Source organism: Zootoca vivipara, chromosome 4, assembly GCF_965207765.1.
Source record: "Zootoca vivipara chromosome 4, rZooViv2.hap1.1, whole genome shotgun sequence".
Taxonomy (NCBI): Eukaryota; Metazoa; Chordata; class Lepidosauria; order Squamata; family Lacertidae; genus Zootoca; species Zootoca vivipara.
This window is the reverse complement of record NC_142587.1, coordinates 85317417-85439312: the sequence shown is the minus strand read 5'-3', so window position 1 is coordinate 85439312 and position 121896 is coordinate 85317417. Positions and strand designations below refer to the sequence as shown.

The following is a 121896-nucleotide window of genomic DNA, read 5'->3' as shown; positions in this document are numbered from 1 at the left end:
GGTAGACAACACTGAGCTAGGTGGACCAAAGGTCTGACTCAGAAAAGGAGAGCCATTTCGTGCCATGCCACGCACCCCAGAGCAGCTATTTTATGACTGGCATCCACGGCACTTTCTCAAAAACCCCAAATGTGCCCTCCGGTCCAAAATTTTTGGCAAACCCTGTCCAAGGCATGGGTTTGTATTTCATATATCCTTGTTTCTTCTACCTTAAGCTATCCCTTGACCTTGTAAGCTGATGAAACGACACCTTGAAAATGGGCCAACCGCACACACCAAAAGTGTGACTGACTGATCGTCCGCCCACTGCCCCCCCCATCACATAAACTAGCCTATTCTGTGTACCAGTGAAACGCAACACACACAGCTGATGCATACGCGTGTACATTTCACACAGAGGATCAACTAAGGCTTCTAGGCCTGGCTGGCACATTGCAAACCATGCCTGGTAATTGCCTTTTTTGATGTGTGGTGATATAGCTTAACTCACACGAAAAGCTTTTGCAATGCAAGAAATAATGTACAGATTGTTGTGGAGTGGTAATGGCAGACCTTCTAAGTGCCCCTATTCTCCAGGGACGTCCCTGATTTAGAGAAGCCGTCCTGGTTTCTGATTTGATCCCTGAATGTCCTGCTTTTCCGATTTTTCCTTCTTTTTTTAAAAAAATAATTTTTTATTAAATTTTCCAAATAAACAAAACAAATGACATTTCATCTTAAATTCACCCTTCTCAATCCTTTCGCTCTGCCAAGCTTGTGACTTCCCTCCCTCCCGCCATTCAGCTTTGTTTCTCAACTCTCATCTCACAGTTCCTTTCTATAAAGAAAAACAAGTTCACATCGTAGGATTTATTTCAGTCCCGCAAATGTCTTCAAACTTCTACAGTTCTTCTCAATATTCCCTATTTTCATTGGAGAACTGTTGGCGGGTATGGAGTTATTTGACTCCTGAGCCGTCTGAAGACAATCCTGTATAGGGAAGGTTTTTTTAAAAAAAAAGAAAGAAAGAAAAAGTTTAATGTTTTATTGTGTTTTCATATATTGGAAGCTGCCCAGAGTGGCTGGGGCAACCCAGTAAAATGTGTGGGGTATAAATAGTAAAATTATCATTATGGAATGGGACGTCCCTATTTTCATCGGAGAAATGTTGGGGGGGGGTATGTAATCTTGTTTCCCAGAGATTAATTTTGGGAGGGTGATTAAAGACTTTTAACAGGTGTCTTAAAGTGCATAGTAATGTCACCTGCCTAATGTCAACTGTCAGGGATTTTTAGAGCTCAGGTCCTTCCGCGAAAATGGGGCAGCCCCTTGCAAATGCTGGACAGAGATAGTGTCATGCTTGTAATAGATTTTAAAAAAGCAAGTTCTGCAGACTGAAATAATCTAACAGCCATGTATGGGGCTAAGGCGATCCATGAATTGCTAGCAAACCAATAGTAACACCTTAAACTTGACCTGGTAGAGAATCAGCAGCCGGTACAGAACTTTGCTGACAGACCCACTCTTGTTCGGCAATCCAGCTGCATTTTCCACAAGGGAAGTTTCACTTAGGGTGTATTGCAGCAATCCAGTTTTGAAATTACCAAGGGTTGTAAAAAACATTATCCTTGAGGTGCTTTCCCCCGCAACCAAGCTCTGATCCTGGAATTGAACTCAGCTGGGAGTTGAGTGCTGGAATGAGAAAACGTCAGGTATCTCCTGTTCTGCCACCATCTAACCAACACTGAACTAGTGTGTTATCTAATGCTACTACTGACAGCGCTGGCTATTAGTCATGATGCCTAGTACCCCATTCCGCAGCACCTGTGTGATGATCTTGATAGGCTCATAGCATCGCTGCTTATGATATTTCCACCTCCGCAGGGGCTGTTCAGGCACCCTTCTGAATTCTTGCTTGTTCTGGCCTTTAATCTCTCAAAGATAATTATAGAGAATATTAAGGAAACTTGCAACCATTTATATCCCGAGAAGCCACTGCTACAGTTGGGCAAGTTTTAACAATGGCAATATTGTGCTCAGTCCTCTCCTACATTGTCTTTCTCGGTCTTGGGAGACAGCTGGGTAGGAACACAATCAGTCACTCTTCTCTTTAATCAGCTGGTTCCCAAGGGAGGATTGGGCGCTCGAAGGTCACACAGGCAGGCTCTGTTTGCATGGAAAGCCATTGCGTAGGGAAGGGAGGTAAGTAAGAATGATGAGAGGGCAAATGCAGAAAGTAGGCCTTTAAAGCGTTTTATTATTATTGCTTCATCTGCTTTTCCTATGTGTAGTACTTAGAGAAATGGTCCACACAAGAAGGAATTCACTTTGATAATCTTTTGATCCTGGGTACTGATGACAGCATTTTTTTTTTTTAATGTGGAGAATCACTACCAGTTTAACAGTTCACTCCCAGCTGTGTCTACTCTGAAGTCCCATTATATTAAAGATTGCACCCTGACCATACTAACTGGGGATCAAGCTGCACTGAACGCTCACTTCTGAGCAAGCATGCAGAGGATAATAATCTTAATAATAATAATAATAATAATAATAATAATAATAATTTATTATTTATACCCCGCCCATTTGGCTGCGTTTCCCCAGCCACTCTGGGCAGCTTCCAACAGGAGTATTAAAATACAAGAATTTATTAAACATTAAAAGCTTCCCTAAACAGGGCTGCCTTCAGATGTCCTCTAAAAGTCTGGTAGTTGTTTTTCTCTTTGACATCTGGTGGGAGGGCATTCCACAGGGTGGGTGCCACTACCAGGAAAGCCCTGTAGGTTCCCTGTAACTTGGCTTCTCGCAGCGAGGGAACCACCAGAAGGCCCTCGGCAATGGACCTCAGTGTCCGGGCAGAACGATGGAGGTGGAGACGCTCCTTCAGGATGGCACTGTGAGCCCTTTCTCTTGTCAATGTGCCCTGATTATGAGAAAGACGTCGAGGGAATACATTTGCCCAACTCTCCTTCACCTTCGAAACGGGAACTGAAAGCAGAATCCTAAATGGGTAAGCTGCTGGAACAGATAAAGTGCTTATTTAGTTCAATATTGTTTGCGACAGTGGTCAACTAGCCCAGAAGCTGCACATGATGGAATGATGCTCTTCAGTAACTAGTATTCAGAGGCATGCCATCTCTGATCCTGAAGGTACCATGATTTGTTGGGTGGTGGAATTTATTTACCTTCCTCAGATGCTTGAGGAAGACCTGCATTTGGGAGAGGAGATTCTCCGAGTAGCATCCAGGAACAATAATAATAATAATTTATTATTTATACCCCGCCCATCTGGCCGGGTTCCCCCAGCCACTCTGGGCGGCTTCCAACAAAACAGAAATTCTAAAATACAGAAATGTATTTTGACACAACATGCTTTGCTGCCTGTCTATGGCTGTTACGAGTGTGTACCTGGACTCACCTGTGCACAGCCAACCCCCCGTGTATGTTCATATACACACTGCTGAGAGGTTTAGGACCTTTTGCTGGTGTTATGACAGGCGCTTGTTATGGATGGGTGTTAACCCTTAATCTTATGCCCACAAGAAGCTCTCACGCAGATAAAGAAAGTTTGGTTTATTATAGAAAATAGGAGGGACAGAACATATAAAAATGCTGCTTTAGACAGCAAAGTTACAATCTAAGCAGGTAACAAATTACTATACATACACACCTTGATTGAAGAGTAAAAGGTTCCCAAACTATTCTAAAGGCCTACGGAAGCATAGGCATGGCAATTTTGCCATAAACCCTCATTAGAAGGAGAAGGGGGAAGAAAGTATACCTGTCCCTAACGTAAAGTGAAAGTAAAATAAAAAAAATTCCTTCAGTAGCACCTTAAAGACCAACTAAGTTTTTATTTTGGTATGAGCTTTCGTGTGCAAGAAGTGTGCATGCACACGAAAGCTCATACCAAAATAAAAACTTAGTTGGTCTTTAAGGTTCTACTGAAGGAATTTTTTTTATTTTACTTCGATCCAGACCAACACGGCTACCTACCTGTAAAGTGAAAGTGTGCAGAATCCCAAGGAGCTAGGAGAGCTATTTAGCCTTTGAATCTAGTTTTTTAAATATCTTTTTGCCAGTGTATATAGGAGGGGGCTGTGAAATGAGTGATTCCTACAATTTCTATAATCCAGTTTTTCCTCCCTAATTCTTACCTTGCCTATCTTTGGTCATCCTGTTCCTGTTTGCTTAACAAAAGGGTGAGAGACTTGTGATAGTAAGCTACTATCTGCACCTGACAATCTCTCTCGATCTGTCTTCAAATCACCTTACCATTGTGGGGATGGATCTCACTGAGTTCAGTAACCTATACTTAGCAACATCACCTTCATTGGACTGGTTATGTTGTTTGGATGCCTGATTATCGTCTTCCAAAACAACTACTCTATTCCCAACTTAAGAATGGAAAATGAAATACCGATGGACAACAAAAGAGGTTTAAAGACACTCTCAAGGCAAATCTTGAAAAATGTGGTATAAGCACTGATAACAGGGAATCACTGGCCTGTGAGTGCTCCAATAGGAGAACAGCCTTTACCAAAGGTGTCATGGACTTTGAAGACATTCAAACTTGGGGTGAAAAGGAGAAATGAGCTAAGAGAAAGGCATGTTTGGCAAACCCTCACCATGATCAACTCCCGCCCAAAAACCTATGTCCCCACTGTGGAAGGACATGTGTATCCAAAATTAGCCTCCACAGTCACTTACAGACTCATTGTTAAGACCGTGTTCATGGAAGACAATCTTACTTGAATACGAGTGGTCGCCAAAGAAGAAGGAGAACCTGTTTGTCTTCTTATGACACAGTGACTCTTGCTTTCTAGTTTCATGTTCTAAAATTGGTAAAGTCATCCGTAGCCAGCAATTTCCTTTTGCTTTTGGTTTTATTCTTTCACACCACATGGTGGTGCTAAAACAAAGCAGTATAGTGCAGACCCTTCCTGGTGCCATAAAATGCACATCCACACCCTGTTTTAAAGTTGAGAATGACCTTTCAAGGATCAGTTTAGCCACACAGAAAAAAGACAAGTCTCTTTGGTCTCATGATGATGGGTTATTTTTGACCAATTGAAACACACACACACACACACACACACACACACACACACTTGATTAACTAATCAGTGAAAGCTTGGAACAGATTGAAAGATTACATCCCTTTTCAAGAAAAGCAGAGCAAAATCTGGAGGGTGATTGGAGACGATCCTCCCTGGCATAAGGACTAGAAACTCTGAGGGACAAATAAGACAAGAGCTGGGTCAGTAAGCCCCATCCCTATCAACTACCAGTAAAGGTAAAGGGACCCCTGACCATTAGGTCCAGTCGCAGACGACTCTGGGATTGCGGCGCTCATCTCGCTTTACTGGCCGAGGGAGCCGGCGTACAGCTTCCGGGTCATGTGGCCAGCATGACTAAGCCGCTTCTGGTGAACCAGAGCAGCGCACGGAAACGCTGTTTACCTTCCCGCCGGAGCGGTACCTATTTATCTATTTGCACTGTGTGCTTTCGAACTGCTAGGTTGGCAGGAGCTGGGACCAAACAATGGGAGCTCACCCTGTCGCAGGGATTCGAACCACTACCAGGCTCCAAATGCAAGTACTCTCTGCTCCTTTCTCTCCTTTGCCAGAGTTTTTGACACAACATGCTTTGCTGCCTGAGGAAAAGGATGTTCCATTCTGCCCCCTAAACAGATGCAGAAGCTGACCTGCCTAGCAGTTAAACCTTACTTTAGCACCAGCAATGGGGCAGCATCCTGCACGACACCTCAGGGCAAAAAGTCAGTCATGCCATGTGGCCTCAGGAGGAACAAGGTGAAAATGCTTCCACTATCCCCACTTCCATCTGGTGCCTGAGGCAGCTGCCTCGCTTTGGTTAATGGTAGGGGCAGCTCTGTTCCCATTCCCCTTTAATGGCAGACACTCCTAATTCTGTTAATACTACTCTCAGGGAATACCCCAAGTAGCCAGGCTGTACCTCTTGGTATCGACTTCCTCAGATTTCTTATCTGGAATGCTAGGCAGAAAAGCCCCAACAAATAACCCCAAAATCCCATTAACTCAATGACGTCTGCCTGTTTGCCCTCCCTGCCCCCAATTCTGCATTCCTAAGGAATCTCCCTACATATTCTGTGCCCCAAACATCCGGAGCAGAGTTGGGGGCAGGGAGGAAGGGAAGTTCTGTCAAACAGGCAGAAGTCATTGAGTTCTTTCCGGGTTTGCTTCCATTCTTATCACCAGGAGTTTGTACAGGGGTGGCCATCTTTCTAAGACATTTATCAGCCTTACGAAACATATGAACTTCCAACTAGACTCTTCTCTGTCCTTGTGAACTTTGCCAATATTGTGTAAAAGAAATACCGAAAGTCTCCCCAAAGCCCGCGGCAGCAAGGGACATTCTGTCCCTGGGATTTAGTACATATTTCTCTTCGAATATATATATCATTTTCCTTAATTGTGTAAACTTGCTGTTCTGTTTTGTAATTAGAAGCCTTTTCCATCTAAGTTTTCAAAACACACCCCTACTACATTTTAGACTTTTGCCTTTGAATGATCATAGCCCAATGGCCTGTTAATAAAAATATTGCATTTTACAAAATTATGGGGTGTTGCTTCAGTCTCCACTTTTTTTTTAGCACTAGCTGAGTGCTCCTGTACTAGGACTTTCTAAGCCCTATGGATCTGTGTGCATGTGCATATCTACACATGGAGAATTATGTCATTATGTTTGAAAATAAAGTCTACTAGATTCATGTTCCTGCCATGCACCAAATAAAAAGAGCTATCTCAGAAAACTGTTGCTCTGAAAATGTAATGTTACCACAACATTGGTTGGGTACAAGATATAAATAACTTGTGAGTTGCGCTAGAAACTCATTACATGGAAATACCTTAACAGATTCCCAACAGGTAGGTAGCCGTGTTGGTCTGAGTCGAAACAAAATAAAAAAATTCCTTCAGTAGCACCTTAAAGACCAACTAAGTTTTAATTTTGGTATGAGCTTTCGTGTGCATGCACACTTCGTCTGACTCTGACTCGTCACTTCTCTGACGAAGTGTGCATGCACACGAAAGCTCATACCAAAATAAAAACTTAGTTGGTCTTTAAGGTGCTACTGAAGGAATTTTTTTATTTAGATTCCCCAAAAAAGAGTTTTCTGGAACCAGTCCAGTCCACATTTCCTAAGCGTTGCTATAAACAACAAAGGGAGTTTTTACCCTCACAAATTCCAACCACCTTTGTGTTACCAGACAAATGGAGAATCTGTCAACATACAGCAGGTAGCCAGGAGATTGCGGTCCAGGGCTTATTTAACATACGGGCTTAAACTTGTTTTAAATGTCTTGTCTAAACTTGTTCAGAGGGAACCTTGACAATGGTAGTTCTCTGAGAAGACTAGGGATCTCTAACAAAGAAATTGAAGCAGCCTCACCAATGGGTTCTTGGTGGGAATCCATAATAATTAAATTGGCATAAAGTGGCTTTGAGTAGAGAGGAGTAAGCTCTCCAAATATCCCAAGTACATATATTCTCTGTCTCCCCCTGCCCTGTTTAGTGGTGGGAATGGCAAGCACACAGAGGGGGGCTGCACAGGAGATACTAGGAAGGCCTGCCCCCCACCAGTGGAACCACCTTGAACAAAACATAGGGGTCAGTGGCAGTGTGGGCATTGGCAGCATGGCCAGGGCACTCATTCAGCCTCCCTCCCTCGGTCAGTTGCCTCCCCCCAGCCGGGTGCCCACCTCTATGGCCTCTGTCCACGCATGTGGCATCCAACTGGGAGGAGGCAGCAGACTTGAGGGAGGAAGGTTGGGAGGCGGGAAGGCATGTGGGTTGGGGAGAAAATATTAAGGGTGCTGAGCCCCCAGAAAAAAATATTAGGGGTGGCAAGTGACCCTGGCCCCCTAGACTTGGCACCTATGGCCCCCCACCTCTCTCTCTCTCTCTAATCACCCTGACACATTGGGTAGCAGCATGCTTGACAGGGAACAGCAGGGTTTCAGGAGTTGGGGACAGTGAGTGCGGGTAGGGATGAGTTGAATCCTTCTCTAGCTTGGATTTTTACCTGAAGCAAAGATTTCAGGGGATTTAGAAGCTTGCCTCTCCTTTGAAGTAGGGTTTTATGAGCCAGTGCTGTTTGTATCCAAGCCTGGCTCAAGAGACTTTCAACAGCTTATCAAGTTTTCAGTTTGCATTTTCTAAAGTCAGATGCAAAAACCTTATGAGCGATGAGGTCAGCAACATACAAAGGTTGCAGTTTTTCTTCCACATGGTCAAGTATGCATGTACATTTCTGTGCTGAGAGCAATTTCCCAGTCATAGTTATCATGGATAAGGATGTGGCTATCTTTGTTGACTTAGCATTAAGGTATCTGACATTTGTTCTACTATACAGGAGGAAACCACCAACCGAACCCTATTTTATTACTGATGTAACAAGGGGAAGCTATAGAGCATTCTCTCTGCATGTGTCTTTTAAGTATAACCACAAAGAAATATTACACACTTTATGTAGAAATATGTACTTATCTTGTTACTTGGATCTATTACTGAAGGTTTACTCAAAAAGCTCTGGGGCATTTCGCCACATAGAATCGAATCCCTACATCAATTGAATGGCGGCCCTTTTGTAAGCAGCCGTTTTAGAATGACTTAAACCACAGAGAAAGGGGAAAGAATTGCCTTGATTCAACACCAGCATTTCTTTTCTGTGTCTTGAACTGATTACATCATGCTAGCCCAGTTTCATTTTCTCCTCAGCCTGAAGTCATTATTTGTGAAACGAAACTAACGGATGGCATTTGGTTCACTTATTTCCTTGGGTGGATTATTAAATCAATGCTATTGTAGACATGCAGAATATGCAGAGGAATCATTACTGTGGATTTTCACTGCCACATCTATATGTATACTAGATCTGCAAAACTGATTACCAGATTAATCAATTAACATTTTACCAATGCCATCCTTTTTGCCCACATGCACTTTTTGTCCCATTAGCTGAACGTGGAAGTGTCATGCAGTCCTTTTATGAAACACAATTTCCTGAATGATGTGGATGGGTCTGTATAGGTGTGGCTTGAAATGGGCAGGATGCAATTGTGTATTCAGTTCCCTTTCCCAACCCAGTTCCACAGTGACATCACCATCTACTTACCGTATATTGTTAAATGTCATGGAAGGAAGGCGTCTGGAAAATGTATAAATCTGCCTTATGTTTGTCATACATTTCCTGCATGATATAATTTTCCTGTCAATTTTTAAAAATCTATTATTAAGGAAACCTATTCACTGTTGAACAAAAACTACCTACAAACATGTTTAAGCTGCAGGGACAGTTTGTATTGCTTTTAAAATGTAATGAAACTGTTAACATTGAGAAGGCTGTAATTGATATGCTTCACAACAGTTCACTAAAAATACACTTATCAGCTTTGATTAACTTTGATGAGGGAGGAGACAGTAGACCAAATAATTTCCACTTAGTCAAAATAAATTTTAGGCGAAGTCAGTGTTTGCTCATCAAAAAGTCCAGAGAAAGCTTTTAGCACCCATTATCACCTTCATTTGTTGCCATGAAAGCTACAGTATGCCACGTGTGGATTACAGGAGACCCAAGCTCAGGCTCACAGCATAGACCCCACAGTTTATGTTCCTCACAAGAGTGTTGTGAGGTTAAACCTAGGTAAGGATGTATTTGCTCAAATCCCTATGAATAAACATAAATAAATATAGTATCCCTCTTTGTCTGCAGGTGTTAATTTTCCCCATGGCATATAGTTGTTGTTTTTTAAAAAAGACTGGTCCTATACATCTTTTAAAAAAGAGAGCAGAACCACATTAAGAACAACAACAAGATGTTCATTAAATATGCTAGTAGCAGGAGACCTTCCCCTCCACTGTCTTGTGGGATATCTTCACAAGAAAAGGCTAAGAAGTAAACCCTACAGGCCTACACAAATCCAGAGAGGAGTCCTTAAGACAGTTGGATGGTGCCTTGCACACCTCCTTCCTGCAACCAAGCTAGTACCAAATGTATTGCTCTGTTTTCCTTTGGACCCCAGGGAGGTCAGTTTGGTGCTGTTAATGCAGTGGTCTGACTTCATTTCTAGAAGCGCACTCCATTGTCTCTTTTGAGACAGACAGATGCAAAAAAGAAGCAGGAGACAGTCAATGGAGGTAGTTGGACCTTTGGATGATAAGGGAGTCAAACCTGTGCTAAAGGACTTTGCAGAGGAGCTTAACAAAAATTTTGCCTCTGTCTTCACAACTAACTGAATTAATTTTTGCAGGAGGGGAATCTGAGGAATTGAGGCAGAGATGAAGCTCACAAGAGATGAAGCTCTTGGCCTAATAGACAAAATAAAAACTGAGAAATCGCCAGGTCTAGATGGCATCACCCCCAAAATTATCAAAGAACTTTTAAAACAAAAATATGTAACTCCTCTCCCAGATCAGCCTCCATACTAGAGAACTGGAAAGTAGCCAAAGCAATACCAATATTCAAAAGGGGTAACAAAGGTAAGGTAAAGGACCACTGGACAGTTAAGTCCAGTCAAAGGCAACTATGGGGTGCAGCGCTTATCTCGCTTTTCAGGCTGAGGGAGCTGGTGTTTGTCCACAGACAGCTTTCCGGGTCATGTGGCCAGAATGACTAAACTGCTACTGGTGCCACCATGAGTGCCAGAGCACACGGAAATGCTGCTTACCTTCCCGCTGCAGCAGTACCTATTCATCTACTTGCACGGATATGTTTTTGAACTGCTAGGTTGGCAGAAGCTGGGACAGAGCAATAGAGCTCACCCTGTCGCATGGATTTGAACTGTCACCCTTCCAATCGACAAGCGTAAGAGGCTCAGTGGTTTAGACCACAGCGCCACTTGCATCCCCTTTTTAAAAGGGATCTATTTGGGGGTCCTGGAAATTACAGGTTAGCTTAACGTCCGTCTAGGGAAAACGGGTGGAACGTGTATTTAAATATAAAATAACTAAACACGTAAAAAAAAATATTGTTGAAGCAGAACAGGCATGGCTTCTGCAAAAGCAAGCCCTATTTCCCAAACCTATTACAAGTTCTTTGAAAGTGTCAACAAGCATATAAATAGAGATGATTTAGCTGACACAGTTTACTTGGTCCTTATCAAGGACTCCTGAGTAAGCTTAGCAGTTAAGGGATATGAAGAGATATCATCTTGTGGATCAGGAATTTGTTAAGTAGCAGGAAACAGAGAGAAGGAATAAATGGACATTTAGTCTAGAAGGACCATCACTTTGGCACAAAATCTTAATTCAGAAATATAAAATAATAATGCACTATTTTAAATTTGAGGGTCATTTCTTAACATAAGCATGAATGTTTAGTCATCTCAGGAAACTCAAAACACACACTATTCATTTCCAGTTTCTTTATATATTACTTAATATTTATCCACAAGAATTTCCCCACTACCAGTTGAGGAAGCAGAAAACAATGTAAAATTTGTGCCTGGGGTTGATTTGTGTGGGAGGATTTGACTTGCACTGCAAGACATGTAATGGAAAAATTCCTAAATCTGCATCTAATGACCTTTTGGGTGGGCAGCAAATACTTGTGAGACTATGTGGACGAGACTAATCATTATGGTATCCCCGCCTCCCCTTCTGCAACCAGTGAGAATGGCTAATGCACAACCATGGAGTCCTTATGCAAATTTGTATGATGCTGTCCTATTTGTCACGTGTCTTAATGCTACTGTATTAGGAAGCATGCCCTTGGCTACAGCCTAAATCACTTATTGCTTTACATTTTCTAGAACGACACCCCAGGAATAAACAGTTCTATCCCTAATCTCGTTTGCTGTGGCACAAATTACACCCTGGAAAGAAATTCAAAAACTGAAAAGGCAAAATAACTGACTCCCTAGAATTCCTACCCAGAGGTCTTTTCTTAGAAACATTACAAGCATGCTTTAAAACTGTCCTCTGCAACAGTATGGACTAGAATCATGTGTGTGTGTGTGTGTGTGTGTGTGTATATATATATATATATATATATATATATATATATATATATATATATATATATGTTTAAAAGAATAAGGACAGCTATTTGAGGCATCTATTTCCTGGATAAAACTCTAGAATTTTTTTAAGCCTACTCTGCACAGGTACAGAGACCACAGATAAGGATAGCCATTTGTTACACAGGTAACATGAAAGCAACACTGGATTTTGGGAGGCTGGACCAAACATACCTGAGAGGTGGCTGTTCTAGGCATATGGACTTGCATGTTTGCTTGTTTATTATATTTGTTAGTCTTTATTATATTCATTGTTTTATTTAAATGAAATTTAAAAACAAAAAAAAACCATATGCACAAACATGACACTGAATCCAGTAAAACAGACCAATACTGGCACAGAGAGTAAATATAGATTATTTATTTATTTAAAAGCATTTCCAAACTGCTTAATATTTAAAAAATCTCTACATGGTAAACAAAAAAATGCAACATTAAAAAAAAGATACACCATAAAGATCAGTAATGAAGATTAAATCAGTAGCAACAGGGACAAATCTTATGAGTCAGGTAGTCTGGGCAAAAAGCAATAAATCTTTACAAGACATCTGAAGCAAGCATTGACTAATCAAAGAGAATGAAAACATCATTTTAAGGCAGGGGTTGTCATCCTGACATCCATGAAGACTTACGGTACATTAGTGAGCCAGGGCAGGTGCCCCAGACCCTGAGCTTTCTTTTTTTTAAAAAAAAAAGTGTCCTAACTTATGGGGGCAAAATGTGCAGGCACCTCCTTAGTGATTTTGTGAAATAAGTGAGGTCTCGGGCTGCCCCTGCAGCCAGGGTTGCTGTCTGTCAACACATAACATCAGCACTAAACTTCACTAGCTGCCACTATGTTACTGGACCAAATGTAAGGTCTTACTGCTAATGTATAAAGCCCTACATAACTTGGGACCAGGATGTGAGATTGCTTTACCCCTTCTATGCCTGCCTGTTTACCGTGGTCATCTAAGGAGGTCTTTCTTGTGCCGTGCCAGAGATTCAATGGTGGTTGCGCCTTCAGTTCAGTGGCACCTGCGTTGTGAAACACAGAGCATTTTGAAATTAGACAATTTCCAACACGGTAGACCTTCCACTGGATGCTAAAAGTTCTATTTCTGCGAGCTTTCTCAAAAGCAGGCATCCCCAAACTGCGGCCCTCCAGATGTTTTGGCCTACAACTCCCATGATCCCTAGCTAACAGGACCAGTGGTCAGGGATGATGGGAATTGTAGTCCAAAACATCTGGAGGGACGAAGTTTGGGGGTGCCTGCTCAAAAGGATGAATCAGTGTGCAGATAGTATCAAATTCCTCCTTGGAAACAGTTTGTTTTGCCTTATATTTTCTTGTTGTTGTATACAGTACTGTTATATGTTGAGTTTATAAATATTTCAAATAAATAAAATGACAAAGTTGCTTCCTAGCAAGAAATGTAGGGTGCATGGTTTTCTGCCAGTCATTTAACTGGAACTCACAGCAATGACGTTAAAAGTTACATTTCCTTTTCCTTTGTTTCTTCCTTTTCTGTACAGCACCATGTGTGACCCTGTTGCTTTTGCTTGCTCCCTTAGCAGCTTTTGATACCACTGACCATGGGCTATTACTGGACTGACTCCATGAGTTGGTAGCTGGAGGCATGCCACTGTTATACATTTGTTCCACTCCTACCCACTGGGTCAGTTCCAGAGTGGTGCTGGGTGAGTCTATGTCAGGCCCCTGGCAGTTACACTATAGGTCCTAGGGTATCACAAAATGTCATTTTGTTCCCAATGGTGTTTAACATCTATATGAAACCACTAGGAGGGGCCATTAGGGGAATTAGAACATGGTGCCATTGATATACTGATGACACTCAGCTCTATTTCTCTCTTCCATCTGAGTCAGGTGAGGTTGTACAAGTTCTGGACCAGAGCCTGGATGCAATGGAAGACAGATTAGCTGAAGCTAAATCCCAAAAAGGTGGAGGTCCTGTGGGTTGTGGTTTATGGCGCTGTGGGGGACCCAGGTGGCGCTGTGGTTAAACCACTGAGCCTAGGGCTTGCTGATCAGAAGGTCGGCGGTTCGAATCCCTGTGATGGGGTGAGCTCCCGTTGCTTGGTCCCAGCTCCTGCCAACCTAGCAGTTCGAAAGCACGTCAAAATGCAAGTAGATAAATAGGAACCGCTACAGCGGAAAGGTAAACGGCGTTTCCATGTGCTGCTCTGGTTTGCCAGAAGCGGCTTTGTCATGCTGGCCACATGACCTGGAAGCTATACGCCGGCTCCCTCGGCCAATAATGCGAGATGAGCACGCAACCCCAGAGTCGGTCACGACTGGACCTAATGGTCAGGGGTCCCTTTACCTTTACCTTACCCCGCCCATCTGGATGGGTTTCCCCCGCCACTCTGGGCGGCTTCCAACAAATACAAAAATACTTTAAAATATCACAGATTAAAAACTTCCCTAAACAGGGCTGCCTTTAGGTGTTTTCTAAATGTCAGGTAGTTGTTCATCTCCCTGACCTCCGATGGAAGGCCCTGGTTCCCTGTAGCTTTGCTTCTCGCAGTGAGGGAACCGCCAGAAGGCCCTCGGCGCTGGATCTCAGTGTCTGGGCTGAACAATGGTGGTGGAGACGCTCCTTCAGGTATATAGGACCGAGGCCATTTAGGGCTTTAAAGGTCAGCGCCAACACTTTGAATTGTGCTCGGAAAGGTACTAGGAGCCAATGTAGGTCTCTTAGGTTCTGTGGTTCTCTTTCCAGGAATTGGGTAATTCCTTCAGAAATGGGGCAGCACTTCTCTCTAAAGGAGCAAGTACATAGTGTGGGGGTGCTCCTGGACTCATCATTGCCACGGGAGGTGGCCTCAGTGGCAAGGAGCATTTTCTACCATACTTGGCTGCTTTGATACACAACTATAATCATCCCTGGACAGAAATGCACTGGTCACCTCTGGACTAGATTACCCTGTGAGGCTGTCCTAGAAGCTGCAGCTGGTGCAGAATGCAACAGCTATCCTACTGACTGAGGCATATAACTGTGACCATGTTACACCACTAGGTACCAGGTTGGTTAGTTTTACTTAGGCTTAGGTACAGTTACAATAGCACTCTATTGGTGCTGGGACTACGGAGTAGTAAATTATTTACAGAAATTGTTATTAGGCAATACTGAAGAAGCTCATCAAATTTTTGAAAGGCCACTTATTCTAAACCTTTGAATCTACAAATAGTGAATTGGCTAGACACTTGAAATCTGCTACTTCATTATCTATGAAAGAATGTTTAAGTCATGTCTTAGGTACATGTGAGTTGGGCAAACCTACTGTCTGTATTTTAAAGAGAGATGGGATTTGGCCTCAAGTATCAGTGTCAGATTAATAGCCACATATTTATACAAGAAATTACATTGTGATTTTAATTATCTATACAGAATCATTGCCTTTTAAAAATGTGACTTATTTAATGATTTTAAAAATACACAATTATAATCATTTACCTACATTGAGCTCTGTCATGGAATTTCCCCCAAATCTTACATGCAAAAGAAACTTTGTCTAAAATATCTACTCACAAGATTGCTTTTTCTATTTTACTGGATTTGTCATTTTGATATTTCACAGTGATCCTATTAAAAGGTTTATTGTTGATCAAAATTTTCCTTATGGGTTTGGTGTTTTTTTTTGGGGGGGGGGGGATAAGGACTGACACTGCCAGAAGGATTAAAGTTCACTACATGGCAGCAAAACTCTCTTTTCCCTCTCCTAGGCTTCCTGGCAATATGGGCTGAGAAATGGGTGATTTATCTCAGACTACATCCTATAGATGCATTAAAATTTGAAGGATAGTAAAAAAAAACATAAATAACAACAGCACAGGTCCCAATATCAGTCGTTGGGGAATTTGCAGAAATCTGCTTTGGCAGGTGTTAGGACAATTGGAACACCCAGCTCCCAATACATTTCCGAGCACAATTCAAAGTGTTGGTGCTGACCTTTAAAGCCCTAAACGGCCTTGGTTCAGTATACCTGAAGGAGCGTCTTCACCCCCATCGTTCTGCCCGGACATTGAGGTCCAGGCAGAGGGCCTTCTCGGTAGTGGCACCCGCCCTGTGGAACACCCACCAGATGTCAAAGAGAAAAACAGCTACCAGATTTTTAGAAGACATCTGAAGGCAGCGCTGTTTAGGGAAGCTTTTAATGTTTAATAGATTATTGCATTTTAATGTTCTGTTGGAAGCCGCCCAGAGTGGCTGGGGAAACTCAGCCAGATGGGCGGGGTATAAGTAATAAATTATTATTATTATTATTATTAGCAGCAACAATTAAAATATTGCATTTTAAAATTACTGTAACCCACTCTTGGGCCTTATAAAGGGGAAGTATGAAATTGAAATAAACAATAATTCGCAACTAGCATGAGAGCTCTTAAATAAACTTTTCACTGTTGAATATATAAAACCCCATGAAGTCAGATACTGAAGGAAGAAAAAATGATTGTGAAACCAAAGGGATAAGGGAAAACTGGGGAGAGTCCAGAATTTTATTAAAAAGTAACTTTTGGTAGTCAATACAATCTTTTTGTATGTCATTTCAAACAAATCTTCAGCATTGTAAAAGAGAAAACGCAAACCTGGCTGTCTGCCAGAAGGGCATGACACACAGGAAATAATTCAGCGAGTGGAATTCCCCCTTTCGTAAAAGGTCATGTGAAGTGAAAATATAGTTCAGCTGGGTTTCCCCTAGACAAAAAGTACCTAATGTCCTTGGCAAATACTGCCAAGCTGGTACAAGATTAATTTGCATTGATTTAAAAGAAATAATGGTGTTTACTTTCTATGATCAATTGAATTTCCCCCATTCCTTGTTATTACTATGTAGCAGTGACAGATTTTCACTGTACAGTATGCACCCGAAATCTTCTCAGTTTCTTTTCCCATACAGTACTGGAAATTTTCTGAAAGGAAAATTTCACATGAACTCACTGTGCAGCCATATGTAAGCCACTTTTTCACTGTAAGCCCCATCCCATCTATAACATGCAGACAGTAACACTGGCCTACCGTACATTACAAGGTTGTTGGGATTATTGAGAATGAAATGTCTTTGAGCACAGAATAAATAAAAAATATTGTAATGACTATCTTGTTATTACAATGATTTACAACTACAGATTTTTGAACTGCACCAAGAAATACACAGGTTGCACCTGTCAAGGTTGAGCTATCCCGTCCATGTACATAATCACTGTTGCCTAGGAGCATTACATCCATAGAGTCCTCCCCCTGCCTCTCCTTCCTCCAGTTATGCCACGGACACACAAAATTAACAACTGCACGTCTTCATATGTAAACCTCATGCGTTTGGGCATATATAGAATTCAGGCAACTGTTTTTTCAGGTATGCTGCAACTTGGCAAAGAGTTTTGCAACCCACACAGAGCAATGACCTTGCTTCAAGGCTGCCGACAGAATAGCAGGAAGGCTGATTGCAGTGTGCAGGGGATTCTAGGTTCCAGAAAGACCCTTGCACCATTAGCAGGATGACGCTACATGACTAGGCCAACTGCTTCCTTATCTCCTAAAAGCAGCAGATCACCTCCCACTTCATCCCTGCAAGTGTCCACTCTTGAGTCTTGTCCTTCACTTTGAGAATCGGATAGCCCAATCCTATGCATGCTTACTCAGTAGGGGTTTACACTCAACAAGGTTGAGCGCAGTTAGCCTTAATTAATAAAATATACTTTGAATCTCTGAAGGGGAAGGGAAAATAGTACAGGTGCAAGAGTGTTACACTGTATTTGTTTTTCTTGTCTCTCATAACAACCTGTGGTCCTCCCCTGTGCATTGCCAACCTTAATTTAGCACACATACACCTCCCTTCCCCCCAAAAGAATTACAGTGCAGTATGTCTATTCAGAAGTAAACCACCCTGCTTTCAATGGGACCAGATGCACTTAGGGTGAGGAATTTGTGTCCCAACAGATGTTGCTGGACTCTTAAATCCCATCATTCCTGACCACTAGCCTTGCAGCCTGAAGGTAATGCTCCCAATTCAACTGACTCTGGAGGGCCACAGATTCCTCATCCTGATAATACTGGAATTCAGCCTCGAACTACCGGTACACACACAAAAAAGAGGAAACCTATGACCAAAAGAAAGTGGAAAAGACTTCCACATTATACATTTTGGAAAGGCCACAGCTCAGGGGCAGAGCATCTGCTTTGCACGCAGAAACTCCAAAGCAGGGCTGGGAATGTTCCCTTGCCTGAAACCCCAAGGGGAAAGCAGTTGCCAGTAATGCAGAACGACCCTGAGTTAGATGCCTCAACAGCATAGCTGCCAAGTTTTCCCTTTTCTCCCGAGGAAGCCTATTCAGCATAAGGGAATTTCCCTTTAAAAAGGGGATAACTTGGCAGCTATGCTCAACAGGTCTGACACTGTACAAGGCAGCTTCCTGTATTCCTCTATGTCTAGACAGAAATGCAGAAACAGCAACTGCGATCCACAGAGAAGCAGGGTATATCTCACCACGGAGGGGGAATTGTGTAACCTGCATTGGCTGCGGAGTCTGCCGTCCAGCTGCTCACTCATGATGGGCAACATCAACTGCTTTCCCCTTCCTTACTATGGCTTCTATTGTCTTTAAACGTGACTGGGCATCAGGGCCGGCCCACCCACGAGACAAGGTGAGGCGGCGACTGCCTCAGGCGGCAGGGTCCGCAGGGTCCCGAAGTCCATCTCCGTTCCTCGCTTCTTCCCTGGCGGAGGGGCGGAGGAGGCTGCCTCAGGTGGCAAAAGGTCTTGGGCCGGCTCTGCGGAGGGCCATTCGATCCCGGCCCGACAGCGCTCCCCCATAAACGGCTTCCGATAAATAAAAGACTCCCCTCGGAAACGGAACGCCTCCTCGCCTAAACCGCGTTCCCGTTACAAACGCCGCAGCACTCAGGCACTACTAGCAAGCGAAGCAAAACATAACGTGAAGGCTAAATAAATAAATAAACCCCCACACACCGCCGCCAAGCGTCGTGTGGAAAGGCCCTGCGTCCACCGGAGGGGACGCTGCTGCGGGCAGGCGTCGCTTCAGCTCCTGTCAATGACCCAGGACGCCGCCGCTGTTGCCGCCATCGCTCCTCCCTCGGATCCGGGTAACTATTAAAACAGGCCGTCCTCGCGCAGGGCGCTTAACCGCGCATGCGCCGCAACGGCCGCAGAACCCGGCTAGTTCTGCTGCGAGGGGCTTTTGCCCTCTTTCCGTTTGTGGAAGAAACCCGAGGCCTGTGGAGGAGGAGACGACCGCGATTGATGACAGGAATTTCCGTTCTCGAGTTATTTCCCCTCCCTCCTTTGGGGCGGGCCCCGTTCGGTCTCCTGGTTCTTTCCGCTTCTCTTGTTTCGTGAACTTCCCTTTCCCACCCTCCCCCGGTATATAGGGGCCGGGAGGCGGCCGGCGGAGACTTCCAAGTCCGCCTGGGAGGGCCTGGCGGTAAGTGGAGCCGAGGGGTCGGGGTCGGGCCTTATTGTGCCGCCGCTGCTGGAGGGCGTTTGTGGGGTATGTGTGTGTGTGTTTTACACTTTGTTACTGCTGCTGCTATCATTTTTATTATTACTTTTATACGTTATTTCTGTATAACAATATACTAGTAATATTGCTGTATAACAACATACTAATAATATTGCTGTATAATAGTATACCGGTACTAGTGCTGTTATTATTATTATTATATTGTTATAACTATACATTACTACTACTACTATCATCATCATCATCATCTGTAGCTCGCCCTTCATTCACGCGACGGTCCCAGGGCTTAAAAATGCGAAATTCGATTTAATTGCAGAACAATGCCTATACTGTATCTCTTTGTGCCGCTTGAGCTTTAAACGGAGGAACCTCAAAGCCTTTTGCAAAAAGAATTAAGGCGATGGACTCGGCGGTTAGCAGTTTTACTTTTAACACACACACGCAGCTGCTTAAAACGTTCGTAAGCGAATTAAAAAAAAAAATCGGGCCACTGCCAACCATCGCGATTTAAACCGGGCGGGGAGTTGAAACTTTAGGCTCGTAGGAGGAGGACTCGTAAGTGCCGCGATCAAAACAGGCGTGGCGTGCATTTTTGGGGTGTGTGTGCGAAATAAAAGCAGCACAGCTTAGCCACAAAGTTGACAAATCGGCATTGCACGGCAGTTGATGGAGAGAGAGAAAGAGGGAGCGGGACTGCAGTCTTCACTCTGCCCATTGAGCAAAGCCTCATAGAGCACAGCAGGTTAAAGGTGAGTAAGCATATTATGTAAGGGCTGAGCTTACTATTTTGTTGAGTCACCTCAAAGTTAGCTTACAAAATTAACTTGAACATTTATTTATTTTTATATTTAATATAATTTATATGCTGCTATATTGTTTAAAAAGCCCTCCCCCCCTCAAAGCAGTGTACAAACAGAATGAGATTATTAGCAATTGGGCAGTCATTTGAAGGCTACGGTCTTAGGACATAGCCTCTCTTCCTGCAGTTGCTGTACATTGCAGGAAAATGCTAGTTAGATGTGGTCAAGTTTCTTTTCTGAGAAGTTTGTCTGCAGTTAATGATAACCTTCCTAGGAACTGCAGAGTTTCCTAGAACAGTTTGAATGCGGTTTTATGTTTCTGTGTAGACTAGGGAGAATTACTAGGAATGGGACATGAAAGTGGAAGACATAAATTGGAGACTAATATTGATGTGACAGCTGGATTCAGAGATGAAAAGAAATTGATGTGCTAATGCTAAATAGAGTGGTATGCAGCCTATATCAGAGCCACATGTTCACATTATCAGCTGATGGGAGCAACTGATAAAATCAAGGGATGACCAAGCACTTCAGACTCTGGGTCTATCAAAGTTCAGCATTCTGTTTATAACAGCAGCCAGCCAGATGCTCTTCCAGTGGTCAGAGCAGGACATGAAGATAGCAGTAGATGATGGGTACCTTATCACTTCATTTCCATCCTGCTTTAACAACTGCTACTAAACCTACTAAACTTTGCTGGTACTTTGATTCCACTGTTCCCTTTAGTTATTACTTTTGGAATGTAACTATTGTTTCTCCTCATTGTCATCTAGCACAGTCTATTGACATTTTATTCATTCCTCCTGTAATGGCCTCACACTTGTAGTTTTCCATTTGCTCACACCAGACCTTTGATCCTTTTGTTTGATGTTCCTTTGACCTATGTGGACTACACTGTTATTTTGCAATCCTGCAGCGCAAGTCTAATAAATAGGTGCTCTTTTATATCCTAGACTGCTGCTCCATTTTAGTTCAGCTGAGTATACTTAAACGTCTTAAAATTTTATTTTATTTATTTATTGAATTTAGATACCACCCTATACCCAGAGGTAGAATAGTAGGATACTATAGGCACATTATAGGCACATAGGTATGTACTTGTAGCACAGCCAGGGTTACTTGATAGACTTGCCATATCTCTGTTATTGTAAGCCCCACTGTGGGTATTAATGTGTGCTGTTCATCTTTTACTGTCAGCTCATCACTGATTTAGACATTCTGGATCTTTTATTGTTTATGTCTAGATCTCATTTTGTATTCTGTAAATCATCCCTTGTAACTTTTCTCTTTTTGACCTCACCTTGTTTGATTTTTAATATACCTTTTTTTCTTCACATACTCTGTGCTTTATATACCTATCCTCTGAAGTTGGCTCTTCAAACATCTGATGTATGTATGAAAGGTTATGCCACAGTACATGTGCTAGCCTTATGGTGTCAAATAATGGAATAGGCTAATAAGGGTCTGTAATTTAATACATTTGAGTATGGAATTTTATCTAGACTACCACAGACAGATTCATAGGAAATAAAAAAAATAACTTTATTTGAAGATGCTAAAAATCCAAAGTGCCATTTATTTTTTGAAAGTCTGACATAATCTTAGAGTTGTCTGTCATAGGGAAAAATTGATCCCTGCTGACAGCTAATGGTGTATTGTTATGTTAAAATGATTTGCTAATTACTCAGAAAGTGTAGAAGTGCAAGACTTGAGTATTATGGATGCCTTCCTACATCAGGCACTTAAAATATGCTTTAGCTCCTCCAAAGAGGCAGTAGCTGAGATGCACTTAATATTACGGCTGCTAGCTCATTTAGATACTACTAAACAGATTGTTTAGTTTTCTAATTAACTCATTAGTTTTCTGTGTTCCCATACTTCAGAAATGCTATTTTCTGAGTTCTGAAGAACTGTGAACTTGAGATCTCTTTTTGCCCTGGATATAAATATGCATGTGTTCACTCCATGGTGGTGTATGATACATCATGCAGCACAGGCACTTTCCTAGATGGAAAGTCTGTGTATAAAAAGTCACATGTTAAGCACAATCAAATGCATAATTTTGTACTATATGCTCTAGCATGCAAAAGAGAACTAGATGGAATTCTGAAAAGTATTGATTGATTGTGACCAAAGCACTGTGAACCAAAATAATTTTGGTATAATAATACCTGTAGTAATCTGCAGTCAATTCCAGAACAACTTTTGAAATGGTTAAATACACTGCGCAATTGGAAGCATTGACCTCAATGTCAGTAAGCTTTCAGAGGATGCCTTGCTTTCCACATGAAAATCCCTACTTAGAAAGCTTACAGATTGGCAGATATGAATGCTTCCTATGTGCAGGTGAATATCAACTTATGGGAGCCTTCATACATGGCCTCTTGTGTACAGTTGATTCCCCCCCCCCCAGTGCCATTCTGAGAGATTTGCAGCTAACCTGAACTGCTCAACTCTACATCAGTGGTGTCAACACTGATTCCTTTATGGTCTTTCAGTATAGGCACAAATGATGCTTTGTGGGCTAAATTGGCTTCAGTTCAACACCAGTCCATTCTAACAGTTGGCATAGACAGGTTATTAGACTGGCTAAAAATATAACTGTGAAGTGAAGTTTATTGCCATTAAATATTTGTAGTGCTTTACAACTGTGTACACACACAGTATACTGTAACTTTTTAAAAGAAGCTCATATATCTTTTTCTCTTCATGCAGGTCTTGGTAACCTTGTGTTTATCACACATTACATTTACTGTTTCTCCTTGTGGACCCAATATTGTAATATGGCTGCCTAAGCCCCTTAAAAGGGACTTGAGTCTGAAGTCTGGGAGATAGTTTTGTGCATAAATACTAAAATTATTTTTGCTTTTATTAAGGAGAGCATCTACTGCTCAGTAAACATGACTTGCCTAAATATTTTAGCTAATGAGTATTATTATTATTTATTAAATTTCTATACAGCTCTTCATCTGACGTTTCATTTTTCCTCTCCTAAGCAATATAATTATGTTAAACACAATAAACTTCTAATAATATTAAAGCAACCTGGTTAAAATTATGCTATTAAACTTCAGCAACAACATAAGGAAAGAAAATGTTCCAGGGCTGATTAAAGCTTGTTGGTGTCCAGGGCGAGAGCAATAGTGGTTGGCAGAGATCACCCTTAGCTTAATAGTTCCAAAACGTCATTGATGTATTTGAGGGGAAATCCTTGAATATCTTATTGCCAAGAATTAAACTAATCTTAAGAGGGAGCAGATGTATTTATGTACTAAAGTTTCAAAACACAGGGTGGCATCCTATATTTGTCATATTCAGAGTAGAACCACTGAAATCAGTGGAGATTTGCATCCACTCATTTCAGTGGGTCTACTCTAAGTAAAACTTAGTTGGGTACAACCCATACATTCCTGGTTTAATCTGATTTTTAAGGGGAAAAGGTTTCTAAGCGTATGTAGCCAACTACAGATTCCACTTTTCCTTAATACCCTACATTTCTGCACTATTATTTTCTACATAGTAACAGGATTTGGAAACTAATGCTGCAGCCTGGCGCTAAGTTACTTTATTTGGACTTTCTTTGATTTGGGTGGGACTCATGTCCAAGTTTATAGGCTATGGGGCTGAATATTGAGTTTTCCTCATGACGCTTTATTTTTAAGGCTTCCTCGCTTCTTCCATTATAAGAAGGGGAACATTAGCACTTGTAAGGAAGAAGGAACTTCAGTGTTCTAAGGAAGTGTGCATTTTGAAAAAGAGAACAAATGTTTAGCCAGAAAGATGAAAGTATTGAATGAAAGAGATACTTTATAAAGAAATTGCATGCAATGTTTTGCTTTCAGGTTTTTATTTTATTATGGCCTGGAAGTTAATCAGATTTGCACAAAACTATCTCCCAGGCTTCAGACTCGTCCCATTCTCCTATCTTATTTCATCGTCATGAACATATATGATTCATTCCCGTCCAAACTGAGGAATAGCAGTGATGTAAGTGAACTGACGTACGATCTGTCATGTGAACTCTACAGGATGTCTACCTTTTCGACTTTCCCTCGGAATGTACCTGTATCTGAAAGGAGTCTCGCCCGTGCTGGTTTCTATTACACTGGTGTGAAAGACAAAGTAAAATGTTTTAGTTGTGGCTTGATGTTGGATAACTGGAAAAATGGTGACAAGGCTCTGGACAAGCATAAGCAACTCTACCCTAGTTGCAACTTTGTTAAGAGTTTGACTCCATTGAACAATCTTGGTTCATCATTTAATTCTGCCTTTTCACCTCCAACTGCCTTTGGCCTTTCTTCTTCACATTCCCCGACACCAGCAGCAAATATGGATCAAATTGGTTATATCAGTGGAAGCTTTTCAAGCTTTCCTCCTGATCCAGTCACATCCAGGGCAGTTGAAGACTTGTCCCATTTGAGACCTAAAACAGTCAATTATGCAATGAGCACAGAAGAAGTCAGACTGCACACTTTTGAGTCATGGCCACTGACATTTCTGTCACCATCTTCTTTGGCAAAAGCTGGATTTTATTACATTGGGCCTGTGGACAGGGTGGCTTGTTTTGCCTGTGGTGGTCAACTGAGCAACTGGGAGCCTAAGGATAATGCCATGTCGGAACATCGGAGGCACTTTCCAAATTGCCCTTTTGTGGAACAAATGCGTGACCAGACCAGTTTCACAGTCTCCAATATGAGCATGCAAACCTACGTAATGCGCCTCAGCACTTTCAAAAGCTGGCCAGCTGCAGTTCCAGTTCAGCCACCGCGGCTTGCGGATGCCGGCTTCTATTATGTGGGTAAGAAAGCTGCCTATTTTTGGTCACTTCGACTCTATTTAATTTTTTTGAACTGTTTAATCAGTGACTGCTGAATGTATCTTAAAAAATATTATATAAACTGTTTTTCCCCTCCCCTCTTCAGGTCGCAATGATGATGTTAAATGTTTCTGCTGTGATGGTGGACTCAGGTGTTGGGAGTCGGGGGATGATCCATGGGTAGAACATGCTAAATGGTTTCCAAGGTACATCTAAACATCTTTGAAATAGTAGCAATTATGGTCCTAATCTTAATATATTTGGAACTGAAAGGCAAAACTAGTATCCCAAAGAGATCTATTTTAAGAGGAGTGTTGTTGTTTTTCCTGCTGAGAGTTGTACTGCCCTTGGGGCAATCTGTTGGGGGCAAATGCTAACAGTGAGCAGACTATATTCTATTCTCTTTTCCCCCCTGCCAAGTGGGCTGCCAGGGAGTGACTAGATAGTTTTTGCAGGGGACTGAACTGATCGTTCTCAGAAGGCTTTCTCTGCACCCTTCTCATTTCTCCCTCCATATTTCCTCTGCTTATTCCATCCAGACTTTCCCCTACCCACATGAAATTAGATTGAGGGCTGCATGTGACCTTTGGGTCATAGGTTGACCGACCTTGGTTTAAACGGAGCAGATTCTCTGTTAGTATGTTATGTATCTGGAGGAGTTGCCATGCCAGATTACAAACTCCACTTTGAAAGTGAACATTTAGAACTGGGCATGCATACGGCTTATCTGAGGCACTTCAGTCTGCATGTATCTGGAGCAGGCATCCCCAAACTTCGGCCCTCCCGATGTTTTGGACTACAATTCCCATCTTCCCCGACCACTGGTCCTGTTAGCTAGGGATCATGGGAGTTGTAGGCCAAAACATCTGGAGGGCCGCAGTTTGGGGATGCCTGATCTGGAGCAATGTACAATCTGTATATTAGAATTGAAACACTGCATTTTATCTTCTAGATGTGAGTACCTGCGGCATATGAAAGGACAAGAGTTTGTCCATCAGATTCAAGTAAGATTCCCCCATCTTCTTGAACAGGTATTCAAACGACTACTTTGCTCTCATTTCAGCAGTATTCTTGTGTAATACCTCATAGATTTTTAAGTTGGACACTTTCAAACTAAGCTCTCTAGAAGAACCTTTAATTTTAATTTCTTCCCCCTAATCCAGGGGTCTGCAACCTTTAAGACAAAAAGAGCCACTTGGACCCGCTTCTGAAGGGGAAAAAAAAACTGGGAGCCGCAAAACCATTGCAACATTTAAAACAAACATAACACTGCATATTTTCACACCTGAGGTTTTTCTTATTTTTAATTGTTTTATAGCCTGCTTTTCAGCTTCAAAACAAGCTCCTCAATGTGAGAAACAAAAAAGTTAAGAACTACCGTACTTATATAAAAATAAATTACTGTAAAACAAAAATCATAAACAAAATTTTTTAGAGAAGCAAATCTATACATGCACTGGTAGTCGTTAAAGTACCACAAGACTGTGGCTTTCATGAACCATTTCATCAGCTGCATGGCAAGCTGAGATGAGAGGCAGATATTTGCTATTACAAATTCAGGCTGGAAAGACTAGCAATGCAAGATGTATGGTAAGTGTTACTTTGCAGGGCACAACTTCAATTCAAGATCCACATTTTTTAAAAAAGTTATCTGAGTGGTCTCTGAATTCCTGCATTGCAGGGGGTTGGACTAGATGTCTTCAGGGTCCCTTCCAACTCTATGATTCTATAGTCGTGCCATCTATGATTCTGACTGAACCTGGGACTTTCTGTGTACAAAGCATGTGTTCTACCACTGAGTTGTGAACCTCCCCCCCTTTTATTTTTAAAATCCTGTTGCATTAATACTGTCACAGCTGTGTAAAGCAGCCTTTGTCAACCTGGTGCCCTCCAAGAGACTTTGAATCAGCACCAATCAGCAAGAGATTTATTGTATTGAAGTATATATTGAAGGGGGAGAGAGCTGATATTGCAGCTATAGAACAGAAGCAAGCAAAAAAGGGGGGTGAATGAAAGAACAGTGCTCAAGAATGTGAAGGGTAGGTTTATATTGTAGCAGAGCAGAAAGAAGAACTTATTCAAGCTCCAGTTCTGACATGCGAGGAAAGGGGGCAGGGGGACAAACAAAGTCTCTCTCTCTCTCTCTCTCTCTCTCTCTCTCTCTCTCTCTCTCTCTCTCTCTCTCTCTGTGTGTGTGTGTGTGTGTGTGTGGCAAAGGGGGGCAGAGAGAAGAAGGATGCAATGAGGATGGGGGATAGAAGAAAAGGAGGACCAGTTTGATAGGGAAACACCGTGAGGGGGGGGAGTGAGGCGAAAACTGAAAATCCTAAAAGGAATTTGGGGGGAGGAGGAGTGTGGGGAAAGAGAGAGAAGCATGGGGAAAGGGGTGGAAAGAGAAAATAAAAGAGAAAAGTCACTATCAGGTTTGGATTGGAAAACAGCCTTGCATCCTGTGAAATACACTTCAAATGGTAGATCTTGTTAAAGGAAACCACTTTTTTATCATTCAAACAAAAGGTCAAAACACCCCAACATTTAATTGTTATTTCCTCCGTCCTGTCATCAAAAGGGGGGAGGAAAAAGGACCTTATACATTTTATGAATGAGTAACATATGGGACTCTAAGACTGAGGAAACCCCTTTTTCAGCTCCGGACTTCAAAGGTGCTATGGGTTTACACTTTCAATTGACACTCTCAATTGGGAGAGATCAGATAAGACAATAGGTGTGCATTCCAAACCCGCTGATGTTACAATGGACTGATCAACAAAAAGCAGCCAGCAAGGAGGCTTTACTTTAACAATTAATATAAAATTGAGATTTTAACCGATTCACAAAATTCCAGTGCCAGCTCCCCTCTGCTACACAGAACTCATAAATACGTAAAGCGAACCAAGAGCACTCGACCACCCTCCTATCCCTCTTTCCCTCCTAGGAAAGAGACAAGCCCCCACCCCTTACACACCTCTCCCGCTCGTCCCCACCTCCGCCTCCCGAGCAGGAGAGGCGGCAGCAGCAGCAGCAGCAGCAACACCATTTCAGCGGCTCCTCAAAAGCTGCCCTTTCTCGCAGCCGCGCCTGTCTCTCTCTTTCCCAGCAAGCGTGTCTCTTTAACCCCATCAGGGCTGGGCTATCCGTGCCTCCGCCACCCAACTCTTCCAGCCTCGGCAAGTCCACCATTTCGGAGCCGGCGAGTGGGAAGCCCCGATAGGGTTAAAGAGGCTGTGTGAGCCAGGCAGGGGCAGAGAGCTGCCTGGCTCACGCTTTCTCACTTAGAACGGCAGTTAGCCTCGCGCTCAAGAAAAGCCAGAGCGCGAGGCGGACAGAGCACCGGGCGGCGGGCGGGCTGGCCAGCGCAGCGCCCCCGGAGCCACGGCAAAGCTGTTAAGGAGCCGCATGCGGCTCCGGAGCCGCGGGTTGCCGACCCCAGCCCTAATCACATAAAAGCCAACCAAGTGTTAGGCATGCTGAAAGTGGCTACAAATAAAGGTGTGACTTGTACCATGTAACTTGATTAAATGACAAGGGCAAAGGGTGTGGTCTTTTAGAGAGCACCTTAGTTTTCTATGATTCAGTAGAAACTCGTCAATTTCACAAGGCAACTGTGATGGTTTCCTAAGATAGTTTGAGTGACTAAGTGGCTAGTTGAGCAAACTGCTTGACGTGTGATTTATTACTGTGCTCACTGCAGCTAACAAAATTGCATATAGGAGCCACAAGCAGTGACAATATATTGTGACAGCAACAGTTCAGCCCTCAAAGTGTCTAACAAGAACATTGGTGTGGTGTTCAGGACAGAGTGCATGCAGATGTTTAGGGTGACTGTTTAAGTGGTTTAAATTTTGGCAAACTTCTTGTATTCACTGCTGTTTTGATACACAAAAATTAAATTCATTTTAAAACACACTTTCTGTGTTTTGTAGCTGTTATCCACTTCAGATACACCAGTGGATGAAAATGTTGATCCAAGTAAGTATTTTCTACAAGACATTTAAGTTGGTATGGATACTTGGAATATGAAAGCACTGTTTGTTAAATAGGGAATACCAAAAACACATAACACCATCAGGTTTTAATCAATTAGCTAGAAGTATTGTGTCGTACAAAGCAACTTATAACTTTTTGTCACTTGGTATTGTACTCTCAAAATGAGGAGACTTCTGTTTGTCCTATTCTCATTTGCATTGCATTGCTTACTAAGTGGAATGTTGATGCACTGTTTTTAATACAGTATTCTGTTGGAAGCTGCCCAGAGTGGCTGGAGAAACCGAGCCAGATGGGCGGGGTATAAATAATAAATTATTATTATTATTATTATTATTATTATTAATCAGTTCATATCTTGCCACAACTTGGCAAGAACATAGTGAATAACTTTTCCTGCTCTTCCACCTGTAATTGGACCTTTAAGAGTAGCTTACAACAAGTATAATAAATAACTGCAAAAAATGAGAACAGCAGCAATGGCAAACACTTTTTAAAAAAACCCCAAACTCAATGAGCAGTTCCTGAAAATGCACACTCAGAGAAGACTGTCGTTTTCTTCTTAAGGTCTTCATTGAGATTGCTGGCAAAACCTCTCTCAACATTTTCATAGCGGCCCCCTAGTGGTGCAAAAAATTATTGTGGATAGCTTTGAAATTACTGTGGGTGATCCAAATAAGTTACACTCAGGGTAAACCCACTGAAATCAATGGACTTGAATATGATCAACATTAGGTATCATCCTGTGAATTGATCTGACCTAAGTTGGAGAAAGCCAAGATCGCTTATGGAGACTGTATAATAGAGGCTAGAAATATTTGTTTGATAGCTTGCTCTGGACTTTAAAAAGCTGCTTTTCCAAATACAGCTAATGAATTAATTAGTGTTGCTGTCAAGCATAGTTCCTATATCAGCTGCTGTACTTGCAAACATCCTACCAAGTAAGTTGGTTAGTGATTCTACTTATGGAGTAGAAACAGGCTGGTTCTTGCCTATTACAGCAAGATATAGGTCTGTACGTTTCTGAAGGGGGGGTCTCATTGCTTTGTAGGTGAGCACATTCTTTGTGTGCCTACAGTTCCAGATTCAGTCCCTGGTATGTTTAGTCAAAAGGGTCGCTGATAGTAAAATTCAGAAAAGCCTTTGCTGAGATTTTTGATTTCTGTTCTCAGTCACTGCTAATCTAAATATATCCATGGTCTGACTTAGTATAAGACAGTTTAATATATTCACATCCATAAGCAGCTTGTGTGAAAAAGCTAATTTGTATAAGAGTAAAGCAAAGATCTTTTCAATGTTAGACATGGAACCTGATGTAGACATGATCTTATTCTCTGTTTTAATTTAAATTGTAAGCATATTCTTCAAAAGCCATATGGATCTAATGAGCAATGCCATGAATTTTTCTCTGAGCAGTTATTCATTTTGATCCTGGTGAGAATGCTTCAGAAGATGCAATCATGATGAAAACCCCAGTGGTTGAAGCTGCCTTGGAGATGGGATTCAGCAAAAGACTAGTCAAGCAGACTGTTCAGAGTAAAATATTAACAACCGGAGAGAATTATAAATCTGTAAATGATCTTGTGTCCGACCTCATTGCTGCAGGAGATGAGATGAATGAAGAAGAGAAGGTGGTGCAAGCAGAGGAAGTGACATCAGGTATGTAAAAAGCTCTAGTGATAGAATCTGGTATGTTGCTTCATTCTCTTCATAATCATCCTTGAAATATGGCTTCCCAGCTTCCACTTGGAAGACTCCCAGAAGGGAAGAGCCCACAGCCCTCAAGGATTCCATTATCAAATTGCTTTCATTAGATCTAGTCCTGCCATCTAGGGTTGCTGGATGACAATCCATCAGGTATTGAATTGTGTTACTGTTTCTCCTGTCAACCTCTGGGCTAAATACCGTACTTTTCCATCTATAAGACGCCCCCTTGTATAAGGAAAACCCCCCCCCCAATTTTGGGAGACTAAATTTAAAGAAAATGAGGGGAGATGACCCAAAGTTGTTGAGCCTCTCCCCACACACGGCTGTGGGCAGGAAACACTCCCTAGATTGTTTCCCATGCACAACAGCATTGGGTGAATTTGTGCTCCCTCCAGCCATCCGGTTTGCAGGAGCGCAATCTCTCCCGATGCTGCCACGCAGCGGCATCAGGTGAATTTGCACGCACGTCAGAGAGCTGTCTGGCGGCACACAGTTTCTCCCCCTCCCCCCCCCAGCTGTGGACAGGAAACACCCCTCAGATCGCTCCCCGCTCTCTGCGGCATCGAGGGAAGCTGCACTCCTGCCAACCGAATGGCTGGCGGTGTGCCGCTTCTCTCCCCCCCCCCCCGCCATGCCACTATCCATGTATTGGACGACCCCAGTTTTTTTATGTGATTTTTGAGTCGAAAAATCTCGTCCAATACACGGAAAAATACGGTATATCCAGTTCCATCAGTGTTTCTGCATAGGACCTAAATGAAACTCAGTTCAGGCAAGTTGGAGGTACTGTTGTTTGGTGGTTGGTTTCCCCAATTAGGTAGTGATCAGTCTTTGGATGGCATTGTACTAACCGTAAAGAAGCAGACTCATAACTTGAAGTGCTCTTGGAGTGCCTTTTCACTGATTTGCCAGTGTCAGCCCTATTTGGATAGAACCTTGCTACAGTTATCCATGCTCTGGTAACCTCATAGTTGGATTATTGTAATTTATTAAATGTGGGGCTGCCTTTTAAAATGGCCTGGAAACTTCAGTTGGTCCAAAATAGGCTAGCTAGGTAAATATGATACAATGCAAATGCTTTGTCCGCATTCACTCCCAATCCATTTTATCAGTACACCCAGACAGTATACTCTTCTATATGCTAAGTTAACACATAAGAAAATTGTTCTTAAAGCATAATTCAACTTTCTTCCAATCTTTTGGGACATTCTTTTTTCAGGTGAGGGAAGGCTGGGGAGGAAGACCTGCAGGCTTTGTGAACGTTGAAATGTTGTATTTTCTTTATCATACCTAAACTTGTTTCAGAAGCATAAATTATTTTTAATTCCATTCTCCCCCACCCTCTTGTGATTTCAAAATTTCTCCTTAAATCTTCCAATGCTAAACAAATTGAACTATAATCATTTTTCATTATTTATGTTTTAGATCTGTCCTTAATCAGAAAGAACCGAAATGCATTGTTTCAGCGCTTGACATGTGTGCTTCCTATCCTTGAAAGTTTATTAACATCCAAAGTAATAACTGAAGTTGAATACCATGTTATTAAACAAAAAACACAGACACCACTGCAAGCAAGAGAACTGATTGATACCATCTTGGTGAAAGGAAACACAGCTGCAAACATATTCAGAAATGGTTTACAAGAGTGTGATTCTGTTTTATACAAAGACTTGTTTGGTGAGTTCGGTGAGAAAAGAATGTGCTGGTTAACATCTAATTGCCACTTCTATGAGAGATGACAGCCTTAGCATGTTATAATTCAGAGCAGTAATAGAGTTCATTGGCCTTGCTTTAAGTATTGTATGCCGGAAATCATAGAACCCTGTCGATTAGTATGGCAGCTTATTGCTTGCAGGAAATCTTAAGTTTATTGAACAGAACTATTTTTTTTTATTTTTTTTTAGAGGAGAAGAAAATGCCTTATATTCAGACAGAAGATGTTTCAGGTAAAAACTGAATTCACTAAAATAGCATTGGGCACCATTTGAAATAATATGGATTGCTTATAAAAATAAATTTTAAAACTCGCATTTTAATGAGTTTCAGATACTTGGTATAAAGAAGCACCATATACAGTGGTACCTCTGTTTTCGAATGCAATCTGTTCCAGAAGACAGTTCGACTTCTGAAATGTTTGAAAACTGAAGCATGCATTTCCGGAAGCATTTACGTCCGGAAAACTCAATATGGAAGCCGCATGGCACATTCGGCTTCTGAAAAGCATTCAAAAACTGAAGCAGTTACTTCCGGGTTTTCGGCGTTCGAAACCCAAAACGTTTGACTTCTGAGATGTTCGAAAACCAAGGTTCCACTGTATAAACGTTTTCCTACTTCTGCAGTTTGAAATCACAGTTTAAGAAGTCTGGGCAGGTGCCATGATTGTGAGTAAATTCCAGTCGTCTTGTAACAAGAATGAAATGGAAACTTGCCTTCTGCACATCCCTGGTAGTTTGTTATCTGGAGCCTCCACCTTTTTCCCCTATAGGAAATGCCACCTTCACATTTGTTGCGAGAATAGTATCATGAAGCACACCTTCCCATTTGCTTTTTGACTCATTTTTGCGAGCAGTTTCTGAATGGGTATACCTTTGGGCATATACACCAGGAAAACTATATATAGTAGCTCTGATTTTTGAAGTCTCTTCATCAGTTAGAATAACTCCAACATGTATTGGTGGATGCAGAAAAAGAAAAGGGAGTTTTGGGGGTGGAGTGGGAGAGGCTTGGAAACCGTGGTATTTCTTTGTATTGTAAAATATAGCAGTTCAGAACATATATAACACATTTTCTCCCCTGCAGGCCTGCCCATGGAAGAACAGCTGAGACGATTGCAAGAAGAGAGAACATGCAAAGTTTGCATGGACAAGGAAGTGTCCATTGTCTTCATCCCATGTGGCCACTTAGTTGTGTGTAAAGAATGTGCCCCTTCCCTTAGAAAATGCCCTATATGCAGAGGGACAATCAAGGGTACAGTGCGGACATTTCTTTCATGAAGGGCATAAAATGAGTTTCATCAGCAAGATCCTCACAGTTATTGTGTCTCAAATGAATGGATTGCTAATCCAGTCTAGCTCCATAGTGCCTTGGAACCAAATGTTACTAAAGATGGGGGTGAGCAACCTTGCAGGGTGTGTTACAGTTTGTGGTTCACAAAAGTAGCTGTTGATTATTTGTTAACCTATTGGGAAGCTTTCTAACACGTATAACTGGTTAGTCTAAAATGTATTCTATATAGACCACATTTGAGGAACCTGAAGCTTTACCATATGTTGTTTTAGCGCAGCTCCCATTAACCTTAGCCATAGGCCCTGCTGGCTGTGAGTGGGGAGCTGGCGTCTAATGGCTCCCAGGAAGTTGCAGGTTCCCCATCCCTGATAACTAACTGAATTATGAGCAAAAGTTTGGTCATTGAAGCACCTATGCAGGAATTGCTTGAGTTGGTCATAGGACAAATTATATACCACCAAGGTGCAGTGCAAAAGGCTTATGCTACGTTGCTTTATATATGATCCTATAATGTTAAAAAATTCTTTGTGAAATAAACTTAATAGTAAAAGTTATTTAAGGAACACTGTTGGAATTTATTTTCAGCCTCATTTTCAGCCTTGCTCCATTACAGTAATTAAAGGGAAGAAAAAACCTTTTAGATACTGGTACGTCCCATTCATGCTTTTGGGTGCAGGTGGAGAGGTTTGATTTCACATACAAATGCCTGTCCGTATTACAGATCTGTACATGTGTTTTTAAAATCTTAAGTAAGGATGCAGCTCCCAAATACTTGTGTTTAAAGTTAAACAGTAGCTAGTCACTACAGTGCTCTCACCCTTGTGTTCTCTTGATTTCAGACATTTGCCTTCTAGTGGCCATATAGACCTTCCAATATTGTTGGAATTGTGCTCCTCAATAATAAAATTCACTTAATAGCTTTACATCTTTGTCCTAATAAACATTCTTACTTAGAAGCAGCCTGAGTTTTTCTAGCATCACCCCCCCCCGGGTGGCGGAGTAATTGATAGCCAATGTAGTAGATAATGCATTTGGCTTGCCCAATTTGAATCCCCATCTAGTTATAACACTGTGTTAAGTTGAGACAGCAAGTGACCCATCTTTCAGGTCCCTAAGTGAGGATAATCTCAATGTAATAACCATAATATACGCTAGGGCCAGCAAACCTGTGGTTCTGCAGCTTCTGGACTCAAAACTCCCATCAGCCCCAGCCAACACTGAATAATAATAATGGTATTTATATCCAGCCCCTCTGGGTGGCTTTCAACTTAAAAACAGCTAAACATTAGACATTAAAAACCTTTGTCAATACGGGGCTGCCTTCAGAAAGTTGTGTAGTTGTCTTATCTTTGTGATATCTGGTGGGTGGGTGCCACTACCAAGAAAGCAGTAATGCTGGAAATCGCAGTCAAACAGTAGCAGGATTCAGATGTAAGCAGTCATGACCAAGTACTGCATCAATTAAACCCGCTTCTGTCTCCTGGGAAGATGTGTGAGATTTTGTGTGTGTGTGTGTGTAGAATATATTTTAAGTCTTGCTGGATAAATGACGAGCTACTCCAATAATTGTGCTCTTGACTGGGCAGCCAGATGCCTATTGGAAGCCCACAAACGACATGAGTCCAATAGCACTCCATGTGCAATGTGAGTGAAAAATTGGAACGGCTCCAAAGGATTTTATAATGTCATGTATGCTACATTGGGCTCTTGCTCATACGTATAAACAGTGGCATTGTGTGTGACAATTATTGCTTGAGGAATTTAGAGTTGCTGAGGCTTCTGGCCCAGGCTGGTCAAAACGTAAAGGACACGAGCAAGTAGCTAGCAGTGCATAAGGACAACTTTAAAGGCAACAAATGATTCTAACTCTGAACTTTTTGATGAACTTCTTAAAATGTTTCTTAAGCACCTAACAGTGCTAGATCCTGTGACAAATTTAAAAAAATTAAATGAGGCGCTGCATCAGGGTGTCAGAAACTAAATAATTCCTTGTTTGTTCCTCATCTTACTGCTGTAGCTGCTTTCCCTTCTTACCACACCCTATGTGGTTCCAGTTTAGAGCCTGCTCCATGTAACAAATTGGGGTGTGGGGTGTGTGTGTGTGTTTGGAAACAGTAATTTAAGTGTTTGGACTTTGGACACTCCTAGACTTGTTTGGGGAGCACTAGATATTGTAATATTTTAGCTGCCTTCCATTATACTTTGTTGCAGCAGAGGGAGAGTTGGTTCTGCTACTATGAGACCAAATCTTATTTGGTTGCTCCTCTCCCTCCACTATTTCCAGTCAAAAGAGGTTGTTCTAACAACTTTAACAGTTGTTGCCTCTGTGTGTGTCCCCCTCTATGGTCTCAATTTTAAGCCTCCGAAAAAAACTTGTTGCCTTCGTCATTCTTATTGGCTGTGTCAAAACGTAAGCAAACATACTTTTCTGCATACGTGTCAATAATATTTGCATCCCTATTAGCTGTGATTGCATTAGAGCCACAGAGAAACTAAGAGGAATATATGCACCTACAGCCCATGTTGCATATTAACAGGGTGTGTGTTCTTGTTAAACTGGTTCATCGCCTAGCAGAATCTGCCCTAATGGAAGATGTATCTTCATATATGAGGATTTTGTGATGTTAGAAGCTTAAATATATTAAAAGGGAAAACTATTTTGATGTTTCTAAATACAACTTATGTTTTGAACTGCTTTTCATCCCAGGGTCTGCATTACGTCATGGGCAGCATTTCAAATGCTTCATGCCACTGGTGGCTCAAGCAAGAGATGGAAGTGGGTGGAGCAATGGATGTCACTTTTACCTATATTCCAACCATGCAAATGTCAGTGGTTTCTCAACCTCCACCTTGCTCTGTGTAGACTGGCAAGAGGCATCACACATTCTAGCCAGACCAAAACATGTAAAAGGTGCAAAAGAGGGCAAAACTTTTGTCCCTGCCCCTGCCCTGTGGTTCCACTTCCCTGCTATATGCTGGCACTATAAACACACACAGCCTTTTAATTGAGATCATCAACAATTAAATGAATCACTGTTGAAACATCAGTTCATTCAGCCATTCAGCTCCAAATCTTGAAGGCGTCTGTGTAACTCAGAGCAAGTGACAATCCGAGTAATAACATCACTATCTTGGAAAACTGCCTCAGTAGATAAACTTGGTTTTCAGGTATTGCCTGTGCATTTGGTGATTATTTGTTCCTGGTTAATTTCTATCAAATATTCCATGTCTGGTCTCAATGGAATATAGTTTGCATTTGTGTTTTCCTTGTGCAGCCTACATTGGCTTTTCTCCATCAAGAACAATAAACACAAGAGCTTCCACCCAGCAGACAGCTATGTCCAACACCACCACTTTATGACACTATCCATACAAGGGGCACATTTCCCCCACATGTGGAGGATTGAAAATACAGTATGCACATTTATAAACATGAATTTGCAACACTTCCCAGTCTCAGCCTTTTGATTTTGAGCAGAATGTTGAGCATTTTGGCAGGGAATGGGCTGGAATGCAGGAACCAGAAGCCTCTTGGGTGTTTCAAGAGTTGGTATGTGGATATATAATCAGAGCTTGGATGACTTTAGTCCCTTACAGCTAGAATGCATAACATATTTAGCTATAGAAACGTTCGTCGTAACTGGAACAAAGTGAATTTCCTTCCCACTCATATGAATGTTGAAAGCTTTGAAAATAAAGTGTCAAAGCTTTGAAAATAAAACAAACCATTTCTGACAGCCCTGCTTGAGGAACTGCTGCAAAAATAGGAGTGTTTAACTGCTGTGCAGGACTGAACTCCCTGTGACCTTTCCCCCCCCACAAGTTTTGAACAGACCCAAGCAGACAAAAGGCAAAGATAAACACCAGTTTCCTAAGCAAAGGCTGAATGGCTGGGGAAGGTTTCAGAAAGTCAGCATCATAAAACCTCCTGTTTATGTTAAAGGGCAGGAAAGATTAGGCCACTAAGAAACCTCATACCGAGTGATCATTTCTCAGCTGCTCTTTAATTCACGTGAATAAGGGATGGGCTGTAGCTCAGTGATGGTCGTGCTGTGCAATGAGGACCCAGATTCCACCACCAGGCAGGGTCTGAAATGGCTTCAGACCCCAGAAAGCCACTGCCCCGGCAGTGCGGATTTTAATGAATTAGCTGAGGAGTTGGCCAATCTGGTGCTCTCCTGATGCATTGGACTACAACTCCCATCAGCCCAAGGCGACATGGCTAATAGTCAGGGATGATGGAAGACGTAGTCCAAAATATCTGGAGGTTCTCAATGTTGGTTAACCTTGAGCTAGATGGTCCCTTGGTCTGCCTTGGTATATATGGTAACTTCTCAAGTCTTTCCAGAACTCCCTGGAGCATCGTTAGCATGGCCCTTGCAGAAGTCCAAAGAACATTGGGGCAGGGCAAGGTGAAGACTGAACATGCTCCGTGAAGGTAGAATGCTTACTTGACGCCTGCCAAAATTGGAAGGGGAAAAAGCTTGGCTCAAACCCTGAGCAGGAGCAATCCATGTTGTAATGTGTCGTTGCAGGTCGCACTTGTGAAATTCTGTACTTTACCTGGCCGCAATACGTCTTATCTTGCCACACGAGGGAGCACTGAGATGCACCAAGGTAGCTCTGCATCATTAGCAATTAGCAATACAAGAATCGGGCCTTCCACAAGATCAGCGGTGGAGGAAACTGTTGTCCTCCAGGTTTGGTTTGGCTCAAGTTCCCATCAGTCCCAGTCAACAAGGCTAAAGGTCAAGAATGATGGCAGCGTCAACACAGATTGTCATTATAGAATGATATAGGTATATATGGACACCCCACCCTACTGAGTAATAAATGTGCTGTTGTTGGCATCAGCCTGTCTCAGGATACAATGGAGGAATGAACCTTTGGGGATGACATCACTGTTGGATGGAGCCTCTCTGTCCCCAGGCACTGCGGTCATCTGCAAGGGATTCCCACAGGGCAGGGTTGATGTTGCCAGCCTTCATGAGATGTTTGCAGACATCTTTGTAACACAGAGTTGGTCAATCAATGTTCCTGGTGCCCGAAGTCAGCTCCCTGTAGAGCACCTCCTTGGTGATTCTGCCATCTTCCATTCTGTGGATAGGACCAAGCCGGCGTAGACGTCACTGAGACATGCTGAGAACGTAGGCTTGGGTGTAACCTCTAAGATTCCTTAAAGCATTCAGATTGCAAACAAAAGTTTTCATTAACCTTTATTTATGTGAGCGAAGGGAATCATCAGAAAAAAAGAGATAAATCAAACATATATTGCAGGTAGGTGACGACAACCAACTTCGTCAAATACAGAAACTGAATATTTCTTACCAGCTGTTGCAAAATGTTGAATAAAGGCTCTTAAGTTTAATTGACTAAAGCAGTGGTTTTCAAACTGTATGTCTCCCTTTCCTTCCCCCCCAATGTTGCGTCTCTGCCTCCCAAGTGCTTGCACAGCTGTTTGTTGCAGCTGCCCTTGCTACAAGCTCCCCAGGCAAATTGTGCCTTGGTGTGTGTGCTTCCCAGGCCCCTGTGGGGCAGTGTGAGGAGGCACCTCTCTTTGGGGTGGGTGGGGGGCAGCAGCTCAGAGACCAGGGGCGGCAGCTGCGGCTGCTCACAGGACTCCCAAGGAGAGGGGAGAGGAGGCTGAAGGAACAATCCACAAGGGAGGGTATTTGAAAAAGGGTGAGTGGCTGCCAGCTCTGCAGGCAAGGGGGGACATAACGGCTTCTAAGGCTTGGAGAGTATTTCTCCCCAGGGGAGATGCAGAAAGAATGTAGTTGGTCAAGGGAGCCGTGGACTAAAAAATGTTGAAAACCTCTGGAAGAAAGCTGGCAACTGTTTGGTAGAAAAAAGAATGTTCATTACAATTACTCAGAACAATTTGCATCCATGTCACATCAGGAAAAAAAAACAAGGGGTTGGAGCTTCATCTATCGAATTGTTTCATCTTTTTTTAAAAATAGATGGAAACCCAATCCCCAATCTTCTTGTTCAATGGACAGAGTCCCATCATTTTAACAGTAAGCACTCTTGCATATTAAATATTAAATCAGGCACCCCCAAACTGCGGCCCTCCAGATGTTTTGGCCTACAACTCCCATGATCCCTAGCTAACAGGACCAGTAGTCAGGGAAGATGGGTATTGTAGTCCAAAACATCTGGAGGGCCAAAGTTTGGGGGTGCCTGTATTAAACCTTTTTTGAGGGGAAGGGGGGAAGAGGATTACAAAAAAGCCTGAACTATTTAACAAACGAATACCAGCTTCACACCACTTCTAAAATCTAGGAATTGCAATATGGGGATTGGGAATGGGAGATGTACTTCCTAGTTGCCAAGATTCTTCAGGAAGAAGCCATGTCTGTTGAACTGCTAAATAGAGCAAAGGGTTTTCTAAGTAACTCAAAGAGTTTTGAGTGCTGACATGATACTTCACCAACCATTACTAAAGCACCACACACTCCCACCTGTAATATTGAGATATGCTTACTGGAAGGATATTTGTCAATCTTGAATATCCATCCCTTAGCAGCGGTTGTTAGGAACATCCTATGGGTACATGGAGACGGGATGCATTCACAACAATCACCATTACACAATGCTTCTATATATAGAGCCCGCTGCTTCCCTTGGGAAGTGTTTGTTTAAAAAATTCACAGACTCGCCCATGGTAAGTACAGTATAGCATTGCTTGACAGCCTTTAGCTATTGACCAGCCCCGTGATGCTTTCTTTTGCTTCTCATATCTTGGAACATTGCAGTAGTTTCAATAATCTTCCACTGAAGATGTGGTGAAAAGCTAGAATGTTCTTTTCTGAGATGAAACGGATGCATCAATGCCCCCCCCCCCAACTTCAGGGAACTTTCGATATGCAAAACAGTGGGTACATTAACAGCAAGCAAGCAAGCAAACAAGTGCATTGGCTAATTACTCTTTGTGTTTGTTCGTTTAAAAAAGAGATTTCAAAACAACTTAGGTATCGACTCCACTGCAATCTGTAGTTACATCCATGCAAAAAGGGAAGGAAGTAGAAAAAGACTTATGTGCATCTGATGTCGAAGTCATGAGGGCAAGAGAAAGTCTGCTGGCTACATTCAGGAGCTTGGGAGGAAGTTTTGTGTCCTAACTAGGAGGAGGAGATGTCCCCCCCCCCCAACAACAACAAATGAAAGGAGTTTAAGCTTCCCTTCTCTCTGTGAACAGTGCATAATTTTTCTCAGCAGCAAGCAAGGCTGGAGAAAGAGAACAGCTCTTTTTAGAGAGTTGAATTTACTTTGGTTTGCACGCCTTGCTGAGCCATAGTTTGTTACAAATAACGGCTTAATCGGCAATGTGCTTCCCAAACAACTTCTGCTTGTTCCTGAGGGTGTATCATGTGGCACAACTAAGCCACAACGTGCCATGCAAACCCAGATCGTGGTCTGATTGTTCCAAACACAACGTGAGTGAAAAGCTAGAAATAAACCCAGAACAAATATTGGCTTTCCCCCCTTCCGTTTCACGGCTTGTGGTTTTAGGGATGGGCCACAGCTCAGTTGCACAGCATCTTGCTTTGCACACAGAAAGTCCCAGGTTCAATTAGCAATAATCGTGCCTTGCATTAACCTCATTGGCTACGATACTGTCCCTGCGCAAAACTAGAAGGTCCCAGGTCCAATGACTGGCATCTGCAGGAAGAGCTGGGAATGTCCCCCGTCAAAACTCTGGAGAGCCGGTCATTGTGGACAACGCTGAGCTTAATTCACCACAGGTCTGAAGCAGCTTCCTATGAAGCACAGTCCTTGTTTGTGCAACACAAGCCATACTATGGCTTATTTGTGGTAGCTGCTGGGGTCTGCGATGAAGCCACGGTTTAAAACAAACTGTGGCTTAGCGTGACAATGCAAAGCTAGTTCCTTGAAAGAGGAATTACGGCTCATGGACAAGCCTGCACTCCCCTCTTCTGCATCTGGTAAATGTTACACTATGAAATTTTTTAAAAAAAGAACAGAGGCAAGAGCAGAAGAAGAAATATATATTGTGTACGCCACGCAAAGCCTCTCTCAAAACAGTGATTCGTCCTTTAAAAAACATCCCCAGAATGTATTCAACTTTAAATAATCCCCAGTGGAAGCTTTCTTACAAATGTGCCTTTCTTCTCAACGACACAAACCTGAATTCAAGCAATGAACTAGTCAAGGAACTGTATATATCATGCAGGCTAGCAACATGTACTCCCACTGTCCCACAGCCAATTCATATGACACACTGTACTGAACCTGATAAGATTTCACCACACACGGAACCAGCGGAGCAATTATTTTGATGTACCTTCCCAAAGACGTCTTTGCTTTTGTGGTGCAAGGTTGCGCTGAAAATTAACTGGAATTATATACCTCAAACCCAGCGGGGACTAGCACACAGGCGATGCATCATTATTAAAAAACACACGCACGGTAAACGAAAGAAAGCAAACAATTCTCCTGCCCGAATGCAAAAGCCCTTTCACGCACCCTTATATATGCTAAAAGTAGGAAAATATTTTCCTCAAAAATTCCAAGGCACATGCAACGTCAGATCATTAACAAAAATATTTTTCTCCCTGCCCAAACCAAACCACCTCATTCCACAAATCGAAGAAGAGCAATGTGAAAAAGGCTGCTTTTGGATTCACCTGCCATCTTGAAAAACAGAAGCTTGGTTTATTTGCTGAACAAAAGGACTATGACTTTAAGAGTGGTAGACATAAGCATGTTCACAGCATTGTGTTCTGTTATGGAGCCCACATCTCCTGATTTTCAGCGTGTAATGGCTAAGAAGTCACAAGTTTTAACTAAGCTCCTGTCTTCAGTCACCAAGTAGGGACCAATTGTGTAGACGGTCCCCCGAACTCTTCAGTGAAGGCACTTTGAAATTTCCAGCATCCTTGCGGAATCTGGGTCCCCCATAATTTTACAGAAAGGTACACCCCCCCCAAAAAAGCAATTAAGCACCCAGTGTAGGCTCTGGACAGTTTTCCATTAAGGCTTGTTTTCCGTAGGGGGAAGAGATTGCTTCTAAAAGCAGGAACAAGCGTGGGGTTTCATCTTTGTCTTCTGAGCAAAGGCTTTAAATTATGGCATCGTGTTCGTCACTGGAAAAAAATAAGACAACATTAAGTATTATAGTTGCTACTAAGAGGACAGTGGAGGTGAGAAATGTTCCAAGTCACCTGACTGCCTCCACAGAAAGGTTTTGACACGATCCTGTCAATTTTCATTGACGAAGCATCACTCAAAATATTGTGTGTAGCAGACCTTCTTAGTATTTGGCTTACTTGTGGGGTGTTCTGGCTTTTTGTTTTTCATTGTTAATTTTCCCCCAATTTTTCAAACAAACATCCAATACAAATATCCTATTCAGCTTCCCTCTCCGCACTTTCGTGGTCCCTTCGGTTATAATTTTCTTACTGCATCTCCTCAATAGTCCAATTGCGAGTTTTAAGATGATCCTGCTAATGAATTTGAATCCTGCTAATGAATAATTTTCCAAACAATTTACATAATCCCCTCATTCTTTATTAAAAGTTGTTTCTTCCTGGTTTCTGATTCTTCCAGCGAGTTTTTGACATTTCAGAATAGTCCATTAGTTTTATCTGCTACTCTTCCACGGCTGGAATGTTTTCCATTGGCTTTAACTGGTTTCAGTGTAAGTTGCTTACACTGTGACTAATAGTTGAACAAACCAGAAAACTGATTTGGACTCAAGTTACCTAGGGTATCTGTGACTTCTAAGCCAGGCTTCCTCAAACTCGGCCCTCCATATGTTTTGAGACTACAATTCCCATCATCCCTGACCACTGGGTCCTGCTAGCTAGGGATCATGGGAGTTGTAGGCCAAAAACATATGGAGGGCCGAGTTTCAAGAAGCCTGATCTAAGCAGTGAAGGTTTTTTATGACAGTCTTTATCAATGCAGTGCTTGCCAGATGTTTCGGCCTAGAACACCCATCAGCCCCAGCTGATGTAGTTGTAGTCCAAAACATCTGGAGGGCATAGCTGTCAACCCCCGGATTTGAAGCTAAGGAATCCTATGGGGCTGTCAACTCCTGGATATGAAAGTAAGGGTGCTGAATAAGGGAATTTACCATTAGATGGGCTAATTATGGGATGTGGTATAAGACAGCTGCTCATGTTCCTCAAGCCAAGAAAGCTAGTGATAATGCTGCACTGTGAAGTGAAAAAGCAGGAAGTCACTGACTGATCAACGACGCTTGGAAAGGAACGGAAGAGGCTACCAACAGGGATTGAAGCCAATTCATGGGTTCCCTCTCTTACAAAATTGGGTGGGGAGGGGGAGAGTAGCAGAATAGGCCGCCTGTGACACAGTATTGTGTGCAGCCTTGTGGGTGGTGCCGCCACCAAGGTCTCCCTGGTTGGTGCCGACCCATGACAGGGCCTTTTCAGTGGTGGCTCCCTAGCAAGGTGGAATGTGCTCCCTAGCAAGGTGAGTGTGTCTTCAACATTGTTAACTTTTAGGAGGAATTTGAATTCCAGTTTACCCAGGCATTTGGCAGCTGAAGAACACCATCCCTGGCAACTGGATGGAAGAATGTTTATAACTTCTTCTAGGAACGTTTTTGCTTTGTTTTCTTTTTCGATAGTTTGTCTGTTTGGTGCCCTGGGCTCCTTAGAGAGGAAGGGCGCGATATAAATTCAATAAATAAATACTGCCATGCATGGTCATTCCCTCTGTCCACATACCCTCCTCAGTCCTTCATAATTGACATTTTCCTACTGAATATGGGAGCAGAAGTAACGGACACATGAGGGATTTTTAAGCATTACTTTTAAAAAAATTAGGGGGGAGAATGACAGATCCAGCTACGCAGGCGTGTCAGAAAGATCTTGCACACACACATACAAATGTGTGTGAATGCACTGGCAAAAAAACAGCTTGATAACTACAAAGCTAAGTGCAAGGAAACCTCTGGATGGTCGAGATTAGACGGACCCCCCACCACTCAAGGCTAAGATTGCCTTGGGCTGAGCATTCCGTGCATAAATGGGAGTCTGGAACTGCAAATAAACAAATGCAAAGGCAAAACAGGCTGACCTCCCTGAGAAGGAATGGCAATGTCTGGCATGCCAATTCTTCCTCCTTTGTCCTGAAGATAGCAAAGGTCCAATTCCCCCCCCCAAAAAACGAGGAGGAGGTGCCCCCTGGACATAGCTTTGCACAATTTGAAGCAAGGGGAATAATGCACCTAGGCATCTAAATGTGTGGGGAATACAGATGTTGCTGAACTTCCCATCATCCCTGGCAATTGAGCCATGCTTGCTAAGGCTGATGGGAGTTCAGAAACACCTGGACATAAGATAAAACTTGTTAGTCCATTTAGTATGTCATACATGACCCTTGGGCCCCTTCCAGCTAGACTGGTAACTGGGAGCGGCCGCCGAGACCACATAACACCGGTCTTGAAAGATCTACATTGGCTCCCAGTACGTTTCCGAGCACAATTCAAAGTGTTGGTGCTGACCTTTAAAGCCCTAAATGGCCTCGGTCCAGTATACCTGAAGGAGTGTCTCCACCTCCATCGTTCTGCCCGGACACTGAGGTCCAGCACCGAGGGCCTTCTGGCGGTTCCCTCGTTGTGAGAAGCCAAGTTGCAGGGAACTAGGCAGAGGGCCTTCTCGGTGGTGGCGCCTACCCTGTGGAACGCCCTCCCAACAGATGTCAAAAAGGAAAACAACTACCAGACTTTTAGAAGACATCTGAAGGCAGCCCTGTTCAGGGAGGCTTTTAATGTTTAATAGATTATTGTGTTTTATTCTTCTGTTGGAAGCTGCCCAGAGTGGCTGGGGAGACCCGGCCAGATGGGCGGGGTATAAATAAGATATTATTATTATTATTATTATTATTATTATTATTATTATTATTATTATTCCAACTCTATGATTCCATGACATCCTGTTCTCGGTGATCAACCAGATGTATGGGGCAAACCTGCCAGCAGGACGCGAGTGCAAAAGAACTTTTGTGTGTGGTTTCCAGCAAACTAGTATTCAGAAGTATGCAGCCTCTGACCAGAGAGGCTGAATATAGCCATAATGGCTATATTTATTATTACTATATTTCTGTGCTACCCATCTGATTGGGCTACCCTGGCCATTCTGGGTGGCTTCCAACAAAATATCAAAAACGCAATGAAACATCAACCCTTAAAAACTTCCCTGCACAGGGCTTCCTTCAGATGTCTTCTAAAAGTCAAATAGTTGCCTATCTCCTTGACATCCGATGGCAGAGTGTTCCACAGGGTGGGTGCCACTACCGAGAAGACCCTCGGTGCTGGACCTCAGTGTCCGGGGTGAACAATGGGGGTGGAGACGCTCCCTCAGGTATACTGGGCCGAGGCCATTTAGGGCTTTAAAGGTCAGTACCAACACTTTGAATTGTGCTTGGAAACGTACTGGGAGCCAGTGTAGATCCTTTAGGACCTGTGTTATATGGTCCCGGCGGCTGCTCCCAATCACCAGTCTGGCCTCCAAGAATGTATGCAAGAAATCTAGAGGGCCGAAAGTTCCCCACACACGATCTAAAGAGCTCACTAACACACTCCTCAATGTTCAGAGTTCGACAGCACTGCTGAGGAGTTTAGCTTTGCTCAAGGGCCAACGCAAAAAGCGATTCTGCACCAAGACGGGACTACGTGCACATTTGTAAGGTGGGGTTTTCACGAACAGCAGGGAGGGACGGAAGTTTATTGCTAATAAGCAGCAGAAGCTATCAGGGCAGCAAGGTGGCCGGGGGAGTTCAAAAGAGGGGATGTCACAGAGAGCCTGGCCTCTCCCGATGCCGAGAAAAATCAAAGGAAGCCATCAAACGAAATGAATCGAAGCAAACAAACAAAAAAGGGGCTTTCATGGTTAGACAGGAGCACAAAGCAATGTGGCGTCCGTGCCGCTCTTGCCTAGAACAGGGACAAAAACTGCAGCATGGATGAAAACACAGGCAGGCCTTTGGGTTACTAGAACACTTGTTCCTGCGCTCCATTAAACGTGTAAAGATTGTGAGCCCAGTCCAAGGGGACACTGGGAGGGTGGACCTGCAGTCAGACGCAGTATAACGCCATTTGGGGGGCCCAGGAGTTCTGCAAAAATGTCGCAGGAGGATTGCACTGCACAACACTGCCAGGGCACACACAATGGGCTACGTTCAACTAACTACAATTTGGAGTAGACCCACAGACATTAACGAACCTTAAGTTCTGCCCATTAACTCCAATGGGTCTACTCTGAGTAGGAGCAGCACCGAATGCCAAACCTTATGCTTTGGATCAGGCTTCCTCAACCTCGGCCCTCCAGATGTTTTGAGACTACAATTCCCATCATCCCTGACCACTGGTCCTGCTAGCTAAGGATCATGGGAGTTGTAGGCCAAAAACATCTGGAAGGCAGAGGTTGAGGAAGCCTGCTTTGGATGCTCACTGGAGCCATGCAGGCTATGAATGCAGAGTGTTGCCTTGCACTGTGCCAGACAAATTAGATCCATTTAGATCCGTTCGTGGGCAATGACTTCGCAAGATTTCATACATGGAGGTGCCAGGGATTGAACCTGTGACCTCTTAAGTTTGTTTGTTTTATTGGAACTTATTCGTCACACAAAAAAGTAAACTCAAAGCGACTTACAATGTAATACAAAAATTAAAACCAACATAATCTAGGTCAGGAAAGAAACACTCCACCGACTGCTACTTACATGGTCCGGTACTGGACGCCCCGTTTTGCGTGGTACGTCCTGCATCCGACGTAGCCAACCGCAAGAAGTCCCAGCGTCAAGACGATGCCACCAATGAAGCTGCCTGCGCTGAACCCTGAGGATGAGACTTGAGCCGCTGCACCTTTGGGAGTGACTGAAAGAAGGCACACAACCAACCAACATGCTTATTATGCAAGGTACATTCCCCAAAGTTTTATGCCCCAGAATGCTGGGCGATAGTCATAGCTTTCCCCAAAGGATTCTGGGAGGTGTAGTTTGTGAAGCATGCTGGGAGTTGTTAGGGAGACCCCTTGCAGAGCAACAATTCCCACAATTCCCTGTGAAGAGAGATGGTTTGTCGAACTATTCTGGGAATCTCAACCAAAATACCCTCCTTTTAAGAGATAGTCCTGCCCTTTGGGGCAACAGAGAACAAGTCTTTGTCCTCTTCAGTGTGATGGTCCTTCAGGTATTTGGAGGGTGCTTTCATGTCCCCCACTCCACCCTGGTCCTCATCTTCTCCAGTCTTAACATGCTGCTCCTTCAACCCCCCTCATAAAGTAAAGGTAAAGGGACCCCTGATAGTTAAGTCCAGTTGCAGATGACTCTGGGGTTGCAGCGCTCATCTCGCTTTACTGGCCGAGGGAGCCAGCGTTTGTCAGCAGACAGCTTCTGGGTCATGTGGCCAGCATGACTAAGCCGCTTCTGGCAAACCAGAGCAGCGCATGGAAACGCTGTTTACCTTCCCGTCAGAGTGGTACTGATTTATGACATGCTTTTGAACTGCTAGGTGGGCACGAGCAGGGACTGAACAATGGGAGCTCACACCGTCGTGGGGATTTGAACCGCCAACCGGTTTAGACCACAACGCCACCCACGTCCCTTCAACCCCCCTCATAAGACCCCTTTTATATAGCATCTCCACTGCCTTCCTATAAGCCTGTTCAGATTTGCCTGTATCCTTCTTAAAGTGTGGCATCCAGAAGCAATTACAGTACCCATGGCAATGTCTGAGCAGTGCAGAATGAAGTCGATCGGTTCACATGACTTGTTTTACTGCAGTCAAATCACACTGCTGACTGGCTACATGTCTTTATGACATGTCTTCACCCCTGCTTTTAATCTCGTCTTTATCTTTTTTCCACCTCTTTTTTCTGAGGGGCTTAAAACTAAAGACGGCCCGAATGAACCTTCGTACCTTAATTCTCACAACCAACTCTCAACTTGGCCCTGTGTACCTGAAGGAAAGTCTCCACCCCCATCGTTCAGCCCAGACACTGAGGTCCAGCTCCGAGGGCCTTCTGGCTGTTCTCTTATTGCGAGAATTGAGGTTACAGGGAATCAGGCAGAGGGCCTTCTCGGTAGTGGCACCCGCCCTGTGGCCATCAGATGTCAAGGAAATAAACATCTATCTGACTTTTAGAAGACATCTGAAGGCAGCCCTGTTTAGGGAAGTTTTTAATTTTTGATGTTTTATCATGTTTCTATATATGCCAGAAGCCACTCAGAGCGGGTGGGGTAACCTAGTCAGATGGGCGGGGTACACATAATAAAAATATTACAATTATGATGGAACAATTCCATGGAGGATAAGTCTACCGAGGGCTACTAGTTTTCAGGCTCTTTTCCTTTCCTACTGGACCGTAGCTGCAGATCAACACATACCTGTTACAGAAGCAGAAGGCAACGTAGCCTTGGAAGTCGCTGTGGTCACGTTAGGAGACACAGGTTTCATTGTGGTGGGCTTTGCACTCGTTTTATTTTCAGGGTGGGCACTGGTGATTATGCTGGTGCCGACTGTGGTGGCAGGAACAGTCGGGGTCGTTGCATTTGTCGCATTGTGGGCAGGGGTGGTACTGTTTGATTTAAGAACACCTGCGGACATGGCAAAACAGTAGGGGTTTTTTCCTATGTTTTTTATTATTATTAAATTTTAGTTAATACAGAAAAAGAAATGCACTCTATGTGCAAAGACATACAAAAATAAGGCTACTATTTACATACACATAAATCCTTCCCACCCCCTATCTTCCCACCCCCACATCCTTTTACATCTAGACTTCCTTATCTTACAGATTCAATACTACGTGTCTGGGACGTAGAATTACAATGCCACATGAGCGAAATGATCAAACACTCAGCAATAAGGGACTATGGGAGAGGTTTCTCTCCAGCTAACTACCTGTCAGGACTTCAGATACCCAAATACAGACGGTCTTTTACCCTCGTTAGATTTCATGTTCTCCCTTCTGCCTTATTGCAGGGCAGATTTGAGGGTAAACCATATACAGCACGGGTCTGCCCTTGTGGCTCGATGGAAGTAGAAACTGCTTCACATGTACTACTACGCTGTCGTTTTTATGATATACGTTTGACTTTTATTACACCTGTTTTGCAAAAGTCCATCAAAGAATCCGAACACCATAGTTTAAAACTTCTGGTAGAGGACAAGAATCCCGAGACTACATTAAATGTAGCCAAATTCTGTGTGTCTGCAATCAATTGCAGGAAGCAGGTGGTAGCCCATAATGATCAAACCCCTAAATGTTAACTACAGGGGGTACGCTAATAATTAATTTTAATTTTTATATTTAAATCCTTGTTACATTCGTACTGTCCTTTGTATTTTTGATATGTTTTATGATCTGTGATATTGTGCATGTTGATGCTGGTCTGCGACCGTATTAATAAATTCATTCATTCATTCATTCATTCATCATAGCAATTTTTAAATTTTGATCTCATTATGACATTCCTAATTAATAATTTCTACTCTACTCCTTTAATCTAAGCATATCAACATACAGTCATACCTCAGTTTAAGTACTCCGCGGACTGTCTGGAACGGATTAATCCACTTTCCATTACTTTCAATGGGAAAGTTCGCTTCAGGTTAAGTACAGACTTCTGGAACCAATTGTGTACTTAAACCGAGGTACCACTGTACAGTATTCTTTCTTGAACAGTGTTTGTCCACGTATTCTTTGAAACACTGCCATTCTAGTCTGAGTTTTTGGTTTGTCTGACTTAATTTGTATAGCCAGTCTTCTTTTCTGGGTATGACTTCGCTCTTCCATTTGCTGCCATATACTATCCTGCTGGCAGCTGTAGCATATAAGAAAATTCCTTTCTTTTTCTGTGGTATTTCTTTTCCCAATAAGCCTAATAAATATGCCTCTGGTTTCTTTTGTAAATATGTTTTAAACATTTTTTTTTTAGTTCTTCATGAATCATACCCCAGTAGGTCTTGGTTTTTAGCAGCTCCACCAGATATGGAACAATGTTCCTTCCATTTTCCTCACATTTCCGGCATAAATTAGACTTCTGGCAAAACAGTAGTTTTATGACTACCCCGTAGCCAATGTTAAAAAGAGACTGCATAGGACTCAATTTAAGCAATTAATTCATTTTTTAAAAAATTCTGCAGGAATTTATTATTATTTATTCAATTTGCCTACCGCCCTACAGGGGGGCCAACTTGAATAAAATATTGGTGGGAGCGGAGCTGCATAACTGGCCACATGACGCAATGCACGCACACCATTTGAACACAGAACAATTGTGCTTGCTGGAGCTGATGGGACCCAATGGACTGATCCAGCATAATACTCATGTTGTGTATTTAGAGACTGCACTCCACATTTTCACAATGACCTTCCCCAACCTCACACCCCCCCATGGCGTTTTGCATATCAAACTGCTGATTACCACTTAGCAAGGAGGAACTAAGACGACTCAATGAGGATAAAGTATCAGATGTCAACCAGAACTTGTGAAACGGCATTCCATTCCTTGTTTTAACCTTGGGGAGCCAAGCTGAGCCTTTGGGAAGGAGACCCACAAACACCTCCCCCATCCCTTTCTGTTGCAGCTGAATTTTCATCAACAGGAAGAAGATGGATTGCATCAATGCTTGGGGAGCAGGGAATCAAATTCACATCAAGTATGCATTCCTTAGTGATGTGTTTTGAAAAGCAGGTAAAAAATATCACAGCAGCTTGAACAAAGGTATGCACCGCCTGTTACAATAAAAAGCAGAGCCTTGGTGAATGTTGACTGATTCCTGGCAATTATCCACATTTTGGGAGGATACTGAGAAAACTCAGTGGATTCTCAGGAATTTCCAAGCATCTTTTGCCAATCCTCAAATTTCTTTATTTCTGCTATTATTTGCATCAGAGGTGGGGAACCTCAGACCTGGAGCTCGAGGCTCTATCTGACCCTTAGGACTAGCCTACTGTACAAATGAAAAACAAAACATTTGTTGCCCCCCTGGCGTGTGACCACCAGGGTTGTTCTGGGCTCATGACCCCTGGTGCCTAATAACACAAATACTGAATTAGATTTTAATTGTTTTGTGTAAGTTTTCTGTCAAGATGGCTACTGTTTGTATATTCTTTGCTATATTTCAGATAATGTACCTTTAAATTTCCTGTAATTCTATGTGATTCATTGCACCCGTTGAGAGCCTTTATAATGCCACTAAAGTTTTGCCAACAGCATCAGCTTACTACACTTTTAAGTGATAGCTGATCCATGGCTATTTGATGTACCTTTGGGAACTATTAATTTGGTATGTATTTAATTGGTATGTATACAATATATATGTATATAAATTGGTATGTATACAATACAATACATGTATGTATGTATTGGTTGGTTAATATGCAGACCTACCATTTCTTTCACTGGGCTGTATTTGAATGTAAAGGTTTTCATTTCATATTATTGCTAGCTGATGAAGATTTATCATTGAAACAGTTCATTATCCGGGAAGAACTGTTCTGTCTGCTGCTGTGCTATGAGCACCCTATTGCGACGTTTGGAGCACACATCATCTCATCATACCTGCCAAGTTCGGGACGTAAAGATCCGGGATCGGCAGCGCGCGCATTACCGGAAGTCGCGTCATGCAACTTCCGGTCATGCGCGGAAGCGACTTCCGGCGCCGGCGCCGCCATTTTCTGGTGCCCATAGAAGGGCAAAGCGGCACCAGAAAAATGGCCGCCGGGCAGAAGCCGATTTAAGGGACAATACCGGGATTTTCCGCTAAACGGGAGACCGCCGGGAAACGGTAAGAAAAAAGGGGTTTTCCCGGCAGAAACGGGATACTTGGCAGCTATGCATCTCATGTTTGTAGGATATTGACTGTGGAAAGGCATTCTGCCTCCATTTCAGTGATCTTTGACAGTGACTTCCCACTCCTACCATTCCTGTTCATGGAACATTTATTTGATTCTTATTAGTTTGTGACTCCATGCACACATTATATGTCTTCTGTTTATGAATTTTGAAGCAGTATAGCATTATAAAAATATTGTCAGTATCTTATTAGCTGATAATAATAATAATAATTTATTTTTATACCCCGCCCATCTGGCTGGGTTTCCCCAGCCACTCTGGGCGGCTTCCAACAGAAAAATGAAATAAAATAATCTATTAAACATTAAAAGCCTCCCTAAACAGGGCTGCCTTTAGATGTCTTCTAAAAATCTGGTAGCTGTTTTTCTCTTTGACATCTGATGGGAGGGCGTTCCACAGGGCGGGCGCCACCACCAAGAAGGCCCTCTGCCTGGTTCCCTGCAACTTGGCTTCTCGCAACAAGAGAATCACCAGAAGGCCCTCAGTACTGGACCTCCGTGTCCGGGCAGAACGATGGGGGTGGAGATGCTCCTTCAGGTATACTGGACTGAGGCCATTTAGGGCTTCAAAGGTCAGCACCAACACTTTGAACTGTGCTCGGAAATGTACTGGGAGCCAATGTAGACCTTTCAAGACCGGTGTTATGTGGTCTCGGCGGCCGCTCCCAGTCACCAGTCTAGCTGCCACATTCTGGATTAGTTGTAGTTTCCGGGTCACCTACAAAGGTAGCCCCACATAGAGCGCACTGCAGTAGTCCAAGCGATGTGTTTCTTGTGGTTGTTCAGAGTGTTCCATTTTGCAACACAGGGGACTTACTTTGGTGCCTAACAACACAAGCCTGAACAAATCATTGCATGCCAAGTAGTTCAGTAGCCACATTTTAGTGAGGGTGTTAGGTGAAAGGGGGAAAGGCCTGCTTTCAAACGAGAAACTAACAGGCCTGTTGCAGAAACTGCTCCGACGCATTTTGCAGCAAACCTTTAAAAAGGAAGTTCTTCAGCACCCTGCAAGCTGAGGTTTCTCAAGTGAAACTGCACACATCCTCAAACAAGTCTCATCCCATCCATCTCTTGTGTCTTAATGACACCCCACCCCAATGCAAAAGACAGTGTTAATTAAGGCTTGCTAGCCATTGGCTCTTTCACTGATGTACTCACCTTGCAGCAATTAGGAAGTGGCGTTCCTTTGTGAAGCATGCGTGAAAAATAAGAACACATCAGATACATGGGGGCAGACTAGGTTTCAAATGCTGGAAAGCAAAACCCTCCAGAAAAAGGATGGCCTTCACTAAACATTGAAATGTGCTCTCTTTTTTGGGGGGGGGAATCAAAACGTGCTTTATTTCATGCAGCACTTTCAATGCTTGTGTTAAACCTGCAACAAGTCACACTGCTTGGTCAATACAACGGGTCAATGTAGATGCTAGAAGCTCCTCAAATAGGTGTGAGAACATTTCCACTCATTTACCGGTAGGCTCAACGATGTCAATAATTCGGCCGTCCCGGGGGCCAGTTGTCAGACTGGTCCCACAGGCCAAATATGTGATTGCTCTCACAAACGTGATGAACAACACACAAGTCAGTAAATAAGGATTAACTGCTTTATTTACATATAAACAAACTGGGAGCTCTACATCATGGCTCCCTCTCTCTGGCATCACAGCCAGTAAAGAGAAAGAACAAAGGAACAACAGTCCCACGTAAACATCCTGTCTACGTCACTTCCACTCTGTGGGAATGAAAACACATACAGTCATATGATACACAATAACCCTATGACTGCAGACGGGGAATGAATCCTAACAAACGATACTCTCCACCTATCACAGGGTATGTTTGTGTTTGTGCATAGGGAAGGAAGTGGAACCACAATTTCTGCCCCTCCCTCACTACTTTTCTTTATTTTCTTTATATCCCAGCTTTTCTCCAAAGAGCACAAAGGTGGTGTACATTGTTCTCCCCCCTTGATCAGTTAACCCCCCAAACAACCCTGTGAGGTCAGTTAGAATGAGAGGCACTGACTGGCCGAAAGTCGTCCAATGAACTTCATGGCTGAATGTGGGATTTGAACCCGGGTCTCCCAGGTCCTAGTCTGACATTTGAACCACTACACCACACTGGGTCTCCAAAAAAGATGTGCCAGGAATGCAGTTTGAACCCACCCCTCCATCCGGAGACCAGGACACCCAGCTCCATGATGGGAAGGCTTCTATCTGCCTTGAGTCTGGTGAATTTGTCCATTCAGCCCTCGTGACACATTGAGAGCAACTCGTAAAAGAGCCTGAGCATGTACAGAGTGCTTGTGTGTAGGCTCTGTTTGTACAATTAGGGAACTTGCAGAGTGAACCATCCGCAGTTGCACAGAGGTTCCTTCACAGGTTAAGGCTGTCTCTTTGTTCCCTCTTGGAACATGTGCAAAGTTCTGAGATAAAAATACCAACATTTAGCGCGTGCGCGTGCACACACACACACACACACACACAGCCTTGAGGAATGGGGCTGCGGGTAAAGTTAAGCTCAAGACTTTTCAATTGCCAAGCTCATTTTGCAAATACAACACTTTAACCTCAATTACATAATAAAACATCAAGGTTTTCAAGAGCAGCAAAATTAAACAAAACCGGACTTCAGCAACAACACCGAAGACAAAAGTAGCATCAAAGCGTTCAAAAAAGAGGGAGGACAAATAATAGAATATAGAAAAGAAAGCGTTCCACAAATAAAAGGCAACTTTAGCTTTTTGCCAGTGAAAGGCAAAGGAACAATCACTTGTGCCACATCTTGCCTTAACTTGCACATGGCAACATGCCCAGCTGTGGTTTCTCCGAAGCAGGTAATTAATCTATGATAAAGCACTCGAAAGCTGGGTTGTTGTTTTGAGTTGGGGGGGTTCCCTCCCCCCTTTTCTTTTTGGCCCCCGGTTCCTTTGTTCTAGGTCCAAACACAGAAACTGGAGCTAGACGTTTGGAACCGACAACTCCAAAATAAACGTTTCTCAAAAGTCAGCAGAATAATTAAAAACCAGCGAACCAACCAACCCTACAACTTTAGATCAGGGTCATGGATTTGAGCCCCCCACTGGGCGAAATTTTCCTGCATTACAGGGGGTTGGACAACTAAATGATCCTCATAGTCACTTCCAACTCTATGATTCAATGGGGGGGCACGGTGGAGAAAGAAAAGAACTTTAAAACAGTTTTTCTGAATAACTATAAGGTCATTGGAGTGTCATGTGTGGATTTCATTGGGTGCTGGGCACATAGGGAACTCAGTTACTCTTAATTTGTATATATTTGGCCTTCAGATACAGGAATGCATATAATTAGATCGTTTTCAATGTTCTTAATGTTTATATTTTTAATTGCATTATTTTATTATATTTTTAATTGCATTATTTTATTATGCTTTTGGTTTGCCGCCTTGGGCTTCTTTAGAAGGCAGGATAGGACAAATGAATAAATAAACAAATAACAACAACAACTTAAAATACAACAGCGGATGTCACCCCAAAATATAACAACACACCATTATCTCAGGCATGCACTTTAAACCGACATGGCTTCCTCCAAAGGATTCAGGGAGATGTAGTTTGTGAGAGGCATTGAGAGTTGTTAGGAGACACTTATCCCCCGAGCTGCAATTTGCAAGAGTGGTTTAATGATCAATCTCAGAGGCAACCCTGGGAATTGTAGCCCTGTGAGCCAGATACAGTCATACCTCGGTTTAAGTATGCTTCGGTTTGAGTACTTTCAGTTTAAGTACTCAGCGGACCCATCTGGAACGGATTAATCCACTTTCCATTACTTTCAATGGGAAAGTTCGCTTCAGGTTAAGTACACTTCAGGTTAAGTACGGACTTCTGGAACCTATTGTGTACTTAAACTGAGGTACCACTGTATCTGCATCCCAAGGCTCTTGCCATAGGGTTGCCCCCTAAATGTAATTGCTTGCAAGGGTGCTTTAATTGAATTGCAACCTTAAGACTCCCAGCCAAATACCAGTAATAATAATAATAAATCTGACCTGCTCTTTGGTGGTACCCTGCCCAATGTGTGAAAAGTATTATCAGTCATTCCTGAGCAGCAGCTCCAACAAGGATGTCCTTGCCTTCTTCAACACAATCCTTTCCCCCCAATTCCAGTTATGCAATTTCTCAGAACAGAGAGGCAACCCCCCCTTCCACAAGCTGTTTGGATAGGTGATTGACTTAATTTGTCTTGGATTTGGGGGCAAGTGCTTTCATCTTAGTAAAGCAGAAGGGGAAAAAAAGTTTAAGTAGAGACTTACTTGTTATTGAACTTGAATGGGGAGCTGAGGTCGTCACGTTCAGTCCTGTAGTTGTCACTGAAACAAACACACACAACAGTGATAAATACATTTGCATTATTTTACCTTTCAATGCCCCAAGTCTGAGAGGTGGGCAGAACCCCTCCACCTATCAAAGTTGCCTGCCAGAGGTGGGGGAAGCTAGGATTCAAAGTATTGGTGCTGACCTTGAAAGCCCTAAATGGGCTGGGCCCAGTATACCTGAAGGAGCGTCTCCACCCCCATCGTTCAGCCTGAGGTCCAGCTCCAAGGGCCTTCTGGTGGTTCCCTCGCTGCGAGAAGTGAAGCTACAGGGAACCAGGCAGAGGGCCATCTCAGTAGTGGCGACCGCCCTATGGAACACCCTCCCATCAGATGTCAAGGAAATAAAGAACTACAGTGGTACCTCGACTTACAAAGACAATCCGTTTCGCGGCCGTCTTCATAGGTCGAGGTTTGTCGAAGCACTGCTTCAGCGCATGCATGGTCGCTCTGTGCAGGTGCAGAACGCACACGCCGAAAAGACTTCTGGAGGTTGTCGACTCTGGAAGTCGAAACCTTCGGAAGTCAAAGCCTTTGTAAGTCGAGGTATGACTGTATCTGACTTTTAGAAGACAATTGAAGGCCGCCCTGTTTAGGGAAGTTTTTAATGGTTGATGTTTTAGCATTTTTTAATATTCTGTTGGGAGTCATGCAGAGTGGCTGGGGAGGCCCAGCCAGGTGGGCGGGATACAGGTAAATTTATATTATATATTATATATTATATATTATTATTATTATTATTATTATTATTATTATTATTATTATTATTATTATTATATCTAGGTTGCCAACTGGATCCAGTTCCTCGACCCTGATCTTGGTCAACACTGTACTAAACACAAGAATCTCGTAACTACAAGTACAATGGCGAAAGGCTCATAAACCTTGGGATATTCACGTCAATTTCCAGGAACTTGGCAACGTTAACGCTATGACCCGAACCGGTCTGAAAGAACATCTTTATGCCTCCAGCCTAGGTCTTAACACTCTGGCTGCAATTCTGTACAGTGGTACCTCGGTTTATGAACACTATTGGTTCCGGAAGTCTGTTCATAAACTGAAGCGTTGATAAACTGAAGCGAACTTTCCCATTGAAAGTAATGGAAAGTGGATTAATCTGTTCCAGACGGTCCGTGGAGTACATAAACTGAAGCGTTCATAAACTGAAGCGAACTTTCCCATTGAAAGTAATGGAAAGTGGATTAATCCATTCCAGACGGGTCACGGAGTACTCAACCTGAAGCGTACTTAACCCGAAGCATGGGTGTAATTGGTTCCGGAAGTCTGTTCATAAACTGAAGCGTTCATAAACTGAAGTGAACTTTCCCATTGAAAGTAACGGAAAGTGAATTAATCCGTTCCAGACGGGTCCGCGGCATTCATAAACCGAAAATTTGTAAACCGAGGTGTTCATAAACCGAGGTTCCACTGTACATACATTCAAAGAGAAGGTCTACTGTATCATATGTAATTGTCTTCATCGCCCATGAAGAGGAGTTTCTTTGGAAAAGTATGCTCAATGATATCCTATTTGATGGACTTTTCACACAAACTTAATTGTGAGAAGATCCCATTGACCCTGGTGGGACCTTATCTGGGGCTACGTTGAGTGTGGCCCAGTTGAGACATCACATCCTTAATCATGCTTTATCAGAAAAAGATTTGCATCTTAGTGCTTTCTCCCCATTAACCACCAGTCGCACACCCACACTTTCCTTTGAGAAGATATTGTGGTTTGCTGAACAATTGTCAGTGACATCTGAATCAGGAAACGGATCAGATTTAGATTTCTTATCCTTGTTGGGGATGGAGAGAACCTGTGGCCGTCCAGATGTTGTTCTGGACTACAACTCCCATCTTCCTTGACCACTGGCCGTGCTGGCTGGTGCAGGACTCCAGCCACCTCTGCAGGAGGTCTACCTGTTCCCCACCCCCAACTTAATCCATCATTTCCCTGTTTGGTTGCCAACAGGGTGGATTTGATTTAAATCAAACTGATTTAAATCACGATTTAAATCACTAGTCCGTAAGGCTTGATTTAAATCATAGTTTTCTACATAAAGACTAATTCTTGCTGGTATAACTTTAATATGCTGGTAGATGAAGATTTTTAGAATAACAACTTTTCATATTAGTTTTTTTATCCCCAGTTTAATAGGTTAATCATTCATACTGTATTTGGACAACTTTTCTGTTGTACTTAGGAAGGAGAAAAATAATCATTACCTTAATAATAACAATTTAAATAGATTTATTCAACTGAAACAATAAGAAGTGTGTATGCACACGAAAGCTCATACCAAAATAAAAACTTAGTTGGTCTTTAAGGTGCTACTGAAGGAATTTTTTTATATTACAGCATATGTTATTTGCTTAAACAAACATCCATGTTTGTTAAGTAATTTGGCTAAACAAAAACAAAATATATATATTTTAAGAAACCACACAGAGTCGACCTCCTAGAAAACAAAAATGATGCACAGACTAGCAACTGAAGGTTGGCACACACAACTATTAAGATATTTCCCCATGCACTCATCTAGATCTGCATTCATGATTTAACACTTTCTAAAGCACTTTGTCCATGAATAAAGCTTAGTATTATATATATATTAAGAAACTTAGACTGTTAGCCCAGCCTACACATGAAAAACTTAAATACTGTCCACTCCAAACAATCAGAAAAATATTGTTTCTATTCTATTCACTGAACTTCTTGAAACTTAGCACTGAAGGGGTTGATTCTGTATTCATAGGTTTGTAGAACGATAGGATTAAGGTCTTTTTTCAACTCTGTTCATGTTATAACATTTTTGCTGTGAAGAAGAGGCATGTGATCTCTGTTGAGTCAAATTCAGTTTTGAGAACTGCAAAAGTAAACCAAGTATCTGTGATAATATCTTGCAGGCAAAGAAACTGCCCAATAATCTTACAAAAACCTCTGGAAGAGCATGACATTGTGAATGGATTAATGGAATGTATTTACCCAAAAAATTAAACATATACAACCTTATTCTACATAATTAAAAAACTAATCTTTATTTCATGATGGAATAACCTTTGGATGGTAATATATTTTCCTCAAAAAGCATTTTATTTAAAAAACACGATTTAAATCAAAAAAATCCGATTTAAATAAAAAAATCCGTTTTTTTAAATAAAAAAATCATTGATTTTTATCCACCCTGGTTGCCAAACCACAGCACCCTCCCTAAAGCCAGGAACACGAGGGGAAGAACAGAGCACATAGACATTTCACCGCCAGTATCTCTTTCCCAATGCTTTGGGGAACAGAGGGCAAGGAAGGGGGGGGCTGGGCAACCTCCAAAGATCAGCTTTGGGATAAACACGGCAGCGAGCATGCAGGTCTGTACATAGGTACTCTTGTTCTCCCAGACTGCTTGCTAAGAACTTCTGCAACCCACGCTAGGTGCGCGGTAAGCGGATTCTCATGCCCTGCCCCCCAGAAACGACAAAGCGGAAAAAGGAAGAGATGCAGATTAGATAAAGGCTATACACAGAGCTTGAAGAAGAGAAGGCAAAATACTGCACAGATTCTTATGCTGGCTGGGGCACTGGAAAAGCAACAGCATCCCTTTTCCATTTGCCTATGCCAGGAGAGGGGAACATGCTGTTTTCCCCAAGCAGGTTGGTAAAAATAAAGAAATGAGGGTTTGGGGAGGTAGTGGTGGTGGTGGGGTAAGTCACAGAAAAGAGAGAAATGAGAAAACCTGGTCCCCTTTTGTAAGGTATATGAAGCAGAAAACCACCTTCTCACTGCCAAGATTAAAAAATGAGACATGTAATCATGTATGTATATGTGTATTTGTTGGGGTCGCCATATTTCAAAAAGTGAAAATCCACACACAAAGGTTGTTGAGCTATTTTTAAGGAATTTTGCCAAAATCTACGCTTCTGAAATGTGTGTGTGTGTATACACACACACACACACACACACACACACACACCATAGCTTCCAAGTTTTGGTTAGAAAAATACGGGACCACAGCAGACCGGCACCGGAAGTTGCGTAGAAGCAACTTCCGGTGCCAGCGCTGCCCGATTTCCAGCCCAGGAGCCGAGGCTCCATGAAGGTTGCCCAGCCACCCAGCCAGCCCTCTCCTCCTCCCTCAGCCCCCTTCCCTTTTCCTCGCGGACCTCTGGCATTCACCTCCTTCCCTTCTCAGTCTGCTCGCAAATGCAGCAGCAGCAGGAGCAGCCAGCAGATGAGAGGTGCGCCACACACACACACACGCCCCGTGCACGCGCGCACACACACACACACACAGCCTCCTCAGCCAGAGGGGATCCCTCCCGCCTCCACTCCCCGGATTCTGCCTGCGCCTCGAGGGGTGCAACAGCCCTGCTGCCCTACCTGCTCCCTTCTCTCGCTTGCATTCCTTGAAGCGAAAAACCCCCGCACGTGGGCGCGCAAACTTCTTTAAGTTCCCTGGCACGAGCTGGCTGGCGAGATTGAAAGATTGTGTTGCTACCGCTGGCTTTTTTCCTTTCCTCCCCCCTCAGGAGGAATCCGCCACCCATTCCCTCCCTGAGCTGGGGGGGGGGAGCCCGTTGGAGAGGGACAGAAAAGCAGCCGATCTGAAGAGCGCACATGCTCCTCTGCCGCCGGGCGGGGGGGGGGGATAGGGGCCACATGGAAGGGGCTCCCCGGGAGGAGGGCATCTCCTCTCCTTCCCCAATATTACATTAATAAAGAGGAAAAAGGCACGGTGAGGGGAGGGGGCTTGGAAAGGGATGTGTTTGTAGGAGCAGCCGCGGCAGCAGCAGCTGGGGAGGAGGAGGGCGAGCATTGATGGTGTAATAAAATAATAAACTGAAATCCTGGAGTTTGATGGGGGGGACGGGGAAGCAGAGCTTGAGCACAAGGGACGGGGGACAGACCTGGAGAAGTGCGCTCGGTGCAATGCAAAAAAAACCCAAAACACGCACATGCACACCCACACACCCTCCCCTTCTTGAACGTCCGGGTCTTGCAGAAATGAGATCATAAAGGAGGGAGGGGGAGGAGGGGGAGGAGGACAAGAAGAAGAAGAAGAAGAAGAAGAAGAAGAAGAAGAAGAAGAAGAAGAAGAAGAAGAAGAAGAAGAAGAAGAAGAAAGGGAGAAGAGATTGATCATTTTGGATTTTCAAGAGATCATTTTTATTACAGTGGGCGTTTGAAAAGCAGGCTCTGAACATTATCCACCGATAAAGGGGGTGGAGGGTTGGGAGGGGAGAGAGAGAGAGGCTGCTGCTGCTGCTGCTGCTAGAGGAGCCCGCCAGCAGCCACCGAGCGCTTCCCTCCGTCACCTCCATAGAGATTGGACCAGCTCACCGCCGCTTCTAGCGCGTACTGAGACAGCCCCACTAACTTAATTACACAGTGCACAGCCAAACCCTCCTTAGCATGCCGGCTACCAATCCCTGAGGGAGACTCTGCCAAGGCGGCCAATCACAAGGAGAGAAAGGGGCGGGCACAGAGCTGAGGAGGTGGACGAGGTACGGTTGGTTGACGGGAAAGAGCACCACATTCACAAAGACGGGCACAGTCTCGAGAAATCAGGGTAATTACGGGATATTTCGCCGTACGGGATGAAGCCAGAAATGGCTTTAAAAAACGGGGGTTTCCCGGGGAAATCGGGAGACTTGGCAGCTATGACACACACACACACACGTGCTCTATGGGGAGCTGGCTTCAGGCACCAGCGCCATTGCCAAACCAACTCTGTGTTGCAAAGATGTCTACAAACATGACAAAAAGGCTGGCAACATCAGCTCTGCCATGTGACAATCCCTTGCAGAGAACTGCAGTGCTTGGAGACACATAGTCAAGTTGTGTGTGTGTATAGCAGTGAACAGAGGAGGAACGCAGAGAGAAGAAACACCGTGGTGCAACTGCAGCAGCACAAGTGGACACCTTCATCTTCCCCAGCTGCAACAAAACATGTCTCTCCTGCATCCGTCTCTACAGCCACAGCAGGCACTGAACTCTTCAATAGTTTGACTTTACCCCCAAAGGCACACTCCTCCATTGTCTCCCCAGACAGATGGGTGCCATCATATATATGAGAATGGGATGATACTATAAATTATAAAGCATGGGTAGGCCTGGATCCGGCCCAATCGCCTTCTAAATCCGGCCCACAGACGGTCCGGGAATCAGCATGTTTTTTTAATAATAATAATAATAATAATAATAATTAATAATAATAATAATTTATTATTTGTATCCCGCCCACCTGGCTGGGTTTCCGCAGCCACTCTGGGCGGCTTCCAACAAAGATTTAAATACATTAAAATGTCACACATTAAAAACTTCCCTATGTTTTCTAAATGTCAGGTAGTTGTTTTTCTCTTTGACATCTGATGGGAGGGCGTTCCACAGGGTGGGCACCACTACCAAGAAGGCCTTCTGCCTGGTTCTCTGTAGCTTTGCTTTTTTTTATGAGTACAATGTGTCCTTTTATTTAAAATGCATCTCTGGGTTATTTGTGGGGCCTGCCTGGTGTTTTTACATGAGTAGAATGTGTGCTTTTATTTAAAATGCATCTCTGGGTTATTTGTGGGGCATAGGAATTCGTTCATTTTCCCCCTTCAAAATATAGTCCGCCCCCCCCACAAGGTTTGAGGGACAGTGGACCAGCCCACGGCTGAAAAAGTTAGCTGACCTGTTATAAAGGGTTGCAGCCTAAATTATAAACGTGATTTGCTTATACAGTAGTGATGCGTTTATTTATACCAATTATTAAATGATAAAGTTAGAACTGTGACCAGTTTCATATTATATGTGAATTTTATAAGTGCATGTATATTAGTATCTATTTGTATGTTTATGACAACACACAAAATATAATAAAAAAGTAAATAGAAATTAGGAACGCTGGCTTTCTCGACAAGAGGTTGTGTCGTTAATCATTCCGATGATTCATTCAACCGGTACTTTCCCAAACACAGAAATTACACCTGTTGCTTTTCTCCACCTGTTAAAGGTACAAGAAGCCTACCCTCCTTTCTAAGTTCTGAAGTGTCTGTTGACAATAGGAATCTGGGGCACAATGTCTTGCGCTCATGATGTCTGTGTCTTTATTTTGGAGATGTGTCCAACTTATGCCGCAGGGCACAGTGAAATTGCAGGCTGTTATGCTTCCATATCTAACCCACCCTTTTCAAATACCTCTAAGGTTCTCCAGGCATTTTTTGGTAATACTCATGGCATGCAGAAAATCTCTCCCCCACCCCATCACTTTCCCCCTTGCCCCCTCAGGATTCTCCAAAATTAAAATTGCTCTCCTGGCTTTTTGCCCTCTTTCTAAGGTATAATGTGTATTTTTTTTCCTCTTAAAGAAAACTAGACCTAGGTGCTTGGGACACCTGTGAAACGACTGTAGGATGGCCCAGAGACATGTTAAGCAGGTGCCGCTCACCCTAATCTCTGCAAAATCACCTTGGGAGAAGCTGCAAGGCTTAAAGCAGGCATAGGCAAACTCGGCCCTCCAGATGTTTTGGGACTACAACTCCCATCATCCGTGACCACTAGCTGGGGATGATGGGAGTTGTAGTCCCAAAACATCTGGAGGGCTGAGTTTGCCTATGCCTCGTTTAAAGCAAAGAGGGCGCAAAGCTTAATTTCAAAATACAGTGAAACCTCAGTTTTTGAGCACCTCAGAAGCCGAACGTTTCGGAAGCCAACCGCCGAAAACCTGGAAGTAATTGTTTGTTTTTTAATGTGCCCTGGAAGTCAAACGGCTTCCACTGCAAGTTTTTCCTCAATGGATTTTGCCGACGGCCCATTGTGCCTCGGTTTTCGAACGTTTCGCAAGTTGAACAGTCTTCCGGAACAGATTACGTTTGAAAACCAAAGTTCCAAAAGTGTTTTTGGAAGAGGAGAAGGAGTAAGTTACACCCTGGGAAAACTGGTTTTAAGAGGGGTTTAAAAATGCAATGAACAACGTTTTCCAAAATAATCCGCAGTGTAAATCTTCCATTTCCTCCTAAGGCAGTTTGCTGCAATTGTTTCCCCGACTGCTATTCTGATGCCACTTTTCTTCTTGGCTAACGCTTTCTATGCCTATGTGGTGAGCAAGACCACCTGGCAATGCTACCCAATTCGATTTGGCTACCTGCTGTTGTTTCTGAGCACAGACAAAACCAGTTCAGAGCACTATTAATACTTCCGGCACTGGCTGCATGAGAGATCCTACTCAATTGGGGATCATTATTCTCCCCTACCAGTCAATGACACCCATGCAGAGTGAGAACCGTGCTTCCTAAAGAGGCAAACTTTTCCATTTTCTTTTTCAGCAATTCGGGGAGTTACCCAAAGGGATGCCTTTCTTACACTGATGAAAAAATTCATGAGATATCCCCCTTTGGCTTAGCCCTACTAACAATGTTTCTGCAGTTCACTGAAGTGGCGAAAGTATTATTTTTATCAGTGCTTCTCAAGCTATCTGATGTGCTGGAGTGGGATTTCCCCCACTCAATGGGCCAGGAACCAGTACCAAATTTGGTCCTTGAAGCATCCCACCCAACCTGGGCAGTGGGGTGAAGACATTGTGGAGCAGCACTGGTCCATGGATCACACTGTTTTACTATATGAAAGAATAGCCACACTGGTGGATCTGTTGGTTCCGATAAAGATTCTGCTCTCTGGCACACAGGCTTGAGAAATATTGTTGGAACAGTACACTAAACACAGGGGGGGGGTGCAAAAGGAGCAGAAAGACAGAGGGAAGTATATCAGGAGCCAAGCATAACATTGTTGCGGTTTTTCAATGTTCAAGCAAAAACTTGCAAGATGTGTTTAAATTGTCTGTTTGCCTCTTGCCAACCGGGTCTCCAAACGAAATCTGCAAATCCCCAAACCTTTTCAAAGCAGCTTGACTTTTCTGGTACCGTGTTTCTCATATTATAAGACATGTCTTATATTTATTTTTTCCTCAAAAAAACACACTATGGCTTATTTTCAAGGGATGTCTTATTTTTTTCCTCCTCCTCCTGCCACGGCCGGCATTGCTGCTGCACCTATCACTATGTCTTATTTTCGGGGTATGGCTTATATTCCTCGAATGCTTAAAAATCCTGCTATGGCTTATTTTATGGGTATGTCTTAAAATATGAGAAACAGGGTAGATGTTATAGGAAATGCAACCACATAAAATGGCTGATGCACATCCTTTTCGTTCTGTCTACTTCATGTCGTTTACCTTGTTGCACGATGTTCTGCACTTGCCTGCATATGAGGCTCACATTATTATCTGCTGATATGGGGGGTGGGGAAGATACAATAGGCCACGTTGTCCCCCGTGAGATGAGTTGCACTAGACATCACTTAGACTTGCAGTGGCCGTTTACAGCGCACTTCAGTCTGGGCCTCGAGACGAGCTCAAAGGGTCATAAATTCTTTTTAGATACAGGACGGCAAGTTATGTTTATTACTAGCAAGTTTTCACAAATGAATCCTTAGTGTTAGAAACTCAGATATACCGTAAAACCTAGGTGCCAAAATTCTCCTTCAACCAGGGTTGCTGTCGCCAAAAAAGGAATGCCTAGTTGCCATTTTGGGGCCAGACAGCTCGAAGGTTGTGTTTTTCAACCCGGCTTTTTTGGTCCCTGTAATTAATTCCGATTGTGCAGATAAAATATCATGGTTAGAATTCTACACTGCTAGTGTGTGAAAATAGCCCAGATCCAAGGATCCCCAGGCATGCACCTCTTTGATGGTAGAGACGCCAGGCGCCATCCTGGCACCCGGGCATCTTCACTTGGTCGCAAGTGGCCGATAGCCAGGTGCAAAATGCTGCCTCCCTCAGTTGCCAGGTATTTCACTGCACATTAAATTTAGCACAGTTCCCTTCAGGCTTCTCCAGGGTCAAGGAAGACTGATTTACATCCCAGAAAGAGATAATGTAATCTTGAACTATCTTCTTAGCCAATATTTTCTACCTAGCTCTTTTCCAAGGCCAGGCCAGCTGTTCCATCAGCTCTATCTGTGTGGGGCTGATTTATCCGAGTCTTATATAGCAGCACGATCACTGAAATCATCCAGAGGAACTACATTAGTTGCCCCCAGTGTTTCAGAAACCCATTTGGCTTCAACCAGAAGTTGAGCATTTAGTGCCACTGGTCCCATGCTGTGGAACACTCTTGCAGCAAACACCTGGCAGGTACCCTACCTTTTGATCTTCAGGCATCTCTTCAAGAGGTTTTTTTTTTTTATGGCAACAGGCCAATTCAGCAGCTTACACTTTCAAGATGAGCCAGCCATTTTTATGCACATCCTCAATTGCTTCTAATGGTTTAATTGTATCTCCTTTGATGGGTATTATGAGAGGGGTAGTACCTCTGGCCACCCTTGGTCCCCTACCCTGCACTCAGCTCTCACCTGTGGCTCCCTGAAGCTGTCAGCATGCAACGGAGGCCACACCCCGGGAACGGCTTGGACTGGCCGGCTAAACCAGGTGAGGGTAGCAGACAGGTCTCGAACCCTTGGTGAGGGATTTCCCCTGCATGCAAAGACAGGCTCTGGTGACTTGAGCTGACAGGACCAATAGTGGCCCCAAGAAGGTGGTTTCTGCACTTGCTGTAGAGGGAAGTGAGGGGCAGATGGGGCTCATCAACCTGGGAAGGAAGCCCATCTTGGAGAAGGAAAACTCTGATCCTACACCTCTGCTGCCTTGAGAGGTATCTTCAGGAGAAGAAAAGGCCAAGGAGTAAACCCTACACAGATCTGGGAGTAGAGTCCCTAAGACGGTTGGATGGCACCTGGTACGCTTCCTTCCGGCAACTCCTGCAGCCAAGCTGGTACCAAACGTATTGCTCTGCTTTCCTTTGGACCACACCAGTGAGGCCAAGAGCGGGTCTTGCCATCTAGGCAGCCCAGAAACTCCGTGCACACTGCCCAGGCTTGTGCCCCTGAGAGGTCACTTCGGTGCTGCTAATGCAGCAGTTTGCCCAAACCAGGAACCATGGTTAACAATACCTATGGCTCGTTAAAGGAAGCCAGCTGCGCAATCTATGGTTTAAAGTTGGTTTAACAATTAACAGCAGTTGGTTTCAAAACAAGACCACTTTAAATCATGGCTTATGAAGCTGGATTCTTTAATCACGGCCGGTGTTAATCACGGAGAAAGCAGGAAGCCATGGTTGACTAAAAGCAAAAGTAGAGCTTTCTCCATAAATGATGCTAATACTAATTATTGCCCCTAAAAGTAGACCTTGTGATTAAGATTTAGTAGGTCAAGCTATTCTAGCCTTCGACAACCTGGAGGGTGGTTTTCAATCACAGCTCTTATCAGCCAGGTGAGCCTGATGGAAGTTGTAGTTAAAAACATCTGGAGGACACCAGGTGGGCAAAAGCTGCTCTAGAAAGCAACACTTGCCCTTTGTTGGCAAATAAATAAGAGAACAGAGATTTGATCGGTGAGATTCTTATCTTAGCAAACATGTCTTAAGGTCTGCAGCCTTACTTGGAAGGGTTTACTTCCAAGCCAATGTTTTGCCTCAGCATGTCAGTCTTTGTTTACATGCTCTGGCCTTTGCTTTGGCACAGATTGCTCACGAAGTGCTTGCAGTTTACACTTCATCCCCCAAGACAGAGCCTCCCAAGTACAGTACTAGAAATGGAACGACCCTCTTTCTTTTGGTAGCAACAAAAAGACCATGCTGTTCGCTACTCACGGAACTGCAATGAAGCCACAAAGACGCAAACAAACCTCAATGACCTCAATACTCCCTAAACCTATTTTCCAACAAGAAGCAAACTGCTTGCATGGTAAATCAATTCCTGGCTGCGTTCACACGAAGCTCCCTTTGCCGTGCAATAAAGGATGTCGGACCGGGATGAAAGAAAGGCGTTCCAGTTCTATCTGCTCTGAAAACATGAAACACAGTCTTAAGACTCATTGCTCCATCTGTTCTAGCACTGCCTATTATGACAGGCAGGGATCTGGGGACCGTCCAGACCTGCTATTCCTTCCGCATTTTTTAAAAAACAAGTTGAGATTTGGTTTGGAACTGCGCTTGAACTGAGGCGGGGACCTTCTCCGTGCAAAAATTAAAATAAAGCACGTGCACTTCCTTCCCTGCTGCGGCAGGCCGTGCAACCTCGACGGCGCGCACAACACAAACACACACACGAGAGATACGCCGAGGTCTCCAGATAACTTCCACGGTTAAGAAAGCGGGGCGTTTCAAAAACAGGCGACCCCACTTCTGGAGCCGAGCAGCCTCTGCGGCGGGAGGGTGAAAAACATTACAAAAAAAAAAAAAACCCGCGCAAGTTCCCGCTTGCAAGAGAGAGGGAAGCGAGCAAACCTTCTTCGGACGCATCCCTTTCCGAAAAGCAGAGGGCGTGGGAGTGCGGGCGCGCGCGCGCGAGGGAACCTGATCGGTGGAGAGGAGCCAAGGCAACTTTCTCTTTTTCTCTCGCTCGCGGCGGGGGTCTTCCCGGACCCCGCAGAAGAAGAAAAAAGGCGACTTACCCGCCAGGGCAGCAGCAAAGCAGACGGGCAGCAGCGCGGCCACCAGCAGCTTCTTCATGGCGGCCTCGTGGAGAGGGAAGAGAAGCGAGGAGAACAAGGTCGACGAGCACGAGGCGATCGCAGGCGCTGCTCTCCGACCCCACGCGGCTCTGCTCCTTCCCTAGTTGCTGCGAGGAGCCGCGGGGCTCTCTTCCCACGTGACGGGCTAGGAGGCGGCGGCCGCGCGGCGGATGCGGGCCAGGGCGGGGAGCCCGGAGAGGCGCGCCATTGGCCTTTTGTCTCCGGTGCGCCCCGCCTGGAGAGGGAGAGCCTGGCCACTTGCAGCGCCGAGCGCGAGCAAGGGGGCGGGAATCGTAGCATTTGGGAGGGGCTGGGGGGGTCATCTAGTCCAGCCCCCCTGCCCCCCGCGATGCAGGCATCTTTCGCCCGGCGTAGGGATCGACCGCACACAACCCTCGGGATGTGGTGGACTCTTCTTCCTTGGAGGTTCTAAAGCAGAGGTTGGATGGCCATCTGCCACGGATGCTTTAGCTGAGTTTCCAGCGTTGCAGGGGGGTTGGGCTAGATGACCCTCGGGGTCCCTTCCAGCTCTGCAGTTCTGCCAAGCGTCTCAAGCTCTGTGGGCTGAGTGAAGGAAGGAAGGAAGTTGTGCGTTAAGAAACGGCGGCTGTGGTTGATGAAGAACAACAAGAGGGTCAATAGTGTGGGAGGAAAACTATGAATTCCTGTGACTCTTGTGGTGGTAGTGGAATAATAAAAGAATGGCTGGGTGCCCTAAATCTTCCATCATTCAGCTTCGTTGCATGCTCATGAGTTCTAGCGTTATGAGGGAGTGAGAATAATAATAATACTATAATAATAATTTATTGTTTATACCCCGCCCATCTGGCTGGGTTTCCCCAGCCACTCTCTTTCCACTTTCTCCATGCCATTGTATAAGCTGCTAACTGGCCTTTTCTCATTGTTACAGAAATATAACAAGTGGTCATAAGCAATAGAGAAAAGCGTATCAAGAAGTATACAATAAAAATAAACAGGCCCAACGTAAAAAAAAGGGGGTCTGGCACTAAAAAAACTTGCAAAATTTAATACCAAGAGCAGCAAAAAGTAAGCTCCTTGAAAATTAAATCTTGACACCCCCCCCCCCAACATTAAACCCTTAAACAACATCCCGCCACCACAACAAGGATGACCTCCGGCTTCTGGAGCATTTTTGTAGTTGGAGTCAGTCAGGGCCCTCCTAGGCTAGCAAGGCAGGGAGCAGTTCTTGTATCAATCAATCAATTTTATTGTTTATAGCCGATGGCCATCACAATACAGTATGAGCACAAATCACACAGCTACAAAACAAAAGACTTTGCATGGACTTGCAACAAAGATGACCTCTCTACAGTTTCTTGAAAATAAAATCTTTAAACTGGACTTGGACTCCTTGAAATAGACCCGTGGTTGTTATACTTTTCAGACACCAGGCCTACCTTTAACCCAAAAAGGGGTTTGGGGACTCATTTCCTGTTCTTGTTTTTTTTTTTACCCCTGTATCTGGTGGTAGTGCTATTGCAATACACCTTAGGCCAGGCCTAGCAATGGGTACCAACGCATCTGCTGAAGGCCCATGAAATGAGAGGGCTAACATCATCATCATGATTATTATAGTATTTGTATGTCACCTGTCCACAAAAAGGAACATGCTCTAAGCAGTTTACAGCAAAGAAAAAAGGAATACAATTCAAAACCAACTGTTGCAAGAGGAGTTTCGTAATAACATAATAAAACAGGAACATGATAGCGAAAATAGCAACATGCAAGAAAACATTTCGGTACTATAAATACAGCAGGATTACACTCACAACATTGTACCTCCTGGTAACAGCAAAACAGCTTGGCGGTTTCACCTTGGTCCTAGAAACACCCAGTGTTAGAAACTGGGATAGAAAAGGTATTGAATTGTATCTAACAGAAGATACTTATTGAATCTTTTTGTTATTGTTGTTATTGTCTTTGTTTGGTCTTTTTCTTTTCTCTTTTTCTGTTTCTTTTCTTTTTATATATGTTGAGATGTAAGGTTTCTAAGTTTGATATTATTTGATTTATATAGAAGTTAACAATGTATGTATTTGTTATATACAAAATACATTTGCTATATACATACATATTTGTTATCTATGTATTTATCTGTATATTTCAAAAACTGAATAAAAAATAAAAAGAAAGAAAGAAAAGGTAGGAGCCAAATGGCTTCTGGGACCTGGGTTATGAGTGCCAAAACAGAATGTCTAGTTGCCACTGGGGTGGGGTGTCGGCAACACTTTTCATTTATTATTTTAATGAGCATGAATTAATATGCAATTCACAGAAGCGACACCTTGTTAATATCACACTTTTAGCAGAAATTGTTAATACATGTTTAATTTGGTGTTTGCAGTAAAAATATTTTCAAAGCATTCTACTCTTTATTGTTAAACTCTTTAACATATTGTCTATCCTTATACCTTGAGGCTTCAAAGCACATACGTTTCAGTAATCCTTGAGTGTCAGCCAGGTGCAAAAAATGGCACTAGGCTTTTTGAGATGCTTGCAAATGGAGAATCTCGAGGCGCAAAATGCATCTGGCGCCCTGCTAATTTCGAACCCTGTAAACATCCCTCTCATGATGTTGCTCACAGTCCCTCTCCTGCAGCAACTCGCAAGGCTTTCAAAAGCAGCAGCAGAGAGAGCTGGGAACAGGCCCGGCTCTAGGGGTAGTCTCGGTGGCGCGGGGTGCCAGGGCGCGGGGCCGGCAGGCGGGCGCTGCGTGGCAAAGTGGGGGCGCTGGAGCGATCTCTGCGCTACGGTGCCAGGGCGCCCAACCTGCTTGAGACGGCCCTGGCTGGGAAAACCCCTCCCAAGATTGTGCTCTGATGGTGCTGTTTTAAATAAAGGCTGGGGGACCACGCTAGAAGTACGTTGAGGGCTCAGTAGGTCCTGGCCTCCGCCATGCTTGCCCAGAGTAGCCTAATGCCCACATGTGCTTGCATTCATTGACATCTGTCTCAGGAGACAGTGGAGGAGTGCTCCTTTGGGGTGAAGTCAAAGCATTTGGAGAGTTACAGTGCCTGCTGTGGCTATAGAGACCAATACAGGAGAGACATGTTTTGTTGCAACAGAGGCAGATGAAGGCACCCGGTTTTGTTGCTGCAGATGCACCATGGCATTCCTTCTCCCTTCGCATTTATTGATTTCTTTGTTACAAAAATGTATATCTTGCTTTATTCTACCTCTGCGCATGTTCCAGTTTGTCAAGATCCTTCTTAAATTGTGGCACCCAGAACTGGACACAATATTCCAGGTGTGGTCTGACCAAGGCAGAATAGAGTAATACTATTACTAATCACTACCTGAAGTTCAGCAACGACAGAGCTGAAATGTCTCCAACTGCCAGCAAGACACAAATAGAGGGGATGATACCTAAAACTTTGGGGCAAGGAGTTCAACATAGGACCATTTAGAATACTTGTGTTTCACTTTGTAGCCCCAAGGGGCTGGCAAAGCAGTTTGCAAAGAGTCTTGAAAATCGAGTGCACAATCTAAAATGGACAGAAATTGCATTGCATGGTGATAGAGAGCCAAGATAATTCAAGTTCTACAGGAATGTAGGAAGTCTTAGACTGAGCCAGACTGTTGGTCTATCTAGCTCAGTATTTTTGACCCTGACTGGTGGCTGCTCTCCACTGTTTCCAGCAGGGTTCTTTCCTGGCATTACCTGGAATCACTAGGTATTGAACCAGGACCATTTTGTGTGCAGAGCATCTGCTCGGCTTCTGAGTTTCAGCCCTGCCCCTGCTAAAATCTTCTAAGTTGAGGCCGTGGAGCTGAGCAGCTGGAAATCACGCAGCCCGTGATGGAAGCAGTCTTGCTTTTCTGGGAGTTGGCAGGTGGTCGGTCCTCGGGAGGGAGGGAGTGGGGGCTGAACAGCTATTGATTTATTGACAATATTTGTGCACTGCCCAAGGACAAAAAGTTCGCCGGGTGGTTTACAGTCAATTGCAGAACCATAAAAGGTTGCAAACAGAACATAAAAATCTAGAACTATAAACACAGAGGCAAAAGCAAAGTAAAACTGGCAAGGGCAGAAGGTTGGTGCAGAATGTGTCTGCTAGCTTGCTTGTTGTGGGGAGGGGGAACTACTTTCAGAACATAACACCCTCCCTGTGGGATTTGCCCTGGCTGCCAATCTGTTCCTGGGCCAAGCTCAAGGTGTTTGTACTAGCATATACAGCCCTATACAGCTAAGGACCAGGTTACTTGAGAGACTGTCTTCTCTCATACACCCAGTAGATTGCTGCAATCTGTGTTAGAGTTTTACCTGCAAGTTCCAAAGATCTTGGGGGGGGAGGGGAGGGGAGGGTTGTCCTCACCACAGTAACTCGGAGCAGGGCTTTTAATGTGGCTGTCCCTGATCTCTGGAATACCTGTCAAGATGCAACAGGCATCACTTTCTGGAAACAAATTGAAGACATTTTTATTCTGACAGGCTCCCCCCCCCCCAGGAAACTAGGTCTTTACAAGAAGGGTCCATAAATTAGGGTATTAGTCTTGTTTTATATGGGTTTGCTGTTTTTGTGTTTTAGCTGTTTTTAATTATCTCATGCAAATCACCTTGAGATCATAGCTGTCAACGTTCGGATTTGAAAATAAGGGATCAGCAGCCTCACCTGTCCTGGGGACAGTCTACGGTATATCTAACAATCCAAGTTAGTAGCGGGAAACGACGCTGGAATAAGGGAGTTTCCCGCAAAAAAAGGGAGGGTTGGCAGCTATGCTTGAGATAGTGGTTCAGAAGGTGATTTAATAATAATAATAATAATAATAATAATAATAATAATAATAATAATAATACAGCATTTTTTAAAGACTGAAAGACCTGAGAAAATATAATGATTCTCATAATGTTTTTTTTTCCTGGAAAAAAGGTGGTGGGGACTCATCATGAAGTTGTTGTTGTTGCTGGCCCTGTCACAGTGCCACCCTCTCCCCACCTCAGGCAGTGGCTGAATGTAAGATGTGATTGATAAACTCAAGCAGACCACTACCACCTGCAACAAAAAGCTCGCTTTTCATTTTTTAACCACACACACCCATTTTACAGCTATTTTACAGGGCAGTGGTGGGAAACCTCAAGCTCAGGGGCTGAATGTCTAGATGTCCTCTTCGCTTTGGTTGTATGTCTTCTGTATTTTCTTATGTTACTTAAGTGCAGTGTGTGCGTGTGTGCATGTGGGTGTAGTGACAAGCCTAATTTCGTCTTGGTACACCAAGTTTCTTTGCACAGATAGCATTCCCAGGTTTTTGTTCTGAGGAAGTGGTGCGAGGGGAATGTGCCTTGATTTACTTATCTGTGGCATTTATATACCTTTCTTCATAATATTTATCCCAGGATGTTTTAAGTACCAATGAGAACAAAGCAATAAGAAGATATACAACAACACAATTAAAAGCAGTCAAACCCCCAAGCTGAATTCTGAACTTGTTCATCCGGGGAAAACCTTTGCCCATGAATTCTGCTGATTTGTATAAAATGGCCTTCGGGTAAATGAAATGTTTTAGTCATGTAAGTAATCGGATTTGATGTAAACATCAGCTTTGCTGCCACCTAGTGCAATAGCCTTTTTATCCTTTTTCATTCTAGGAATAGATTCCCAGCATAACATTCCATCCCACTGGGTTAGAATCATAGAATCATAGAGTTGGAAGAGACCACAAGGGCCATCCAGTCCAACCCCCTCCCAAGCAGGAAACACCATCAAAGCATTCTTGACATATGCCTGTCAAGCCTCTGCTTAAAGACCTCCAAAGAAGGAGACTCCACCAAACTCCTTGGTAGCAAATTCCACTGCCGAACAGGAGACTCCACCACACTCCTTGGTAGCAAATTCCACTGCCGAACAGCTCTTACTGTCAGGAAGTTCTTCCTAATGTTTAGGTGGAATCTTCTTTCTTGTAGTTTGAATCCATTGCTCCATGTCCGCTTCTCTGGAGCAGCAGAAAACAACCTTTCTCCCTCCTCTATATGACATCCTTTTATATATTTGAACATGGCTATCATTTCACCCATTAACCTTCTCTTCTCCAGGCTAAACATACCCAGCTCCCTAAGCCGTTCCTCATAAGGCATGGTTTCCAGGCCTTTGACCATTTTGGTTGCCCTCTTCTGGACACGTTCCAGCTTGTCAGTATCCTTCTTGAACTGTGGTGCCCAGAACTGGACACAGTACTCCAGGTGAGGTCTCACCAGAGCAGAATACAGACAGACAGACAGACAGTTTTTATGGTGCAAGTTTCCCTCCATGAATGTGTACAAAAATGATATACTGGGGGAAAGTGTGCATATAAATGCATATATTAGTGGTGGTGGGAAACATACAACAAGAATATAGTTTTGAAGGTGTAAATTAAATAAGTTTACCTTTAAATGCAAAGTGAATTAAATTTCTTCCCAACCCCTAAGTTCAGCTGAACCCCAGATTCTTCCATGTTTGTTTGTTCTTTGAACTAGAAGGTCCCTGTTTCAGGGCTGTGTTTTAGAACAAGGCCATGGAGATGTATATAACCTTGAAAATATGTCAGTTTTGTTATCACCATCTGTGCAAAGGCTGAATCTAATAGTCAAGGTTTAATAGACAACACATACTGTTTATGAACATAACTGTCTTAATACAAGAAATGAGGGATCATGTTCTAGGAGAAAAGGAGGCCCTTAAAGTAGTTAGATATGGACCACTGGTGTATCTGGTGAGAAAAAGCCCGCTTAGGTGGTCTATAGAAAGGTTGTAGAGCCGCTGAGTATATCTGCATTTGGTTGATTGATTCGGACGACAAATTTTGCAAAACTTTGCTCACCCAATGCAGGGAGATTCGCTACATTAGAAATGGAAGAAGCCAGCAATTAAAATATGAATTATGCACTTTGATTTGCAGAACCAAAAAGGTCTAATGCATGGTTCGCAATTTTCAGGCTGTCATTGGAAAAGACAAAAGCTTGAGAATCTAGGTAAAATGCTTATGAGACAAGGACTGCATTGTCCATCAGATGGCAGACTAAGACTAAGAAATCTCTATCTAGGCAAAGCATAGTAGATGGCTGTTTTCCTATGTCCAGGAGGGCAGTTTCCCGCTTTGGCTTGCAGTTCTGGACAACTATTTAAGGCTCCATCTGCACTATACACTTAAAGCAGTATCATATCACTTTTCCCAAAGTGTCCTGGGAACTGTGGTTTGTTTAGGGTGCTGAGAGTTGTTAGGAGACCACTATTCCCCTCGGAGAGCTACAGTTTCCCAGAGTTCCTTGGGAAGAGCAATTGATTGTTAAACTTGTATGGGAATTGTAGTTCTCTGAGGGAACAAGGTCTCCTAACAACTCTCAACACCCTAACAAACTACAGTTCCCAGGCAGGTAAAAGAACTGGAGGTGACAGACCGGGAGCAATATTTGGGAATCATAGTAGATAGCTCAATGAAGATGTCGACTGAGTGTGCGGCAGCCGTGAAAAATGCAAATTCTATGCTTAGGATCATTAGGAAAGGAATTGAAAATAAAACTGAGAATATAATGCCATTATACAAATCTTTCCAAAGGACCAAAATTGAGCATGCAAGCTTTTGAGTCCTCCAGAATGCTTCATCAGGCAAGGAAGGAAGGAAGAGTTTAGGGGGTTGGAAGAGGAGGATGGGGTAAAAATAAATAAGGCTGGATTTTGAAGGTGTGAGATTTGCATTTAGACTCAGCCTGAAGATGAAGATTACAGACTCAGTCTGATAATAATAATAATAATAATAATAATAATAATAATAATAATAATAAATATATTTATTTATACCCCACCCACCTGGCTGTGTTTCCCCAGTCACTCTGGGCGGCCCCCAACAGAATATTAAAAACATGATGAAACATCAAACATTAAAAACTTCTCTAAGTAGGGCTGCCTTCAGATGTCTTCTAAAAGTCAGATAGTTGTTTATTTCCTTGACATCTGATGGGAGGGCGTTCCACAGGGCAGGCACCACTACCAAGAAGGCCTGGTTCCCTGTAATCTCACTTCTTGCAGTGAGGGAACCACCAGAAGGCCCTCAGTGCTGGACCTCAGTGTCTGAGCTGAACGATGGGGGTGGAGACGCTCCTTCAGGTATACTGGGCCGAGGTCGTTTAGGGCTTTAAAGGTCAGCACCAACACTTTGAATTGTGCTTGAAAACGTACTGGAAGCCAATGTTTTGCAAGTGGCAGGTTGCATCTGGGATTCTGTGGTGGAAGAATAATGATAGGGATGTGGGAGACATTGCATAGAATTATAGAGCTGGAAGGATTTCCAAGGGTCATTGATCCAGTTCTCATTTAAAGGAAGCTCTATCTAATCCACACCTTCTGAAATAATACGCGAATCGAAACACAGCTGGTGGGAAATTCGCACCTCTGAAATTCGCACTTCTCCAAGTTTTGCAAGGTAGTTATTCAGCCAAGTAAGGTGTGCATAAAATGCATATACCAAAGTAAAGCTTGCATAAAAGTGCATATATTAATGAAAATAAATCACGAACTGATGTTGAAATATAGCAGAACTGTAAGAGTCGAAAAATGAGAAACTGAAGGAAACTGAAATGGACAGATTCACTCATCCCTAATGGCTGGTTTCCAGTTTTGAAAACACAAAGTGTGGCTGCTACCCAGAATAGTATTGTTCCTGGTTCCCGGTAAGACAGAAAGCAGACATAAAGAGAAGTAGGGCCATCTAGCCTGCGGTTATCTGAACTCCTCCATTGCATCACAGTACTGGCCTGTGAAATCCCATGATGCACAGACATGCATTGTGATATAAGATAGTACGCCTTATGTAACAGCTTCCCATCCTGCACAAAGCAGTACAGTGCGGCAGCTTGACAAACAGAGGGGGAGACCTGTTGCCAAATGCTTAAATCCTAAAGCTCTATGTGGATCTACTAATTTCCTGGTATTTTTTTGTTTGTTGGTACTGGAAGGCATCACACCAGTCCTTCCAAATGAATGAGACATTTTTAGTGGAAGCTGGAGTTGTATGAGGCAGGATGTGGGAACAATGGGGAAATTTGCTGGACATTTTCTATTGATGTTGCTATTCAGACTTGTTAGTTGCTTGTCATCTGAAGGTCTGCAAGTATATATATAGCAATACACTCATACTGTATGTACGGTATATATATGCATTGTATCATAAAAACAAAACAAACCCCAAAGTCATGACTTCCCCCAAAGAATCTTGGGAACTATAGTTTATTACAGAATTGAATGCACTTATTGAGAGCCAGCGTGGTGTAGAGGTTGAGAGCGGTGGACTCGTAATCTGGTGAACTGGGTTCGCTTCCCTGCTCCTCCACATGCAGCTGCTGGGTGACCTTGGACTAGTCACACTTCTCACAAGTCTCTCAGCCTCACTCACCTCACAGAGTGTTTGTTGTGGGGGAGGAAGGGAAAGGAGAATGTTAGCTGCTCTGAGACTCCATAGGGTAGTGATAAAGTAGGATATCAAATCCAAACTCCTCCTCCTCCATTTTGTTCAGCATTCAAATACCTTCTGCTGCAGGGACCAGCTGTATGCAGAGGATCCCCCAGGGAAGAAGGCTCAGAGCCTGGGATTGGTGGTGGGACGGCTGTGAGTGGTTAGAGGGAGCAGGCTGGGAGGAGGAGGAGGAGGTGTCAGAAGCTGAAGAGGTAACACAGCTTGGTGAGCAAGGGGAGTCTGAAGTGGGAGCAGCTGAGGAGGGAGACCACGAGGCAGGGATGAGTCAGGCTGGTGAGGAAGCCAGGGAGCCTCCCCCTCCTGCTGTGACAAGCTCCCCTTCTGCCAGTCTCCCAGGGCCAGGAGAGGCATAAAGTGAGAGGACCAAAGACAGGTGCACTGGCATAGTCTCAGATTGCATGGGAGGGATCAAGGAGAGGATGGCACTTAGACACCTGTGGGAAGTCAGGGACCTTCAGTCTTCACAACAGCCTTATGCGACAAAGACCTACTGAGAAGAGTTGCTGTGCTCATTAGACCTGGCACTCCTGAGCTGTCTTTGTGTCTTCTAATAAAGAGTTAACTTCACTTACTCAGTGTGATTTATTGCTGGCTCGCTCCTGGTAGTAGCCAACTCCTAGTTTGGACTGTGTGTATGTATGAGGGAAGGGCTGTAGTTCAGTGGCAGAGCACCTGTTTTGCATGCAGAAGATCTCAGGTTCAATTCCTAGCATTTTGGGGTAGGGCTGAAATCCTGGAGAGCTGCTGACATTCAGGGTAGGCAATACTGACCTAGGTAGACTAATGGTCTAACTCATTATAAGGCAGTTTCCTGTTCCCCAAACATCCAGCTCCTGTGCCAGATAACAAACTAACCCTTAAAAATGCTTACATGCTTATTTTAAAAATAAATAAATTAAACTGCTTTATTTGAAGCTTTTTTCCTGATTCCAAAAGAGTAATACATTAACCGACAGTTCCTTAGCCACTTTCAACAGTGGCTAAGGAACCGACAGTTCCTTAGCCACTGTTGAAATGTAACAGCAAAATTTCACTTACGCATTATCTTTTCAGAGTTGCTAGAGATTAAATTTGTTGAAAGGATCACATAACATTTGGTTCACATTTGCATCATTTCCACCATTTCCCTTGATTTATAAAAATAGAGCAAGGGTGTCAATGCCAGTATCACAATATACTGTAAATGTTAAGTTGTCTCCAGTGTTAGACCTACTGAGTGCAGAACCGACTGAAATTGTTGGACGTGAGTAATTTTGGCATGTTCATTTCAACGAGTCTACTCTGAGTACAAATTTAGTTAGATATAATCTGTTGGATTGAGTCTAGCAGAAGCCATTGGACTTTTAGAATAATCAGAAACAGGAACCAATTCCCTTAGAACCTATCCTTCAAATTAGGGTAGGAAAAGGTCTGCAAATTTGCATATATATTCTGTCTACTGTAAGCAATCCACATATTTAACTTACAAAGCTTAAGTGATTTTAAAAAAAAGATTTCACACTTCTCCATTTTGAAGTTTTGCTTCATTAAAATAACAATTTAAAAAAAAGAAAAAGAAATGTAAGAGCAAAATGTGGACATTTTGTTTCTTCTGGAACATGTTGTGAGGGAATTCATTTTCTTTCACCTGTGTGGAAGCAATATAGACAAAATTAAATAGAAATTTAGAAAGAGGTATTTTAAAAAATCCATATAGATCACAATGGACAAGATACTCTCAAATGTATACATTGTGTACATTACAAAAAAGGGGAGGAAATTGTTATTGTAGTTAACCAGACTTTTACCTAATAGGGTATTCATAAAAATACATAAGATCTCCCCCCCCCCTGTTATGTTTTCTGCATGGGTACTATTTCTGGTTTCTTCTTTTCTGTGTCTTATCTTACGCTGTGCACTTGCAGTTTTCTACTTTTTTATTTTTCAATAAAGATTATAGAATAAAAAAAGATAACCTCAAACGTAAGACGATTGATGTAATCTTATTCAGTACTCAAAAGTCTCAGTGAGTTGGCTGGGGCTTGCTCTCAGCTGAGTGGCTATAAGATTGCAGACCCTTAATTCTTTTGTGAGACCATCTCCCCCAATTCTAGCCCTCTTTCAGCAAGATGTTCCTTGAGCAATTTTAGACAATCAATCAATCATTCATTCAATCAATCAATTAATCAATACTGCAGAATTTATATCCTGCCCTTCCCCCCCAAGGAGCCTGTATAGGGTGCAGGCTGCCTTTAAAAGCCGTCCGGAAATTTCAGTTAGTCCAGGACAGACCTGTGAGATTGCTAACTGGGAATGGGCGATATAAACACAGTGGGCAGCATGTTGGGGTGGTGTCACTCATCTGACTCCCCAACAGCTGAGTTGCTGCAGCTTATTGGGAAGGAGAGGGGAAGGTTGCAGAAAGTTTGGTGCAGTGCAAGAGCACTCCTGGTGTGTTTGCGCTGCGCTGACCTGCCCACTTCCTTGCCCAGCTCCCTCCTTCCTGGTAAGCAGCAGCGACTAACCCATCAGGAGGTCAGGCGAGCACAGCTGCCCCAGCCCACCATCCATTACTGACCAGGGCTTGGTCTTCTTTACTAGGTTCCAAGTCCATTTCTCTTGGAAGGTTGTTGTTCCACCAAGCCATTAGTCTAATGATCTGCTACGTGTTTTTATGTATTTTGAAATTTGCAGGAAGGGTTCCTGTGCTGCTGTTCACATGGATGGATATTTATTGCTATATTAATGTTATTGTTCCTTTATCGTGTTGGTATCACACCTGATTGCCGCACAGACCCACATTTGGATGAAATAAAATGCAAGCCTAATCACCAGTGTGTTCAGCCGGAAAAACTGGCTATAAATGAGTTTTTGAGCCCTCCAGGTATCATTTCATGAAATGTAGGTTTCGTTTGAGTATTTCTGAACTCGGGTAGATTGGTTACATTTTGTCCCAGGTTGTTAATTCATTTTACTGCTAGGGTGAGTAAGAACAAGTCACAAACTTCCTAAGTAAAGCCTGTTCCTGAAATAGCTGCTTTTTGCACACATTCAACACATGTGTTTGTGATCCTTCCATTTCTTTTTTTTAAAAAATAGAATATTTATTAAATTTTTCTTTTTTCCTTTATAACAACCAAATAAATTTTCTTCATCACATATATCTTTGCTCAAATTGAACTTTGACTTCTTCCCGTCCGATCCTTCCATTTCTCGAGCACTTAATGTGCTCATCAATAGTTGCATTTTTTCAATGTCACATAATTAATTCTTTTTTTAAAAAAAAAATCAGGCTTCAATTTCTCTATGAAACCACACTAATTGCAGGATTCGTTATAACTAATTTAACATAGGGAAGGAACTTTAGACAGTGAATTTACCGTATAAACTCTGGATTCCCTCCCTGTCGTCATCGGGGAGACGGAAGTCATTTGGGTTCACATAGGAATAGGTAGGATACATCAAAGCGCCATGGACATTCGAATGAGCCAGCCCCAAAGAATGGCCAAATTCATGTGCAGCCACAAGGAACAGGTTGACTTCTAAAACACAGAAAACAACTCAGATGAGCAGTGCGTCTTACCGGGGCCGGTCCTATCATTAGTCAAAGTGAGGCAACTGCCTTGGGCATCTTATGCTGGGAGTATAGGGAGCTGCTGATGTTCCACAGAGCATTTTATAAGCACAGCACAACTGAAGGAGACCCACGTGTGTCAAAGTTGCTGTCGGGGATTCTTTAGATATGATTCCTGCATTGCAGGGGGTGGTACTAGCTGACCCCTGGAGTCACCATGATTCCTACAATTGCTAGCATGTGCTTCTGGAAAGCATACAGAGTGTAGTCAATAAAACCCTCTTTTCCTGTTGCTCCCTGCAACTGCTATCCAGTGATTTCTGGACTTGGAAGCAGTAAACAGCCATCATGTCTAGAAGCCATTGATAGACTGATCCTCCATGAATTTGCCCAGTTCTCTTTTAGCAGTCTATTATAGGTGCTGTTGCGTGCGCGTGACAGCAAATTCCATGCATGAATCTATATATATGAATCTATATATAAAAAAATGTAAACTGGCCATGTCCGTTAGTATCCATGTTTCACCAAAACCGCTTGACCGATTGTGTTCAAATTTTGACACAATGCCGCATGTGAATATGAGAGTGACCCCCTACCATTTTCAAAGACAGATGTCACACCTGTGCCAGGTAAAACCCCCCAAACCCTGTGTTTCAAAACACACCACTCCGATGAAAATGCATGCTGGGAAAAGAACCAGGTTGCACACCATCGCCGTCTAGTGGCAGCTACACTGGTACTGCATCTATAAAACCTTCCCTCTCAACAGCACCTCGGTTCCTGTTTACATTCTAGGCCGAAGCCTTTACAGACTAGGCCGAATGGAGGTACTGACTTGCCTGGGTGGGGGTTGTGGGGAGGAGGGGACGGGATAGGTCAGGACATGGTGGGACCAGTCACAGGGATGAGCTGGGGGTGGGTGGGGGAGAGGGGGCGTGATACGTCATGGGTCGGGACAGGGTGGGGGGGAATCACAGGGATAAGCCAGGGGGTGGGGGGAGGAGGGGGCAGGATACGTCATGAATCAGCACAGGGTGGGGGGGAATCACATGGATGAGCCACAGCAACGCATGGCCGGGCCAGCTAGTTGTATATAAAACAGTGCAGAGTTGTTGTTTTTGAGGGGTCATATTTGCACATAACACAATGATGCTCCACAGGGACCCGGCTCACACATTTTGAATATATATATATATAATGGCTTTACCTCTGTTGGTTTCTGACCAGAGTTCGGCCTCATCAAAGTGGGCATCTCCAGCAAGGCTTTGCCCAGGGGCAAAAGCATGAGCCAGAACTCCACCCTTTCCATCAAAAGGGGAGTTGTCACCATGCTCTGAGTTGGAAAGGGAAAACATGGTATTACCAGCAGTTCAGGGGGATCCTCATCCATTAGTCTTGAAATACACAGGTTGCTCATCGCGTGCGCGCATGCACACACCCACACACCCACACACACCACACCGCCACACAGCTCGTCCAATTGGAATTTACGGGATTATTATTATTATTAAAATGAAATGGAACAATAGTCCATATTCACAGTTTATCATGCTCATTAAGCAACTAAGCATGGATAAAATCAGCTAACTCCTACTATAGACTTTCCTTTCCAATAGGTTTCCATAGAAAAGTTGTTACTGATGGCAATTTAAACTTGGATAATATATAATGGGGGGGGGAAGGGAAGGGTAGATATCATGTGAAGATTGGCATAAATCTATAGAAGCGGCCACCTGCCATAATCCTGCAGTTCTTTGTAATCCATTTTTGTTCTTAATATCACCCTGTATAATTTGGATACATCAGTAACCCTGGCTGCCTTATAACTTAATCCTACCTCCAAGTCATTTATGAACAACTTAGAAAATGGGAATGCAAAAGAAATCATTGGGAAATGATATATAATGAATTGAAAAAAAAAGTTTTAAAAGACTTTTGTTAAGAAGCCAGAAGCATTCCTCCTAGGAATTTTAGATCAAGATTTAAAAGAAGAAAATTGGAAATTATGTATGCAACAAGAGCGGCAAGAATTATATTAGCACAAGCTTGGAAGACAGAAGAAATGCCAACAAAATAACAATGGCAAGGGAAATTTATGGAATATGTAGAACTGGCAAAATTAACAGATAAATTACATGAAAAGGATAACAAAGACTTTAAAAGAGAATGGGAACCATTTACAACATATATGAAGAAACAACATAAAGAATTGGACTCGCTGGCAGGGTTTGAATAGACAAACACAATTGTATATAACAAAAAGTAAGATTTTTTTAAATAAGCATTTTTATTAATTTTTCCAATTTAAATATCTAATCCATTTTCAAATTATACAAATATCAGTTAAACAATTAATCCAAATCCTCTGCCAAATTATACAAATTTATTGACTTCCCATGCTTCAGACTCAGAAGGCCTAGTCCTCTTATAGTCACTGCAGTTCTTTTCAAAATAGTCCAGATCTTATTCCATAATCTATTATTATCTTTCTAAAAAGTAAGATTATATGTATTGGGAAAATTTTGAGAAGCAACACTCAGGGTGAGTAATATGGAAATAAAACAAAATGGGAATATGAGGGAATTCCAGGGGAGGGGGGGATATGGAAAATTGTTAGAGAAATATTGTTAGTGGATGTATACATGGAAAAACCAATAAAATATTTTTTTTTATTTTTTATTTTAAAATATATATATATATATATATATATATATATATATATATATATATATATATATATATATATAGGTTAGAAAACACCTGTCCTGTCCGGATCCTGGGATCCAATGTTTTTACATCCAACCACTATCCGTTTAGTCTTAGCCCCTGCTTCCTTCACCAATTAGTGATCTAGAAGAGGATACGCCCTTTTATTCCACGACTGCTATGCTTCATAGCTGCCAAGTCTCCCGTATTCCCCGGGAAATCCCCATTTTCCCAGCTGTTCCCAGCTGGAAAAACGAATTTTTTTGTTTCCCCCCGGTTTACTTACCGGCCAGGGGAGGCTCCTTCTGCGCATGTCTGGAGTCTCTGGACATGCGCAGAAGCGATTTCTGGCGCGACGGCCATTTTGGAACTGTGCGGAGCATGATCAGAAATGACTTTCGATGCTGCTCTGCCCAGTTCCAAAATGGCCGCAGCGCGACTTCCGGTCTGCCGATCCCTTATTTTTCCGGCAGGAGCTTAGCAGGTATGCTATGCTTGCACATGAGCCTTTTGTCAGAGGTTTCGGCAAAAGCTTTTTCGAAAGTCCAAGTGCACGGTGTCTACTGGATCATTCCTATCCACAAGCTTGTTGACACTCTCAAATAACTTAGAAAGCTTATTCATGCTGTATCAACATCAAGGCAGCCACTTCCCCATGCCCCTGTCCTATGTCACTCCAGTAGTGTTGACAGAGGAGAAGTGTGGGCAGAAAGAATCACATGGCCACTTCCACTGTGAATGTCAGCAGACGGCAACATACGAATCAACCTCATCCTGCAGTGGGGAAATTGGTATGAATGAGTCAGGTGCAATTCAGTACAGAGAAGAATTGTGGTTGGCAGGTCCAGCATTTGGGGGCAGTTGTTGCAGGTGGAATTTAGATGCCACAAGCTTTGGAGTGTTCCAGGATCTCCTACTTAGGTAGCACTGGTGAATGGTAGTGTACAGGGCCGGATTTAGGTTTGATGAGGCCCTAAGTTACTGAAGGTAATGGGGCCCTTTATATGTCCAGCTGTCCTTTGTCAACAACAAATTGTAGCTGTTTTTTTTTTGCGTTGAATATATGCTATATGGTAATTTATGGACCTAATAGGTATCTAAAGCCATTTGCACATAACAAAATATGTACATCATAGGAGCCTACACAACATAAAACACTGTTGCTGTATATAGGTTTTCTTTTATTTGTTTTTTATCTTATACAGTCGAACCTCCGTTTATGTAACCCTCTGGTTGCATAAACTTCGTGATGCACACGCGGCAAACCTGGAAGTATTTTACCGGGTTTCGCCGCATGTGCATGGCAGAAGCGGTCTGCGCATTAGGGCGGTTCATAAAAAACTTTTTTTTAAAAAATGCCTGCTTCAAAGGTCTTATTTTAGTACACTAGGGATTATATAGCTATATCTGGAATTTCATGCATATCAGTTAATATCTTGACCCTCCATGAAAATAGTTGTTTACTTGGCCGTTTTCCTATGTTGGGAAGGCTGAAATTTCAATTCAGTGGAGCAGGGTCAAGCTATATAATCCCTAGTGTAGAAGAAGAGAAGAGTTTGGATTTGATACCCCGCTTTATCACTACCCGAAGGAGTCTCAAAGCAGCAAACATTCTCCTTTCCCCTCTCCCCCCACAACAGACATCCCAGCAGCTGCATGTGGAGGAGCAGAGACACGAACCTGGCTCCCCAGATTACGAGTCTGCCACTCTTAACCACTACACCACACTGGCCACACTAGTGTAGTAAGATAAGACCTTTGGAGCAGGCATTTTAATAAAAAAAGTTTTTAATGAACCGCCCTAGAAGTGGTCCTCAGGTTGCGGAAACCTCAGGATCCAACCGGACCTCTGGAATGGATCCCATCCACAACTGGAGGTACCACTGTATTTTGGAAATGTACATCCAGTTTTTTCCCTTTAATTTTTTTTGGGGCCTCCAAGAGAGTGCGGCCCTAAGCTATAGCTTGTTTAGCTTATACATAAATCCGGCACTGGTAGCATAGCTGCCAAGTTATCCCTTTTTTAAAGGGATTTTCCCTTATGCTGAATAGGCTTCCTTGCGAGAAAAGGGAAAACTTGGCAGCTATGACTGGTAGTGTAGCTATGGGGCATCAAACAGGTGTGAATGGCTATACAATTACCCTGCCCACGTGGCTCTTCTACCTTCATGCACACACCCCAGTGCTGAAGGATTGCATCATGAGGGAGTGGCCTTGACCATCTCGAGGACAGACTCCTGCAATGATCCCAGGATGGGGCTGTCCTTGGAGACTGTTTGGAGACTGGCACCATGCTCCTTTAGGGCAGGACTCTTAGCCCCATAAAAGGCTTTAAAGGGTGAACACCGCCTAAACAAGACGTTGCCTCCTATCCATCATGGTCACTGCAATCTGCAGAGGCTTCTTGGCAGTGCCATACGAGCATTGATTATAATTTAGTAATTCTTCAATTCATCAGTGCAGACTGTTTAATTATTGTTTGCTGATATTTAATTCTACTGTTTAGTATTAGATTATAATGGATTATTGAATATTGCTTTATTTGATACAAGCTGTTAGTCTGACTTTTTTGGTATCGGATCAGATTGTTATTACGTGTGTGATTTTTTTTTGATGTTTATTTTGTGTTTCTTCAGCTTATCAACTGCCTTGTGTATAGTAATGTAGAAAGGTGTTATACAAATTAAAAGTGACATAAAATTAAATGAAAGATAAGTAGTGTGAACGTATATACAGGTAAAGTTGATGATGGCTACTTAGCTACGAAACACCTTCCTCTGAAGGTCCTTCAGACCAAATTTCAGACATTTCCCCATTATTTATATATTAAGGGTTTTAAAGGCTTGAGCAAGTTTTTAACAGTTGGGGATATTTATTTTAATTGCATTTCCCCCCTGTAAAAAATAAATAAATCTCAGGTTCTCTGAAGACCTATGAGACATAGCCATGGACAAAACACATAAGCTAAGGCAGCCTTACCTTTATATGCAAAAGAAATTACAATATCAGCAGGTCCTGTTGTTTTTCTGAACTGCAGGGGGGTTACATCGCTCCACACCTTAAATGCCTTTGCTATGGCCGCGTCTACCTTGCTTTGAGTCATATCCGGGGTGTAGTTATTAATCCTTCGAGCGGTGGAGGAAAATACAATATTAGTACTTAGCCAATTTTATTTTTATTTATTTTTTGCATTTTTCAGAAAGGTGAAGCTCAACTAACCTGTAAGTCAGTAAGTTCTTATTCCATCCCCCAGTTCCGAAAGTACGATACTCCAAGACATCTGGCACGCCACATCTGGGCTGATCCATTACCTGCACAGTCTCTGTGTCGATCGTTCCTGTTGCCTTCAAGTGAAAGAATTCCTGCATTTTTTTTATTCGTTCTTCCAGGGTATGCTTCAATAGTTTATTCACGGTTGGGAAAAACCTGTTCAGGTAAGCCTGGAATAAACAAAAGGGAGAGACAGACTATTTCGTTTGGATCTTTAAGAACATGTGAAAGAGCCTGGTTTCACAGTGGCCAGCTAGATGCTTATGGGAAGCAGGCAAGTGGGACCTGAGCACAGCAGCATTCTCTCAACTTCTTCCCATTCTGGCTCATTGCTTGCTCATTGCTTAACCTCTGAACATGCCAGTTTCCTCCCTGGCATTTATTTTTAAGTCTAATCTACATTCCAATCACCCTCCTCCATCTATTGCCTAAAAAAAGAATACCACACCTGCAGTGATGTTTGAAAAAAGCAAAGAACAGAGAGAAACCATTCGTTGCATACAGATGCCATGGAAGGAAGTCCAGTAATGAAAACGTCCCTCAAAATTAGGGATGGAGGAGAAATTCAATTCACTTTGGATTAAAGGCGAACCTATGTAGAATTTCCCAAACAATATGTGACCCAAAACACAACCAGGAGAGCCAGTGTGGTGTAGTGGTTAGAAAGGGTGGACTAGGACATGGGAGACTAAGGTTCAAATCTCCCACTAGGCCAAGGGTGACCTTGGGCTAGTTGCTGCCTCTCAGCCTAACCTACCTCGCAGGGTTGTTGTGGGGATTAAATGAGGAGGGGGAGAACAATGTATGCCACTTTGAGATCTTTGGAGAAAAAGGTGGGATATAAATGTGATAGATTAGATGGGGGGGGGAGAGAGAGAGAGAGAGAGAAGATATAATTTGCTATTCTCTGAATTTTGCAATGCAGTACTCCAGTCAAATACAAAAATGCATATATTAGTAAAAAGAATATGCAAAAAAGGACATATTAGAAAAAAAATCTTTGCAATTTCATGTCTAGTACACAATATTATTATTATTATTAAAATGTATACATTAGGAGAAATCAGCAATAACATGCTGATGAATCTTCGTGAAGACTTGAAAATTTGCAAACCTATGTGGAAATGTGGAGAACTAGATTTAAGATTGGAAAAAGGAGAAATTGAGAGAACCTAAATCGACAGATTTGCCCATCTCCCTACTCCACATAACAGCAGCAGGACCCTCGCTCTATAGTTCTATGGCATAATGTATAACGCTGCAATGGCTGCATACCTCAATGAATTTCAGATCCTTGATTTTCAATCCCGGCTTTTGAATTGGAAAGGTGGAGCTGCACGGCAGCAGCATCACAGCCCACAGGAGCATCACACGCCTCATAGTGGAGGTTGCCTGCACCAAGAGAAGAAAGCCTTTGGTGTATCGCATCTTGGAGCCCAAATGGGCAAGCTTATATATGCCATGTTGTAAAAATCCAGGTGACTCACTTTATGGCGCTCGCCTGCTTTTTGTGTGTGAATGGCTCTGGATGGTCAAACGTCACAACTCCAAAATTGTTATGAGGAAACATTAAGGGCATGTATTTCCTCCCCTCCTCCTCGTTGTTGACATTTCCACTGATGTCATTTTGCTTTGTCCCCATCCCAACTTTCCTTTCACTCTCTAAAACCACAGGACACAGGGAAGTTGGCTCTTCTAAATCCACCCAAAGCATCTACTGTACGACCCCACCCTCTTTGGCTTGCCCAATCTTCTTTGTTAGCTGCTGAGATGCATTGCGACATTGTCTTCTGCATTGTCTAGCTTTCCAGGTGGAACACTGAAAAACAGGCGACTCGTTCACAGCTTAGGTTGTGTGGTTAGAATTCTGCACTTTCGGGAAGGTTTCTGTCGAAGGGGTTCTGTCTGAGGATCCGCTGTCAGTCGAACCGTTGGGAATCTAGAAGGGGGTGGCTGAAATGGTTGTTGTAACATGCTTCCTCCCAGAGCACAATAACACAAGAAAAGCCAAATGCCCACCTTGTCCAGTATTTTGTTCTCACAGTGGCCAGCTAGATGCCTGTGGGATGTTCACAAGCAGGACATGAGCTCAATGGCACCAAATAATAATAATAATAATAATAATAATAATAATTTATTACTTATACCCCGCCCATCTGGCTGTGTTTCCCCAGTCACTCTGGGCAGCTCCCAACAGAATATTAAAAACATGATAAAACATCAAACGTTGTTGTTGTTTATTTGTTTAGTTGAGAGCCAGTGTGGTGTAGTGGTTAAGAGCGGCAGACTCGTAATCTGGGGAACTGGGTTCGCGTCTCCGCTCCTCCACATGCAGCTGCTGGGTGACCTTGGGCTAGTCACACTTCTCTGAAGTCTCTCAGCCCCACCCACCTCACAGGGTGTCTGTTGTGGGGGAGGAGGGGAAAGGAGATTGTTAGCCGCTTTGAGACTCCTTCGGGTAGTGATAAAGCGGGATATCAAATCCAAACTCTTCTTCTTCTTCTTCATGTCCGATTCTTCGTGACCCCATGGACCAGAGCACGCCAGGCACTCCTGTCTTCCACTGCCTCCCGCAGTTTGGTCAGACTCATGTTCGTAGCTTTGAGAACACTGTCCAACCATCTCGTCCTCTGTCGTCCCCTTCTCCTAGTGCCCTCCATCTTTCCCAACATCAGGGTCTTTCCCAGGGATGTCTTCTAAAAGTCAGATAGTTGTTTATTTCCTTTGACATCTGATGGGAGGGCGTTCCACAGGGTGGGCGCCACTACCGAGAAGGCCCTCTGCCTGGTTCCCTGTAACCTCACCTCTTGCAGTGAGGGAACCTCCAGAAGGCCCTAAGAGCTGGACCTCAGTGAATGATGGGGGTGGAGACGCCCCTTCAGGTATACTCTCTCCTGTGGTTTTCAGAGGCCTATTGCCTCCGACAGCGGATCCCTCATGGTTGGCAACCACTGTATATATCCTTACTGTATATATCAGCTTTAGTGGCAAGGAGAGGACTGTCCCTTGAGTTGTGCTACTTCCTTTTTTTTTTTTGGCCAAACAATTTCTATTAGTTTTCCAAATGAGTTGTGCCACTATCCATTGCACTTTTGATGCAATGCTCACAATTAAATTGGATGCTTGTATTCTTATTGCCGCCTTTGTATATGGGGCACACTCACAGTGAAAATGGCTACAGCTTCTTTTTACTATTATTGCTGCTGCTTTCATATTTGGGACGTGCTCATCTTCTTTTCCACAAGACCCCCTTTAAATATTATCAGAAGATCTCTGCTAGATCAGATCAAAGATTGATCTAGCATCATGATTTTTGCAAAGACCTTAGGACAGGCATCTGCGGGTGTTATGTGCCTTCCAGTACTTCTTACGATACCCTTGGAACAGAAAGAGACAGAGAGAGCTCTTCTTATGTTCTTAATTCTGCATTAGAGGAGTCAATGGCTTGTCTCTATCTTCAGCATTTGTCTTTCTGGAAATTAAACATAGATGCTACTGATTTCTGAATATTTTCTATGTCGACGATTGACCTTCAGCTGGTGGTTGCGAATGGTGGAATGCACCAGTGCCACAGCTGCCATTTTATATTTTTTATTAAAGAGAAAGAAAGAGAATCATGGAGGGCATAATGAGGCTTAATTTAGCAGTGACTTAACTTATCCCATTGATTTCAAGGGCTCTTAAGCATTTTGAATTTTCTAGGGCCATGGACCTCACTATAGGTTGTTCCAATGTTGCAGTTTCCCTATTCTCACTGGTGGACTACAGGCCTTAAAGAGTTGAAGACAAGCATAGCTGCCAAGTCTCCCATTTCCCCGGGGAAATCCCCATTTTTCCAGCTGTTCCTAGCTGAAAAAACGGATTCCCCCCCCCGGTTTATTCTGGCGCGACGGCCATTTTGGAACTGGGTGGAGCATGCTCAGAAGCGACTTTTGATGCTTCTCTGCCCAGTTCCAAAATGGCTGCAGTGCGACTTCTGGCGCGGCAGCCATTTTGGAACTGGGCAAAGCAGCATCAAAAGTCATTTCTGAGCATGCTCCCCCCAGTTCCAAAATGGCGGCAGCGCTACTTCCGGTCTGCTACTTCCGGCCCGGTCCCTTATTTCTCTGACAGCAACTTGGCAGGTATGAAGACAAGTGATAGAGATTAGACATTTCAGGGTTTGGTTTGGTCAGCTTCAGTGGCATTCTGACTCAAGGTAAGGTCATAATTTAGATAGAGCCAAATGGTGAGTGTCTGCATCTGGTGTCTAAACAATCTCTGAACCATCTTGTGGGAACCAGACTGTTTTAATTACCTACTGTCTGAATGAGACTTGGAAAACCCTTTCCTCACAAGGAAGTGCTGGGGATTAAGTTACTTAAAAAAGAACAACAATGTGCCCTTCAGCTTTATTTGTTTTGGGAAAGTTAAATATTCATGCTTAAACTTTAAATTATTAACAGTTGCACTGTATCGTCCATTGATTTGTATGCTGCGGAATAACCTTTCAACAATGCGAAGAAATTGATTTTTTAATTAATCTTTTTAAAAAATACCACAATGACTAATTATTCTGGCATTTCAGTCTAAGCAGTGATGTGCTTATGATCACTTTGGAAACGACAAGTCTGATTTACACAGAACACTTCTGTGTAGGAATGAGAGTAGGCAGGAATGTGTAGGTTCTCATCTTAGGGTGATTGTAGAAGTATGCAGTTCACTCCGGGAAACAAGTGATCACAGGTAAACAGCTGAGTAAAATATGGAGAGAATATTCATTCATTCATTCATTCATTCATTTATATTGTGCCTTTTTCTAAATGGCCCAGAGGCATTAGTACAGCATTAAAATGCTATAAAAAGAACAATAAGGCTACAGTGGGACCTCGACTTACGAATTTAATCCGTTCCGAATGCACACTTGTAGGTTGAAAACTTCGTAAGTCGAGTTTCCCATAGGAATGCATTGTAAGTTGAGGAAACAGCATCTAAAAATTCGTAAGTCGAGGAAAACGCATCTAGCCGCGAATGGGTTTTCCGTTCGGATGTTGAAAAAATGGTAAGCGCGCGGCCATTTTTTCCACTCGTAAGTTGAAAATGTCAGATGTTGCGTAGTTCGTAAGTCGAGGTCCTACTGTACTAAGAATGGTAGGCAAAACAGTTGCACCAGCAAATAGCTAGGGTTGCCATATTTCAAAAAGTGAAGATCCGGACACAAGTTGTTGAGCTTTTTTGGGGGGAAATCTCAAAAGGAAGAAGTTTTTGAACTGTTCTTAAAATGAAATTTGCTAAAAATCTACACTTCCGACACGGGTTGCCATACGTCTGGATTTTCCCCGGACCTTGTTTCCAGTGGCTGAAATCTGGCTATATCTGGGTTATTCCGGATGTTTGACAACCCTAAAATAACACACACACAGAGAGAGAGAGAGAGAGAGAGAGAGAGAGAGAGAACCAGCATAGTGGGAAGCTAAAAGGCTTCCCTTTTAAATATTAGGACAAGCATGAGAGAACAAAATTAGCTAAGAAAGCATGAGGTATCATAGTCTAACAAAATCTGAAGGGCACTGTGTTGGTTGCCTCTGTGTTTAGGCCTGGGGAAACAGCATTTTGGTGAGAATGCTGAAAAACCTCTCTTTAAAATGGCTGGCACCTTCTCCCTTCAAAGAACAAATGTTACCAGAAACAGTTCTGGTTGCCTCGCCTCGGAAAGGTTATTGTAGAGATGAAGAAGATTTAGAGAAGGGTTAACCAAAATGATCCAACATGGAGCAACATCCCTATTGCGGGAAGCCTGTAGCATTTGAGACTTTTCAGTTTAGAGAAAAAGCTGAGTAAGAGGCGACATGACAGAAGTTTATAAGACCATGCATGCCTTGGAGAAAATGGATAGAGAAATGTTTTCTCCCTCTCTCATAACACCGGACCTTGTGGACATCCAGCTAAGCTGATTGTTGGAAGACTCAGGACAGATTAAAAAAAAAAAGTATTCCTCCATGCACTGCATTGTTAAACTATAGAACTTGCTCCCCAGGAGGCAGTGATGGTCACCAACTATAGAAGAGGATTAGACAAATTCTTGGAGGAGAGGGCTATTGAAGGCCACTGTCCATGATGGTCAGAGGCAGCAGTGCTTCTGAATACCAGTTACAGGAAACTGCAGAGTGATCCTGCAGAGACCCTCCTTATGTTCTTATATCACGCAGTGGTCCAGTTAGATCAGGGGTCAGCAAACTTGTTTTTGGAGGGAGCCGGTTCACTGTCCCCCAGACCTTGTGGCAGGCCGGACTGCACGCATGTGCACGCACGGCGGAGGGAGCTTCTCTTTCTCCCCCCCTCGCTCCCCCAGCCCCTTGCCTCCCCCTGCCTACCTATGGTGCTGCCGGCGCAAGGGTTGGCGGGCTCCAGAGAGGGGCGCTGTGCTCTGCCAACCACGGCTCCTGTGCCTGCCCTTGCTTTCGGGCCGCTCGTCCCTCCGTCGCCGCCAGCCTCTGCAGCTTCCAAGGGCAGGCACAGGAGCCGAGGTTGGCAGAGTGCAGCGCAGCACCTCTCCAGAGCCAGCCAACCCTTTCGGAGAGGTGCTGCGCTGTGCTTTGCCAACCCCGGCTCCTGTGCCTGCCCTTGCGAGTGACAGAGGCTGGCGGAGGCGGGGGCGGAGGCAGGGGTGGGATGAGTGGCCCAAAAGGGTTGGCTGGCTCCGGAGAGGCGCTGCCCAAAATGTCGCTCAGCCAGCTCAGCCCAGTCCCCTTCCTCCTCTACACAGGGAGGGGAGAAGGGCGGGGAGAAGCCAGGAGGAGGGAGGGAAGAGGTGTGTGAGAGGGAGATGGGGGGAAATGGCGCCCCCCCAAAATGGCGGTTCAGGGAAAAAAATTAATGAAAAAAATTAATGAACAGAATCCACACGATCCATGGACTGTCCATGGGCTGGATCCTGAGGGTTATTGGGCCAGATCCGGCCTGCAGACCGTAGTTTGCCGACCCCTGAGCTAGATCCTTGACAATGGTCTTAGAGGACCATGTGCATTTTATCAGTGGTGCGATTTGTGGGGAGAGATAGAGGCCAGTGTCATCCTTCTCCTGGTCACAATGTGCTTGCCAAGACACAGATGGGGCAAAGCAGCAAGGTTGGGAGAATTCTGGACTGGTGCCTCCAAAACAGGACTCTCCTCACTGCTACCTGTCAGGAGGACACCACTGCCTCTTCCTCTACCCCATCTCCAACCATGAGCCACTGTTGCTTAAATACAGCACCATCTTGACCCGAAAATTGATTGTGCTTCTGTTGCCCACATTGATTTGAGATAAAGCACCACCTTCTGGCAGAAAATGATTTTATATTTTCTAAGCGAAGATAATAAATCAAGCACCTGCAACTACACCTAGCTGGCTGCCATCTGACCATAACATTTGTTTTTAAAAGAAGAAGAAGAAGAAGAAAAGAAGGATGTTGTGGCAACCAGCATTGGTGTACCTGGGTGCTGGCATGCCCAGACTGGCTCTGGTGATTATTTCTGACCTCTTTGTTGCTTCCCCCATCATTTGCTGCTCTCTGGATGGTCATTCGGGATAGGTCAGTCGGCAGAGCATGAGACTCTTAATCTCAAGGGTCAAGCCCCACATTGGGCAAAAATACTCCAGCATTGCAGGGGGTTGGACTAGATGACCCTCGTGGTCCCTTCCAACTCTAGAATTCAATGATTCTATGATTTTTGGGGAGGCCCTAGGCTATACTGCCCTGGACTCTGAGGCCTAGCCCCTAGTGTGATGCAGAATGACTCTTAAGCCAAAGTGCCCTGTGTAAACACTGATGAACGAGAAATAATAATAATAATAATGGTTCCTGCCTTGCCCGTCCTGTTTATAACCAGCACAGTCTGTATCCACCATATTTGCTCTTCCATTAACTATTAGGCATTAGCACATTTCCTTGATCTCAAAATGAGCCGCACTCTTATTTTGTACTTAATGCTTCACACCAGACCTTGGTGGCTGCCCATTGTTCTGCCTGCAAGCAAACAAACATAAGGATTTGAGGTTTATCCAGGAAGTCGTGGTGCCTTGCCTGAAGGAAAGAAGAGGTTTGTTCTTGGCTGGCTCTCAGATGATCCCTTCTCTCTGGACATTGCACAATGTTACAGCAGGCGGTTATATAAGAACACAGGAAGTTCTCTGCTGGCCCAGACCAAAGGTTCTGGCCATTTAGTTCATTGGCCAACTAGATGCCCTAATGGAAAGTCCATAAGCAGTAGCCATGTGCAACAAGCAATTTGTCATCCCCAGCAGCGGCACGTTGCCTTTGAGGCCGGAAGTATACTAATATACTTGTATACTAACAAGCCATTGTATAATCTGTCTTTCGATAGTAGCAAACAGGTGAAACAGAGATGTAGGTACATTGAGATTTCCTTGCATGGATAGAAATATTCCCTGGGTGACTTTAAGGATCAGAACGCAGTAACATCTCATTAATTTCTCTGCATCTGAGGGTTTTGTTTTTCCAAATAAGCAGCAGGAACCACATTAACCTTTATGACTTTAGAACCATTGGAAAATATAAGACATGAAATGAAACATTAACGTCTTCTTTGACCTTTTATGTCTTTAATCCGATGTCCAGACTCGAGGGATACCCCTCGGTTTGGTTAACATATGCCAAGGTATATGGCAACATTTGACAACGCACAAGTGTAATATGATGAACTTCAGAGCCTAAGAGGAGTTCTATTGGATCAGAATCAAGGCCTATTTAAGTCCAGTATCCTGTTCTCACGTTCTCACATTGGCCAACCATATGCTCATAGGAAGGCCTCAAGCAGGATATGAACACCACAGCACTTTCCCACTGTTGTTCCTCAGAGAATGGTATTCTGAGGTGCACTCTTTTGACACTGAAGGCAGAATCCCACACTTGTCTCTTAGACAAGCAGGCCATATGTGCTCTGCACACCTGTGAGGAAGAAGCCTCATCTGAATGTTGAGTTTTCACATCAATTCTTTTGGCCCATTTCAAATTCAAACTTAATGGCTTGGGACCAGGATGCTTGGAGATCTGCCTTTCTCTACATTTGCCTATACACAAGTCAGGAGAGTTAGATTTGTGTGGCCCCATGTTGTGAACCAGAGCCTGCCCACCCATGAGGCAGGGTGAGGCACCTGCCTCAGACGGTCGAAGTGCAAGAGGTGGCGCTCTGGCTGCTTCATCGCTTTGGCCACTCTCGGCAAGAGGGAGGCGTTCTGGCACATGCTTCATGGTGCGCCCAAGTAGCAGAGGAGGTGTTGGTGGGCAGGAGATGGCAGTTCCCATTTTGCCTCAGATGGCAAAACAGGACAGGCTGCCCCTGTTGTGAACTATTTAAGTGTTTGGTGATGTACCTCCAGGCCATGGGTTGACTCCACCCACCCAGAGTGGCCATTGGCTCATTCATGGCAGGAAGAAGTATAAAGGACTTCCTGTGTTGCAGCTGTGTTCCTGTGTCCTTGGTTCTGACTACTGGTTTCTCCCAAAGACTGGTGCCCACTGCCTAGCCCTGACATTGGACCGGCCCTACCAATAGGTGTTTGTCGATGTGTGGATGGAACATGGTAGCCTGACCTGCACTCTCAAGTTAGCCTAAGGTTACCAGATTTTTTTCAAAGAATCTGGGGACACTTTTTTTTTGAAAAGAGAGAAAAAAGTTATTTTTTTAAAAAAGGGATTAAAAAAAGAAGCAGCAGTATCTTCTCTTCTGTTATCTCCTCTGTCGCGCGGTGTTCCTCTGGGCCCCGGCCTGCTCTCTTGGAGCGCTAGCTGCCATGAAGTAGGCTCGGGTCGGGCCTGGGCTCGGCCATGTGTCCTTGCCCTCCCGGTGCTTTCCCACCTCTCCTCCTCAGCGGCAGCAACGCGGCAAGGTCGGGGCTCCCCTCTTTTTTCTCCTTCCTCTTTCCCTCTCTTCCTTCTCCTCTCCTCCTTCTCCCTGCGTCAGCTCAAGGGTTTTCCTGGCCCTGGAGCGCCGCTGGGCAGTTGGCTGGGTGGCTGGGCACTTTCGCTCCTGGCTCGATTTGGGTCACGAGTGCGTGTGTGTGTCAGTGGTCCCCCCAGTTGATGCGCTGGGTGTCCCTGGTTCCCCCTTGGCAGTGGTGGCAGCAGCGGCAGTCTGAGCAGCCCGGAGCCAGTCTGGTAGCACAGTTGTCTCTGGCTGGCTTCAGGAGCTGCTCGCTGCCGTGGCCCTCATCATTTTGCCTCGCCAGAAGTCCCCATATGATGTGTCTTGTGCCGTTGAACTAATCACGCAACGTTCATTCCCTATTAATAAACCCACAACACTTAAAATATAAGTCCGGGGACATTAAATGAAATCCGGGGACATTCTGGGGATGGATTTTGTCCGGGGACAGATTTGTAAATCTGGGGACTGTCCCTGGGAAACGGGGACGTCTGGTAACCATAAGTTATCCTGCTATCTTCAAGCACAGTGGAGGTCATCGTCCCATTATCAGTCAGATTCAATCTGCCAGTTCAGGGTGGAATGGGGTGTGCATCTTCTTGCCCATCACTCCAGACTGTTTCAGGATGCTGTTAGCGACCTTTGGCTGGTTGCCCAGGAAAATATAAAGACAAGGAAAAGTTTTTTACAGTCCTTTTAAAAAGTTCAGTCTTTACAGAGAGAGGCTATAGAACCCAGCCTCTTGGATAATGGCATTGTCCCAAGTGAATCTCCACCCCCCTGTCTCTCCCACTTCCTCCTTCGTCACTTCTATGGGTGCTGCTACGTGCCTTCTGTCTTTGAGCCCTTTGCTCTCCTACTTTCAATGCTCGCCGAGTTCTGAAAGATGGAGGTGTGGCGATCAGCCTAAAGCCAGGTTATTAAGGGTTAATCCAAATAGAACTGTTAGAACCCAAGGGGGAGGGCTCTGGCAGAGTATAAAAACCCCACCCCTGGAGTCAGTTAGTCAGAGTTTGTAAGGGAGTTAGTTGGTAGTCAGTTGGTCGGTTAGTGAGAGTTCGTGAGGTAGTTGGTTGGTTATTAGTAGAGAGAGGGAGCTGGTTTTAAACATTGAGGTGAAGCATAGATGGTGGATTATAATCAGTCAGGATAGAGAGTTTGTGAGCTTATTTACAAATATACATTTAGTTGTCTTTAGCAGTAATAGGCCGGTAATAGTATTAAATAGAGGTAATAGGCCGATATAGGAAACATCTGTAATTTGGAACATTCTAAGACATACTGAAACCATTACGCTTATGTACGCACAATAAGGCAACATCTTTTTACTTTCACATTATCCTGGTCTGAAGTCTTTTGAGTGACAGCAGATATTTATTTTGTCATTAGCGCATCATCAATAGACCGTAAAACGTCCGGGGGTGCTGCGCACGTCAGGGTGACCGCGACAGGCTGTGTCAAGATGCTGTTAGCGACCTTTGGCTGGTTGCACAGGAAAGTATAAAGACAAGGAAAAGTTTTTTACAGTCCTTTTAAAAATTTCAGTCTTTACAGAGAGAGGCTATAGAACCCAGCCTCTTGGATAAGGGCATTGTCCCAAGTGAATCTCTCTCCCACTTCCTCCTTTGTCACTTCTATGGGTGCTGCTACGTGCCCTCTTTCTTTGAGCTCTTTGCTCTCCTACTTTCAATGCTCGCCGAGTTCTGAAAGATGGAGGGTCTGGAATGCTTTCTAATGACAACATTTCAGCCGGGTGTTGCTCTGGCTCTCCCATGATTTCCCAACTTTCCCACTCATCTGTCTCTGAGCTGCGACTTCCCTCAAATCCCTGATGTAAATCTATACTGTTTTCCTCTTCCTCCTCCCTGGAAGGGTCAGGATGGAGAGGCCGGTCTCCGCCATTCCTCCTCTGCCCAGTCCCTGACAGGCAGCAAAAAAACCTAAGGTTTTCAGCAGAGCTCCTTCTTTGAGTGCCCCCATCTTTGTAGGTGTTGGCAGTTATTATTGGTAATGGACCTTCACAGTGGCTGGGAAACCACTGGCCAGAGGGCAGAATGTGGGTCTCTGTCTGGCCTGTGAAACTCTCTCCAGTCTTTGCTCCTCATTGGGCCAAATGGTTTTACATAACTGGAATATGTCCTTAAACTCTGATAATGCCTCTTGCTTATGGAGGATAAAGTGTGATGAAACTAGCCCAATAAAACCTGCATTCATTGCTCCGCCCACTGTTAGCTCTAGCCCCACCCACCACTGGAATGTGGCCCTTGGAAGGTTCTCCAGAAGGAACTCTGGCCTTCTGCTTTAGTTCTGTTTTGTAATCTGTGCCACAAACTTGCTTGAATCGTGAGGTAGAACTTTCTGGGGGAAATATATTATGTAAATAAATAGCACAAATTTAAGATATTTTGCTTTATTATTAAAAGGGGCTTTCTTGCCCTAAAACAAATGTGAACAAAACAAGGTGGAAATAGTTCATGGTGTTGAAACACGTAATTGGTTCTTCCGTTACAACCCAGTTTGTGGGTGGAACTGAACAGAGAACTTAAAAAAAACAGCCTTGCTGTGTGTCAAAGTTGATCAGGCCTGAGACATGCAGGACAATGTTTTCTTTGCAAAAGGTAACACAATGATATCAGGACAAGCAACCAGACCATAACCTGGAGTCTTCCTTTGCAAGTGAATACATAGGTAGATAAATAACCAGACAGTAAATGAAAGTTCATCACCTAATCAAGTATTGCAGATTTTAGGAATTTTCCCCCCTTGTGAAGGGAAGCCTTAGAAAAGGGGAATAGAGACTAGAGTGAAGGAATTCCCCTATATGTGAATATATCGTAAACATAAATGTCTCTGACAACCATTACTAGGTTGCCAAATACACAAGTTGGCCCTAGTGCTACTGCTTGTTAGGGTTGCCAAAGATGTTTAAAGATACAAGTTGAATTTCATCCGTGATGCTTTGAGGGTTTCACTTTGGCAGTCCTGAGGAAGAAAAATAAGGATATTTAAGAGGCAATAAATAAATAAATTGTCTGAAGCATCTTCAGACAAAATTTGCTTAGTAAGGAAATCTAGGTTTCCACCCTTATTTCTCATACATATCAATGGGGCTTATGCCCAGGTAAATAGATGTATAGGATTGCAGACTTACCGTACTATATTTTATGTTTGGTTTTAAGTCTTGTGGACACAGTCATAAGACTTCTGTACGCAGTATGAAAAATTTCCCTTTTACCCTGTATTCAGTTTTGTTGTGTGTGGTACCAGTAAGTAGAATAATAATAATAATAATAATAATAATAATAATAATAATAATAATCTATATATATATAAATGTAAACTGGGCATTTGTGTTTGTTTCCAATGTTCAACAAAACCACTTCACCGATTGCGTTCAAATTTTTGACACAAAGTCAAATGTGACTACGAGAGCTAGCCCATGCTGTTTTCAAAGACAGATGTCACACCTGGGCCAGGTAAAAAACCCCAAACCACGTGTCCCAGAACTCACAAATCATACGAAAGTGCATGCTGGGAGCACAGGAGAGGTTGCACAACAGCGCCTTCTAGCGACAGCTACACTGGTACTGCACCTAGGAAAGCTTCCCTCTCCACAGTATCTCGGCTCGGCTTTGCGGACTGGGCCAAGTGGAGGTGGGGGCTTGCCTGGATGGGGGATGGGGTGGGATAGGTCATGGGTTGGGACAGGGTGGGCCCAATCACAGGGATGAGCTGGAGGTGAGGGGAGGAGGGGGCGGGATAGGTAATGGGTCAGAACAGGGTGGGGGGAGTCACAGGGATGCGCCTGTGTAAACATAACACGCGTAAAACAGGGGGACTCTGAAGGTGAGAGGAGTCTGAAGGGGGACTCTGAGGCTCCGTTTAACAGACTGAGCCACAGCAACACGTGGCAGGGCTAGCTAGCAATAATATAAATATATAGCCACTCTGGGCAGCTCCCAACAGAATATTAAAAACACAATAAAACATCAAACATTAAAAACTTCCCTAAACAGGGCTGTCTTCAGATGTCTTCTAAAAGTCAGATAGTTGTTTATTTCCTTGAGATCTGACTGGAGGGTGTTCCACAGGGCAGGCACCACTACCGAGAAGGCCCTCTGCCTGGTTCCCTGTAACCTCAATTCTTGCAGGGAGGGAACCGCCAGAAGGCCCTCAGAGCTGAACGATGGGGGTGGAGACCAAATGGCCCAACATGAGCAAGTGGGATGAGTGCCTCTTCCAATGATAATGTGCAAGCCAGTCATGCTTCCCAGCCAATACATTATCACATGATGGGCACTATATGCAACAATGGAAAGTTAGATGATGTCCAATTTCCATGGACCAAAAAGAAGATCTGTATTCTTACATATTCTTACAGCTTTGCATAGATCTCCTTTGCTTGATGGGAGCCATTGAAATTAGCTTGAGGTTGTAGGGTTGGGAGGGGAGTCCAATTAATATGGAATTAATTGTGGGAAACAAGACTCTTCACAGGGAATTTACCGTATAATCTCTGAATCCTTCGCCTGTCGTCGTTTGGGAGGTTGAAGTTATTTGGGTTCACAAAGGAATAGGAAGGGAACATCAAAGAATCACGGACATTCGAATGGCTCAGTCCCAAGGAATGGCCAAATTCATGTGCAGCAACAAGGAATAGGTTGATTTCTAAAAGACAGAAGAAGAAAAACGGAAGGGAGTAAGATGAGTGTCGAGTACATATTCCAAGGGGATATATAGTGGCACGTGTTCCTCTCCAGCCCACAGACACATCCCCCTGGCACATGTTGGAAAATGAAAATACTGCATAATAATAATAATAGCCTGCTGGATCAACCCAAAAGTATCCTGTTCTCACGGCGGCCAACCAGGAGGGAGCCCATTCAATTCAATGGAACTTACTTCTGGGGTAGCTATGACTAGGATTGAGTTCTTGGTTCTGATCCTCATATCAGAATTCACAAATAATGGTTTTCTGAATCATCCCTGGGGGTCCTTTTTCTTGAGGGCACCTAGAACTTGGAACACCCTCCCTAGAGGGGCATGCCTGACCCCATCACTGCTCACTTTTGGATAAGCAGTGAAAATGGTATTATTCCAGCAGTTATTTTCAGGTTACCGCTTTTCTCAACTGACTTTTCTTTCTTCGTCTAATATTTTGTTATTGCTGTGCTTTTATCTCCATAAGGTCTATTTTATAACGATTTGATTGTTGCTTATGCTTGCAAGCTGCCTTGTTACACTGGGCGTTGGGAAGGCGGAGCAGAAATGAAACCAGCCAACCAACCAACAAAAACACTCGGCAGGAAATCGCTTACCTCTGTTGAATTCCGAAAAGCGCTCGCTGTCATCGAAATGAGCATCTCCCCCTATGCCTCGCCCAGGGAAAAAGGCATGAGCCAATGTCCCTCCTCTTCCATCAAAAGGAGAATAGTCACCATGGGCTGCATTTGAAAGGAAGCAACAGCTACTGTCAGCTCAAAACTTGCAGTTAGGTTAGTAGTCACAATACGCTGACATTTTCCGCCTGCTCGTGTAGCCCCAATCACCCTGCGGCTATTTGACTCTCCAAATGGCCATGTATGGACACCACATGGTTCCCCTCCTGATTGGTATTTCATTGAAGGTATATTCTGCAGCATGTTCTTGACACAGTAACAGGGCACCGGTGGTGGATTCATTGAGCTTTATTACTGGACCCTGCTTAACTTTTCAGATGCGCTAGCAGTTCTATTGCTGCACCACAAGGAGGACCTGATATGCTGCCCTAGCACATCGAGGTTGTCCAGAGGGGCTCTATAGCACAACAAAAGCAGAACCGAACATTTGTAGTATGAAAAGGAAGTTATGGAGTATGCCATGGCAGGAAAGAAAGCAGCATGACCAACCCAAAACTTTTCCAGGTACAAACAGTCTTGAAAGCAGACTCAGGTGTGACCACACCAAGATCATCATGAGCGCACGCGAAAAAAGGCTGTCTGCAGGCACTCTGTATCAGTGGCGGCAGCGATTAAACCTTTGGATGAAATGCACTGTTTGTTGTGCTTCCACAACTCATGTTTCCAAAGAATTAGGAATGCCAGAGTAAAGGGAGAGATGGGACAAGACTGGGGAGAAGTCAACGTGTCCTTCAGATGTCATTGGAAAGCAACTGCTGCCATCTTTGATCACCGATGCTGCTGGATGGGACTGATGGGTGTTGGGGTCCCACAACATTGGGACGGCCACAGGTCTAGGTGATGGTTTTGGGGAGGGTGGTTTTGGGATATATATATATATATATATATATATTGCCCCTCTCCGACCCACTTCCTTTTAAAACAGAACTATACTGTCTCTAACTGAGCTAAAGGGCCATTAAGTCCAGTCACGGACAACTCTGGGGTTGCGCGCTCATCTCGCTTTATTGGCCGAGGGAGCTGGCGTACAGCTTCCAGGTCATGTGGCCAGCATGACTAAGCCACTTCTGGCGAAACCACAGCAGCACACGGAACTGTCCCGCTTGGAGTGGTACCTATTTATCTACCTGCACTTTGATGTGCTTTCGAACTGCTAGGTGGGCAGGAGCTGGGACCGAGCAACGAGAGGTCACCCCGTTGCGGGGATTCAAACCGCCGACCTTCTGATTGGCAAGTGGTTTAGACCACAGCGCCACCCGCGTCCCCCCTAACTAAGTCAGGGCTTAATTCTTTTCATAAGGACTGACAGATTCCGGAACAGCACTAATGTTAAGGATAGGGCCGGCTCGACCATGCCTCAGGTTGAAACAATCAGCTCAAGTCTGAATGGTGCAGCAAGCACTTCTAAAGCGTTAGCCCTAGTAGAGGCAAGGGGCACCATTGCAAGACATATTTGCCCCTGTTTATGGACAAAGAAGACTAATTAGAATTTGATCAGTGAAAGCATGTCTCTTCCCCCCTCCCCCATGGTTAACTCAGGGACAATTTTCTGATGACGGCCCCCGAGTAATGCTCCAGAAAAGCCCCCACTCACTCTATGTGTAGAAAAAATAAAAATGCATCCATTCCATGTCCATGTTTTGTTTGGGTACTTCATAGATATAAACAGCCCTTACCACCAGTCGCAAAAGCAATTTCAATATCAGCAGGTCTGTAAGTTCTCCTGAACTGCAATGGGGTCACATCGCTCCACACCTTGAATGCCTTTGCTATTGCCTCATCCACCTTGGACCTCGGCATATCTGGGGTGTAGTTATTAATCCTGTGAGCAACAGGGAAAACCAAAATATTAGTATCCAGGAAATGCCACTTCTGATATTTCAAAGAGAGAGAAAGAGAGAGAGAGAGGAGATTTTAGCAGGGCTAACCTGTACGTGAGCACTGTCTTTCCCCATCTTGCTGCAGATTTTTCTGAGACATCTGGGACTCCACATCGAGGTTGCGCCATTGCCGTCATAGTTTCTTGGTTCATTTTCCCAGTGACAGTCAAGTGAAAGAAACTTTGCATTTGTCTGAGCTTCTCCTCTATGCTTTGACTGCCACTTTTAAGATGGGATGATGATGATGGGAAGTACTTATCGAGATAAGCCTGGACCAGGGAGCAAGAAAGCCAAATTAAGAGCGCTGCACCAGGCATTTATTGCACCTTGCAAATAACATTTTACTGATGTTGTGATGGAGGCACATGGGCCAGACACCAGAGTTGTTTCCTTTCCTTCAGGAAAATGAAAGGTTTTCATCGGCAAAACAGTGCGGGAAGTGATTTCCTTTGGCCATCTCCCTCCCTTCGCACCCTCTCTGGAAGGTCCTCTAATCCAAGATGATATGCACACCAACTTTGGCCACCTCATGAGAAGAGAAGAATCCTTGGAAAAGACCCTGATGTTGGGAAAGATGGAGGGCACTAGGAGAAGGGGACGACAGAGGACGAGATGGTTGGACAGTGTTCTCGAAGCTACGAACATGAGTTTGACCAAACTGCGGGAGGCAGTGCAAGACAGGAGTGCCTGGCATGCTATGGTCCATGGGGTCACAAAGAGTCGGACACGACTAAACAACTAAACAACAACAACAATGCACACCAACACATAATATCCTACTTACAATAAGAACATAAATACGGTGCAATTTCATAAAGCACATTGTGTAGCGGCCTCCACCAATCATCTCGATAAACTCTGCGCCTTTCGAACGGGATGGAAATAGGATACTAAGGGGCACCTCCAATTGGATGGCAATTCCACCATTGGGACAGCCTCGCATCGCCTTGTAACAGGCAGTGCCTATCCCTGTTCCCACCACAATGCTTTTCGCCACTGATCTTAAAGCCTATGCATTCAGGGAGATATGGGGCTCCACCAAGTATTTGGGTCCTCGACATTCAGGGGTTTGTACACCAGAGTAAAACCCTCAGATCAGGTCCAGTAGCATAAAGGCAACTGGTATTATCAGAAGGATGCTGCCTCATTAAGGCAAATGGGGAGCTTCCCCACCAATCCCAGTCTGCCCTCGGTCAATCCCCTGCCTCCTTATTTACAACCAGCTGTGGGGCTGCTCTGCCTGCCATTGGCTCTGGCTCCCCCCCCCCCACTGTTGGTCTCCCCGCCTTGTGCCTGACCAGCCCTAATGGGCACCAGCCACTGCTGGGTGTTACATGGCTCCACCTTGGGATACTGTACAGCAACCAGACTGCAGCATTATGCACCAGTTGCAGCTTCTGGATCCCCTTTAAGAGCATTGCAGCAATCCAGTTGTGACCGCCATGTTTGATTACTGTGTTTGTCTTGTTTGCGTATAAGGTGGGGTGGGGTGGGGTGGGGTGGGGTGGGGTGGGGTGGAGAGGAGTCCCATTTCAACGTGAAAAGGGACTTATCAGTGAGAGGAGCTGAACTTTCTTCCCCTGCTCAACTCTTCTGTGCTCTGTTGCCCCTGCCACTTTGGTCTAAACTCTGCAAAAACGGCCTATTTGTTTGAATAATATAATGATGAAGATCATGGCAGGATCAGATCCCCACTATAAACGCACACATGGCTGCCACAATCATATCTAGGTTGGCTGTAGTTTGGACAAATTAGACCTCCACATCCTTTTCAATGAAAGTGTGTGGATGCGATTCCATTGCAAATCTCAATTTCAGAGTAGGTCTGTGGATTGAAGGCCTTGCCGAAATTAAGTGGGTCTGGCCGTCTGGCCCTGGTCAGTGCCTGGATGGGAGATCATGTGAAAAAGACCAATATACATTTATTTATTGAATTTACACCCCACCCTTCCTCCCAAAGGAGCCGAGGGCAGCAGCTTTATGTTGGAAGATATGATGTACACCTAGAACAGCGTTTCTCAACCGCTGTTCCGCGGCACACTAGTGTGCCGCGAGACGCTGGCTGGTGTGCCACGACGTGCGGCGACGAGAAGGGCGATTTGCATTGTCACGTGCCTGGCGGCCACCAATACTCATCACTAACGCGCCAGAAAGCAATATTTCTCCTCCTCTTTCCCAAAGCTCAGTGCAAACGAGCCTGGCGGCCGCCAATAAACAACGCTAACCCGCCGGAAAGCAATATTTGGCAAGTGTTTCTTACAGTCATAATTATAATATAGGGCGGCACAGAGTTAAATTTTTTAACTTTTTTAATGGTGGTGTGCCTCATGATTTTTTTCACGGAACAAGTGTGCCGTGGCCCAAAAAAGGTTGAGAAACACTGACCTAGAAGCAACAGGTCACATGCTGCCCACAAACATTTACACCCATCCTCTACAGAAACACAACACATGATTAAAAATAAAGCCTTCCCTACAATATAGTGGCAGGGCAGCTATTATTTACTGTATATTACGGCCGATAAAAGCTTTGACGTCACATACCTCTACAAACTTCAGATCCGCAACGCTCTGTGCTTCAGGGTCGTGAGCTATAGGGACAGCCAAGCTGTAAGGCAGAAAAAGTGCCATGCAGATCAGGGCGCCGTTCATTGTGGATCTTACTGAAGGACCCGTATCAGAGGAGAAGATCTTCAGCCTGTGATGTCTGCTAACCGCACATGGAACCTTTATAGAGAGGCATTGCGCATCTGGTGGTAGCCCCCAATGACTCATGCCATGTTGTCACATTGCCTGTGGCTTTGTGAGTTTGTGTCATACTTTTTTATTTAGTTTTGAAACATGAAGTGGTAACTCTCTAAAGAAAAGCCCCCACCGCTCGTTTGTCAGGCTTACATAGGAAGCAACCTAATTTATTCCTCTTTATTACGTAGTCAGCTGACATCTCAGAGTAACAAGGAGACTTTCCCAAACCCATCTGCAGAATTTTTTTTGTGCTAGAGAGATAGTCAGCTGAAGTAGTTTCTTCTTCTTCTTCTTCTTCTTCTTCTTCTTCTTCTTCTTCTTCTTCTTCTTCTTCTATTATTATTATTATTATACAACCATCTCAAAATAATGTTCAATAAAAACAGCAAAATAACAGCTGAAAACACAAATATAATCAGAAATATATTTTAAAAAACTACAGTAAAACCAAACAAAACAAAGAGTTGTGGCAAAGAGCCATATAGCCAACTGAGAAAGTCCATTGGGGGGGAAATGTCTTCACTTGGTTCTGGAAAGTGCAGATTGTGGGCACCTGTCACATACCCTCCAACATTTCTCCAATGAAAATAGGGATGTCTTATATAATAATAATAATAATAATAATAATAATAATAATAATAATAATAATAATAGGGACCCAGGTGGCGCTGTGGTTAAACCACTGAGCCTAGGGCTTGCTGATCAGAAGGTCGGCGGTTCGAATCCCTGTGACGGGGTGAGCTCCCGTTGCTTGGTCCCAGCTCCTGCCAACCTAGCAGTTCAAAAGCACATCAAAATGCAAGTAGATAAATAGGAACCGCTACAGTGGGAAGGTAAACGGCGTTTCCATGTGCTGCTCTGGTTTGCCAGAAGCGGCTTTGTCATGCTGGCCACATGACCTGGAAGCTATACGCTGGCTCCCTCGGCCAATAATGCGAGATGAGCGCGCAACCCCAGAGTTGGTCACGACTGGACCTAATGGTCAGGGGTCCCTTTACCTTTACCTAAATAATAATAATAATAATAATAATAATAATAATAATAATAATAATTTTACTAATTATACAACACCCATCTGACTGAGTGGCCCCAGCCACTCTGGGAGGATTCCAACATATAAAAAAACATGATAAAACATTAAACATTTAAGAAAACTTCCCTATACAGGGCTGCCTTCAGATGTCTTCTAGAGGTTGTATAGTTGGGGGTCAGATAACCCCATACCCTTCAACATTTCTCCGATGCAAATAGGGACATCCTAAGGAAAAGCACCCTTTCATGGATAACTGCCTTGTCATGGTGAAGGGGCTTGGTTTTCCTAGTAGTGATGTATGGAAGTGAGAGCTGGACCATAAAGAAGGCTGATCACCGAAGAATTGATGCTTTTGAATTATGGTGCTGGAGAAGACTCTTGAGAGTCCCATGGACTGCAAGAAGATCAAACCTATCCATTCTGAAGGAAATCAGCCCTGAGTGCTCACTGGAAGGACAGATCGTGAAGCTGAGGCTCCAATACTTTGGCCACCTCATGAGAAGAGAAGAATCCTTGGAAAAGACCTTGATGTTGGGAAAGATGGAGGGCACTAGGAGAAGGGGACGACAGAGGATGAGATGGTTGGACAGTGTTCTCGAAGCTAAGAACATGAGTCTGAACAAACTGCGGGAGGCAGTGGAAGACAGGAGTGCCTGGAGTGCTCTGGTCCATGGGGTCACGAAGAGTCGGACACGACTAAACGACTAAACAACAACAACAGGCTTCCGGTCTGTCGCGGCGGAGAGAAGGACGCAGGGACTTCGCGTGCCGAAGTCCCTGGCCTCGCGGAGGGGGGGGGGAAGTCCGCAGAGTGAGTGGACTCCCCGTAAAAGCACCGGGTAGAGAGTCCCGGTGACTCACGCGCCCAGCGGCTGCTCCGTTTTGCGGATCCCCCGCTGCCCGAGAGCTCAGTAGAGCGATCGAGAGCCGGCGGGGTGGAACCGCGGGAGCCATTTTGGGCTATATCTTACCTCCGAGAAGCGAAGCTCCGAGTCCTGACCCGGCAAGCGGCGGATTCTTCCAAACAAAATTAAAGGTTTCCATAAAGTAAGTGGAATTTTTATTTGGACTTTAAAATCACCAATTGGAAAAATAGGAGAGACTTTAAAGAAACGGAAGTCGGTCTCTTCCTAATGGCAAACCGGGAGGCGCTTTAAATAAACCCAAGCCGAAAGATGAAAAAGTTTTTGGGACGGTGGACCCGAGAGAAAGAAAGACTTTTTTGAACCTTCTCAGCTCCCGAGTCCGGCACCCCTTGAGGTACAGCATTATTAAGGGGAAGAGCGCTTTGACAGCTGTCAAAAGCTGTCAAACTGTCAAAAGACCGGGTGGATTTATTGCATTGCTGTGAACAGTAAAAACTGACTGAAAATGTGGTAGAACTATTTAAATTGGAATTAAGAATGGATTTGTGATTGAGTTAAAGACAAAGGAAAAGAACAGCCAAAATGGAGTCGATCGTCTAACAGGAAGGAATTTTCCAGCACCCTTTGCTCCCTATCCCCTGTTTGTCTGCGGTTAAGAGAAGTATGAAAACAAAGTATTCTCGAGCCTTCCAGGAGGCTGTGCTGAACTATCTACAAACATGGGAGGACATTTACAAGGAACGGCAACATCCCAATTTACCATCAGTTGAGGCTGAAGTCCAAGTTCAGGACTTAGAGGATAATTTGGATTTGGAGACTGTTGAGTTTGAGACTGTGTGTGAGGAGAAACAACCTGAGGAGAATCTTGAAGGGGACTTGGACTATAAAAAATATGTTTGGGATGAAGCGAAGCATGAATTTCAAAAGGAAGAAAAACAAGCAGAGCAAGAAAATGAGAAGCAAAGGAACATGAAGATCAATGGAACTGAAGACCCTGGAGGGGCTAAAATGTGGGGTGGTGTTATTGAGGGATGGGAAGGACAGGGGCAGGGGGGGACAAAGGCCTGGAGATGGAACTGGGAAAGAACTGGTGTGGGGTGAAAATTTTAGTTAAAAGGTTTTGTTTTGGCTTTTGAAAGACGGTTTTCGAAATCTTGGCCTGCTAACGGAAATGCTGATCCAATTGGGGGAAAAGACTTAGGGAGAGGGGATGGAGGGTAAAAAAGCAAAAAAAAAGCTGTGTTTTCTGGAGGGAGTTAGAAGAATGGCTGAGGAAAGAATTTTTAGGTTAATACTAATTTTTGTGAGTTCAGATAGGTGTCTGGGCAGAGAGCTGCTTATCCTCCTCTCCTTACTCTGTGGCACCCAGTGGCAGGGGGTGCTCAGAGGGGTGAGGAGGGGGTGGAAAGAAACCCAGACACAAAAATGGAACCTTGGAAGTGCTGTGCCCTACGGGTTCCTCTTGTGGCAGGAGGGGACCTGTGGGAGGGCAGCATGGAAAAGGAGGAGGACTAAGTTAATATTATAAGAAAAGGATTTTGAATTGGAATAGAAAACCCGCCATAAGTAACTAGAGATTGTCAGGAAAACCAGGAGGAAGAGTATCAAGGAAGTCACAATTATAATGTTAAGATAATAAGAATTGGGAAATTATATTTTTTCCCTACTGTTGTTGTGTTTGTATTTGTTTAAGTATGTTTATGAAAGAGCTGGGGGAAACCAATCCTCAGAGCTCCTCCATTCCTGTCCTTTCAGTGGCAGGGAGGGGATGTGGGGGGAGGAGGGAGGGGGGAGGCCAAACCCAACTTATAATGGACCCCTTTGATTCTTAACGCACACGGGTACTACCGGTGGCAGAGGTGGACCGGTGGGTGGAGGGAAAACGAAGGGACAGTGCTATATTGTATGTTTTGTTTGTCTTGTCTGTATAAAATTAATAAAAATTATTATAAAAAACAACAACAACAACAACAACAACAACAAAAGGAAAAGCAGGACATTCTGGGATCAAATCAGAAACCGAAATGGCTTCTGTAAATCTTGGACTGTCCCTGGAAAACAGGGACACTTGGGGGGTCTGCTGTCATCTCTTGATATTCTACAGAACAGGGGCAACCACACTAAAGTTTGTGCTCTGAGTTACTGCAGGCTTCTGAAATCTCTGGAACTTGCAAAAGAAACTCCCCTGCAGACTGCAGTGACCTGCTGGGTATGTAGGGGGTAAGGCAGTCTCTCAAGTGACCTGATCCTGAGCTGCCAACACCTTGAACTTAGCCTGGTGGCATATTGGCAGCCAGTGCAAACAGGGTGTCATGCTGGTACCGTAGTAGTTTGCCCATGCAAGCAATAGGAGCTAATGGGATGGGTGGGTGGGAGATCCTTGGTAATCTTTCCCTTGCGTTTGAATAAGATACCTATCAGAGCTTGTGGGTGGAAATGCATCAGGACCTGCTTGTGGACTTCCTACAGGCACCCTGAGAACAGGACACTGAGCTGCCCCCCCCGCCCCCCATTTTGTGGAAAAGCAATGTGTGAGTTGGAAATAGATCCGTGGTTCTCAAACTTGAGGGAGACCTTTGAGGGAGACTTTATTCACCAAGTCTGAACAACAACAACAACAACAACAACAACAACAACAACAACAACAACAACAACAGATGCAGAACCCATCTGCTGCAATTTTGTTGGATATAGCCAGAATTATTGATATTATACCAATTTTGAAAGATCAATTTTGCCTGCCTCTCTGCTTCTGAGCTCAGATTTATTTCATGGAAAACTACTTAAAAATAAAGCAATGCCTGCGTTTGCCAATTATGTACTGTTTGCTGATTTAGTTCTGTGCTCTTTCTGTATTCCTGGATTTTGTTCAATGGGTTGGATACTGCCAACCCATTAATTTGAGCCCATATTGGATTTTTATGAGATTATGTTTGCTTTCTCCTGTTCCTGCTTCCGATCTGCCTTCAGCCCCTTTGGAGAAATAGCTAACTAACTGAAATAAACTGTAGATGCAATCAAGCATAGGCAGCTTTGCAGCGTGTAGAGCGATCATGTTACTGTAAGGCACATCGCTGCACGTACAATTGGTTGCAAAACGTTGGAAGGAAATGGTGACAAACACTAACAACTAAACTTACACGCTTGTAAAAGACTGGGGAAATTGAAGGGGTAGACGAGTCACTTTCTTCAACTGTTTTGTTATTTATAGGACAAAAGCAAGGGTTGGTTTTTTTTGAGAGCCCAAAACAGGATAAATAATATAAGGGATAATGATCTGGATCCTGCTCTCCTCATTTGTCCACTTTCTTTTTGGAAAGGGAAATGCCAGTGGGTGTGCTGTATTGCATTTCTGCTGATCTGTGCAATTAGGTGAAGGGACCCCTGACCATTAGGTCCAGTCGTGACCGACTCTGGGTTGCGCGCTCATCTCGCATTATTGGCCGATGGAGCCGGCGTATAGCTTCCAGGTCATGTGGCCAGCATGACAAAGCCGCTTCTGGCAAACCAGAGCAGCACATGGAAACGCCGTTTACCTTCCCGCTGTAGCGGTTCCTATTTATCTACTTGCATTTTGACGTGCTTTTGAACTGCTAGGTTGGCAGGAGCTGGGACCAAGCAACGGGAGCTCACCCCGTCACAGGGATTGGAACCGCTGACCTTCTGATCAGCAGGCCCTAGGCTCAGTGGTTTAACCACAGCGCCACCTGGGTCCCTATAATCCCATTCAATCTGTGCAATTGAAGCTTTATAATTGCGTGTCGAGGTACCAAGACTTCCCACCAATAACTCACACTTCACACAGAATTCAATTTGACATTAATTCTGGCCACAATTTTATTTAAATACAGCTAATGTGAGTGGTTGCTTAGGCATTGGTTCCCCCAGCCATCTGTCCCCCGCCTGGGACAGATCTGACTCCCCTAGTGTACTGGGGAAGCCAGGATAGGTAAGCACCCTCTGAGAGAGGCTGGGGCAGGGCCACCAAGCTCTTGACCTCTCCCCCAGATGCTCCCCGAGGCTCATGCGCGGTCCTAGGCCCTACCGGGGGTACAGACAAACATGTGGAGCCCTAGGATTCCTTTAACGGAATACCCCTAAAGGTAGCAGCAATTTTGAGGGGCAGGCCCAGCCAAATCCGTACCCCTCCACCATTCAATTTGAACCAATGCCTAACCGCAACCTTGCAAGTTGTGACATTTTGCTTTGTAGTAGGCAAAAACCACAAGGCAGCAGCCAATCAGCCAAGTGGCAAAATTCCTACTAGGCCCCCACCGCAAAACGGATGACCCCATGACAGGCACAGCAACGTCACACGCAAACCAAACCCCCTAAATATAGGGCGGGAGATCCGTTGCAAGCACCAAAAGTGAAACCGTAAGCTGCTTGCTCAGTATATATAGGCTGTGGCTGTCAATCAAATAATTGCAACATAACATTCTCCCCAGCAACAACACCCCAGTGGCCATCCAGACTGACCCGCCCAACAAACCAGGGAATGTCTTGTTAACCCTTCCGCAACCCATGCTCTCAAGGGGAGAACCTGCTTTTTCGCTCTGCACATACAGCTCCAGCATCATCACTGGCAGACAGGCGACATTCCTTATTCTCTGTGCTTGGAATGAGCCAGTTCATGCAGTTCAGCGAATTAGTTCAAAAATCTCTGAACGACAGCTGGAAGTAGTTCCCATAATTGCTGGATGAACTGAGCATAGATTACGTTCATTTTGGGGTAGAACTTTGAACGATGTCTTCAAATTCATTCAAATCCAAATTACATTTTAAAAAACTCTTTAGGAATGGGCAGCCTATGGCCCTCCAGATGTAATTGGACTACAACACCCATCGTCCCTGACCACTGGCCGTGGTGGCGGGGGCTGTTGGGAGATGTAGTCCAACAACATCTGGATGGTGACAAGTTTGCTATCCTTGCTTTTTTCAGACTCTTTGGGCCTTCAAGATTAAAGATTCTAATAGTTGAAACAAACAAATTGAACAATTCACATCCCACCGCACAGGAACTTTGTAGGAGGATGAATACTTTAAAAATTTTCTAAGCATTGTTTGATGCGACTGTTACTTTAAATCTGTGCTGATGTTTAACAACAGATTGCTCAATGACTGCTCTTCCTGCTTTCCTGCTTTGGGTGTGATTTTATTTGACTTAAATTGCCAACTTTACCTAAGAATTTTCGGCGAGTCATCTTGGAAAGTTGGCAGGTTTATTATGGACTAAACCAATAAGGTCAGAAACACTTCAGATGCCAACATACCTTGATATTTAAAATGAAAGAATTTCATCATGACTGAAGCATCAGCCGTACGTGATCCCTTTGTGTAATGTTGAGAAACTGTAGCTATCTGTTAGCCACAAACCAGGAAGAAATAGATATGAGTTAATCTTTTGTCCACCAAAGTCTACAGTGGATTCCTGCCACCGTGCTCCACCATCATCAAGAAACTATTTTATTTTATAACCATCTCAAGCCTCTCCTCAGATCCTCATGACATTTCTCATTCCTTCCTTGTAGCCCCATGGAAATGGAGGAAATACATTAACTAGCAAAAGCGTGAAAAAGTCATGATCCATCCTAACAAAAGCCCTGTGTGACTAAGCAATGGGCAGCTGAGTCTGTTTCTGAACCAAATCAACTTCACACATGATCGTTCATAAGTCTGACCTATCCTATTCCTGCATTAAAGTCATTTAAACAAAAAAAATCTACATGAAAATTCATATCTAAATATGAACTTAATTGCACATTTTATAACAAAATCATACTCAAATAGTATTATATCATATTATATCATTATATCTGGGCGGCTTCCAACACAATAAAACATTAAACATTAAAAAACTTATTTATACAGGGCTGCCTTCAGATGTCTTCTAAAGGTCTTGTGGTTATTTCCTCCTTGACTCGGGAGTAGCACAACTCCATACCCTCCAACATTTCTCCAATGAAAATAGGGATGTCCTAAGGAAAAGTAGGACATTCCTGGATCACATCAGAAACCGGAACGGCTTCTGTAAATCTGGGACTGTCCCTGGAAAACAGGGGCACTTGGAGGGTCAGTGGGCATCTGGCAGGCATAAGCAAACTTGGCCCTCCAGATGTTTTGGGACTACAACTCCCATCAACCCTAGCTAACAGGACCAGTGATCAGGGATGATGGGCACTGTAGTCCCAAAACAGCTGGAGGGCCAAGTTTGGTCACCACGGCTGTAGGCCATGTGAGCTAGGGCATGGACACTTTTATATGTTCCCATGGATTCTTCCAACAAACACAACAGCTAAGTCCAAATGAGGCAACTACTTTTTGAATCTGCTCCAGTTAAAATGGCCATGAGGCCTTCCATCTAGGATTCTTTGAAAAGTTGGTTTTACAGGGTTGCTTCCTAAGGTACTGGCTGTGACTTTTCTGTAGCAAATTAGTGTTGCTTGGTGGCACAAATTATGCAATATGAAAGCACCTTAAACCACAGGACTGAGTGAGATCATACGAGAGAAATGAAGGGTATGTTTGAGAGAGAGAGACGGGTCTGCAGTTTATCTTTCTTGCAATGTGAGCAAGAAAAGTTTGAATATGGTGCACACAATACTTGGGGCTGGTCCAGGTGTCTTTGGTTTTTTGCTTGATGAATCACAGCTGAACTGTTTCTACTGAAAAGCATTGAACTTGAGGTGAGGTCAGATGATACACAAGTTAAGGCTGCCATGTTCAATCTGAGCTGAACATACCGGTAGCCGTATCTGAACTGTACCAGAACTGATCTGTCAACAAACCCTGCAGCTGATAGGCGAATCCATATTCTAAAGAAGTCTTCCAGCCTTCTTTACTTGAGGGACAGCCAACGCAGGACCCTCCAGATGTTGCTGGACTGCATCAGCCACTGCTAGCATGCCCATCTGGAGCGGACCACATTGGCTACCCCTCAGACATGAGATATTATGGCAGCAGCTTGGTTATATGCTGCATTAGAAGTAGTCAGGGCAGTACTCTTCAGATGATGAACTGCAGCTCCCATCATCCCTGGCAAATGGCCATAGAAGCAGGGGATGATGGGAAATTGAGCCCAAAGACACACAGAAGGTAACCACATTGTCTACTCTTGTGCTGCATGCTTTTTAGCCTAGTCTCAGGGATAAGCTGGAAACAGACATCAGCAATTGCATTGGAGGATGCTGAAATATACAAACCCATGGAGATGGCCACATTGCTGAGTCAGCCCTTGGTTCATCTAGCCCAGAACTGTCTCCAATGACTGGCATTTTGTCGCCCAGGGTCTCAGCCCAGGGAGTCCAGGGACTCCCTCCCCTTGTGCACCCTCCCCATGGAGGCCTCTGATTCTGTGCCCCCACTCACTTTGACAGACAGTGAACATGTAGGGCTGTGGCTCAGTGGTGAAGCACATGGCTTACTTCCCCTAGGCCTAGGAAGAAAGCTCGCAACGTTTGGGACTTTTTAGTTTAGAGAAGAGGCAAGGAAGAGGAGACCTGATCAGAAGTTTATAAAATTATGCATGGCACGGAAAGAGTGTATGGCAAAAAGTCCCTCCCCCTTGTTAACACTAGAATTCATGGGCACCCAGTGAAGCTGAATATTGGAAGATTCAGCAGGACTGATCAAAGAAAGTTTCATGCAGTACATAGCTAAACTATGGAACTTACCTGACAGAGGGCAGTGATGGCCACCAAATTGGATGGCTCCCAAGGAAGATTACATGAATTCATAGGGAAAAAGGCTATCTATTGGTGGGGACACAGGTGGCGCTGTGGGTTAAACCACTGAGCCTAGGGCTTGCCGATCAGAAGGTCGGTGGTTCGAATCCCCACCATGGGGTGAGCTCCCATTGTTCGGTCCCAGCTCCTGCCAACCTAGCAGTTCGAAAGCACGTCAAAGTGCAAGTAGATAAATAGGGACCGCTCCGGCGGGAAGGTAAACGGTGTTTCCGTGTGCTGCTCTGGTTCGCCAGAAGTGGCTTTGTCATGCTGGCCACATGACCTGGAAGCTGTATGCCGGCTCCCTCGGCCAATAAAGTGAGATGTGCACCGCAACCCCAGAGTCAGTCACGACTGGACCTAATGGTCAGGGGTCCCTTTACCTTTACCTTTACTAGCCATGAAGGCTATGTTTTGCCTCCACAGCAATGCCTCCGAAGTCACAGGAGGAGAGGATGTTATTGTGTTAGGATCCAGCTTGTGGGTTTCAAATTGGATGCTGGATTCGATGGGCCACTGGCCTGATACAGCAGGCTCTTCTTATATTCTAAAGCATGTGCCACTCACCTGACCTCCCTAATGCACTTCAGGATGGAGGTAGGCATGGTGTAGCACTGGATGGGTTCTGCTTTTGTGTTTGCACTGCACTGCCCCCAACACCATCTTGTACCAGCCCCTCTCCGTCTAGGCAGCACTGACTTGGCTGAAGAGTGCTCAGGTTAGTGGCGCAGCCCTGTGACAAATACGGGGTTTGAATACGGAATGCACCAATTTCAGATATGGTTGGGAAAGACTGCTGTCTGCATCGCTGGAGAGCTGTTGCCCATCACGGTCTTCCTGCTCTGTGCAATGCCCTCCCATCAGATGTCAAGGAAACAAACAACGATTTGACTTTTATGGAAGTTTTAAATGTTTGGTGTTTTATCGTATTTTAAATATTCTGTTGGGAGCCACCCAGAGAGGTCGGGGCAACCCAGTCAGATGGGTGGCATACAAACAATAAAAATTATCATCATCATCATCAATGTTACTGAGATACATGATGCCCAACAGCATGACTTGTAGGAGGCAGTTTCTTATTTTTGTAGTTTGATATTTGATATAGAAATCTGCCTTTCTTCAACTGTGGAACAGGACAGCCCTGCATATATTGACAGGAAAAGCATTGTAGATTTGCAGACTTTTTGTTCTTGAGGATCTGCCTCATCAATAGCAAGCAAATGGGAAGTTCTGGTTGTCAGCGAAGCTCCACATGTTGACTGGCATTTCCACACCCTGTAAAGAACTATGGCACACAAATTCTTCTATTTTGCAATGGATTCTCTGAGGTAAGTCCTGTTTTAATGCTGTTGTTGTTGTTTAGTCGTTTAGTCGTGTCCGACTCTTCGTGACCCCATGGACCACAGCACGCCAGGCACTCCTGTCTTCCACTGCCTCCCGTAGTTTGGTCAAACTCATGTTCGTAGCTTCGAGAACACTGTCCAACCATCTTGTCCTCTGTCGTCCCCTTCTCCTAGTGCCCTCAATCTTTCCCAACATCAGGGTCTTTTCCAAGGATTCTTCTCTTCTCATGAGGTGGCCAAAGTATTGGAGCCTCAGCTTCACGATCTGTCCTTCCAGGGAGCACTCAGGGCTGATTTCCTTAAGAATGGATAGGTTTGATCTTCTAGCAGTCCATGGGACTCTCAAGAGTCTCCTCCAGCACCATAATTCAAAAGCATCAATTCTTCGGCGATCAGCCTTCTTTATGGTCCAGCTCTCACTTCCATACATCACTACTGGGAAAACCATAGCTTTAACTATACGGACCTTTGTCGGCAAGGTGATGTCTCTGCTTTTTAAGATGCTGTCTAGGTTTGTCATTGCTTTTCTCCCAAGAAGCAGGCGTCTTTTAATTTCGTGACTGCTGTCACCATCTGCAGTGATCAAGGAGCCCAAGAAAGTAAAATCTCTCACTGCCTCCATTTCTTCCCCTTCTATTTGCCAGGAGGTGATGGGACCAGTGGCCATGATCTTGGTTTTTTTGATGTTGAGCTTCAGACCATATTTTGCGCTCTCCTCTTTCACCCTCATTAAAAGGTTCTTTAATTCCTCCTCGCTTTCTGCCATCAAGGTTGTGTCATCTGCATATCTGAGGTTGTTGATATTTCTTCCGGCAATCTTAATTCCTGCTTGGGATTCATCTAGTCCAGCCTTTCGCATGATGAATTCTGCATATAAGTTAAATAAGCAGGGAGACAATATACAACCTTGTCGTACTCCTTTCCCAATTTTGAACCAATCCGTTGTTCCATATCCAGTTCTAACTGTAGCTTCTTGTCCCACATAGAGATTTCTCAGGAGACAGATGAGGTGATCAGGCACTCCCATTTCTTTAAGAACTTGCCATAGTTTGCTGTGGTCGACACAGTCAAAGGCTTTTGCATAGTCAATGAAGCAGAAGTAGACGTTTTTCTGGAACTCTCTAGCTTTCTCCATAATCCAGCGCATGTTTGCTATTTGGTCTCTGGTTCCTCTGCCCTTTCGAAATCCAGCTTGCACTTCTGGGAGTTCTCGGTCCACATACTGCCTAAGCCTGCCTTGTAGAATTTTAAGCATAACCTTGCTAGCGTGTGAAATGAGCGCAATTGTGCGGTAGTTGGAGCATTCTTTGGCACTGCCCTTCTTTGGAATTGGGATGTAGACTGATCTTCTCCAATCCTCTGGCCATTGCTGAGTTTTCCAAACTTGCTGGCATATTGGGTGTAGCACCTTAACAGCATCATCTTTTAAAATTTTAAATAGTTCAGCTGGAATATCATCACTTCCACTGGCCTTGTTATTAGCAGTGCTTTCTAAGGCCCATTTGACTTCACTCTCCAAGATGTCTGGCTCAAGGTCAGCAACCACACTACCTGGGGTGTACGAGACCTCCATATCTTTCTGGTATAATTCCTCTGTGTATTCTTGCCACCTCTTCTTGATGTCTTCTGCTTCTGTTAGGTCCTTACCACTTTTGTCCTTGATTATGGTAATCTTTGTACGAAATGTTCCTTTCATATCTCCAATTTTCTTGAACAGATCTCTGGTTTTCCCCATTCTATTGTTTTCCTCTATTTCTTTGCATTGCTCATTTAAGAAGACCCTCTTGTCTCTCCTTGCTGTTTTTTGGAAATCTGCATTCAGTTTCCTGTATCTTTCCCTATCTCCCTTGCATTTTGCTTGCCTCCTCTCCTCCGCTATTTGTAAGGCCTCGTTGGACAGCCATTTTGCTTTCTTGCATTTCCTTTTCCTTGGGATGGTTTTCGTTGCTGCCTCCTGTATAATGTTACGAGCCTCCATCCATAGTTCTTCAGGCACTCTGTCCACCAAATCTAAATCCTTAAACCTGTTCCTCACTTCCACTGTGTATTCATAAGGGATTTGATTCAGATTGTATCTTACTGGCCCAGTGGTTTTTCCTACTTTCTTCAGTTTAAGCTGGAATTTTGCTATAAGAAGCTGATGATCTGAGTTACAGTCAGCTCCAGGTCTTGTTTTTGCTGACTGTATAGAGCTTCTCCATCTTTGGCTGCAGAGAATATAATCAATCTGATTTCGATGCTGCCCATTTGGTGGTATCCATGTGTAGAGTTGTCTCTTGTGTTGTTGGAAGAGAGTGTTTGTGATGACCAGCTTGTTCTCTTGACAGAACTCTATTAGCCTTTGCCCTGCTTCATTTTGAACTCCAAGGCCAAACTTGCCAGTTGTTCCTTTTATCTCTTGATTCCCTACTTTAGCATTCCA

General features: G+C 43.9%; 4 protein-coding genes, 1 long non-coding RNA gene and 1 pseudogene across 27 annotated transcripts; 1 reads left to right on the top strand and 5 right to left on the bottom strand.

The window, feature by feature from the left end:
- Nucleotides 1-12382: 12382 nt before the first annotated feature.
- Nucleotides 12383-19164, bottom strand: LOC132592014 (uncharacterized). 2 transcript variants are annotated; one of them, XR_015949712.1, is made up of 2 exons: nucleotides 19014-19164; nucleotides 12383-13058 (listed from the first exon to the last, which is right to left on the bottom strand). It is a non-coding gene; the product is annotated as an uncharacterized LOC132592014 (long non-coding RNA). The 2 variants fall into 2 exon arrangements; XR_009557513.2 differs by having other exon boundaries at nucleotides 18531-19149.
- Nucleotides 19165-19228: 64 nt separating this feature from the next.
- BIRC2 (baculoviral IAP repeat containing 2) lies at nucleotides 19229-34391 on the top strand. Of its 22 annotated transcripts, none has more exons than XM_088668365.1 (9): nucleotides 19229-19485; nucleotides 24353-25122; nucleotides 25247-25346; nucleotides 26093-26171; nucleotides 29064-29109; nucleotides 30541-30783; nucleotides 32257-32508; nucleotides 32736-32777; nucleotides 33631-34391. In XM_088668365.1, the coding sequence occupies exons 2-9, from the start codon at nucleotides 24354-24356 to the stop codon at nucleotides 33822-33824; spliced, it is 1725 nt and encodes a 574-aa protein (XP_088524491.1). In that variant the 5' UTR covers nucleotides 19229-19485; nucleotide 24353; the 3' UTR covers nucleotides 33825-34391. The 22 variants fall into 22 exon arrangements, with proteins under 22 accessions (XP_088524491.1, XP_088524492.1, XP_034970913.1 ...); XM_088668366.1 differs by having other exon boundaries at nucleotides 19229-19551; XM_035115022.3 differs by having other exon boundaries at nucleotides 19234-19551; nucleotides 24224-25122.
- Nucleotides 34392-39036: 4645 nt separating this feature from the next.
- TMEM123 (transmembrane protein 123) lies at nucleotides 39037-69684 on the bottom strand. The gene is made up of 5 exons (XM_035115729.3): nucleotides 69524-69684; nucleotides 56982-57038; nucleotides 49219-49428; nucleotides 47554-47707; nucleotides 39037-42947 (listed from the first exon to the last, which is right to left on the bottom strand). The coding sequence occupies exons 1-5, from the start codon at nucleotides 69579-69581 to the stop codon at nucleotides 42923-42925; spliced, it is 504 nt and encodes a 167-aa protein (XP_034971620.1). The 5' UTR covers nucleotides 69582-69684; the 3' UTR covers nucleotides 39037-42922.
- On the bottom strand, nucleotides 41408-41474 carry LOC118085806 (U4 spliceosomal RNA; annotated as a pseudogene).
- Nucleotides 69685-80155: 10471 nt separating the features above from the next.
- On the bottom strand, nucleotides 80156-90009 carry LOC118085324 (collagenase 3-like). Its single transcript, XM_088668358.1, has 6 exons — nucleotides 89856-90009; nucleotides 88530-88750; nucleotides 88290-88435; nucleotides 83812-83937; nucleotides 82411-82572; nucleotides 80156-80678 (listed from the first exon to the last, which is right to left on the bottom strand). Exons 1-6 carry the CDS (start codon nucleotides 90006-90008, stop codon nucleotides 80665-80667), a joined length of 822 nt encoding a protein of 273 aa, XP_088524484.1. The 5' UTR covers nucleotide 90009; the 3' UTR covers nucleotides 80156-80664.
- A 10870-nt stretch (nucleotides 90010-100879) lies between these two features.
- Nucleotides 100880-108468, bottom strand: LOC118085168 (collagenase 3-like). Its single transcript, XM_035115497.3, has 6 exons — nucleotides 108308-108468; nucleotides 105813-106033; nucleotides 105561-105706; nucleotides 103804-103929; nucleotides 102992-103153; nucleotides 100880-101467 (listed from the first exon to the last, which is right to left on the bottom strand). The coding sequence occupies exons 1-6, from the start codon at nucleotides 108413-108415 to the stop codon at nucleotides 101454-101456; spliced, it is 777 nt and encodes a 258-aa protein (XP_034971388.3). The 5' UTR covers nucleotides 108416-108468; the 3' UTR covers nucleotides 100880-101453.
- Between the last annotated feature and the right edge of the window lie 13428 nt (nucleotides 108469-121896).

Excerpts from the sequence above, each read along its gene's own strand:
- LOC118085324 (XM_088668358.1), bottom strand. The coding sequence starts at position 90,008 with ATGCGATACACCAAAGGCTTTCTTCTCTTGGTGCAGGCAACCTCCACT. Across the intron at positions 83,938-88,289 it reads AATTTCTTTTGCATATAAAG|AGCATGGTGACAACTCCCCT; the intron begins GTAAGGCTGCCT and ends TTTCCAACTCAG. Across the intron at positions 82,573-83,811 it reads CTGGTCAGAAACCAACAGAG|AAGTCAACCTGTTCCTTGTG; the intron begins GTAAAGCCATTA and ends TCTGTGTTTTAG.
- BIRC2 (XM_035115012.3), top strand. The coding sequence starts at position 24,147 with ATGCAATGTTTTGCTTTCAGGTTTTTATTTTATTATGGCCTGGAAGTT. Across the intron at positions 25,347-26,092 it reads CATGCTAAATGGTTTCCAAG|ATGTGAGTACCTGCGGCATA; the intron begins GTACATCTAAAC and ends TTTATCTTCTAG. Across the intron at positions 30,784-32,256 it reads AGCAGAGGAAGTGACATCAG|ATCTGTCCTTAATCAGAAAG; the intron begins GTATGTAAAAAG and ends TTTATGTTTTAG.
- LOC118085168 (XM_035115497.3), bottom strand. The coding sequence starts at position 108,415 with ATGAACGGCGCCCTGATCTGCATGGCACTTTTTCTGCCTTACAGCTTG. Across the intron at positions 105,707-105,812 it reads AAGACAGTGCTCACGTACAG|GATTAATAACTACACCCCAG; the intron begins GTTAGCCCTGCT and ends TGTTGCTCACAG. Across the intron at positions 103,154-103,803 it reads CTTTTCGGAATTCAACAGAG|AAATCAACCTATTCCTTGTT; the intron begins GTAAGCGATTTC and ends TCTGTCTTTTAG.
- TMEM123 (XM_035115729.3), bottom strand. The coding sequence starts at position 69,581 with ATGAAGAAGCTGCTGGTGGCCGCGCTGCTGCCCGTCTGCTTTGCTGCT. Across the intron at positions 57,039-69,523 it reads CTTTGCTGCTGCCCTGGCGG|TGACAACTACAGGACTGAAC; the intron begins GTAAGTCGCCTT and ends TGTTTGTTTCAG. Across the intron at positions 42,948-47,553 it reads GGCGTCCAGTACCGGACCAT|TGACGAACACGATGCCATAA; the intron begins GTAAGTAGCAGT and ends ATTTTTTTCCAG.